The 125202-nt window shown below is 43.2% G+C and overlaps 3 protein-coding genes across 3 annotated transcripts; 1 reads left to right on the forward strand and 2 right to left on the reverse strand.

Annotated features, from left to right (window-relative positions):
• Nucleotides 1-44939: 44939 nt before the first annotated feature.
• On the forward strand, nt 44940-56589 carry TMPRSS2 (transmembrane serine protease 2; the record flags this gene model as incomplete). Its single annotated transcript, XM_084290441.1, has 13 exons — nt 44940-44954; nt 45781-45973; nt 46282-46365; nt 47603-47719; nt 49137-49266; nt 50076-50186; nt 50880-50923; nt 51625-51799; nt 53546-53721; nt 54917-55012; nt 55573-55715; nt 56253-56405; nt 56578-56589. The coding sequence occupies 13 exons, from the start codon at nt 44940-44942 to the stop codon at nt 56587-56589; spliced, it is 1449 nt and encodes a 482-aa protein (XP_084146567.1).
• A 2817-nt stretch (nt 56590-59406) lies between these two features.
• On the reverse strand, nt 59407-75816 carry LOC311211675 (interferon-induced GTP-binding protein Mx; the record flags this gene model as incomplete). The annotated part of the gene is made up of 13 exons (XM_084290573.1): nt 59407-59640; nt 61640-61882; nt 63322-63398; nt 64125-64283; nt 64863-65004; nt 65593-65715; nt 66661-66739; nt 68168-68366; nt 68914-69052; nt 70657-70811; nt 72232-72369; nt 73811-74006; nt 75472-75816. 13 exons carry the CDS (start codon nt 75814-75816, stop codon nt 59407-59409), a joined length of 2229 nt encoding a protein of 742 aa, XP_084146699.1.
• A 16417-nt stretch (nt 75817-92233) lies between these two features.
• FAM3B (FAM3 metabolism regulating signaling molecule B) lies at nt 92234-106351 on the reverse strand (the record flags this gene model as incomplete). Its single annotated transcript, XM_084306274.1, has 8 exons — nt 92234-92323; nt 92972-93104; nt 93841-93928; nt 95135-95185; nt 97297-97355; nt 98243-98366; nt 99115-99258; nt 106333-106351. 8 exons carry the CDS (start codon nt 106349-106351, stop codon nt 92234-92236), a joined length of 708 nt encoding a protein of 235 aa, XP_084162400.1.
• Nucleotides 106352-125202: the final 18851 nt, after the last annotated feature.

A 125202-nucleotide genomic window follows, 5' to 3' on the forward strand; every position in this document is an offset into this window, starting at 1 on the left:
GAGCTGTGTCTATTCATTAGATTTCTGTGTTGAAAGATACCATTTTTAAATCTATGTATTTCATACAAGTGACCTAAGCTTCTTCGTCTGCTTCTTCTGACAGACTTTAATATGTGTATACATATTAATACATATGTATATATACATATATATGTGTATATACATATATAATATATGTAATACATATAAAAATAATATAAAATATATAAAATATATACAACATATAATAATATATAATATATAAATTTTTGAAATAATTGTCCTGTTCCTCCCTGACTCCCACCAAGAAACCTGGTATTTTGATTTCTTTGATTAGGTATTTGCAAATAATACAGTTTTAAATCCAGGTGAAAAAACTTCAAGGGAAACAGAGTCTATTTCAGATTCTTTCAAGCTACAATTGTCAGTGTTTGTGAAGATGTTTCTGTTGTCTCTTTAACTCAATAAATCCAATTCAGAAATGTTTCTAGCTGATCTTTGCTCCTTTACATTTTCCCTTTGCTCCCACACTGCTGCCTCCGTGTCTCTCTTTTCTCCTCTTCTCCTTGGACAGGATTTTGTCATGGACTTTTTCTTGGCTTTCTGTGCAGCTCAGGGTCATGGCCCAGATTTGTCTCAGCTCCATCCCTGCCACCACTGCAGGGTGACCACGGCGTCACTCTGCCCCAGAATGACTTGTGCTCGTGTTCCCTGCCCTGATCCAAGGCAGGAGCTCACATCAGGGCTCAGCAACTTGCTGCTACCAGAATTTGAAGCTCTTGCTCTCTTCCTTCCTCCTCCACCCACCCCACGGCAGGCAGCAGGGCAGAGGACACCTTGACTTTTGGGGTGTGCAGAGGGGAAGCAAGGCGAGGCAAAGGAGTCAGCCTGTGGGCAGTCACCTCCTCCTCTGCTTACCTAACACACATCTGGCCACTTCTCTTTTTACGAGAAGCCTATTGGTCACATACAACATCTGGCATTATTTAACCATCATGTTTGTCTTTGCAGAGCCTGATCTTGCTGCTGACTCCCACGGCGGTTGACTCAAGTGCACCATTTGCTTAAATAATTTAGTTAAAGACTATATTGGTAATATCCTCAAAAGAAGCACAATCAGCTTCTTGCACATGCTCCCCGCTTTGCATACCTAAATCTGCAACTGGCCCTCTAGAATCACCCCAGCATACAAGCAACCCCAAACTTTATGGAAACATAGATCTTTACGTGGATGTTAGGACTTGGTTGGACGTCTAACTAACAGCCTCAGTGCTACTACTGAATGCAGATCCAGTCTGCTCTTCACGACAGCTGAAGAGAAGCTCCACCAAACTTGGGCAGGAAGACAGAAAGGCAGCAGAGCATGATGTTCGTAAGACTCCTTTGCTCTCCTTACACATCTAGACGCTAAGTGTCTGTTGGAGGGTTGCTTCTGGTTTTGTTGTTTTTTAATGGACACAGCTTTAGCCCTCATTGTTGCAGGTGAGGTCTGCCAAAAAAAAAGAATGAAGAGGAGATAGTCCCACAGGCCCGAGCTTGCACAGCTCTCCAAACAGTGACTCAGCAACCAGACTTCTCTTGGCCATCTCACAGTAACCTCGGCACGGCAGAGTAGCAGCGATGACAGTTCAGTGTCAGCATTAGTTCTTCAACAGAGGATCCTGTCAGTAGGTTAAGCAGAGGCTGTGGCAGGTGTACAGACCAAGAAGAGGTAGGAAACTGCAAGGAGGGAACTGCAAAGTCGGAGGAAGGGAGGACACAAAGATGGAAATGGGAGGGCCAGGGCACGGATGGAGAGAGGAGGAGAGTAGAGTCAGGCAAATCAGAAGTAGTAGCAACCTAAAGGGCTAGCTTGTGAAGAAACCATTAAAACAGAACAAAACAAACAACAAAAAAACACTAATTAAAGCCTAGGGAGAAATTATATCCTTGCTCCCTCTATGCAAGCTTCTTCTTGACAGCAGGGATTCTTCTACAGGGAGAGACAAAACAAAGAGCTGACCTTTGAGCTAGACATTCCTATGATGAGGCTACACATAGATCTACTGCCCCAGAGGGGTCTCGGGGCTGGGACCCCCCAGCACTATGACTGAGGGAGCACGACCAAAGCAGACACCACATTGTCTTCCCAAGGGGTGAGTGCCTGGGCAGAGGAGGAGGTGGGTGAGGTGCCAGCCTCCTCTGGCACTGCCATCAGATGTGGGCCGTGATGGAGCTGCCTGCCTCCCAGCAGCAGTCACTGCCAAGCTTTCTGCTCCAGCCTGATGCTTGCCGGGGACTTTCAAAACATCCAAAAATGTGAGAAATGATTTATCTTTTCCCTAACGCAGCCGGCTCCCCTCCCAACATCTCGCAACACCCCAAGGGCACAATTAAAGCCTTTCTGGATAACAGGAACACTCCCTAGAGTGCTAATCATGCTGGAAAGATTGTTGGAGAATTTGGAAACCTAGAGCTTATCTCCTGTGCCATACAAAAGGAGATCTGCTTCTGCAGACATCCTAATCTGCAGGATTCTATTTAAATTTCGGCTAATTCGCAGTCCCACACTGGGAATAAGAAAAGGCTGATTAGCAGTTGGGTGAATCAATAAGTACCGAATGGCCTAGAGAAGTGGGAACATTCATTTTGACTCTAATAAAACTGGGAAAGCTGTGGGTGGATGACTAAAGGGAACAAAGGGCTGCTTAACAGCGTTGAGCTAGGGTAAAAAGGCCAGGAAGAAAAGTGCTTATAAAACTTTATGACTAAGAGCAGAATGAGATGAGAAAGGCACTGGAAGATGTGTTGGGTCAGGAAGCACGCCACTCAAAAGCCACGATGAGTCACACCGATTCGTGCCTTTTAGGACAGGAGGTCTTCTTTGCTGAAAGGGTCGAGCTCCCCTCTTTGATGCCCCCCAGGGATGGGCTGATATCCTTCAGTGAATCCATGGGACTGCTCAGGGGAGGGCCGGCCTCATATTTCAAGGCAAGATAAGCACCAAGGCGCCGGAGCTGCTGGTTGCTCCAGAGCTGCATTAAGAACCTCGGCACTTGGAAGAGGGAAAAGATTGCCCAGAGGAGGCTTCGGGGCAACAGACGTGCCCTGAAGGACTCGAAACGAGGAGACAGAGAGGCAGCTCCAGCCTTCGGGAGAGGAGGCCAGGAGATCAACCAAGCCGGAAACGGAGCAACCCGGGGCCAACGTTGCAGCACTTTGTCAGGGCCTGTATTTCTTCTGCCCGGGCTTTGTTTGCCCTGTGGCTATACGGGGAACTTTCTCCTCTCAAGTTGTCAATTTGCAAGTCTCGTGAGCCTTTAGCTTGCTTAATAATCTCTTTTCTGCTAATATGTATTTTGAGGAGCAGCCTGCCCATGAAGAACAATTTCCTTCTAAAAGTGCCGATTGGTTTCAGGATTTTGAAACAGCAAAAATGGAGAGCTGCTGTTCAGGCTTATTAAAAACCTTAATGAAACATTCAAATCAGATTGTTTCCTGTTATACTTTAGAGTCAGTATACAGTATTAAAAAAACAAATACAGCACTGGGGATAGATACCTAGGGGTTTTGTGACTTGATCAGCTTCTAATAATTTTGCCTTCTTTTAAAATCTAAAATCCCAAACCACTTGGCATCAGTGTGTAGCAGGCCAGAGACGACACTCAGCACGGATGTGCAGTTCCAAGCTCTGTCACAAGGTCACCATTCCCCTCGCAGAGATTCAGCCCAGATTTTGGCTGCTTTCAAAAACTTCACAAAACACAAGCCTGCTGTAGCTACACAGAAAGCAACCAGTGGTGTTTTTTTGTTTGTTTGTTAGTTTATTTATTTTTGGTAATGCTAAATATGTTTTTTGGACACTTTAAACCACAGCCCTTTCCAACACGCTAATTTTCTTACTGAAAGATTTCAAAAATCTTTGTTTTCTACAGAAACTTTGAACCTCTGCTACCAACAGAATCAAAAAGACAACAAAGAGGATGAAGCTAGTTTGGTGAAGCAGACACACCTGGGGTGCTGCCCAACAGCAGAAGTAAACCCTCAGCTCAGCTTTTCATGGCAGATGACAGAGTGATATCCAACCTCCAGCAAAGCAAAGGGGAAGCCCAGAGAAAGTAGTAGGAAAGCAGTGCTTGGGGTGTTCCTAACCCACCTTACAACAACAACAAAAAAGTCCCAAAAGAATCAGAAGAAAGTCTCCTGGTTTCCAGACAAGCTTCGTAGACTCCAGAGGTTTGCAAGTTCAGGTAGAATTTGGCTATATATGCTTGTGCTTGGATATTTTCAAAATAATCCTGACAAATACTGAAGTTCCTGGATTGTTCCAGTTCCTTGGACAGAACAGAGCTGCTTATGTGCCAAGCACGAAATGCTTCAAAGCTAATCCTTCTTCTGGCTTTTAAGATGCACAGAGTGATCCATGTGCTCGCAGGCAGACAATGCACTTAACAGGGTATGTCAAAATGTATTCAGAGGACATGTTCACTCTCATACATTTAAAGATGTCTCATTGTAGCATGGAAACAGTGATGAGTGCTTTGCTTTTGACACAGGTATGCTCTCGGGGCCAGAACCGACTTTCAGGGCTGTTCCACGGGCATGTGGAGGAGGAGGAGGAAGCCCGCAGCCTTCCAAACCGCAACAGGGTGCTCCGGCTTTGTTTCCCACACCTCAGGACTACAACTCTCCTATGGGAAACTGCAACTACTCAGGTCAGGTTACTGACTGAGGACACCTAGTGGGGTTTTGCTTAGACACCAACACCACAAAAAAAGTCATTTCTGCGAAACTGATTTATAAAGAAATATTACTACCATTATCCCCTTTAAAACAAACAAGCAAACCCCTCAACACATACTTTTTTATTTTTTTTCTTTAATGTAGTTACTGATGCTATAGAAAAATCCCAGAGTATTTTCCCAAATGTTTGCTAAGCTTGGACATTCCACCACACACTGTTTCATTTTCATTTTCTTTCCACTTCTTTGATGAGAACGGTGTTTCTCACCTAGGTCAACAGGCCACTGTCATATTTTGAAAGTGTTTTATGGACCTAAGCCCATCAGCAGAGTCGAGCAGGACTAGCAAGCTCATCTGCTCTACTGGTTAGTAGGGGCCCATCGCCTCAAATTAGCAAAACACAGGATGGGAAACAGTAATTAAAGTTGTGGGTGGGCAGAACTTTTATTTTTTATCCATTTTTAATGGCTAGAATATTATTCTCTTGACAGTAAAACAAATAAAATAAATACTTGAATGAGACTTTTATGGTTGAATCACTAACATACTGTGCTCAAGTAGGTTATTGATGTAGATGCAGTTTGGTGAGATTTTAAAGAGGATGCTGTAAAATCCATCCACAGTTTCTGTTTTCTGTGGCAGGAATGACAAGATGAAAGCATTTTAGGATGCAATATGATTCTCAACAGAACTTTTTTGTGGGCTGAAGCACCTTCGGATTTGTTTGAGATGAGCATTTTTGTTTTGTTTTACTGCAGTTCTGTGAGAAATTGTTTAAAAAGCCAAAGTTAAATGCTGTGTGTCACCTCATGACTCTTAGTCCATCTTCTGCTTTAGTTCTGAAGCTGAGCTTTTGTTAGATCAGTGTTCTGGAAAAATGATTGCCTGTTCTCAGCTCCTTCAGAGTATCGATTTAAGGTATTATCTGAAACCATCAGAAATGAGCAGCTAAACTAACAAACTTTATCTACTTCACTGCAGATTTAATTAAAAAAAAAAATCCCCAAACACCCCCTCTTCAATACCCGATGGATGTGCTCTGAGTACCCGCACTGTTCTTTCACCTCACCAGATAGATCATGCAATGATTGATAACTCAGCCTGTGCTCCAGCCTGCCCCTTAATTGCCTTAAATACCTGTTTCATCATATTCTCCTTGCTGGTTCCCATGTTTGAGAGGCAGGTGAAGCCAGGCAACAAAGATGTTTGATGGCTTCAAAGTAAAATAGAGGCAAATAGAGACAGCAGAACTTCTTCCCACCCCTCCCAATCAAACCTAAACCCGAAACACACTTCAGTTTATGAGTGGATAGACTGGGGAAGGTGATTTCTCCTCCTTTCTCTCCCATGGCAATGCAAAGCCAGCAGCCCCCAGGAGAAGCAAGCACCAGCCTGATATGGGTCAGAGCAGTCAGGGTGGAAGAAGCAGCTCTAATATACTCTAATGACAGACTTCACAGTGGAAAAACCAGGATAATTTAAGATCTCTTCCTAGTAAGAAAAACAAGGGAAACTGATAGCTGGACCACTGTTTTGTCTCCATCTGTGTGAATTCACCCCAATGTGCAGGAGAATTCGCTGGTATGAGACAGTACTGTTACTTTCTTAGTGTGTGAAATCAACCTGCCTTTATTTTGAGTTAAGTAAGTGCCGAGTACATGGAGGGTACAAGGGCCATCGTGAGCACAGCAGCGTGAGGAAGAGAATGAGGAGAATGGATGAAGCCCCACAATGGCTTGTTCGCTGAAGCCCTATGGCTAAAAAGCAGGGTCATGTCCCCGAATACAAGGCAAGCACTAGATAAGGACACGGCTCCTTCGGGGAGCTGAAGGATGACGCATTTTCCATTCACTTAGGTGCTAGGTCAGCCTTTCTGAACCAGATTTCCTTTCTACCCACGCTGTGTTTGGCACTGTCTTACTGAATGAATTTCCATTATCGGGTACTGATAAGAGCAAGATACAGGCTCCATTGTTACCCCAATTTTTCAATTCCTATTGAGAGAATCATATCATGTTACCAAGCGAGCAGTTCGTGCCAGGAGAACAACACTCTGCAGTCGTCCATTTGGAATAATAAGCTATGAAATTCACAACTTTGGTAGGAAAAGCAGAGGTAAGATGAGCTCATGAGAGCATGAATTAAAACCTCTCAGCACTGCTGAGCACTGTGAACGCTAGCACAATGCTGCTTCTCGGGCGAGACATGCCTGTTCATGAGATGTGTGCTTTTGTGCTGAAACAGTCACAGCAGCAACACACCACTCACTGCTTTTCTTCACAGCTTCCCAGAACACAGTCAGCTGATTCCCAATGACTTCAAAGCTTACCTGTAATTATACTACAGTGCAGAACCAGACATCTGCTGGGTTATCTCCCTTTCAGATGCAGTATAGCCAATGGCTCTCTAATACTTTGTTCGGTGTTATCTAAACTATCTCTGATAGAGGAACTTTTACTATCCCTCTCCCTTGAAAGATTAGGGCTTCTCTGCCACTCTTGGCGTTAGGTGCTGTGGTTCCCTGGGAAAGGTAGCAAGGCTTTGCCCTGTCCCTTGTTCTGAGCAAGCCATGATTCACTGTGTAAACAATACAGCCCAATAAACACTCAGACACGGGCTTGACTTTTGCCCCGCGCCTCCTGGATTCTCTCTAGGCAGCTGCTGGGCACAGGGCAGAGTTACTGCCAGCACTACCCTTGCCCCCAAATGTGCATGCACTTCAGATGTGTACCATGATAAGGCAAGATTATCAACAAATAAGGAGCTGCTGGGATGAGAGGATTATCCTAATGAAGGCCATGATACAAGGCAGTCTTTTTGGCTAAAGATCTCACTTTCCTGCACTTGCAGTGGGTACAGGCAACCTATAACCGCCCCTCTGCACCCTGCAGGCACTGTGGCTGGCCATGCCATAATCCCACAGGGTTTCATCATCGGGAAAGTCTCCTGACATTGAGGCTGTTTTCTTTGCCTTCGCAATGCTTCCCTACCTGGCTTAGAAATTCAAATGTGTTGCCAATTCTTATGATTTTATCACAACTGTCCCACTTTTTTTTTTTTTTACTTTTTTTTTTTTTTAATTAAAATCTCAGTTCCCAAAGGCAACCAATTATGCAGGAATCTCAAGTTTCATTTCAAAAAAATGTTTCCAGACCTCAGAAATGCTAAGAAAAAGTTTGAAAAAGAAAAAAAAATCTAAAGGTTAAAAAAAATAGAAACAAAACAAACAAACAAAAAAGAATTTTCCTGATTAGAAACAAGAAACCCAACTTTAGTCTAAAGTTTTTTTTTTTTATTATTATTATTATTTATTATTTTTTAAATTACTTTTACTTTTTTTTTCCACCTGGAAGGAATAGGGCTGAAGAATGAAGCTTGAGTCAGTTTTGACTGTCTGGGACTACTAACACTGAATTTTACAGTTAAGATGACAAATAAAATCAGATTAGTATAAAGAGGTCAAAATCTCATACGCAAGGAGGAAGGATAATTATAAAACCTGTTTATTGTTCTAATCCCTGTTATGAATGTCTCAGATTAATTGAAATTTAATTCTGTTTTGGTTTTGCTATTGTTTATGCAGCACTAAGAGAACATCAGACACTTTACAAAAACTGCAGGCTGACTTAACTGAAATACAAATACATGACCTTTATATGAGGGATGGAAGCTGAGTGTTCTTTAATTATGTTCTCTGGCTGGTCCCAGACTGTACCTTTCGCTAAGCTGAATAGCATTAAAGACACAAAATGCATGCTTTGTGGAGTACTGGCACCAGAGGAAGACAGAAGGATTCAGTTCAACAATAGCTTTCCTGTTCCTACAGGACAGCTAGTGTCCTGGCTAGCAAAATGCTTAAATATCACCAGTTCCTTGCACGTGTCTTTGCTTCATTACAACGATGCAAGATCTCACACAAATGCATTGCTCCAATTACCTCCTCTGGTGGAGTCTGTCAAAGAATTTATTTATTGCTGCCCTGAAAGGGCACTTCTTCAGGTGAGAACACCATTACAAAAGGCACCATATAAATGAACACTGCAAAAACATACCTGGCCAGAGAGGACTTGAAGTTTGCAGCCAAGAATTCAGGCAGTGATATCCCAGGTGAGAAAGTGGACAAACAGGACTAGGTGGAGAGAGTAAGGCTGCAGACTGGTCTAGACATAGCAGAGTGGCCACTAAGGAGTTTGGAATTTTATTTATTTATGTATTTATTTAACAACATCCACTGAAGTGGCACATTTGAAAAACACCATATGACATGAGCCCTTCAGCTCTGTAGCAATGCAATGCATGACTCCAATGCACAATACAGGAGAGAACAAAGGCAAAGATGATCTGATCAGAATTAGGCTCTCAAAGGGAGACTCAGTCAAGGCGAATTCTCATCCAAGAGCTGCCCGACTGAGGTGCAATTAAAATTGCAGCGTTGCATTTACTTGGAGGGGGGAAGGTGTGCTTTCGGTATTCCATTTCCTTGTTAAGCAGCCACATACTAGTGTGTGAATGCCAGACATTTAATCACAAAGGTATGTGGAAAGCATGCGACATCCACGTTCCCACAATCCTTGATGCAATTTTTGTTTGTTTGTTTGTTTGCTTGCTTGTTTTCTTCTCCAATCTATGCAGTTTTAAGAAAGAAAAAAAAAAAAAAGTCAATGAAAGAAGCCAGAGTCCAGACCATTGTTTGCTCCAGTTGCCCCAATGGGACTGCCCTGACCCAACAGCACGACAGCACTGGTGCCCCTGGAAAGCTGTGTGTGCGGGGAAGACACAGTTTGTTGAAATGTCTCCTTCGCACTCTGCATGACAGACACGGTACGAGCTCTGCAAAGCCCTTGGGCAGCCCTGAAATCTAGGCAAGGGCAAGGGGACCCTTCTTGAAGCTCAGGGTCTGCACCAAGCACCACTCAAAATTTAGCTGAACCTCCAGTTCTGTGTAAAAAGAGCAATTTTAATTTAATTTAATAAAAGATCATCCCGAAGGGGATAGGATTTCCCTTCACAACGACGATGGTTTTGGTCTCTGGGGCCCTGGGCGAGCTCTGGGCCCCATGGTGACAGCGCCCGGCCCGGCTCCAGGCCCTGCTCCCGCCCCACCGCCGGGCCGGCGGCGCCCCCTGGCGGCCGCGCTGAGCATTGAAAAGGACCTGCAAAACATCTGGGAAACTCCTAAAAACGACAGCTGCAGGCTACTTTCCCATGTGATGGAGCTGTAGAGCTCTGGCTCCGCACAAGAGAAGGCTTTCAGCTGCGTTTTAGGGTGGGCCACAAGCTTGAGCAGGGGGTTGTTGCTGCGTGGTAATTTAGTTCTTCTGCAGTGACCAGGGTGGGTCTTTTGCTGCAGGGGAACAAGTCAAAACAGCTTTCATGGTTGTCCAAATTAGCACGTGGAGATAAAACCTGTCTTCAGCCTCACTGCTGCTGTGAAGGGTCTCTCATGGTGCAAGAATGGAGAGACATAATGAGAAGTGATGAAGCCAAAATAGCAGACTACAAACAACTACACCAGTCAATAAGACTTTACTTGCAGAAGTTTGATTCTTTTCTATCTAAAGTATATGGTCAGTTATGCTTGATCAAATCTGTAAGGTCTGTAACCTTTCAGCACTTATAGGTCAAATAGCACCCTTGTTTGTGAATCACAGCTGTGGGCAATGGCTTAATTCCTCTGTTCCAGACCTTGTCAAGATGAAATCATTGCGGTTTCTTGTTCTAGTCTTCTATGTTCTCTGCATGCTTCACAGCTGCCCTGTTATGTGTACACATCTTTCTCCAGTTCCTCTCTCCTTTATTGCATCTCCCTTTTGATTCACCTGCTGCTCCTCCACACAACCACCTCATACATAACTTTGTTCCCCTTGAACGTTTCTCCTGACCTCCAGAAAAAAAAATGTTACTTGCCTTTCTGCCTCTCTCTACCATCACTAATGCTTCACATCGCTTAGTTTCTAATTCCTCATTCTTTCCTACTCACCCTGCAATACTTGTGGAATTGCAATACATGGGACATAAGTTATTTAATTCTGAGGCAAAGTGTACTTTACAGTTTAAGACATTAGAAGACCAGATTTTAGTCAGATGAGGGCAGTGTTACAAAACATGTTGGTTCCCAGTTTCACACGTCACTGCTTGTCCTCCCAGTATAATTAAAAAAAAAAAATCTGTTTTACAGCAGGGCCACAGTGACATTTCTCCAGAGGCAGCAAGTGCTGTGGTAGGGGAGAGAGCAGCCAAGGACAGGAAAAGAGTCCTCAAGCAGAACTTGCCTGCCAAAGGCAACACGTTGCTGCAGCCCAAGATTTCTGCACTTCTTCTTTTTTTTTTTTTTTTTTTTTTTTTAAACCTGAAATTTTAAATTAGAATGACTTGGCCCCTGTGCATTAGGGTTATTTTGTACATATATCACTCTTTTATCTTACTCTCTAGCCCCTTTCTCTTACTTCTCCCAAACAAGTTGCCACTAATCCTTTGACCTACCATAGAATGGTAATTTCTTTCTTTATGACAACATGACAAATGGCAAGGATGACAATTCCTGTTTTAGGATAAAGGCAGATGCCAGTCTCTAGCATATGATAAATCTAACAAATATTTTATGTGCTTACCTGGGGAGGGGATGGATTAGGTCAATTGAAAGCCCCTTTGTCAAAACTAACTGAAAGCAGTGTTTGCCAGGGTAGAAGTAAACTTATGTAAATATCCAGGGGCATTTCTTTTTGAAAAAGCCCATTTAGATAGTTCATTTCCAGTGAGTTCATTTTCAGTGCAGTAAGCTGAGAAGCAGCTGCGGAATTCCCAATAGTGGTTATATAAAAGTTGTGACTAATCATGTGGGGAACATTATTCTTTCCCAGTTTGATTCAGGCTGTGGATCTTTAATTCTGCCAGCCTGATTATCCAGTATCTCCCAGTTACACAAATAATGAAAAAACTCTTCCCCAAAATAATAGGTAACTGGAATACAAAATAAGGAGAATGCTCACATGCAGCTAGCATTTCATGCAACAGACTATGGGCTGGATTAGCAGGGGCCATGGCTGAAGAAGGATCACGTAGGTGACTGGAGGTGTACAGACTGAGGCTGTATGTCAGGGCTTCACCATAGACAGGAGAGGAGGCCTTAATCCGAATCTTCACGTACCTGTGTACACAGGGCCTGAAGCTCATTTCAGTAACTGTCCAAAATCACTGCTAAATGTCTTGATGAGGCACAGGTGTTCAGAGAAACGGCTGATTTAGGCAATTCTTTGTGGAGCTGGATGTTAAAAGTTGGGGATATTTTGCCTGTCTACTTCCAGATGTGTCCACAGAGCGCTTCACAACCCCCTACAATGTAATTAAGTGTAGGGCACGAAAAACTTTGTGTTACAAAATAGTAGAGAGACTTGCCCAGGTTTATAGAGTAGCTCAGTGGCAGAGAGTACAGTGAAGATGAGGTAACTGCTCCTTGTCGTGGTCAGGCAAAACAGAAGGGCACAGAATGGCTTTCCATCAACTATTGGGAGCATTTGGTATCCATGTAGCCTATTCCATGGCATTCCTTGCACCAATAATTATTAATTAGGTTGGTATGGCACGATTAGCTGATTTAATAAATAGCTGGGCTGCTTAGATAAAGCCCTTGCTCGTCCTCTTCCTACATATTGCCTTATGCCTAACCATGTGCTTCAAAAGGCAGTCCGAAATCAACGAAGCAATTGGTGGTTGAGTTTTTAGAAGCCATTAGATCAGTTTAGATTAATGTTAAACTTCAGCTCAGTGTACTTTTTCTTACAGCATAGCAGCTACCTAATGCTATTCCCCTGGAACTCAAATACCTTAAATTATAAAATGTATATGATTAATACTAACACAAATAAAAAATGAAATTACTACATAATTATTACCCAGAGGAATTCTTACCTAATAGCTTACCCAAAGGGAGAAAGTGGTATCTGTAAATTACAAACAGGCAATTGATTTACAATATCTCCTCTGTGAAATACGGGATTAAGATCATTTCTCAATCGTTTGTCAGATAATGGCCTGTTGGCACTCACGATACCTCCGAAGGCTGCTCAACTCCTCGGTAGTTGCTAGGGAACATTGCTGCAGCTTAAAGGAGTGTAGCCATGCCCATTGTTCTGCTGTCATTTACCTGCTACAGTGACATCATTTGGGGTTTATAAACTTTATTTAGTTTGTGTGCTTTCAAGGGACCAATTGTTGCTTGAAGCCTCTTTAGTCTGCAGGTTACTCTCAGGATGTATACACCAGACAAATAAAAATGAACCTATTTCAGATGTGAAACTGTAAAGTCATGCTGACAATACATACATAGACATAATTCAGGAGTGGTTGCTAGAAATCATAATTTCCCCAGAAGTTACCTCAAAGAAATTCAATGACACTACCTGTGCAAAACACTGAAAATTGCTCTCAAGGATTGGCTGTCCAAGCCAGATTTCAATCCTGCCTGCTGTAGTAGTTTTATCAAGATCAAAATATTTCACTAGCTTACTTACAGAAATGTAATCCAAAAAAATATTATTATGCAAACATGAAATGAATCTGTCACCAAAAATCAATGCTCTGTCTCTGTAACCCTAAAACAGAGTGTTATCTTTAAAAATGAAGAAAATGGTATTATTGAAAACTGAGTTCAAAACCATTACTTATTTTAAAATGCCAAAAAGGGGGAATCAGCCCCAAATTCAGGTATCTTAAGCTCACGTTACTGACTATGACTCCACTGTACAATCAGCAGTGGCTGGAAGGCAATTCATCTCATGCTAATGTAGAAACTTTGCTCACACAAGGTCATCTACATGGCAGAAACCTAAATTTAGACATCTGTATTTGGAACCAAGTCCTACCCTTGTCTGTCTGTCTCTGTCTACCTTCTCTCCACAAAGCCTGTTCCCCAGTCACAGAAGGAAATTAGACAGATTTGTCACATAGAAGATTCTCTCAGCTTTTCTGAACAAAAAGGTGGGATTCTCCTTCCTATCCAATCCTATTCACTCAGAATGCCAGGCAAACTAAGCCTACAGCCAGAAAAAGCACAAAACCAGCCACAGAAACACCACAACCTGACTGTGCCATTATTTATATGCGCAGCACCCTCATTGTTCTCAGTGAAGACCCTTCTTTTTGTTCAAATCTGGAGAAATCTCAAATGCAGGTGCAAGGTGATGTGTGGGAGGGGCAGGGGAAGTGGGGCAGTGGAGAAATGTAAATCCCCAATTAACTGTCTTCTCTGATTACTGCTACTGGGAAAGGGGAGAAGGGGGAGAGAAGAGGCTGTGTAGGTTGAAAGAGGAAGCAGGATTTATCACCTCTTCTGGGATTTAATTCCATTAACCATTAACGAAGGGGACAATCCAGGTGCTTCCCTCAGCTGTAGGAGCTTTCCAAAGTCACAGAAAGAGAGAAAACGTAGGTCCCAACATGGTTATGTCTCCAAAATGAATGGATATGGCTCCATACTCACCTGAGGAAAAGAATAGTATTATGAAATTTTATAGCTATCTCTCCCCCCTCCCCTTTAATATTTATCTATTATTATATTTAATATTGGCAGTTATTTTTATAGGTAACCTGTTGTTTAACACAGCAGGTTTTACTCATTATCCTGGTTCAAACATGGTTAACCATGCCACTTGTTCTCCCAGCTGTGACCAGAAAATTGAACACTGCAGAAGGAATGGGAAAAAAATGGAGCAGATCCAAAAAGGCTGCTGCCAACAGTACAAATACACATGATAAATTATGACAAGATGTCACTAAGCTGTTTTTACCCATTCTCCCACATGTTGATTTAGATTGGAGTACAGGGGAAAACAATACTTGATGGATATTCCATTCTCTTGAGACAGATAATTGCCTGTAGAGCATTTCTGGATGAGAGGTGCTGATGCTCAATGACTGCTTGTTGGCAGTGTTGGGGCTGTGCAAAGAGCATAGCACAGGTTTGTGTAACATGCACATAGTGATGGCTGTGTACATTGTCAAGCCAAACGAAGCCAAATTTCTTTGGTCTGTCTTTTTCCTCTCCTTTACTAGAAGACCTAGCTGATATTTATTTGTATAAAATATAATCTGGCCTCCCCATCTTGGTGTCTGAGTGGCGTACTTGTGTTTATTCTCACAAAACTGAGCAGGCTGCTACTGTCTACTGACATTTAACATCTGAGAGAAGGAAGTCAAGAAAAAATAAGTTCAATTCTCCCTGTAGAGCCAAAGTACCCAAATTCACTGAAGCCTGTCCAACCCCCTGTCAGCTGCCAGCTGCCCTGGTACTTCTCGGCTGTGTTACCTGGAGCCTTTGGTCATGCCCAGCTGCAGAGGTGCTGTGAGATGGGCCACAGGTTGGGAAACATGAGCTGGGACATGGACAAGGAAAAAGACTTCAATCCCCCTCTCATCAGATCCGTGGCTGTGACTGGAAGGTGACTTCCCTATGCCAGGATGGTGATCAGATTATTCCATATGTATGAAGGTTGTCTGCCTTAGGGACATCTTCACCCTTGGAGCCAGTGTTTCCTTTGATTTCTGCAGGATCCAGAAGAGTCCAGTTATATCCACATCCTTTTCCTTGTCTCCTCTTAAAATGAAGACAAGTGGTGAGGAGAAAAGAAAGCTCAGGTCCTGCCCCCCCAGGAAGGAGTACCTTGGCACGCACAGAGACGCCTAGGGATGTCTCCAGATATACAGCTTCATGTTTTCCGCTTATATTTCTGCAGTCCACTCAAATGCATTATCTCCTTTTGGTAACTATTTCCATGAGCCCTTTGTTTAAAATGCTTATTGTATGTAAAATTTGTTCTGTAACTTGAACTCTGTGAGTGCCACAGCCTAGCACGTGATGGGCACATTGTCTCGGCTGCATGCCAGAGCGGAACAGAGTTGTGCAACCACTAATTATAAGATTATAAAATAATAACACTCTAGAAGCTCAACAGCCCAAAGGTAATATTACTATTCAAAGTTTTGGCTTTATGAGGCACCAAAGGGCACCTTCAACTCAGAACATTCAGCTGTATGTTCAACTGCTAATATCCTTTATCTTGTTATGGCAATTCCTTAGAAAAACAGACAGATGGAAAAAATATATTCTCTTCTTTATGACTGATTTTGAAATTACATGCTCTAGCATGAAACTTTCAACAAATGACTGTATTGTGCGTGTAAGATAAGACAGAGAATAACTCTAATTATTTTTTTGGTTTAACTTTGTGCCCAAAGAGGCTGCTAGGTGCATTACCTTCTTCATTAAATTAATTTGGACAAAAAAAAAATAACAGAAGGCAAAGCTCTGGGACACTATGCTAAAGCAAGATCTGTTTGGATCGTAAAACACAATAAATAAAGGAAATGTGGAGAAATAGACCTGATATTCTACCTGAAACTCAGGCTAGCTTTTCTTCCTCTTATTTCACTCTACAGATAGGTCCTTGCACCAACTATGCAAAAGACTCCTGTGCAGGACTTTGGTGGTCTTTTCACTCTTCTTAGAATTGTTTCACATTTGCCCTCTCTTGACTATGTAAGAACTAAAACTAAGACAATATTCAGACAATATTCTGCCTATATCCCAGAATATAGGCAAAGTTGTAGGATCACAGAATAATGGAGGTTAGAAAGGAGATTGTTGAGTAGTCATAACAGGGCCAATTAGCTCAGGCTGCTCAGGGCTTGTGCCACTGAGTTTTCAGTATCTCCAGGGATGGGGATCCCACAGCCCCTTTGGACCCCTCTTTCAGAGTGTGTTGGGTCTGTCTGAGCTGGAGTCACCTTTTCCCTGCAGCAGCCCACACAGTGCTGTGCTCTGCACTCGTAGCTGGAACAGCACTGATATTACTCAAGTGTTGTGTCTATTGCTTCGTAGTGCTGGCACAGCATCAGGACTCCTTCCAAGCCCCCAAGAGCCAGCAGGCTGGGGGTGGGCAAGTGATGGGGAGGGGACATTGCTGGGGCAGCTGACCTAAACCAACCAAAGGGATATTCCATAACACCTGATGTCACACTCAGCAATAAAAAGGGGGCTCTCGTAGGGGAGGGGGCTGTTCCTCCTGAACAACCACGACGTGTTTTGAGGCTCTGCTTCCCAGGACGTGGCCGAACATCGCTCGTTGATGGGAAGTACAGAATATTTTTTTTCCCTCTCTCTGTGCTTCCGTGCAGACTTATTGTTTCTTTTGTTTCTTTTTTTCCTCCCCATTCCCTTTCCCTTTAATTAAACCTTTCTCCTCTCAAACCTCGAGTTCTCTGTGTTGTATTTTCTCCCCCTTCCTCTTTGTGAGAGAGCGGTTGTGGTGGAGCTCGGCTGCCCACCTGAGTAAAACCACCACACAGAGTATGACCAGTCTCATGGTGATAGTTTTTTATTAGTATTTAATCAGGTTTTCCCATGTTTCAACCTTGTCCTGTCACTCTGCACTTCTGAGGAAGGCGTGGCTTCATCTTCTCTTCAATCTTCCACTAGGTCAGTCCAAACAGTGATAATATTCTCCTTGAGCTGCCTCTTGTCCAGCCTGAACAGTCCCAGCTCACTTTGTCTCTCCTTGTACATGTCCTTGCACTCCAGGCCCCAACCATCTTGATGGCCCTTTGGTGGACTTGCTCCTTCTATAAGTCCGTGTCTTTCTTTCTTATACAGGGGAGTACCAGACTGCTCACAGCACTCAAGATGTGGCCTTATGAGAGCTGAGTGGCTAGCTAACCCTTCTCAATATCCCTCTCAATAGCCATCATATCAACTGCTCTCCCAGTAGAAACTTCCAGTGCCCTTTAATCCCATTTCTTAGGTTATTAATAAAGGCATAAAACTGAATTGGTGCTAGTATTGGTCCCTGAGGAACACTGCTAGTAACTGGTCACCAGTTGGACTTTGTACCATCGACTGATTACAAACAATCCTCTGAGGCTAGCAGCACAGATAATTTCCCACATGCCTTGCCATCCACATATCTTGTCCATATCTCATCAGTTTTGCAATAAAGATATTGAAGAAAACAAGTTAAAAGGCCTTACTTAAGTCTATGAATACAGCATCCACTTCTCACTCTTCATCCACAGAGCCAGTCATATCACCATAGAAAGCATTCAGGCTGGAAGGGCACAGTTTGCCCTTGGTAAATCCATATTCCCAATCAACTTTTTGTCCTTCCTATGCTTGGAAATGCCTCTATCAGTTTCCCAGAGACTGAGGCAGGGCTAACCAGCCTCTAGCTCCCCAGATCCTCCTTCTTGCCCTTTTTGAGGATGGGTGTGACATTTGCATTTTTCCAGTCATTGGGAACCTCCACCATGACCAACGATGGAGAGTGGCTTTGCAGTGGCATCAGCTAGGTCCCCTGGATGCCTCCTATCTGTTTCCATGGACTTGTCTATGGCTAATCAGCTGGAGCTCTCACTAACTCCATCTGCCTGAACTGTGGGTATGGATGCACTCCCACAGCTTCTGCCAGGAAGCTCAGGCACCTCAGAGGCCTGACGGCAAACCTTATCAGTGATAAACAAAGGAAAAAGGGCACTGAGTATGTCAGCCTTTTTATCCTTAGTCACTGTCCCCAGCCTCACTGAACAGCAGGCCTGCGTTTTTCTTAGCTCTCATTCTTCTGTGGATGAACTTACAGAAACCTCTCTTGTTGCCCTTCACATCCTTTATTAGGTTCACCTCCAGGTGAGCTTTGGTTTTCCTAACCCCATCCCTGTGTGCTCAAGCAGTGCTTCTGTACACTTCCCAGGTAGCCCCTCCCTGCTCTCTCTTTGAATTGGGAGCACTATACAAATATTTAGAGCTTTAGACTGTTTTACACAAACATCCCACTGCAGGTTTGTACAGTCAATAATAGATCGTTTTTGTCCTCAATTAATTTTAAAGTGAAGAAGTTTTCTGATTTTCCCATTCCATTTTTGATTACATACCAGATTAATTTTATGGTTATTAATTTTCTGTTATTTCTAGCTTATGTCTTATTTTTTTTCTAAGACTCTTAATATCACCTTCCCCTGATTTGTCCTGACACTGCCTTTGACTTTACTATTCCTTGAAATTTTATTAAAGCAACATCCATATATTCCCTTGGATCTATGTTGAGCTAGTGTAATTGTGGGGAACTGAAAAAAATGTATGTCTGTCATGATCCAACTGAATCCTTGCGTAACTGCACTGCCTTTAATTGGTTACACCTGGGGTTAATTTCATCCAGTTCCTAGCAATATAAATTTACTACATGTAGCTTAGGGATATGGTTTAGTGGGGACTGCTAGCGTTAGGTCAGAGGTTGGACTTGATGATCTTGAGGTCTCTTCCAACCTAGAAATTCTGTAATTCTGTAGCTCGATACATCAGTATTATTAGGTACGTGTTTTTAAAAGCTTGTAATGCCATCCAATCTGGTAAGTCTTTATGAGTTGCATGTTACTATATAGTAAAGGGACAAGGCATAGCAGTCTGTATTTTGCAGCACAGAATGCATCAGGTTAACAAAGGAGATTTTCCTCATTCTGCCTTTTAAACTGAAAAGAATTCTGTGTGGTTATACCACTTCTCTCTTACTTGGAGTTAATGACATGACTAACAGATTTGACTAAGTTTCATGGGGAAAAATCCAAGTGGGTGGCAACTCATAATCTGATTTTTAGGTGGGACAAGCCATCCCCATCTACACTGATATCCCCCAATCCCATTTCACTGTTCTCCCACACCCATAAACTAAAGCAAGCTCTCCTTCCAATATTGCCTAGAATTGTGATTATTCTGACTCTTGTGATTCATTCAGTTTACCTATGTAATAGTATGTGCATGCATTTAAAATGTAAATGTATTAATCTTATTAAAAATATTGCTTGATAATATAAGGGCTTATAGCCAAAACCAAGAAACTGCAGCAACAGGAATGGTAATTTACACTGTTCTCTATACATACAGTTACATTTTCAAATAACAATAAGTGGTGTGTATAACAATGAAAGTAAATCTAAGTAATGAATAAGAAAATCCACACCTATTGACGTTACTGTGATCATAAATGTCTATTTATTGTCAGCAGTTAGGTGAAGACAAAACCAATTACTTTCATCTTTTCAATTTCCTTTAGTGGAAGGCAACCTTTAACCAGATATACAGTAGAACTATATATACCTATATTTCACCTTTATGCAGGAAAGCTCTTTCACTGGGTAATATTGAACAACTAGAATAGCATCACATTTTTCACTAAACCCACATACTTTTATTCTTTGAAGGCATACATCTGTCTATGTATCTATTTATTTATCTATGTAGGAGTCAAACATGCAAATCTTTACTCTTATTTTCTCCTTCTCCAAATTTAACAAAAACATTTTTATTCACTTTTTTTTTTTCTTTTAATAACTTTTCAGTTTCTACTCCCATTGAGTCCTTTTCGAAAACCTTTTTTACCTCAGGTAAATCTTGGTATTGACAACTCAGTCAATCAAAAAATAAATTTTGGACAGAAAAACAAACAAACAAAAAACAGAGAAAAGCCCATGGTTTTTATTTCAGTTTTTAGGAGCAATCTAAATTCTATCAAAAAGATTGTCTCCCAGCTGCCTGACTATGTTTTGGATTACAGGGAAAAATGTGATTCTCTGAAAATCCAATTTCTTAGAGCTGAATCAATTTTAATAATTTTGGCCAGAAAACAAGGGGAGGTGGGAAAGGATTCATGAAATAGAAGTTCTTAATTTAGCAAATTATATTTTTCCACATAACAGCTGTCCAAGCTTTTTTTTTTTCTATTTTTTTTTTCAAGAATACTTAGATTTCATAAATAGCTTGACTTTTTTTTTTTTTTTTTTTTTTTCCCCTGGTTTTAATTAAGCTTCTTTACATACACAAACATCTTCCATCCACAAATATATATATATATATATATATATATATATATATATATGTATGTATATATAAACCTTAAATGTACAGCTCCGCTTTGGATCTTTGGACTTTTGCTTATGTTCATAAAAAGAAGTACAGTGGCCACACAGTTTCTGTCTTCCACATACACATAGCTTAACATAGCGTAGAGCAGCACCGTGACAGTACCATGCTCAATAGGTATAGCAGCTCCAGTCACAGGAATGTCTGGGATCTTATCTACACTGGGGGAAAAATGCACGGGGTTAGAAAGCAGAGGTGTCTCCAGGCTCACTTTATTGCCCTCTGCATTCCCCACCCACCACAGAAACAGCTTCAACAGCTTGCCCTGCAGCAAGGGCTGGCCGCATCCAGCACACCTCAGGGGCAGTGCCCCCAGCAAGGGGCCCTCGGCTCACAGCCTGTTTGCTTTGGGAAATTTCAGTTCTTCCAGCTGATAGGCAGAGCCACGTCACAGGTATTAACTGTACTTCACCTGTGTTGCAATCAAGGGCAAAAATGCTGCTTTGCAATCTCAGCCTTGTGCTTTTAAGCGAGATGTTCCATCAGATTAGCTGCAGCAGGAAACAAGTGGATATAAACCATGGGTCCATGCTGGGCTCTGTGAGGTCAGCCTTCCTTGCTAAGGATGAAGGTACATTGTATTCCTTTAAAAATGAAGTACCTTACTTGGTGTGTGACAATGAAATAAACTGTACTTTAAAGAAGATGGCTAATGCAGTTTCTTTTCAAAGTATTACTTTTTGTGATTGCAGCGCAGTCTGTGAGAAGCTGGATTTTTAAGGATTTTTTTAAATTTTTTTTTTTTCATTTTACTTTTTGCTTACAGACATTAACATTTTGACGAGCCTTAGTATTTCTCTTTATGTACCTTGCCAGCATCTACCTCAGCAGAAGCCTCAAGCCATCTGAAGACAAATTCCCTTTTGCCCTTGTAGGAGGTAGAAAATGAACCAAATAAAAAAATGAATAAAAATACCAAAGTCTCAGTTCTCATGGTAGATTTCTTCAAGAAAAAAAAAAGGGGGGGGGGGGGAAGAAAGCAGCAGCTTACAAACAGAAGGCATGAAGGGAAGATATATAAAATAAATAAATAAAATATATATAAATAAAAGAGGGAAGCCTCTTTTATTAAATAAAACAACTGGGATGGGCAGAGAAAGAAGAGGGGAGGGTGCAGGAAAGTGGTTTACAACAGCAAATAATGTCAGATTCTTGGGTGAAGGAAGAGCTGTAGCTTGCAGCTACTGATTATTACAATATAATGTTACTTATCCCAAGGCAGGAAGTTCTTGATTTAAAAGTTACCCCTTTTCAGTTCACCTGCTTGCATGGTTCTTAGGGCCCCAAAGCATGTAGAAATTCCTATATTTTCTTAAACAAACAAACAAACAAACAACAACAACAAACAGCCTACTTTTTAACTTTCTTATCATCCAGGGAAGGTTCCAATCCACTAGCTGTGCATAGTTCTTCAGGCCAGTGTCTCCCAGTGGCTTGGAAGAACTGCCGGACCTTGATGCTGAGATTGTCTACACTGCTGGTCACAGGACAGCCTGTGGGCCCACAGACCCCTGGTCAAGCCAGGAGGCATACACTTAGGTCAATCCTTTTCCTCTTCTGCTTCAATCTGCAGAAAAAGAACAGCACTGATGCACTCTGCTCCTTTGCCATGGGCTTCCACAGGAAAGCATAGGCATGTCTCCTGTAATTTCATCTAGGAAGAAGTGAAGGCTACTTATGGTGCAATATGTTTTAGGAGTAAATATTTATGCATGTATCATTTCAACTTAGGTAACAAACAGTCAGTTGTGGTGGATGAACAGGATTTGGTGTGTGAAACGCAGCATCAGATCTCAGCATTCCTCTAGTTCCTCCTAAGGGATGTGTGACACTTAAAAACCATCAAAACCAAAAACATACACAGGCATGAGTGGTACATGTTGTCCTAGCATCTCACACTTCAGGTGAAGTTATCTGCAGAAAAGCTGCACAAAACTGTGCCCAGCAACCTTGACTTATGTTTAGCAGAATGGGTAAGACATGCACTAGTTTCTGGAGCACATGCTAGCTTTAGACTTGCTAACACGCAGGAGAAAAAAAAAAATCTATCTTGTGACACAAAATAGCTGTCTTTCTGTTTGTTTCCCACACAGCACTATTGAAACAAGTCTTTCAAGTCATCTTGTAGCAGACTGCTTTATGCAATACTCTATTAAAAGTTTGTCAGATGAGGGTTGTTACTACATCTCCCCCCTTATTTTTTCTGCAGCTGATGCACTCCTCATGTGAAAAGCCTGTTCCAGCTGCCTGCCCTTTAAGGCTGACAGAGCCAGTCTGCCTGCCCAAGAGGGTATCTGTCCATCAGTCGGTCTCTGGAGAATGTGGAAGACTTTTTGCAGTGAACTCTCTATCTTCCATCTCTCAAACCATCCTGTTGGGACTCCTGTTCCCTAGTTTCACCCTTTCATGTTGCTTTGAGTTCAAATGATCTGGAACAAAGCCAAGCAGAGGGCACATTTGATGTGGGCAGTGTCACAGAGTCAGCGAGGTTCTTCCTAGAAAAGAAAACATCCTTTTTATTTGGCAACCCAGGACAATGTCTGTCCTCCGAGTAGGCCCTAATGGAGTAGCTTGAAGAGACTGGGAATAGAAGAGCGCTCCCAGCTCTGAAGAGCAGGGGTCTTCTCCAAGACCACTCCAACTGCTTCTTATAGGAAGCTGTTGCTGCTCTGCTGTAGGGTGGGATATGGGGGAACAGGTTGCTGGTGCTTGTCACAGGTGCAAGTAGCCTACTGTGAGCTGAGATCAGAGCCAGTGAATCTTCAGGGTCATTTCCCTGTCAGGTCAGCAACAGCAGAAAGGGTTACTACCTTAGCAAGAATGGTAGCACTCAGGCATGTCTTCCAGATCTAGTCACAACACCTTTAGATACAGCTGTGTAGGTTTAAAGATTCACTTAGAGGTCTGATCTACATCCCTCTTATATTCAGTCCTCATCGTGGACCTGGGGGTCATTCTGGATAGTCTTCTTCCAGAATGGCAGATTCTCTCTTCCAAAGCATTTTTTTTTCTTGCCACCAGTCAGGATTATTCTTGTTTGGAGAAGCACAGAATTTTTCCTTCAGGATTCTGAAAGGTTTTTTTTTTTTTTTTTTTTTTTTTTTTGTAGTGGCATCCTTCATGGAGCCTGTCACTGCAGCCGTGGAAGGTAGCACAGCACAAGATGGACCATCTATGATTGCCCACAAGGAAAAAGAGGAACACACCTGCCTCTTTATCATGAGGAACTGGGCTTTGAAACAAGAGAATCGCTTTGAGAAACAGCAGGCTGTGCTTGATCATCCCTTCAGGAGAACATTGGCTGGTAGCATGCCTGCGCAGGTTGAAGCCCTTGTTTGCAGTGAATACAGAACAGCCATCAGGAGCTGGTTAGGACTCACACTGCCCTAGATAATCACATCACTTAAATAGGTAGAGAAATACTAAGAACAAGGATGAGATACCTTGATCCCAGACTTAGTTGTAGACCTACGCACATCAAGCAGCAACTGTGAGAAGAATTTCCCAGTATTTTTTCATAAAGACAGAGATCATAATGCCTTTGACCTTTCATATGCATTTTAATATCTTCTTAAGACAGGCCTGAGTAAATATCAAACTGGGATGTGGTACTGACAATCCTGAAGACGGTGAAGAAAGACCAAGAATGCATAGCGATGCCGGCTCTGCACTCACCTTCAGACTGAACATAGCTAAGTCTGAAAATACTTGTCAGAAAGCCTCAGGGGCTTCGTAGTCTACATCTTACCTTAGGTCAGAGATTTTCTGGATGTGATAACAGAAATATCAGCAAAGGTACCACACAAGTACAGTGGCTGCTCTGTCTGCACCAGGCAAGAGAACTATCTTGATTTGGCAGAGATCTGTTCTCTCTGTTTCCTTTTCCAGGGCACAGAGTTTTAGTAGGTCACATTAGGTATTTGGCAAGGTTGTTTTATGCTCACCTACGAGATGACATAAGTAATCTGTCTGCATGGACCACAAGACTTGAGGGAGGGTAGGGAAGAGTTTTTATTTCAGCCTTAGGGTCTAGCTGACTCTTCCACAGCACTTTCAGTGGCTAAGTTGGGCTTTTTGCAGATCTGCCATATCCACCAGCCTTTGAACATAAGACAGAATAGATCTGAATACATTGTGGTGCATTGAAAAGAAATCTCTTGTATAGGTCTATTATTCTTATGGGCAAACATCCCTAGCAGAGTCTGGGGGCAGAAATCCCATCAAGGCCTGTGGTACTTCCTAGGAGGATACGAATCATAGAATCAAAGAATCATAGAAAGGTTTGTGCTGGAAGGGGTCTTAAAGACTATCTGTTTCTACCCCCCTGCCATGGGCAGGGACACCTCCCCCCAGCCCAGGCTGCCCAAAGCCCCATCCAGCCTGGCCTTGAGCACCTCCAGGGATGGGGCACCCACAGCTTCTCTGGGCAGCCCGTGCCAGCGCCTCACCGCCCTTAGCAGCAGTTAGTATACATTGTGCTGCTTGTGTATCTTTCTTTCAGTGTGTGTTTTACAGTTCCATCAAAAGTCCCCATTGATCCTGTACTTGTGGATCTTAGACAGTTCCTGGTTGGCTCAGTCATGAGACTGTTGTGAGCTTTATGCAAAAGCCAGGCAGGAAAATCAAGTTTTTGATACAGAATAGCACTAGAAAATAGCTTCAACTCAAGGTAATTTGCAACTGCTGTACTCCTGAGGGAAAGCAAGACTGGCAGGAGAACAGTATGTGCTGTTTATAAGAGGCTGTGAAGATCATAGTCTCACACATAGCCAAAGGCGTATTCGAAGCACTCTCTGTAATAGTGTTCCTTCCAGTTCCTTCAGTGGTTACCTACGCTTAGAAGGTAGCTTCTTATTTGTGCAATTTGGAGACGGAAACCTAAAAAAAAAAACTTCAATGTTATTATGGAGAATTGAATGGAAGGAAAAAGAAGAGAGGGAAGGGAAGGGAAGGGAAGGGAAGGGAAGGAAGGGAAGGGAAGGGAAGGGAAGGGAAGGGAAGGGAAGGGAAGGAAGGAGGAAGGGAAGGGAAGGAAGGGAAGGGAAGGGAAGGGAAGGAAGGAAGGGAAGGGAAGGGAAGGGAAGGGAAGGGAAGGGAAGGGAAGGGAAGGGAAGGGAAGGGAAGGGAAGGGAAGGGAAGGGAAGGGAAGGGGAAGGGAAGGGAAGGGAAGGGAAGGGAAGGGAAGGGAAGGGAAGGGAAGGGAAGGGAAGGGAAGGAAGGGAAGGGAAGGGAAGGGAAGGGAAGGGAAGGGAAGGGAAGGAAGGGAAGAAAGGAAAGGAAAGGAAAGGAAAGGAAAGGAAAGGAAAGGAAGGAAAGGAAAGAAAGGAAAGGAAAGGAAAGGAAAGGAAAGGAAAGGAAAGGAAAGGAAAGGAAAGGAAAGGAAAGGAAAGGAAAGAAAGGTTCTTCAACCTTCATTTTTGTTCTGCAGACCAGTAACTTGCCACCTGTCTCTACTGTTCTGGGGGCCTGCAAAGCACAGCCACGAGAGGTATTTCACGCTGTGTAACATGTTCACTGTGAGGCTGGCTGAGATGCTCATCCTTTGTATATCACAGCTACCTTCTTCAGAAAGTTTCACTGAAGAGATTTCTTTCTTGTGGGTTTAAATCAACCTGCAAGCACGTGTCCAAGCATGTGTCCACAGCTCCTGCTGTTAAGGAAGGTTCAATCTTTTAGGCACCTCTGAGAGAGGTACACAGAATTTTTTCTTTAGACTTTTCTTTTTCTGCTCCCTTTCCTTTTACTCAGGTGATGGGAGGGCAATCAGGACATCTCTCACTTCCAAGAGCACCCTGAAGAAGATGCCAGTGTTAGGGATGTTACCCCATAATAGGAATGACAGTCTACCTGTCTTTCCCTTTGTGGTTTTAGCTTTGGGTATGCAGCTATGAGCATAATGGCATCTACAAAAATGGACAGCCAGTTTCAGGGGCATTTCACAGGACTGCTAACCTGCATTAGGACACTGCATGTCCCCAGGACAACAGGATATGGAAATGTCCTGGCTGAAAACAGATAACTGTTACTTCTGGGAGGGAGAGACTGATTTGGGGGTGTACATCTGACCTGTTTAGAGCTTTGCGAGGTTGCTGTCCTCTCTGTGTTCTAAGTCTGTGAGCAAGAGACACTGCACCATTAATAAACACTTGCACCATTAACCTATGTACTGCCTGGCCATATTTCAGCATTTAATGCATTCACAGCAGCATACTCCATATGGGACCTGCTCTGCCCCAGGAGGGCTTCCTATGCTGTGTTTAGCATCCCAGTTCATCTGAGGCAGTGCAGCTCAAATACCCTTCTGTCTGACTGCTTGAAAATGCTGCTGATCATGATGGTGTGGTCCAACAGCACAGAAACATTAGAGGGTCCATCTTTCCAGTTCTTATCATAAGGCTACTGCAGCCTGTGCCCTACTCCAGCACCAATATCAGCCAGCTGTTCTCTCAGTCCATTCCCTGTTTAGGGGACTGGGTTAAGGTTAGTTCAACCAGTTAACTCTCATGAGAGCAGCCAAAAAGAGGGAGGAAACAATGCTCGCTTTAAGGTCCATTTTACAACTGCCTTTTCCATCCTGGGCTGAGCCTGGGCACCCTGCTGGACCTGTGCTATCCATACTGCTGGCCCAGCATCTGGCCCAGTAGCATGGCATGGCGTGGTGGCAATGCCTAACTCAGGCAGCCTATTTTGATATTGTTTCCTGTTCTTACTGGGCTCTTGTAGCTTTTCTAGCTCCATCATATACTGCTACATTTTTTGGATCAGCGCACTCATTTCAACACAGGGTTGCACTAAAAATACACACAGTCAAGAGATTCTGGGTACATAGGGTGCAGTGGTCTCTTTGAAGTCTTCTGATAACTGACTAGCTCTGAATGTCTGACAGTCAAGGGGTTTGTGCTGAATGAAATGACTAATGGTCATCTGGATTAATTTGTCAACTGTTTCATAGCTAAGACACAAATTGCAAGTCTCCTCAGACAGGGTTCAAACATGTGGTGTCTTGCTGAAATACAGGAACTCTCCTCAATCATTAGCTCCATACCTACCCTTCTGGTTCATACTATGGGCTGCTCAAAAGTCGATTTTTTGTGGATTATTTTTTTCTGTTTTGTGGGTTCATTGCCCTAAATTCATCTCATGGTTCCCAACAGTCACAAGGTAAACTCTTCGCTGAGTTTCATCTCTAATTTCTGCAAGGATATGAGAAAAATCATGTTTTCTGGGTGGAATCCCACAGTTCTTGTTTTAAATGCAGTACAATGTTAAAAGATGGTCTACTGACTAGGCTTTCCCTAACAAATCTCAGTGGTATCAAGACACACAAACAAGAGCAGAATAACATAATTTTAGGGGGATTCTTTTGTATTTATAAACCATAGAAAGTTTAAGGCATTAAAAATATTAAAGCAAACAAACAAACAAAAAACCTGCATATTGTCTAGCTCTCCTAAAGGCTGACAACATCTATGACCTTTGCTGTGGTCAGGAGTTCAACCTTGGTTGTTCCTGCTGGTTTGGAGAGATTATAACGCTGTCCCAATCCACAACCCTTTGAATTAGTCCCCCAAGTTTGAACCTTCAACTGGTTACCGATTGACCCTCCTAGCTTCTGCAGTCGTGCTCTCCTGATAAGCCGGTCTCCTCAGGAACAAGCCTGGAGAGCACAGCAAGTGGCAGGACACAATTACACAGAGCTATTCTTGAACACCCATGAACTGCAGCCCGCAGTCATAACTCCTGTCTCCACACACCCAGTTTAAGGAAGATTTAACTCCATGTTTTTGTGCAATTGGCATCTGGCAATATTCATGCTCTTTTCAAAGGTGTGAAAATACTCTTTATTGTGCCAGAGTAGTTCAGCAGAACTAAGTTCCCTGGAAACAGGGCATGGGATTGCTTAATCTTGAAGATGAAACAAGAGAGAGAGAATAAGGTAATGCTTTCAGTTCTTGTATAGGTAATGCTAACAGCTGAAACATGTACATAGACATGGGGAGAAGTTAAACAAAAACAGAGGCGTACAGGAGTAAAATAAATGAAAATGACTAAATGCTCACATAAATTATTGATAGATATTTGCAATGTGCCTCCCACAAAATCTGAATAAGGGAGGACAGTTTTATAGAAACAGACTTAAAAGAAATAAAACACAAATGGAAATACAACCCCCCAGTACAATTACAACCCAGTTGGTGCACGCTTGCCATCTGTGGTATTAGTTGGCAATGTAATAGCAAAAAAGTGGCAATATTAATGCAGTCCACATACATCTTGTCTCACAGAAAATCTTTTTACTCCTCAAGTAACATTCCTGTAATATTCCATGCATTTCTGGGTACTGAAGTTCCCATATCTCTGAACAATTTTTAAGCTGTGCAGTCAATAGCAACACGAGCTTTAGGAAAGCAGCAGCAAGAGATCAACACTATTAGAGAGAGGTGAACAGAATCATGTGGAAAGTGAAATCTGCCTACCAATATAGAAAGGTGGAAACAATTTGTTTGAATAATAGAACAAGACTGGAAAAAAAGGAGAAATTTAGTGTAACATAAGAAAAAAAGCAAAATGGTAGAACAAAGCTTGGGGACATGGAAAGTTGTCCCAGACAGGACTTTTCATGGGAAATGAACTAAGTAACCTATTTTTTCATGCCTTTTGCTCCCCTAGCTTCTCTATGGATAACAGAAAAGGAGGAAAACAATCTGAGAAACAGATACAACATGTTAATAAAATTAACTCTCAGTGAATCTACTTTTCTTATATGGATTCCATCTATGCTATCTATTCTATTTACTCCTCAAAGAATGTGCAGACAGACAAGAAGATGATTGGGATTTTGTGAAGAGTCTTTATCAGCCCCACTTTTCAATGTCATAGTTAGCAACAGTGGTAAAAAGTTACCACTTAAACATGGGCTTTGTTAGCTTTGTATGTTTTTTTGGGAGACACTGTTTTCTTACCCAATGATGTTGTTTTCTACAGAGTACATGCAATATTCGTAGAATCACAGAGTTGGAAGGGACCCATCGAGGAAATCATCGAGTCCAACTCCCGGCTCCACACAGGAATGTCTAAATGTGTTTCATGGTACCTATAACTTGAAATGTTTTAAATAAATCAACAATGAAGATGCCAGCCCATAGCTGGTATTTGTTTGGTATTTGTTTAATGAGTACTGTTGTTGTTACCACAGAAATATTTGGGAAAAGAGGTCCATCACCAGCAAAAACCTGTATTAGCCAGCCTGTACTCATTTCTCAAGATGAGTTCAAATTACTTTCTGAAAATTATTTACCTGGTGGCTGTAGAGCAGTTGATGACCTATGTCCAACCAATCCCAAAGAAAGCAAACACTTCCAGTTAGCTTCCTCTAGCTTCATATGAGCTTTGATATGTTTTGATGCGTTTGGGATTTGATACCAAAGGTGTTATAAAACTAGTAAGACAAAGTTTGATAAGTAAGTGGTTAAATCAACATAGGAATTTCCTGTTCTAAAACATGCTTGCTTAGTGCTGAAGTGTTGGCAATTACGTAAAGGTAGAATTAAAGCATAAATCTTTCACCTCTTAGAATAAAATAGTAATGTTATGGTTATAATTATTCATTAGAAAAGATCTGCTTCCTCATGCTGCTTTCTCTAAAGGTAAGTATTTTGGCTTGGTTTCATTTGCGCCTTTAAACACAAGACTTTTTTACACAGGTAGCAGACAAGCAAACATAATTCTTTCTGAAGGAATTAATGCAGCAACTGAACAAGAATAAACCAATGAAGAGAGTCAGACCTAAATCAAGAACGATGAAGTAAGACAAAGAAATCTAAACATACGTGTATTCTAGTCATTAAAGAGGAAAATGTAGCGAGTGGTAAGACAGCTGGATGTATGATGTTCTTTTACTAATAATGTTTATACAGAGGTGTGGAATAGTAACTACTGACTCAGAAAGTTTCAAAAACACAATTTTTTCTCCACTCCAATATATACCCATATTGCAAACAGGGCTTCACTGAGGCACTTCAGTTTTTTTTTTTTGTTTGTTTGTTTTTTTTTGAGTGAACTGTAAATGTTGCTGGAAGTCTTTACTTACGACCATAAAGTTATCCTGCAAAAACTCATGGAAAAACGTCTAGATGCTTTCTTGGTAAGCAGAACTCCCTGAAACTCAAGGAACAGCAAAAATACCCTTACTAGGAATACTGGTTCAGATTTAAAGAAACAGAAACCAAAATCTTGCATTTGCATATGTAAATATCACTTTCCCATAATTGCAATTAAATATGTTTTTCCCCCCAAAATTTGGCTTGCTGGAAAATATAAGAACATGAAGGTGAACTGCATTTTCACTTGCCTATAGCATGCCTGATCCAGTGAGCTGGGTCAATTATTTTGTTTGTGACTGATCCACGATTTACAGTTTTCTGACTTCATCTCCCCAGTTTATCATGGAATTAAAACAATGTTCAAATGTTGATAAAAATCAAGTACTTCTACCTGATGCAGGAACAGACCATAAAAGCTTGCTTAGCTGCAGGTAAATATAAGGAGGACATTTTATTTTTACCCTTTTGTAGCAGTCTAATCAACAAGTCTCTGAGCACTTTTACAAATATTTGGTTAAATGTGAAAATAACTACAGTGCTCCCGATAACGCATACCTTTAATTCCCTTTTACAGAAGAAGAAATGAAGGCAGATAGGGACAAGTCAGCCAAAGCTATGCAGCAAATTTGGAGCAGAAGTAGGACTGAAAGTGAAGAAAACACTAAGTCTTTATTATTCAGACAAACAAAAGGCAATTCTGTTTGGATACAATTTATCTCTGGTTATCTCATGCAGGTATTCAGAAAATTCAGCTCATCTAATTCCTTTTTTTTTTTTTTTTTTTTTTTTTCTTCTGCCTGGAATTATTATCAAAGAAATTAAACTCAGTGGAACAATGGTCTTTCTGGATCTTTAAAAAGAAGTTATTTCTTGATATAAGATGTTATGAGGAACACTCAATACTTTCAAAACAAAATATCATTAAATGATCAGTTAAGAAAATCTGGCTCCTCTAAATTGATAGTAATTTTCTCCAAGGTTATATTTAGATTAAAAACATAATATATAATTTCTAATTAAAATAAATAAATAAATAAATGTGGTTTGTCTTTTTATTTTCCCTGTCAGCATTTTTCTGTATTTATCAGCAAAACTAGTACATCTGATCCTAATTTCTACTAAAATACTAGTAAGTATTGAGTCACTTTCCTTTTGCAAATTCCTATTAAATATTTTTAAATGCATCTCACAATGTATTTGTGTAATCTCTTTTTTTTTATAAGAACGGTAAGATCAATCTGCATCGAAACTCATATTCACTGATGCATTTAGTTGCTTCAGGCCTGTTTGCTGGCACAAGAGTAACTATAAATCTGGTTTAACTGGCTGAATACATCAGATTTATGGCTGCTTTGTGTTACAGGTGCAACACATAGCTAACAACCAGATCAGTGAAAAAAAAGTCCCAAGTATCAGAAAAAGTCATACAATGAATTAAAGTTGTCATTCAATTTCTGTGCCACAAGACCATCGCTATTTGAATGTGAATAGCAAACCAAATTTATAGGTCAGATCCCATTCTGATGGAGGAAAATGCAGCTGCATTTACATGGTACACCCAGAAAAAATCACACAAAGAACAGAATTTGATCTTTTATTTTCTTGTTTTACAATAACAGACAAGAAACACATTGAAACTCCATGCAGTTCAAGGCAAATTAAGGTCACTTATTATCCCTGACAGTTTCTTCCCTCTGGGAGAAAGCAAAGAATTTCATAACTCTAAGACTTTCTTTGTTTCTGTAGGGGAAGTGTGAGAGAGAAAGAATCAAGAAAATCCTAGATAATTTTCTGGTTTTCCATCTTTGTAGGGCTTGAAACTCCAGAAGAACTTCCTGAATGGTTGGGAAAGAAGTGAGAATGTTCCCAGGGCCACGCCTCTCTGATCTGCAAGTGTGCGTTACCCTCTCCCGGTCCCAGATAACAGGTAATTGGTTTCAGTAGTTGTGTTTTTTTTTTTCAGCATCTTGAGTTAATATGTTAACAAAAGACTACCTTTTGTTTCACAGGTGTTCAACAGTTAGAATAAGAAATGATTCTTGGAGATGTCTGCCCATTTACTTTGATTTCCAACTAGACCTGAAGCAGGTAAATTTATGTGTGTTTGTATTCTTGATAATACCAGCAGATGCAAATGTACTACCAAAGTCAACATACGTTTAGTTTTAGCTTACTTATTAAATAACTACATTTCCAAATTTTGAGAGCTTACTGATGTAGTTTTGTGGATGAATGCATAACTGTAGCATCTCTCAGGCAGTGCTGAACAGAGGTGTTTCTCATGGTGTTGATGAAGAAATGCCATAATGAGATTCCCAGTGCTTAAATTTGGGTGAAGGCTGTTGAGTTAGTAATAGTGGTGAGTTGGATTAGCCTGTTTGTCATCTGAATGGTTTTGTCAAACTGGGGGCTTTGGCACCGAATTTGCCTGGAGATGCCTTTAATTCTGGTTCTCTTGGTGGGGTAAAACAGTCCTGTGCTGTGGTCCCAAAGTGGCAAGGACAAGCTCATCCTGACATGCCTTAAGGAAGCATTCTGTAGCTTTGCTTTAGAGAAACTTTATCTCTCGTGCCCTGAGTTTTTTATTGGACACTAGAAACACATGCAAAAAATCAGACGTAAGAAAGAAAGACAATGGAGTGAATTATACGTTGGTTATTAACAGAGTAGGAAATGAACTGTGTTGATGGAGGACTGCGGGAACAGTACAAGTTATGATTAAAGGGTGGGCAGACTTGCCTTAAACAATAGAGTAGAAGTGGGAAGCAAAGAATGACAAAGTTTTCCTGTGGTGGGATGCTGGGTGATGCCAGACACTTAAGATCTGTTCATTTACATGCTGAAATTCCGATGCTTAGCACAAGTATACAGGAGCATTAACATCCGAGCCTGTAAAAACAAAAGAGCACCCTCCCCTGCCCCTCACATTCATAAATGCACATTCATAAATATGGAGGAGGAAGCGGTTCACTGAGCGCTTAAACTATTAAGTGAGAAAAAGGTGTTTGGTGTGAGCATGGAGACAACCAGTAGCAGGCTGGATGACGTCTGAGTCCTCGGACACCTGGAGGTCTGGGCTGCTGGACAAGACAGAGCCCCTCGAGAGCAGGACCCCTCTGCAAGCATGCACTGGCCCTGAAACACCAAACCCAGCCCTGCCCTGTCGAAGGCGGCTCGTACTGCGTTACTAAAATGAAGGCTTGGCATCCTGTGCTGCTAAAAGCCAGCTTGAATAATTAAAAGCCATACACACGCAAATATTTTGTAAGAGCTTACAGGACCACGACTAGTCCTCGGCTAGAAAAGACGAGCTGAACAGACCTTTCAACTTCTGCTGCCAAGAGGAGGCAGTGTCCCCCTCCCCACCTCCACCTCCGCCGCTCCAGCTCGTGTCCCTTTGACCTTTGTTAGCAAACTGAGTTAAGCTTGCAGAATATTAACCCAGTTAAAAAAAAAAAAAAAAAAAAAAAAAAAGAGGCTTTTACTACGATAGAGCACCAAAATGTCAACCCTTCAGTGAGCCAGAAACCAACCTCCCAGCCTGAAGCAAGAAAGAGAAGAACTGGGGAAATGAGGGAATGCACTTTTCCCTTACCAGCTCAGCCGTTCTGCCTGAAAAGAAAAGGTGTTAACAGTGTTAATCAACGGGCTGCTGGCGGGTGCCCAGGTCTTCAAGTCTGTAACTAAGCAGGGTGCCATTAATTGTAATGGGGCCGCACTGAATCCCTGCCATGGCAGATCCGGTATTATTTCGTGGTCCACAAAGCCATGTGGTTACCCATCTAAAGCTTCTCCTCAGCAGGTCATACTTATCCATACCCTGCTACCCTGTCGTCCTGCTTACTTTTTTTTTTTTTTTTTTTTAACTCCTGAACTGATGTAATACATTAGAAGTGGCTACATATGGACAACATCAATATATAGAGGGATTTTCCTAGGTGTTTTACATCTCCCTTTCTCCTTACCTTTAGCCATTGTGCTACGTATTTGGACAAATCCAAAGGGGGAACTTAAGCACAGAAAAATTGCCTTTGGAAACCTAAATTGTTAGGCATCCTAATAACTGAGGGAGCTGTCTTGAGAGAGGAATGGAACACACCATCAGTACAGGAGCCTCCAAATGATCTTCAAAGAAAAAGTGAATTTTGCAGGTGGAGGCACGTTCAGATTCTGCCTGTAGAGCAGCACAGCTCTCCTTGATGGTCATGGGGCATCTCTCTTTTGTGGCTGTGGTGACATGTGGCAGTTTTCAGGGCCATCTCCCTCTGTCCTGGCAAGGAAGCTTATCAGGAAACCTCACAACCAGGCACCCTGCTTCAAAAGTAAAATATCTTTAAGCTCTAAAGGCCACCGGCAGATTTAAAGACAAGGCAGATTTAAGGACATGATTGGCAGATTAAGGACAAGGACAAGCCAAAAAGGTGAAAACTTTAGAGAACCATTGTAGGCATGACTTGGGACAATCTTACATTTTGCTTCAGGAGAAATTCAAGACCAGTTTCTGCAACTAAATCCACAGTGGAAAATTACTGAATTTCACCAACTCCTTTTGGGAAAACATGAGCAGAAATAGCCCCACAAAAAGGTCCAGCTGGAAAGTCTGCGCAAAAGTTTAAAGATGTTTCAGCAAATGCTTCCCACGTATTAGTACTAAAAGATCAGAATAGTAAGTTCATGTCTTTGAATAAATATTAAGAAAGCTTAGTAAAGCTGGAAAAATACTGAAGGTATGATTTTGGCTTCTTGGTGCCCTGGATGTGATTTCTTGATGCGCATTTGAAAATATAAACAAAGCCCAAACACTCATCATGCCATGCTTCAGGACTTTCCCTTATCTGGAGTCTCACTGCAGAGGTGTTAAGCACAGCATGCAACGATGCTGTAGCTAATTTGGGGCTGTTATTACAGTGAGTGGAAGTTCTCCACGCACCTATGAACTTACGCAGTTATACTCTGAGGCTTTTGGATGTAAGTCAATTTTTATTGAACTTGTGAGTTCAGCTTTGGCAGAGAACAGCCTTATTCTTTTCTAGATCTGCTTTACAAGTGAGTTAACCCAAATCACTCGAGTCTTATAAGACTCTGACTTGAGACTACTGACAGCACTAATCTTTTAAGAGTGCCCCTTTCTTAAGCAGACCTCAACGGTAAAAGAAAAAAGGAAGTAATTTCCTAGGCCAATTTTACGAGCACTCGCTATCAGCTTGGTTTAGGGAAGGGCTGAGGCTCCTGATTTGCATACGGCGCTTTGAGAAGCAGACGAATAATGAGTACTGATTACTGATCTTTAAAAAACTCCGTCTCAACCCCCCCGCTCGGGGGCTGGTGTCTCTCGCTGCCCTCTTCCCTGTAGCGGGTTTGTTTTGCAGACGGGCGCAGGAGGAAGAGGAGGAGGGAAGAGGAAGAGGGCTGGGGGAAGGGAAAATCCCGGCTCCCCCCTGCCGGTGCCCGGCCTCGGCGGGGGCAGGTGCCCGCAGGTGGATGCGGTGCCCGGCCCCTTCCCTCCTCTCCCCCCGCCCCAGCTCCTCCCCGGCCGCCGCTGCTCCCGGCCGGCGCCGCGTCCCGCTCCGGATCCGCTCCGCTTCTGCTCCGCCGCGGCGGGGGCGGCCCCAGGTAAGCGGGGGCTCCCCCTTGCCCGGCCCGGCCGGGCCTCGGCGCCTCCGGGGCCGGGGGGCTGCCCCTGGACCCTCGCTTCGCCGCCCTGTCCCGGCCGCCCCCCTCTCCCCGTTTTTGCTGGCGTTTAACCGAGGCTTGGCTTTTGGGGGCGCCGAGTGACCCCGGTGGCAGCGTGGAGGCCGTGGCCCCCACCCCCGGTCCAGCCGCTTGCCTCCTTCCCAAAGGCTGGCCCTGCAGCGGTGGGTGAGGCAAGGTGGGACCTGGAAGCCGGTAACGTGGTTTTTTGGGGTGCTGGGGCCAAGCTGCAGAGAGCTCTGTGTATGCTAAAGCCGCCCCAGCTGGTGCTTCTCGAGGTGAATGTTATCTGTTCGTGCCGTCGTGATGAAGGGAAGAGAGATGCTGTGAGATGGGGCAGCTCCTTCGAGGTCACGGAGGCCGTGGCTGTTCCTATGGAGGTTAAACCAAACCTAATTCTGGGACCTCCTTGCTGTGTCACTGCCGTTTGGTTTCTTGTAAAAGCGCTGGCTTTTGGCTACAGGTGGCACGGTTTGTCGAGCAGCATTTTGGAAGAGCAACGTTGTTGATATGAGCAGAGCACCTTCCAGGACGATCCATCTCATCAAAACGTCCAGGCCAAGACCTTGAGGGTTGGAATAAAGCCCCCCTCTGCACGCTGTTTTGGGCAGCTTTCTTGGTGATCACACCTTACCGGCACCTAGAGTTTCACTGCAGGTTTGCAGGGCTGTGTGTAGGTCAGTGAATTTGAGAGGCTGCTCTCACACTGCGCCGTTGTCCTGAGTATCCCTGTTTGCCCTGAGTTAAATTACACGTTCAACGCTTCAGAAAGACCTGGAGGGAGCAGCTTCCCCTCTGAAGGCTGATTTGTGCTAAGTGGGGCAGTGTTAGGTGAGGAACGAGACGGATGCTGTGTGGGACATCGAAAGTTTACGTAGGGCAGCGGATCTAGAGCAAATCTGTTGTGGCAGTCCAGCCTAGGTCGAAATGGTATTCTAGGAAAAACAGATTGAAGCAGCATTCTGGGTTGCTGGTTGGAATATTTCCCTTGGAGATGCCACTCCTGGAGGTACAGGACCTTCCCCCGCTGTGTGCAGTCTGCCTCAGTGCAGGGTCTGCCCACCCTGAGCATCTCTGGTGCTGCATCTGCAGCTCGGCTGCATCTGCGCCACTGCGTTAGTACTTGTCCTGTGTCTTCAATGCGTGGATCCCTAAACCAGTCCCTGGCAATGAGGGTTCACCCTGTGCGTTGGATTCAAACCTCCTGCTGGTCAGCTTGCTTTTCTTCCTTATCTGCCATAGACCCCTTGAAAGTGGTTTATAGCCCCTCAGCAGGTGGAGCTCACAGGTTGAAAACAGCTGACCTAGACAAATACCTAAATAAGCCAGTTTTGTTAACATTGCTAGCTTTTATTTATTTTTCTGCAGGGTGGGTGCCTCCTGCTAAGTGATAACCATGTCTGCAAGCTCATTTGTTTGCAACTTGGATGTGGTAAATAGGTGTTCTTGAGAGCTTCCTCCCTCCCCCCCCCCCCCCCCCCCCCCCCCCCAAAGAAGCAGCCAGAGGCTCTCACTGCTGCAACCCGAGACTTGAATTTTGCTGCTATTGAAGCTGAGGTTGTTTGCTTCTGCTATAGGGGAAATGGGCAGAGGCAGAACTGGGGGTGTAATATAGGGAAAGAAAGCACCGAAATGCCAGGCTGGCAGTTAGAGCATCCTCTAGCAATTCAGTGATCAGTGTATGAGGTGCTGGGTGCCATGGGCAATAGCTGCATCCGTACCAATGGATAGATCCAACTCCCACCATACCAGCAAATCTGATTCTTTTGGACTCTTGCCCTCCCTGTCTTGGAAACAGCTTTTAGTAGGGCTATAACTCTTCTGCCACTCATCATCCACTCAGCTAGGCAACGCCTTCTCTGCCTCCTTTCCCACTCCACCTTTCCTAATTGCTTGCATGTGACTTTTTTTTTTCCCCCCCTTATATATAAGCATCTCATTTACTCATGATAGGCAGTTTCATTGGTAACGTTTGTTTTCAGGGAAGATAAATAGAGCATTACTCATACTATGAATACAGCATCCTACAACAGTTTAAAATGAGACTGGTACGCGTAGAACTTAATACCTTTTTTTTTTTTTTTCTTTTGCCTGTGAAAGTAGTATGAATCTTGGTTTGCTGGCCTCGAGAATGCTGCTGTATTGTGGACTTTATTTGAGTTTCTGGTAGAGCTTATCAAGAGGTGCTGTGTGTTTTTTTTTTTTTTTTTTTTTTCTTTTACCACCTGTTGATAAGTGGTTCTATAGTTTAATGATGTTTTAGGAGCTAATCTGGAAGAGCTCCAAAGCTATTTCTTAGGAAACCTAGGAATGCTGAGGCTCTATTGTGGCAAACTGACTTTCTTGTAAGTATTTGCAGTCTTGTATAGTACTCTGCAAGACCATAGAGTCACAGAATATCAGAGTTGGAAGGGTCCCACAAGGATCATCAAGTCCAACTCCTGGCTCCACACCGGACCACCCTAAAACCAGACCATGCGTCTGAGAGCCTTGTCCAGATGCTTCTTGAACTCTTGTCAGGTTTGGTGCCCTGACTACTGCCCTTGGCAGCCTGTCCCAATGCCTGACCACCTCTGGGTGCAGAACCTTTCCCTAACCCCCAGCCTGACCCTCCCCTGTCCCAGCTCCATGCTGTCCCCTCGGGTCCTGTCACTGTCCCCAGAGAGCAGAGCTCAGCGCCTGCCCCTCCGCTCCCCTCCTGAGGGAGCTGCAGGCCGCCATGAGGCCTCCCCTCAGCATGCTCTGCTCGGGGCTGAACACACCAACACTTTAATATTACTGCTTGGGCACACTGAGCAGAGCTTACCCTTATTGAGGAGGTTAGTTGAAAAGTGAGAACACTGAAATAACTCAATTTCAATTACTTTAGACATTCAGGTTCTTGTTGATTTGGTTTTGACCCATACAGAGGTTAAATTTCACCCCAAAGGAATAAATTACATTTACTGCAATGATAAACAAAAAAAAAAAAGGGAAAAATATCCAGTACTACTTCTAGATGTATTGAGGAAATCTTGTTGATGAAATTATATGAATATTCTTATTTAATTTATTTCCTCTTTGAAAAGTAAATGGATTTTTAAACCTTTTTATAGTTTATTTGTAATTCATGATGTTTTTAATGCTGCTTGTTAAACAGGGACCTTGACCATGTTTATTTTTTTGTTGTCCAGGCAGTAAAGGCAAGAATTGCCCATTGTGTGAAAAGATTATGCAAGTAAATTTGGAATCACCTCTTTGCTCATTTGCTCCCCACCACTTACTATCACGATAGTCTACCCTTAGCTACCGAAGTTTCTTTGATAACATAAAATGGTTGGATGTAAACTAATAAAAGCATACTTCCTTTCTAGTATCATCAAGAGAAGCCATAATTTGTTGGTTTATTCTGTATTAAGATTGAGCTTTGCACTCCATTAACATTTTAATGAGTATGCTGTATTTCTTTATCTGGATAATAAGAATGGATATTTTTGGGTATGAATTGGTGTTAGTCACTGCTTATCTAGATTGGATACTTTTATGCTTGCTTCTCTTAGAAGCTGAACTTGTCTTTATGCATTTGATTTTTAACATTTTTTTTTATCTTGTGTGCACGTGTTTGCTTTTACATAGGTATAGTTATCAGGAACTGGTCTGTTTTTTACTTATTTATTCAGTTGATGGTCTTTATCATAGAGCTTAGCAAACAGCTAATAGCATTTCTGCTTAAGGAAATGGCACAAAATATGCATTGAAGTAGTAAAGAAATACGGGAAGTGTACTGTTAGCAATATAATCTTGGCATCATTAGCCAATTGACTGAATTTACAGTGTTCTATTAGTATGGTTGAAGGTAACTGTTCCATCTTGTTGACTTACACGTGTCACCTGTATACAATATATAGCTATCTCTATGGAAAAGGCTGTGGAAACTAAGGTAGCTGGTAGTACGTGCAGAGTTCTGCACCTCTAGAAGCATGGTACTGTTTTTAATTAGCAGTTACAACATGGTGTGTGATAAGGAAGTAACATTTTTATTTCTTGCTTGGAGAAACTAGGATAAAAGCCTAGGGTAAAAGTCTGGTTTTATGAACAAAAATGGGACTCTATCTCCTGTTTGTTTTTCCATTGTATTTTTTTTTATTCGTCTTTATGGGATGTTGACTCCTGGTTATTGAAGGATGCACACAGTATAAAAGGAGCCATGACCTGTTGCTGCTGCAAGGAGGCGAAAGCAGAGGCTTGCCTTCATCTGGCAGTAGCAAGGTGAGGGGCTAAGGAGGACGGGGCGGTGAGGAGCACCTACTGCTGAGCAGCGCCACTCTGCTCAGTGCTTTTCTTGTCCATGGGACAGTGGTCGAGAGGAGGAAGACAAGCCTTTGGGGGACTCATGTTCTAGGGAGTCTATATCCAGTTAAGTAGCAAGTTATCAAACGAAGTGGAGACCTATCAAATTACCACTTTTTTTTTTTTTTTAAATATACAGGATTGATTTGCAGGAAGTCATTGAAAACTTTTTTTTTTTTTTCCACAAAAAAAGTGTTGGATTCAATTTGTCTTGGGTGAATCTAATCTTTTCAATTTTCTCCTATTCTGACAACTTTTCTTGGAAAAAAAAAAGATGCAAGTTTTCTAAGTCTAATAAACTGTGACAGAACTGTACTTATAACACTCCTTAGACACATATTAGAAGGAGCTAAGATATTTTAATAATGGCTTCCTGCTGTGAGACAGTGTTCTATAGAATAGGATGGCTTGGGTTAGAAGGGGCCTTGTAGACCATCTACTTCCACCTCCCTCCTGCCATAGGCAGGGATGCCACCCACTAGATCAGGTTGCCCAGGGCCTCGTCCAGACTGGCCTTGAACACTTCCAGAAATGGGGCATCCACAACCTCTCTGGACAACCTGTTTCAGTGCCTCACTTCCCTCTGAGTGAAGAATTTCCTTCCAGATCTAAATTTCGTTCTAATCTAAATCTTCCCTGTAAGTCCCCTTCAAGTACTGAAAGGTTGTAATGAGATTCCCCCAGAGCCTTCTCTTCTGTAGGTTGAACATCCCCAGCTCTCTCAGCCTTTCTATGTAGGAGAGGTGCTTCAGCCCCTTGACCATCTTTGTGGCCCTCCTCTGGACCTACTTTAACAGATCTACAACCTTCTAGTGCCGATGGCTGTATATTTTATACTCTTACCATTGGCTATTATTAGAAACGTTCAACATCTTTGATGATGACCTTGATGAGGGAATAGTGTCCACCCTCAGCAAATAGGCCGATGATACAAAGCTGGGAGGAGCAGCTGACATGCCAGAAGGCATGTGAGACCTGGACAGGCTGGAGACCTGGGCAGGAAGTAGCCAAATGAGGTTTAACAAATGAAGTGTAGAGTCCTGCACCTGGGAAGAAACAACTGCTGGGCTCCCCGGTACAAAAAAGACAGTTATCTCCTGGAAAGAGTCCAGCGGAGGGCCACAGAGATGGTACAGGGCATGGAGCATTTTCTCTATGAGGAAGGGCTGAGAGACCTGGGTCTGTGCAGCCTGGAGAAGAGAAGACTGAAGGGAGATCTTAGCAATGTTTATAAATACCTGAGGTGTGGGAGACAAAGGGATATGGCCAACCTCTTTTCAGTGGTTTGTGGGGACAGGGCAAAGGACAATGGTCAAAATGGAGCACAGGAAGTTTGGCACCAACATGCAAAATAACTTCTTCGTGGTAAGGGTGATGGAGCACTGGAACAGGCTGCCCGGGGAGGTTGTGGAGTCTCCTTCTCTGGAGATATTTAAGGCGCATCTGGTTGCCTACCTGGGCAACCTGCTCTAGGGAACCTGCTTTGGCAGGGGGGTTGGACCTGATGATGTTTGGAGGTCCCTTCCAACTCCTTCAATTCTGTGATTCTGTGAAATTATAGCATTATTTCTTTGCTTTCAGAGTTGTGGAAAAAAAAGCAAACTTGATTTTTGGAACTTCTGGAATGCTGGAGAGCCAAGTGCTTGTTCTGCTTAATATTGGAGTAAACTGAAGGGTTTGAAATTCAAGGGCTTGACAGCATATGAATGATGATTCCCTTTCGTTCATTGGCTATGCTTTTCCCAGTGCTGTAAGGTGTTGCATGACAAGCTGATCTGCAAGGCTTTGCACCCTGGACATTGTCTTGTTCTTTGAAGCCCACTGCAGGGATGACTTCCATCCCTGTGTTCTTGCATAGGGATCCCTGTACCCTTTAACTCTGCCATCTCACTTTAAGGAACATTTGAGGTTTCTTCAGATGTACCTGGTAATGTGCCATTATAACTTGGCACATATTTGGGGAAGTGACTGGTGGGGGAAGGGAAGGTTAATTCTGTGTTCCCACCAAACTTTTTTCTTATCGATGTGGGTTTACACTACTTTTATGTGGGATGTAAATTTAAATCTGTCAGATGTGTGAGCCTGAACTATTGGCCTGAGATAAGGCAGCACCATGCTTTCCAGTTCTGTCGCTCTTGGAATGGGGACTGTTTGGCAGGTCAGTTTGTTTTTCCATGGCCCAGCGTGCTTATCCGTGAATTTGCTGCAGTATCCTTGATTTGTTTGTAAAACTTTTTGAAGTGTCTCAGTGATGTATGTTCAAGAAACCTGGATTGTATCATTATTGGATGCTAGCCATCTTTTTTTTTTTTTGTACTTGAAACGCGCAATCTAATGGGAGTCTAGTGTTTTTGGTGTAATCTCTTTTTAATACCATGGCAAATAATTTCATTGAAATGTGTATGTACCTATGTCTTGCCTATGTTTTGTGGTGTGATAATGGAAAATCTCTTATTAGAAGTTAGAGGGGAAGTAATTTAACAAGAACTGAAATGGGAGAGGTGGTTAACAGCGAGTTAAACAACAGCTATTTCTTTTCTTTTTTCCCTGTAGTTAATTAAAAAAATAGAATGAGGAAGTCTGTCATCTGCCAGCTTGTAAAGAATTTCAAATTGAAATGTAGAAAATATTCTTTTTGTTTGTTTGTCATGCCTGGCTTACCTCAGAATCACCTAGTATTCTTCCTTCCATCTGTTAACATTAAATTTCTGTACCTTTTTTACTTCCTTCTCAGAGAACAAGGAACAACAATATCTTCCTGTGAAGTGTTACTCGTCCTCTGAGTTTAGGCAGAACTGCATTTCCCAGCTCTACAATGAAGAATTGACTAAGAAGGGATGCGACATAAAAGAGAAGTCCTGCAGACTTAGTCACCAGTCTTGATGGACTTACTGTAAGTAGGAGAAGGACTTGTTTTCTCTTGTCTTCCATGCAAGTAAGAGTTCAACTGTGTGTTATTTTATTTATTTTTTGGTAGCACAAATAGGCAAATACCATGATCAACCTTCCTAAACTGTCACGAGGTATTGGCATGCTCTGGGTGCTAAGCTGCGGTTGACATCTGCTTCAAAGACACTTGAAATTCAGTTCTGGGTGAGGTGACATCTAGGTGCAGGCTCTAAAACAACCTTCTGTTTTAGGCTAAATTATGCTGTGTCTTAGTGGAGCTGCTTTTTATAGTAGCGGCTTGCAACAGGGGTGGTGGCATTGTGCCGGTGTGCGGGGCTTGTTCTGGAAGCTGGAGAACTGTGTTGCTCAGTGTATGACTGAGGCACTTCCTGTGCTTTTTCTCATGTAGGGTAATATTATGAGAGGTCTCTGTAGATTAAATTATTTATTAAAATGCTTGCGTATGGCTGTGTATAGCCACCTGTGTTAGAAAGGTGACAGCAAACATTGTGCATTTCTTGTGTTTCTGCTAATCTTTGGTTTTACCTAATGTTAATGTTTAACTTCAAAATAAACTGCTATATGCCTGAAACTTTGGATGCAGCTCCTTTGTTTTACTGTTTCAGTAAGATTTGTATTGGTGTGGCATGCTGTTTCACTGCCATGCTTCTTTCCCCTCTTTTTGGTGTGGTAGCCACAAAGTATAACCAAGAAGAAAACTGTTTGCAACACAATGGAGTGAAAATGGTGTGGTTTTCAGGGATACCATCTGTAGCATTATTAAATGAGTTGGTGGCATTTCTATTTCCTTATGCTTTGTTCGTCTTCTTTTTTCCGTGTCATAAACTTCAGTGATACATGAGTAAGTGTTGAGAGAGGCAGGAGGAACTGTGCCTGGTGCTGACAGCAGGTGGGTTGCTGCCAGGGTGCTCTACAACGCTCCTCCTGTCAGTGAGGGTGAGCACTGCCTCAGTCTTCTCGGTTTGCTAGGTGCTCGTGTTGATGAATAGTGGCCACTGTATAATGCTCAAGGTTGTCTTGAGAGGCTATTGAGATCTGATTTCAGGCTGTACCTTAATTTATACCCGCTCTTGAAATACTTCCCTATTTTTTTCCTCTTGATTTGGCATTTTTTCAAAGGAAAAACAAGAGAGGTGGATAAAGCTTTTGGTTATGATCATTTCCTGTTCTTTTTTTTTTTTTTTTTTATAGGTTCAAGCTTTACTTCCAAACACTTGAGTTGTTTCAGTACTACTGACAAAGGAAAGATGACCTCTACTGTAGTAAGTAAACAAAATGCTTCTTTTTTTCTTTCTTTAATGGGGTTTTATTTCTTTACAAGTAACATACTATTGAGTTATGTACTGGTTAGTAAGTCTTTTAAAATGTGGATATAAGTATTTCTTGTGTTTTTTGCATGAAGGGAAAGATACACTGTGGGACAGATATAAGAGGCTTGAATTAACTAGGATTTCAAGTGCTTGGATACCTCTAGGAGAGATTTATGCTTTTAAAGATTATGTTTGAGAGAGATTAGCATGGCTTCTGATTTAATTCTTAAATCTCTCACAAGTTAAGTATTCCACAACCTGTTGTTAAGCCAGTGTGTTTCAGAAGTAGCTCAGGTGCACTAGGTCTTCCCATAGGACAGAATGGCAAGTAAGCATTTTTCCTAGACATGGACAGCTGAGTGCACAGAGGCTGTTAGTTGCCAGCATTTCTTTTGATGATGGTATTGCCTAAAACAGTCCGTACTGCTTATTTGTTTGCTGTCAGATGTTCCAGTGAAATAGTTGGTACAGTCACCTGGTGGGCTGGGTTCAAAAATCCTTTCTAGATGGAGTTACTTTGGACCAGGAAACTGATCTCTTAATATGCCTTTGGGCATCACTGTTCTTATTATTCAAAGTATGAAGTATTAGGCATGTGCTGTAAACCTCTCTCCAAGCAAATTTGAGTCACTGGTGTGTATGAGCATGTGTGGTGGATTCCTATGGTAGCAGAATTACTTAGTAGGGTTCTGTATGGAAACGGTATCTTAAATTTGCTTTGTCTTAATCACAGTCTTGCCTTTTTTTTTGTTTCCTTTCCTGTAATGTTATCATTTAGGGCCCACCGCCATACTTTGAAAATCGTGGCTTTCATCCAGAAAACTATTCTGCCAGGCCACCAGCAGGTGCTAACCCATATCCACCATACTTCTCTACAAATGCTCCATCAGTGCCAACCTATGTCCCAAGAGTTTCAACCTACCAGTCGACTAGTCCAGTAGCCCCTTCAACTGGGAGGACTTGTTCATCAGGCAAGATTTCTTGGGATTTTTTGCAATTTTAGGCTTAATGTCTTCCAGAGTAAGGGGGTCTTCCCTTCAGATTCCGGTGTTGAAGGAATATGCAAGAGCCTGCTTCCTCCTTGTGGATGAAGAAGTGGTGGCTGGGATGCAGGTGTAACTGCATCCGCAGTGAAGGAAGGGTGTTGGAATGGAGAAAGTCTGGTGGAAAAACACCATCTACTTTTAATTTCAAGGAAATGTATGTAATGCTGGTCTCCATGTTGGAAATTTCTTATTTGTAAACCTAATTTCCCTTTTTGCCCTTGTTTCTGTTTCAGGTGTAAAGAAAACCATAATAATTATAATATCCATTTTAATAGTCATTTGTTGCGCAGTTGGTGCTTTCTTCATTTGGTATTTTGGTAAGAATTACTTTTTTGTTTTGTGTTCAGAAAGAAAGGAAGTAATATGCTTATGGTTAGAAGTATGCATTTTTTTATCTTCTTATGCTGAATTAAGGATAGGAAAGACTTTATTATCTATCTCATAAGAGATAAACTGATGTTGCTTGAAAAGCCACAACTATGTGCTTTTAAAAATTATTTTTAAGTAAACAGTGTTGCTATTGCTTTCTTTTCCATTTGTCAAGTAAATGTTTTTGAGATCAAGCGATGTCATCACCTTTTTGACTCCTGGAGCAGCTTATTCAGTTGTCTTTTCTGGAAAGCTACAAAGCGTCTGGGAAAAGCTGCTGTAGTACAAGTGTACATCGCAGTAGCTTTGCTGCAGAGCAGTTTGTCTTACAAGGTTTTTTTGCATTGGTGGATACCTGGCATGTGACTGTCTGTGGACAACTGATCCTACAGTACATTTCATTAGGGAAATGACTACTGTATATTGTCTCCGACATGAAACTCTGTTCTACCTTCTAACTTGATTTAAATTCAATGGAAGGAAGGAGACTGAAGTAAATTTGTGTAGCTTAACTGGTAGAGTGTAAATGATTAAGATGTATTTTATTTTTGTAAAATGAGATATCTCTCGGAGCTGAAGTTATTTGTGATATTTGTCTCTGTGATGGCTTTGATTTGAAAGTATGTTAAAGTTGTGTGAGCCCAGTCCATGTAACCACCGTAAGCTGGAACACAAGTGATATGTTCTGTGCAGGACAGGAAAGGAAGAGAGAAGGTAGTTCATTTAAAACTATTAGATGACACTTTTGTGTTGTTAGGGTTTTTGTTTGTTGTTTTTAACTCTGATTTGTATGGGGTGAATGTAGTCTCGTTTTAAACAGGACTGAAAGCAACAGGATGTAATTGGAGTAATTTCTTTCTTCCTCCTTTTCTGATTATAAATGCTATGCTTTATCAGCGTGAAGTTAATTCCTTTTAGACAACTTAATGGCGTTTGTTTATTCAAGGGAGGCAATGGACAAAATCCAATCAGCTGCATCAATAATTTAATTTGACAAGCAATGTAAGGGAGAGATAGCAATAAATCTTCTGTTGTGTCAGGCTAGGTCTCTTTCTATCTCTGAGTTTGAGCTTTCTGATGCTTTGCTCCATCAAACTGGCATTCTCCTTTAGGTGAGAGTTGGCGGTAGTTGCCTGAGGCTAAACTGATGTTCAGTCTAATAACTGTGCTGCTTTCTCCTTACAGTAGAGAATCCTTGCCTCGGATCGTTAGAGTGTGGGTCTTCGGGAGTGTGCGTGTCTCCCTCAGATTGGTGTGATGGAGTGACCAACTGCCCAAATGGGGAGGATGAAAACCGTTGTGGTGAGTGCTGGTGGTCAAGGCAGGGGACCTGTAGCCAGCTGCAAGCATTCTTGAGCAAATCCCCTTGTCTAAAGCTTGCCTAAGTTACCATAGGGCTGGCTTAGGCTCAGTTATATCTCTAAAATGCTTGAGGAAGTTTGAGTGCTTCAAATCCTATATTCAGACCTTCAGCCTGTTCTTGGTCCAATTGCACAGCTGAAACAAAATGGCTGGCTCAGCAGGTCATAGAATAATTAAGGTCAGTATAAACTTCCAAGATCAGCTGGTCCAACCATCCCCCTACCACCAATGTCACCCCTTAAACTGTGTTCCTAAGCACCACGTCCAACCTTTCCTTAAACACCCCTGGGGACTGTGACTCTACCACCTCTGGGCAACCCCTTCCAATGCCTAAAAGCCAAGCTGGTTTGATATGGAATAAGCTTTAAAATATTACCTTCTAATTTAAATCTAATTTGTGCAAACCTGAATATAACATTGGTTCTGGAATGAACAGTCATAACTGACTTCTTAGTAGAACTTCAGGTGATAGTGGAAGTCTTTTTCCATATATTTCACATTCCTTCTTCTCCCAATACTTTATTTTCAACTTTATAACTGCTTTGTGTAAGAAAGCTTAGTCTGATTAATGTTTCCAACTCAAAAGGTGTCAAGAGGAGTTTTGGTGTAGAGCTGAAAACATAAGGTGGAAATGGATTCAATTTACCCATTCCAAAGGTGTGGCATCTTGATTCTAACACCTGTGTTTTGCTCATTCTCTGTTTGGGAACTCTTCTTCTGTACATGCTTCATGCAGTGTTAGTATTTACTGACATATGCTCTAAAGCTGTTCCTCTCCGTTTGGTCGAATAATGTGTTTTTGAAGAAGCTTGTTCAGTCTGCTCTTTCATTTGGACTATTTTTTTATTGAATTATTCTGAAAATAAGTACATAGTAGGGCATGGAATGTCAGAGTTAATTGCTCCTTGTTACATTCTTTGTCTACAGGCGCTTGTCTGTTTAGTGTATTTAAGTTATTATATATAATAACGGTTTCTATTTTATTTATACATAATACACGGTTGTGTAGGTAGATGATAAAAGTGCTTTGCTATTTCAGTCTTCTGCAGTGGTGGAATATGAAAAAGAATTTCAAGAATAAAAACTGAAATGACAAGATGAAAACTATGTTGTACACTTGCCTTTTAAACTGGTAGTTATTTTAAATTGCCTTGCATAAAGGAATTAAATCGCTGTTATATTTCTGTCTACTTGGTATTTAACCAGAATTTGAGTAGATGGCAGCATTAGATTAACACCGGTTTATAGATGCAAGCAAATATAATGGGTATTAAATAGCTTTAAGTAGAGAAAGAAGAAGTATAGCATGTGAGGTGTTCTTATATATATATTTTTTTTTTAATTACTTTTCTGGCAGTTAGACTTTTTGGACCAAACTTTATCCTTGAAGTTTACTCACCTGTCAGCAACACCTGGTATCCTGTTTGCAAAGATGACTGGACTGATGATTTTGGAAAGATTGCATGTAAAGATATGGGCTATAATGTGTAAGTCTAACCCTTATCAGTCTTTGAAAATGCATAGAATGGTTAAAATTTCCCTCTTGCAGTTTTTAAGAATACATATGTGAAATAAAAAGCGGCTGGCAGTCTCCTGAGGACACACATAACAGATGCTGGTGTGAAGAGCAGCATAAACGTTTGTGACCAGAATGCTGTCCATGTTCTCCCTGTGTAAACGCTGTAGCATAAATTCTTCCACAGCTGAAATACTTTGTGTTGCCTCTCTTTGATGTGGTTGGCAAATACTGTCTTCTGGTGGGGGTGGGGTAATGCAGTGAATTTATTGTCCAGGAAGAACTTGCACACCTGAATTAAGGTCTCTGAATCAGCAATGCCTGAAGTAGTTTCCGATCAGTAAGACAGCCAAGCAGCTACTGTACAAGGCTGGTCCTCATCCAGAAAGCCCTGCAGAGCAGCAGCACTTACTGCCCCTGCAGATGTCCCACAGAATGTGGCTGTTACATCCTATGGGACCTGAACTTTGCTATGCCCTATAAATGTACCAGCAAAGGCATCTCTTCATTATGTTCTGTTTCATAAGGCTGAAGATTCCTACCATGTACACGTACTAGATAAAAATATTTTAATCTAATAACTGTCTGATGGGAAACTGAGATTGAATGTTTAAAGAAACCTGTTTGTCTGGCATTGTACTGCTCCATTGGGTTCTGTGCTTAATATAAAATATATATTAGTATTGTTCACGTCAGAAGCTCTGGCTTGGCACCATTTATTTTCACTCATTTGAAAACTGAAACTGCTGTGTTTCTTAATAGGCTTTTTCTGTTTTACAGAGATACATATTACTATAGTCAAGGAGTAGCAGCTGAAGTCAGCTTTAAAAGCTTTATGAAGCTGAACACAAGTGCTGGGAGTACAGACTTGTATAAAAGGCTATATAACAGGTATCTTAAGACAAACTAATTACCTTTTATAAGGGGTATCTTTAGCTGTTGTGGGACACACAGCTTCTGCCTACAGCATAATGCAAGCACTTCTTTCTCTGGGGATTGTTGGAGGGAAAGAGGCTGCCTTTTAAATCTGCTTGCAGCAACTGCTCTTACCTCTGTTTAAAAGCACATCTGTCACTTTTCCATCTTTCCACTCCTTTTCAAAAAACAGAGGTGTCCCATCCTGTTCCCATGCTGTATAGAAGGTTGCCCTGTCTACTGTACCTTAACTCTGAAGCCTCTCATTTCCTTACCCGTAGACTGCTGTACCTGCAAGGTTTCTGTGGCTCCCTTGTTGTTCAAAGTCTTCTACGACTGCTTCATAAATCATCTCAACTTTATCTTATGCTGTTCTTTATCTTGCTCCTCAATAGGCTTACAAGCCTTTTGTGCTGCCTACCTCTACTGGAGTCTGCGGGCTTCCACATGACAGTTTTGGTGAATGCAAGAAATGGTGGAGGCCAGATGGGTGTTGGTAGGGTAGCTGGAGAGAGTGAAGAAAAGAGGGAAGCCTCACCAGGAAGATGAGTGAAGGCAGGGCACATAGCTGGAACGGGTAGGAAGCAGCTGGAGGGTGAGCTTTGCCCGCTATTTGCCTTGCTAGCTGCCTAAAAGCCTGTTTCATTATTTTTTTAATTTCTATTGCAGCAATGTCTGTACATCAGGACATGTGGTTTCTCTGCGCTGCATACGTAAGTGTCCTTGTTTTCCAGACCTCTGCATGTTCACGCCTTTGAACGCTGTGGCAGTAAATCTTTCTGAATCGACGTAAATAATTGCCGTCTTTTGATGTGTAGATGATTTAACCATGCTTCCCAAGCTTCACATTTTAAGGAAAAGAATTGAGGAGGAGACAAGGGGGATATTAGGTCCCCAGTTGTTCTCTCTCTGTTGCTTCTGGTTCCTTTAAATGGCTTGCCCGTGGTGCGCTGTGGTGGGAAGTCTGTAGTGCAGTCACTGACATGTGGCCATCAGGTGGACACCGTTCCTCACCATAATAACTGTGGTGAGGTGACTCCTGGGTGTTGCCTGTTCCATTGCACAACACAATGTTGTGTGTTTATGTGGCTCATTAAAGATAGTCAAACAGCAGCACTCAGAGCGTTCAGTGAACCACCCTCGTATGGTTCACTTCTGAAGTGATGAACTGAGGGCAACAGCTACCAGTGAGGCAGGGCAGTGTTTGCGATGTGAAGGGTGCCTGGGCCGTGTGAGGTTCAGCCCAGCTCGATCCCATGAGTGAGCATTGTAGGGTGATGGCTGGGATGTGGGATCAACCAGTAGCAGAGTCTGCTCTCCCCTCTCTGCTGTGCCACAGCGAAGCCTGGGCAGAAGAGACCGCCTTCGAGACCATCTCTCTCTAACGCCTGTCTGTGTGTGCCTGATTCCCCAGAGTGCGGCCTGCCCACCAAAAGCACGGCCATCATGAACAGGATCGTGGGCGGCAGCACGGCGGCGCTGGGGCAGTGGCCGTGGCAGCTCAGCCTCCACGTGCAGGGCACGCACGTCTGTGGGGGCTCCATCATCACCCGCGAGTGGCTGGTGACCGCGGCTCACTGCGTGGAGGGGTGAGTGCCATGTGGGTCTGCCTGCAGGTGGTCTTCCTTGCTTCTGGCTGGCAGGGGGGCAGAACAGATCTTGCAGCTTTCTGCTTTAAAACGGAGTCAAATGCAGGCATTGGATATGGTATTTTAGCTGTATAGACTTAGCGTTGAAGGAAGTTTTGGAAGCTGCAGGTAGTCTGATTTCTACAGGAAGAAAATTCTGTTTTGCTTGTTGAAGGGGGAAATTAAATTGGACGGATGTGCTGGGCACGGACACCCACCCAACTTAAAAGGCATATTCAAAGCACCAAACTGATGCCAGACAACACAATGCCGTCACAAAGGCATTACACTTTGCCCCCAAAATGTCCAACATTACAAAACTGTAGATGTGATCAGTTCAAACATGTCTGTACCCTTTATTTCCTCATATCTTTATGCTATAGAGTCAAGCAGTAAAGCCCAAGTCAGTATTAACTGTAGATTTATACCTATCCAAGGAACACTTTTTGTAGGCATTGTAGACATGAACAGAAGAAAATAAAAAGAAAAGCTTTGTCCCTCTTTAATGTGAAAGTACAGTTTTAAAGGACAGTTAAGGGTGTTTTGTGGCAGATTGTTTCCTCTTCTATTGGAGGAAAATCCAGTAAGCAAAAACATTTTAACGGTTGGTTGGCTGGTTCACAGTTTGAGACGCCGCCATGGAAAAATAACTTTGTCTTTCACCTTGAGAAAGGAATGCAAGTGTTTAGTTTTATGTGAAGATCTTATCCCCCCCTCTGTTTTCAAATGTGAGCTCTGTAATACGCAACGTGTTAGGAATGGCAACCAAAGTGTAGCTGGGTTAAAAATAATACATGCTTTCAGGATTTTTTTTTTTTGTCACTTCTGAGCGAGAGAGTTTTAACAGTTGTGGAAAGCTTTCTACTGAGCATTTGTAAATTGTACTGGATCACAGTAACTACTTAAATTACATCTAGACCATATGCTTAGCATTTTTTTTATTTTTTATTTTTAAAAGGCAACAAACACCACCAAAACAAAAAAACACAACCCAACCAAACAGCCTAATAACATTTTCAGGATAATGAAATTCCTTCATTAGATCATGTTTTTACTAATTCTGGCTTCTGCTGTCCTTCCGTGCTTTGGATAGTGCACAAGTGATAACACTGACATGTGAGACTTTAGAAATAACAACTTGATCCCTCAGCAACTGAAATCAAAAAAGAGGCTTCAGTGTTGCAGTCTCAGCCTATAATTTGCTGTGCTGAGTGACTAAGGGGATAGACAGTAATTCTTAATCTATTTGAAATATTTTTTGTATATTTATGAAACTAGAATCAAGCTTTCACAGACTTAGTTATCTTGTACTCTGTCTTTCAGGAAAACTGACCATGAGATTTTTTTTGATTAAATTAGCTCCCTTTTATGCTATTTGTCCATTTCACCTTTTTTTTGATGTGTATGAGACACAGGTATCTGGACAAGGATGTCTCTTTTTTTTTTTTTTTTTTTTTTTTTTTTGAGGGGGGCATGTTAATATGTTTGGATTAACGTCAGTAAAAATCATGCTGTTAGTTGGCTGATGAGGAAAGGCTGGCCAAAAACGGAAGGCATGAGTTACTTTTTAATTTATCTTCAGAAGTGGTAGTCAAATGCATGTACGTTCTTGGTGATGGATGCTAAAGACAATTGTTTGAAGTTTGTAAGCTGAACTCCCTACCAGGGAAACAAACCTTTTAACATTTTTTTTTTTTTTTCCTGTAGACAACTTTCTGACCCATATGTCTGGAGAGTTTATGCTGGGATTGTGAGCCAGAGTGACATTACTTTCAGAGCTGCATATAAAGTGCAACAAATAATTTCCCATCCAGATTATGATACAGACACTAAAGACAATGATGTTGCCCTTATGAAGTTAGAGACACCGTTGAGTTTTACTGGTAAGTATTCTATTCTTCTTAAGGAAAAAATCCAATGGCAATGAGCACATCTCCTAAAACTTCTGAAGGTAGTGAAGAAATCTTCCTTGCAGATATTTACTCGTGGGAAAAGCAAAATGTGGGTAGAGGCACCTTCAAGTGCCCTTTGATTTCCTAAGTAGGGTTTATTTACGTCTAGTACCAGGTAAGGGAGTTTGGACTAGGTTTAAGCTTGTTTGCTTTTCCTCGTGGTCAGTAATGTACATCTGCAGCAGAGTGCTGTAAGGTGTTCAAGTGTTATCACTCCTGTATGTGCAGTCTCAGAGAGTAAGGGTGGAGCAACTGACTAAATGGTAAACTAAGCTATATCAAATAACTACTGGGGTGGGGGGGAACACACACCACCCCCACCCATCCCACACCCACAAAGTCCAAAGAAACAAAAACCCTGTCCTAAGAAGTTCCTGCTCAGAGGGAAGAACATAACACCTCACGTTAGTAGGTTGCTAGCCTTTTTTTTTTTTTAAACACATAAAGCTGAAAAGGGCTTTTCTTAAAAGTAGATGCATATTCTTTGTAAGCAATCAGGAACATGAGAAGACAAAGCATTATTTAAGCTTTTAAGTGCTTTATGTATATGGGTCCTATATGTGTATAGGTGCTTTATGTACAGGTACTGTATATTTCAGTGCATTAGTTTAAAACTACTAGAGGTAATCTGGAAGGGCTCATCTTCTGCTGGGTGTAGGGAGGTTGCTTTTACCAAGAAAATTTGTCTTTTTTTTATTTCTGCATTTTATACTTCTTGTATACAGGCATTGAATCCTGCTTGCGTTATTTTCAGCAGGGTTTTGTAAACAGAATGAAGCCAGCTGTTAGAAGTCTTTGTTCTCTTCTTTGTTCCCCTTTACTGATCAAGAGGACTGGTGTTAATTGTTGATGAATTGAGCTAGAACCATTAACTGTGTTTGCTCCTCACTTTGAGGTCAGGATGCGGTAGGTAGCCCTCTGGGAAAGGGCTACTGCTTCTTGTGTTGCACAGTATTGTATTATCCTTAAGGAGAGGAGAAAAAACATGGTGTGTGTATATATTTAAAGCGAGTTATGGTCATGCTGAGAAGTTTCATTTGCGCTTTTTTTTTTTTTTTTTTTTTTTGCATTATACCTGGACATCTGGGATTGCAGACTGTCACTGTGTGTTTTTTTTTTTTTGTAGATACTGTACAGCCAGTTTGTCTGCCTAATGCAGGAATGACGTTCCAGCCCAATCAGCAGTGCTGGATATCTGGATGGGGAGCAGAGTACCAAGGAGGTAAGAGTGGTTCTGGGATGTTCGGGTCTTCTACAGAGCTCGTCCTCTTCTGGCTAGGTAAATGTATAAGAAGGAGAAAGAAAAGGGAAGCAAGCTTTCTTTCAGTGCCAGAAGGTCCTGGTCTGTGGTAAGCATGGGGGGAGGGGGGCGGGGGGGCAGGCTGTTGGGGAAAATGGACTCTGAATTTGGGTATTGCTGCCCCTTTGTTCTGGGCTGTGAAACAGAGAACCTTCTTACCCCTTGCTTTGCTCATGGGCCTTTAACAGCCCTGTGTCTTATGCAGTTGATTCAGGGTTGTGGTGAGCAGGTCCTTGTTCTTTTGCCTTAGGGTACACCGACAGCAATGCGGAGTAACTTCCTGACCTCTGGGAAGGGAGTTGTGGTGTCAAAGTGTTCTGTGTGATAGACCATATGTCTTAAGAGTCCATGCCAAAGTTTCTAGCGGGTTTATTTCACCCTGAACAGTGCTAGCTGCTGGGATTTGTAGTAGCAGTTTGACCTGAGGCTTGTTCTAATCTTGTCTTTCTGTGTGTGTGTTTATGTGCATGTTTCAATTTTAGGTAAAACATCAACTAACTTGAATTATGTTATGGTACCTTTAATAGAACGTTCTAAATGTAATTCTATCTATATCTATAATGGTCTGATTTTGCCTACAATGATCTGTGCTGGATATCTAGAAGGAGGAATTGATTCCTGTCAGGTAATTATTACTAATAAACACTTGATAATAATCTGGCTGATTTATTTTTCATCTTCTTAGTAGGAATTTTGTCATCTATTAATTAAAAACAGATCCTACAATTACATATTTTTATGACTAACACTTTGGTTGGGCTTCTAGTTCATTTTGTGGCATCCTGAATGGTAGCAAGTGCTGAAGTCTTGCTATATATGCCAAGAGGGTAAGGTGCCACTTTTTAATGCTTTGAGGATGTTTTGTGATTGTGTACTTGAAAATGAAGCTCTTTGTAATCACTACAATACCCTAGCATTACACTTGTGAACAAGAAAATCAATGAAGTCTTATCTCATCCAGTGCTTTGGGCAAACAATTTTCCTTCCTATGGCAAACAGTTATCATTTAATACTGTAATTGCCATAGCATTTTGTTTTAGTTGTTCTTCTGAAATGGTCTCTAGCTTCTTTGAAACCTAACCTGTAGTCCTGAAATGAAACGAATCGTATTCTGTATCTTTCCCGATGGTCAGGCCACTGATAGTATGGATGTTTTGTGCAGGGTGACAGCGGAGGTCCTCTGGTAACAAATGAAAACTCCGTGTGGTGGTTGGTTGGAGATACCAGCTGGGGAAGTGGCTGTGCTACTCCCAATAGACCTGGAGTTTATGGGAATATGACTGTGTTTACAGACTGGATTTATAAAAATATGCAGGTAAGATATTTTGGTCTTTAATATTTTTAAATGCCCCAAATATCGAAGCTTAAATTTAATTATTCATATCCTGTGAACTGCCTGATAAAGCTATTCCATTGAAAAGCATCCAAATAATGGATAAGATGGTCTGTTAGCACAACTATAAATTTTTGTTTTTTGTTTTAAACAGGCAAACAGATGACAATGCTGTCTGTCCTTGTTGATGATCCATGTTTCTGAGAACAAGAAAAAATGAAGCCATGGGATATTTATTCACTTTTACAAATGATTTTTCTCCTTGAATTTTCTTTTTAAAAATAACATGAAGGATTGCACACTCGGTTCTGTACTGGCTACAGTGACTGATTTTAATCAGTGAAGGATTATCACAATGAGCACCTTTCTTCTTGATGTGGTGCCTGGCAGAAAGTTGTTCTGCCAACTGCTTTCTGAGATGTCTTTTTTTAGTTGAGTACTTTCACTTGATAATCAGGTACAGGTTTATAATGGCAATTGTAATCACAATTTAACGTAAGATTTTTGTAGCTGGATACCGAGAAGGTTTAGTAGCATTTTAAACTGAATGTTAAGTAATGTGAACATTGAATCTCTGAGCTGCTGGTTGGCAATTTTAGAAGTGAATGTTTTGTGGTATATATGAAGGGAAGTTTTCATGCACTACGGTAGAGACACAGGAAAAAAAAAATACTGTATATTCAGGTAGTTAAAAATCCTCAGGACCTTGACTGCCGTCATTCAAGTCAGACTGTTCTGAGAGAGCAGTCTGGCTATCTCAGTAATTACAAGTGCTCTTCTGCCTTAAACTGCTCTGAATCTGGAAAGGGCAGGACCTGCTGTCACTTGATGTGGACCAAGGAGAGGGATGCTTTTGGAGCTGCAGTGGGAAGCCAGGAGTTAACCATCCTGACAGGGGTCCCTGGCTGAGCACATCGTGATGACTCCTGAACTCTCCCTGCTGTGAAAGCTGACGTCTGGTCTGTCCTGTCCTGTCCAAGAGTCTGTGCTGCAGGCAGCGGACCTCTGGCTGCAGTGCATGTCCAGAGGCTGGATGTTCTGTGAGAAGAAATACAACCCCATGTTTCTGTCTAACCAGATGAACTACCTCATTTATTAAATTTGGCTTTTAATTCCTTAGAGCTGTCCTTTGGGTACCTGTATGATGCTTTTAGCAAAAGGCAGTTAATATCACAGTGCCACCTCGACTAGGATTTTGAAAATAATTTATAGCCAGTACACAGGATCAAAAAGCCATAACAAGTCACATTTGTTAAGAAAGATAATTTTTTTTTTTTTGAATGAAATGACTCTACTAGTCTTGTTTTCTCTTTTGGTACTGAAATGCAATTATCTTGCATGTAAACACTGCACCAAATAAATATATTTTTTTCTACAAAGAACTTTCCTTTGTAGTGTTTTCTGTCTGGAATGCTTTGGAAGCAATTGCTGAATTCAGTGTCTGAAATCCTCTGAGTATCTGATTTAAGAAAAAAAGAAACAAGAGGACAAAAAAATGTAAGAGGGTGATCAAAGAGATTCCTTTAACTCCAGTATTTCAGGTCCTTAGCGAAATCCAGAAGAGCTGGATGTCCAGGAATGCTGGATGTCTTCAGTGGCTGGGTCTGATGAAATCACATTTCTGGTGAAACTGAGGTAAAGGGAAGCTTAGCCTGAAGGCAGTGAGTTGAGGCACTTGCACCCTGTTTTGTTATTGCATTTCATGCAGCCTGAAGCAATGTGCATCTGCCTCTTTTCTCAAGGTGCTACAGGGTGTTTTCAATGGCACTAGTGTCAAGTGTGCCTCGGGGTTTACAATGAAGTAGTCATTGAATTTGAAGTACATTCAAAACAGAAATTAAGTACGTTCATTGTTTTGGTATCAGGCCATTACATGGCTCGTGAACTGCAGTGTTGCAAGTCTCCAGTAGCAAATGTGGAAAACTGTTAATAGTGCTGAACAGGGTTGTAAAAGCTGTATCCTCCACTGGGGTGAGGGCTGTGCTGCAGAAGTCAGCCACCTGCTGCTGCAGTGTGGTGAAGAGGAGGCTTCTCTTGTAACCATCTTGGAAATTACTTCATGACAAACTGTCATAGGCATGTGTTTTTTTAGCTCTATGCAGCCCATAGCACAGTTCTGCCCATAAATCCTCCATGTGAAAGATGTCACAAATACAGTGCAGTATTACATTTTGTCCCTGCTCCCATGAAACAAAAGACATCTTTTGGAAAGGTTTTCCTCCTCCTTTGGGGGGTAAGATGACAGGTACCAAACCCCATGCTGAGACATCCTTCCAGTGTTCAGTGTCCATAATGGATTAAAACACCCAGGACATCCAAAATCCAGCTGTCCAGTGAATCTTCCATCAGACCCAAAAATTCAGCCAAGGCTCCAGGCATCCATAAGAAAAGAGTCTTAGGGTTTCTCTACAACTCTGAGATCTGAAAAAGGAGAAGGAGATATAATATAATCCTGGGGATATACTTATCAGATGTAGTTAACTGTATTTCCCATTAGGCTGGAACTGTTGCATACCCACTGTGCGCACCATCTCTACCTCCTGGGATGAGACTTAACAGTGATGACACCTTGCACAGGCATCCTTCAGGCAAGGGCAGGAAATAAATACAGCAACCAGCACAGAGCGAAGCAGAGGAACGCTAGGGATGGGTAGTAAGTGCAAAAACAACAGACCCACCAAAACTGGAGTTCAATCTTTTATTTTAAAAAATATTTCAAAATATGCACAGTAGACAAAGTTTATAAAATGAACATTTAGAAATAGGATAACATTCATTTAACCACATCTCTACTAATGGAGCATTTTAAACAAGAGTAGGTGTTTGTGTGTAACAGACTATGGAAAATAGGACAGAATGGACCACTCTTGAAAATTTGAGAAACTGGCAGTAAAGGTCAGTGCTGACTTTATGTTTCAGAGGGTTTTAGATCAGCAATACTAGAAAATCAAAGTAGAAAAATATGTCTGAAAAGTGAAGAAATCTACAGACAGCTAAAGCCCTTCAGACATTGGTAGGCTTTGCTGAGCCGATTAACTCGGCCACTGAGGTAATTCCTAATTTTAGCAGCTTCACTGTCCTCTTGAAGTAAACTGTTTAATTTTTCCCTTTCTTGCAAAAGATGCAACATTGAGGTCTGCAAGTTGTCGCCGAAGTCATGAAGGACAGCAGATAGGATGATCAGAGGAATCTGATTGGAGAGGCGTTTATTTGCTCCCTGCAAGGAGGAAAAAAAAAGTTACAAGATTTATTTCCCAAAAAGAAAAAAAAAGAAGGGGCTATAGGTAATCTACTAAGTGACAGCATGTTTTAAACTGTTATATTGAGTTACTGTTCAAAAAGTGAGTGCTTCTAGGAACTAAAAAATGTTTCCTGTTAGTCTCTCTCATGCCTAAAAATCTAAAAGTTAAGATTTATGGGAATAAATCAGCTGTTCCTTTTTTTTTTGGTTGTTTTTCTGTGGATAAGAGCCAAGGTATTTCATTCCCTACTTAGCTCTATCGGCTATCATTTTTAAGATTTATGCTAGGACATACCCATGAATAAAACTTGTCAACAATTTCTGGTATCAAACCTGTTCTCTCTGAACACCACCAATCTGTTATGGTACTGGAAATTAAATTGCGCTTTGTTTGTTCCCCCCAAAAGGTAGCAGATTTCTATATCTAGATGGGGTTTCAATGTGATTGTCCTTTTGACTATGACGGGTTTGGAGTAAGCTTTACCCTTAAGGGAAAACATCTTCAGCAACAGTGAGACTGGGCTGCAAGTACATCTATTGGAAAAACTATAAGAATTTTCTACATAACCTGAACAACTCTCTGGCCTGGTTTATCTATGCAAATGGAAACAGATTGTCCTAGAAGAAGTTGTGAGGCCATTTCCATAGAGATGGCCTCAGGGCATGGGGGCTTAGCTGGTGCTCTTGGGTGATGGGAGGTGCAAAACCTCTCCGAGGCTGGGAGGGAACTGAACCCAGCCTTGGAGGCCTTAAAGGGTTTAGGCCACCATCTCCAGAAAAGTCTAATTTTTTTTTTGGCTTCAGATATCTTTGGAGCTCAGCAGCTGCAAATCTTTGATCTACAAGGATGGGATCATACTTATGGTGAAAAATACTGAAGACTAGATACTCAGTTTCTCTTACTAGTTCGCAGAGATCTCGTAATAAGGAGCAGTTCAGCTGAGTCAGCAAGAGACTTACTGAGCTTATGTATCCTCCAGGCACTGCTGACTATTGCTGGGGGGTGTAGATGCCTTAAAAAAGGGTGTTTTTCTGCAGCAGAGCTCTACCCAGAACTCTGGCAGACCTGCCATAGGTGACATGGGTTCATGCTTGCCAGGTTCATGCTTGCCATTTGCAAAGGCCATAGGTGCTTAAGAGCTTTCCCCTCATTTCATCTCATCTCATCTATTTGGCCTCTCATAAGTTGCATGGAGATGTGATGCCCTGGCATCCATTGGTGATTGTTGAAAAGGCTGTTTAGGGCATTTACAAAAATGTACAACTCAAGACTTTGTGGTATAGCAGAGGGTATTGTGAGGCTGGAGGGAAGAAGCTTATGCAATTCTGCTTTTATCTCTTGCTCCATTAAAACTGATGCCTTTCTCTCCCTCTCAGTATGGAAATCTGGAAGAGTAGCCTGAACGTTTAATTGCAAGAATTTGGCAAAACCTTGCTATTGAAATTCAAGGTGAACCACTACCTAAGTTACTGCATTATTAATATTAAGTTGGTGCTTTCTGAGTGAGTTCTATGAAACAGAGACCAAAAGCACCTTCTGATACTATGCATTCTCTTTGCTTTCTTGCTCTGAAATATTCTTTTATTAAAGCATCCAATTTTCTTTGCTTAACATCTGCTGAGCTATCTGCAATGTGTTATATTCACCTGATCTCTATATAGAGCCAAATTCATTTTAACCAAACATCTGATTACCACTCCTCCCGCCCCATGAGTTAGTACCCAACTGGCAGCCACAGCAACCACTTTCTGGAGGTAGCAGGATATGCATGATCAAAGCTCCTTTACTGGAATACGGGTCTTGCCATCATCTGAGTATCAATAACTTTTCATTACAAGGCTAACAGCTCTCCCCCATCTTCTCCTCTCCCCTAAACCAGGTAAGTAACAGTCCTTCCATCCCCCCAGCACTTGTCCCCATAGGAAAAGCCAGCCAGAGAGCATTGCTGTGCTGGCTTGTAGGCTGTAAACTCACAGTAAAATAGGCCTTTGTGTGAGAAATCATTTCCTGGATGAAGATGGCATTCTTATCTGAAACGGATCCAAAACTGATCTTCTCCTTCCCACCGTCTTTGCTGAATATTTCTGCCTTGGCAGAGTTTAAATCATCCAAGTAGATGTTATCCTGGCAGTATACGATTCTCTCCATTTTAAACTGGTTTCGGATGTGATTTTCAGCATTCATTGCTTGTGTATTTCTAATGACATCAATTCTGGCCTAGGGAAAAAAAAAAAAAGTTCTGAGATGCTTAGCAGTGTCCTTGGGGCAAGATGAGGTGGATGTGGTATTCCACACCTCACTGCAACACTGGCTAATCCCAGGTTGGCTCTTGGTGCATGCAGTAATGCTCTAGCTGCAGGTTCCTCTGCCACTGCAGAAAGAGCAGGAATAGGCAGCATTTGGTCTCTCCATTAAACAGGAGTGGGTTCAATCATACCCTGGTGCTTGGACCCTGAGGGAAAATACCAAGATTGGTGGGAACAAGCAGCAACTGCCAGAAATTAGTTCAGCCAGCCCTCTTTTTTGCATGCCTTTTGGATGCTTTTGCATGCATTTCAATTGCTTGTCCCTCTTGCACTAAGCTGTGATAGCAGGCACTGAAATGAAATCCATTTCCCCTCCTACTGGTCTCAAAAACTGCTCTTTCCTGTCCGTTGTCAGCAAACCAACCTTGTCTACCTCCTTGGTATCTGGCATCTTCATTAAAATAATCTGATGCTTTCTGGCCTTTTTGGTGCTTCCACCTAGAAGCCTGCAGGAGCAACAAATTCCCCTTAGTCATCCTTAAGGTCTCCTAAAATGCTACCTTAGCATCCCTGCATCAGAATAGTTTTTTTTTTTTTTTTTTGTTTGTTTGTTTGTTTCCAGACTCTGCCAAAACCTCTTCCTTTCTTAATTTCTCTGATTGTGCTGTGCCTAAAGATGCACCCAAAATTCCTCTGTGCTTGGCTGAAATAGGTTATTTGCTTGCTGTCTGATTGACTTGGGACTTTGGTAGGATTTGGCCATGCAAGTCACATAGCAAATCACCTGTTTCACTCACATTTGCCTTTGAGTTTCCCTTTAACCATTGTGCCATGTGAGTGGGCTCTGCTTTCTGGCTGGCCTGCGATGCTTCTCACCTCTTCCTCAAAGCTCTTTCACAGAAAAGGTCTTTGAGGACATCAATGTCATTTAACTCCACCCCAAAACCTGGAAGCCTCCAAACTGTGAACAGGAGTATGCTGGCTTTCATGGTTAAATGATTTTTGGCTTGTCTGCCACTGTTCCTTTTTGTCAAAGGTGAGAAGCTTGCCCTGGCTAACACCCTGGCTTTCCTTTCAGAAAGCAACAAGCACCCCCGCAGTGCTCAGAGGCTACCGACATGCTTAGAAATCATTGCAGGACTTAGAACTGAAATTAATGATAGACTTTTCAAGGCAGCCACACCACATTTTCTGTGCACAGAATGCAAAGAAAAATGCACTTTCATTAGTGTCATTACAAACACGTTTGTTTTCAATTTCTTACTTACTTCATACAAATCATAGACTGTCATGACATTGCATGGTTGCATATAGGTAAAACAACGGGATAGGTACCATAAGCGTGGCTGTATTTACAAATTACATTCTATTTTGCTCTTGAATTATCTCGGGTTATAGCTAGTTCCTCACCTGAGCAGCTCTATTTAAATTTTGAAAATTAGCAAAATGCTTGTTAGTGAGCTCCAGAAATTTCTCTTCAACCAGTCCTAAGGGAAGAACAGACAGACAAAATAAAGTCAGGTAAGCAAATAAGTTTTTAAAGCTATTGGCAATACAAGGCTTGGGAAAACCACTTGCTTTCTGCAGTATGCCCTTATAACTAATATAGACAGATGGGAATTTAGATTTCTAGGTTGAAGAGCATGAGCCATTCAAGACCTCCTGTAACCACTTACTTATCTTGTCAGAAATTAAATATTGCTGAGATTTCATTGATAAAGCAATTTATGTGCTTGCAGCTGTGTTTGACCAGGTGGTTCATCACTTGGCCATGTAAGCACATCTCAGAGTGGCCTTCCCAGGGAAGCACTGAGTCTGGCACAGATGCCAAAGCTCCCTTCTAAGGCAAACATGGGAATAGTGACATACTTTTTCCTTTGGTGTTTTTTACTGGATACGTAAATCCCTTTCCCCCCCTCCCAGCAGTCGCTGTTTAATGTATATAACATGCAAAGAACTGGCAAAGAAGCTAGAATCTTGGTTTAGGTTTTGTGCATGCCACTCCTTGCACCTGGGAATACCAACCAGCTTGGCTGGTACCAGGTACTTCCACTGCACCACTTCATTACAGTGTTATCTATTATAGTTAACTAACTCCCCATTCCCAGCCATGGGGAAGCGTGTTAACAAATTCTGAAGAGCATGTCAAAACAAAATTATCAGGCACACCAGCGTCACCCATGTGATGGCCTCATGTGGCCTGTAAAACATACGGATCACGTTGTTCAGTATCACAATAGCTGGCTCCTCTAGGTCTAGGATTTGCTCTTTTATAATGTCCTCAAACGTCCTGTAGCTGATGAAGCCTGGAAACTCCCGTCCACGGTACTGGTCTTCATATTTCCACATTTTACTGGGTATGCTTTTTTGAACTGTAATATTAAGATAACATTGCTTTACTACTAAGTCACTGCATAAATTTCTGATTAAAGAAATTCTCTTAAATTTCTTAAAGAAAGTCTCTTTCTTGTCTTTGAAAATGCTCTTGTGAATAACAACTACTGAGCCCATCTTTCAAGCAACGTGGTTACTGCAGAATGGAGCTCAGAAATACTGGTTCTTCGTGGAGATGCTACCCTCACAATATTGGCCAGTACCAGTCACTGCTGAGTTCAAAACCAAACCACAACAAAAAAGACCAAAATTACAAAACATGAATAATAACAACAATACCAACAAAACTAATTAATTACATCGTATAAATATTATTATTGTTGTATTTTCTGTTATTGAGAAGAACGGTTCAGAGAATCAGCACCCAATTCTCTGCCAGGGTTCACAGGCTTGCTTTTATTGCTCTGCTGAGAGAAGAGAGGCTCAGACATCTCTGTAAAGACAGCAAGCTGGGTCTCTGTTCCTAAGAATCAAAGCATAACTTGCCTCGCATAACAGCAGATAAATGCTCCTAGCTTCTCTCAAATAAGGTGTAAATGATGGTTTCCTATACTTACCCTTGGCAGCATTTTCCATGAGAAGTAGTCCCCATGTTTGAAATTCTTTGCGGAGTTTTGCCAAAAGTCTGATTTCATTTCCAAACAAGTGTTCCTCTCCACGTATCACCCGAGAGACATCTTGATTAAATAGCTTGATCAACTGTAATGAATTAAAAAGAAAAAATGAAACAAAACAAAAACACAATGTACTAAAGTTTCATTTCTTCAGACTAACTTATACCTGTTAAGTAAACCTGCTGTTGTGATGGTGAGATAGGATTAATTGAAAATATTCCTTCCTTAGAATTTTTATGCTCTTAGCCTTTTTTTTTCTTTCCCTGTGAATTCTTAGAACCATTTACTAAATTGTAATGGACATATTGATATCAGGAAGGCATTTATACTCACGAGTGCTGTAAACAATGGAAACTCTTCAGAGAATTTCAGTGAGCTGGGCAGAAAAGAGTGTAGATTTTCATTCTCTGAGATGCTTGATTTTGACCAATCAAACAATTTGTTGTTGAGCTCTTTCGTCACATAATCAGAGGAAAAAAATTGCTAGACAGGAACATGAAGTCCTGCAGTCCAAAATTTTTGCAGGTATAATGTATTCCTGCCAGAGGTCTGCCTAGGTAGCTCTCAAAACCCTGCAGTGACAGATCGAAGAAGCTCCCTGGTCCATCCTGTTGCTTTGCTATCTTTAAAAAGGTCTGCTCAACTCTGTAACTAAATCAATATTGATACTTACATCTGTGAGGAAAGCCAGCTTTTCTGTTTCTACTGTGGGTGTGCCTCGTCTGTACTTTTGTAGTTCCTGCACTGAATTTTGCAGCACCTCACGTATTTGGTTCTCTATTGTAGGCAAAGTTTTCTGGAAGGTAGACAGGAAAGAAGGACTGTTAGGTAGGCTGAACACATCTGGTTTGGGAAGGAAAACAAAATAGCTGCAGGAGTGACCTAGGCCTGTACATGACCTTTGCTGCTCTCAAGTCAAAGAACTCCATGTCACCTGCATCCCAAGAGTCACGGTGGGATAGCACCACAGTGCAAATGTGGCCTTATATGTCTCAGGGGCTACCTGAGATACCGGGGTGGACCTCCCTGCAGAGGAGCTGCAGTCTAGGCTTCACATACAGTGAGCCAAAAAGTGTCTCCTGGCAGCTTGTGATGGGAATGTACTGATCCTTCTATTCCTGACAAATACACAGTTGGACATGTCTGTTTGATTGCTTTTTTAATGTAAATTTACATAAATACAGATTTTTTTCCTCCTTCAGGGCTGAGTTTAGATGATTGTTGTATTTTAGCATTTCCCTTCATGGAACAACTTATATTATTTTGGATATATTTCTATAAAATAATAAAATATATTAGTTTACTAGTATCATAAAATAATTACATCTTAATTGAGATTTTGAAGACATTTTCACTTGATAGAAATTACTGTGTTTTAGAAAGCTGATAGTAGTAACTTGTTGCTCACGCTATCAACACTTTACAGACAAAAAAAGTATAATGACTGCCATTTAAAAGGCAGGGGTTATAATACACAAGCAGATTAAATGAATTGCCTATTGCCAATCCTTTGCTTAAAGGCAAATCTGAGGACATACCATGGTTTTCCTTGCCTCTAACTCTCACCTCAATTTGCTCTCAGATTGCCATATTGAAGGATAGTTAAGTATCCTTAAGTATAAGAATGATAGTTATGTATGCATATAAAGAAAAAAAAATTGCAGTTCAAGGGGGAAGGGTTGGATGTGTTTTTAGGTAGTAACTGGTACACATAGCTTAGTATGACACCTCTGTTACTTACAATAATATGTGCCACAAGTTCATTTGTGAGCTTCATTGCCAGATGAGGAATAGTAGCCTTGTTTTGATCCAGAAGAATGCTGCAAAAAAGGGGGAAAAGGAGGTTTGGGACAGACCATGTTTACAAGGTAAGGAGGCAGCACTGATGATGTTCTGCTGCACACACTGAGTAAAAAAAAAAAAACAAACGTGCAGCAGCAGCCAAGGGCTCTGTGGAATCTACATCTTTTCTGCAAGATTTGCTTAACAGCCATTGCAACTAGTGGAGCCAAAGGAAACAGAGAAGAATTTTAAAAAGGCCATTTCTAACAACAGGTTATTGTACTGCTGTTATTCCTTCATGTGGGAAGTATGCCGGTTCAAAATCCTTTTTACCTGTTATTCTTCATGTAATGATTGATTTGCTGCTGAGTTGTTTTCTGGGGAAACATCAGCACAAACATTATCTTTTATCATACTGAATTTCGTGGTGTTTTCCAGTGAACAGAAATACTTCAGTACTTAACTGGTTGTGCTCAGATGCATAACTTGACTTCTTTGGGACTATTCTGATCTCCTGAGGTTAATTGCACTTAGAATCATAGAGTCATCTGGGTTGGAATAGACCTTCAAGATCATCAAGTCTGACCATCAACTTGCCTACTGAGTCTCATCAGCAAACCATGCTCCTTAGTGCCACATCCATGTTTCTTAAATATCTCCAGGATGGGGGCTTCTCCACTTCCCTGGGCAGCCAACCTCTCTGTGAAGATATTCTTTCCTTCATCCAACCTAAACATCCCAAGTGGCCCAATTTGAGGCCACTTCCTCACATCCTACCACTTGTCACCCGGGAAAAGTGGCTGACAGACTCCTTGCTGCAACCTCTCTTCAGTAGCTGTAGAGAGCAATGAGGTCTCCCTCACAGCCTCCTCTTCTCTAGACTAACCAACTCCAGTTCCCTCTGCCCCTTCTCGTAACACTTGCATTCTCATCCCTTCCCTTCACCAGTTTTGTTGCCCTTCTCTGGTTGTGTACCAGTACCTTGATGTCCTTCCTGTAGTGAGGGGCCCCAAACTGAACACAGTACTCAAGGTGTGACCTCACCAGAACCAAGTACAATGGGACGATCACCTCCCTTGTCCTGCTGGCCATGCTATTTCTGATACAAGCCAGAATGCTGTTGGCCTTCTTGGCCACGTGAGCACACTGCTGGCTCATATTCAGCCGGCTGTTGACCAATACCCCCAGGTCCTTTACTGCTTGGCAACTTCTCAGCCAAACTTCCTCTCATGAAGTCAGAGTCAAGGAGAGTTACAAATCAAACGTGCAACAAAAATATATTTTAAAAGAGTATTTGCCATGTAAAATTATTCTGGCTTACTAGAAAGCAATACTACATGGACAATGAGAAATAGTGAGTATAATTAATTTTTGGTTTTAACCCTAACTTAAATCTCAACACGTCAACAGGAAGATTTGAAGTGACTTTAATATGCTTTGGGTTAGGTCCTTTATATGAGAAGTACCTGAAGTTTTTGTGAGTCTCGAAGAATTGTCTCTCCTGATCGATGGCAGATGCCAAGGTCAGTTTGTTGTGGATGTCACGTTGACCACGACACTTCACAATCATGTAGCCTTTTCTGAGGGGGATGACCTCATTTTGTACTATGCTAATGATGGACTCTTCAGTTCCTATGTCCACCAGATCAGGTTTTGTGAGGATCCCTGTGAAGTCACCCAAAGAGAAAGTTAGTCAGGTACAGAAGTTGACAGTGGAAGAGGTGCAGTAGGACATCTAGCTGTCAGAGTGGAAATGTTCCCTGCAGCATTTTACAAAGCAGCTGTTCTTCGTTTCATTTTCTCTTCTAGAAAGCTCTCAGCTCCTGGACCTTGCACTGTAATATTTGCTCTATAGTAGGGTTCCCACCATGCCTATTGCTTTGCAAACCTTTTTAGCAGGGAGCAGCAAGGTTTTCCCACAAGTAACTCTGAGATTGTCAATTTCCAGTTATTTACAGTGGGAATGCCAGTAAGACTCAAAACTGAGGTATGTTTAGAACTACTCCAGCTTTGTAAACAGTTTATTTAGATATTTTTATTTTATTTTATTTTATTTTATTTTATTTTATTTTATTTTATTTTATTTTATTTTATTTTATTTTTTCCTTCTAGTAGCTTTGAACTAGAACTTTGCAGTTCTGGTGTGCAGTGCAAAACATTTGACTTTCATGGAAGTAAAAGATTCATACTTGCAGTCAAAAAAATATCTTACCAAGTGTCCTTTCTCCCTTAGGGTCCACCTCTTGAGCCATTTTCAGTGCTTCTGTTGTTGCAATATCCACATTACATGGCACCACTACCAAATTGATTGTCTCTTTGTTGCTAATAATTTTTTTAATTAGCATTTTAATCTGAAATGTAATACAGTAGTAATTCAGTGAAATCAAATGTTTACATGTAGGATATGAGCATTTCTAGCAATATAAGCCACCTCACTGTCTGATGACACGAAGTGTCACATACACTGAGAATGCTATTAAATAGTAAAGGATAACATGGAAATGTGTCAACAGAAGAATGCAGCCTGTTTTCCTACATAAAGATAAATCAAAACACCTAATGTGAATGAGAGCAGATTATTGTTAGGCTTGTCCTGAAAAAAATATGTAAATTAGAGAAAATTTAACCCCTCATACTATGTAAAATTTAAACTCATACATATCATCTTTCATTAAGGAAGTACTAATGATATTTCATAAATAATCTCACATGAGAAAAATGAGTTATGATGCCTAGTTACACACTTATGGAGTGAAAGGAAGTCACTATCCTGACATGAAATTTGTGTCTCTGAAAGGAGAAAAAATATCTTTGGCTTACCTTTCTGTGGATGATTTGTGAAAAAACATCTCTCATGACACCTAGTTGGTAACATTTCTATGCTTCAATGCCAAAGCAAATGAATTTTTCAGAGTTTGTGTTGTATTTTAAAAGGCACACACAGCTCTATTGTGTTTATACTGAAGCAATTTAACTCTTTATTCTGAGTATTGGTAAAGGTGTCTCTTCTCTAATCCCCATTCATCCCAATTTCTGACATGATAAAGTGCTATAGCACAGACATATAAGTGCTATATGTCTGAAGCATGCAGGCAGCCGGGTACAATGGGGCAGTGTCACATCAAACCTGCCACTTTCTTCTGAATACAATGGAGAGGTTACTTTCTGATTGTGAAATGAACACTTTCCTAGAGAAAGAAGACCAGACGGTCTATTTTGTCTATTCATCCATGTCTCTGTTTTAATGCTGATATGTCTAGTTTAATTTGTTCTACTTTTATTCCAAATTCTTGTGTAAAGGTATTTTAGGAGAGACAATATAGTCAGCTCCTGCACAACACTCTCACAGCCGACCCCATCTTCTGGAGTTTTGTGTTCCCCAGCATTTCCTCAAAAAGCCACCAGGGGAAGCATAGAGATATCCTCCACGTTAATGTATATTCTTTATACTACAGAAAGGGTCTCTTCTGATCTGGTAGGCGATGAGAACAATGAGCATGAGTACCCTTCTGATGTATGTTGTAAGCAAGGGATGACAGTACACCAAGCCAGTAAGAGGGCTGATCTGCATTCTTGCTCAGGAATAACATAGGAGAACTCAGTATTTCCCCAGCACTGGGAAGACACAACCCTCTTGGGATGCATCTATCCTCCAGCCTAGATGCATCCCAACTCTAGATGCAGTCTAGCCCAGGGGCAGTGCTGTGTTCAGAGACCTGGGTCTGTGTGGATGGGATGTTCTGTGCTGCCCTGGCAGGCACCTGGGGTGGATCCTGGTCATCGCTGTTCCTATTAGGACTGTTTTCCTGAAGGCCTGGCTGCTTGCTAGCATAGCTATCATTCTAGTTCAGAAGCCCAGAACAATTATTGCAATGTCCTGCAGCACAGATCTGTATGTAAGGTAGGTTACAAAAATGAGTCTTTCCATAGGTTGGCATAAGAGACTGCATTTTACCTGTTCCCCAATGTCTTGTGGCTGATTCCTCATGGCCACTCTGGCAATTCCAGGAAGATCAATTAGTGTCAGGTCTGGGACATACGGGGAACAGATTTCTAGGGAAATTAGTTCTCCACTAATGTTGCCCTTTGTACCAGCCACAACATCCTGAGCTGCAAGGGGAAAAGAGCAAAGCAATGAATACAGGCTTCAAATGATGCATCGAAGTGAAGAAGAAGTGGGAATCCCTGGAAATCTTTAAAAGACGTTTAGATGTAGAGCTTAGGGATATGGTTTAGTGGGGACTGTTAGTGTTAGGTCAGAGGTTGGACTCAATGATCTTGAGGTCTCTTCCAACCTAGAAATTCTGTGATTCCATGATTCTGTGAATATGATGACTTCAGGAAGTACATACTACCACCTAGGCAACTAGTCATTTTAGGCATGATTTTTTTTTTTTTTTTTTTCTTTCCCAGATGCAGGCATGAATGTAAATCTATTTCTCTATTTCTGCAAAAATCCAAGGAAATTATTATGGACTATGTGGAGTCCTTTTGGAATGGGAACTGCAGTATTTCACAGACCATATGCTTGTGGACTGCAACATATGAAGACAAAATACATACAAATAATTAATAACAAAAGTGATAGGATAAGGTATTATTCAGTTGCAGAAATTATTCCTCAACATCAAGATACTTTGTAGACATTAATTCTTGGGTGTTTTAAAAGATCAGTAGGTACTATTCTATATTCTTCACACGTTGATAGTAACGTTGAGAGGCCAGGCATTTTGTCCCAGATCTTATAAGGCAATGATGGACTGTGAGCAGCACTGAGGAGCAGGGAGACACTGTGACCATTCTCATTAAAGATTTTCAGCTCTGTAATTAGCTTATCCAAATCATACCACCTACCTTGCAGTTTTTGAAGGATATATTGAAAATCTCCAAATAACATATTGAAAAACTAATGAAACATTACATTGAATAACAATATTGTGGAGCTGTCCTAGTCAAGGAAATATGAACAATCTCACTTTCACATTTAGGGCAAGTGCTTACTACATTTTAGGTATGAAAAATGTTTTCTTTTACCATAGGAAATACAATAAAAGTAAAGATGTGACAAGGGAAGGGCAGTACCTGAGGCTGTGGTCACACTAACTGATGGGAGCTCTGTATGCCCTTCACTCTGTCATCTTTTAACTTTCTCCAAAATCATTGGATTTCCAGCCACAGACACCACAAGCATTCCTCAAGGTTTTGAGCTGATGACACAAACCATTTAGGGCTTCTCATGTTTCAAGCTTGACAGACACACTCCCCAAACCGGGCAAATGGCAGCTATCTGAGGACATGGCCTGAGCTTTTATCAGACATCATGGACCATCTTCATCACTGAAGCAATAAGTAGCACAACTTTCTTAACCTGCATGTATATTGCACTCCCTCACCTTCGTCTGCTTTGAATTCAGCTTTTAGCAGCTATGATCCCTGTGTTAGTCCACAGACTTCAGCTCAGCCTAGGAAGCAGAACAAGGGTTCAAAGGAGATTGAGCAATTCAGATCAGGGCAATATGCTACAACTCACCATTTCTTATTGCATTCTCCACCTCTGATGCATGCTGCAGATCTGTACTGATATTGCGGTAAGAAAGTTTCCCTTTCCATTCCTGCGAATTGGGTATTTTTTTCAGTTTAAGTTCCAGGGGACATCGAGTAACGATACCTACAGTGATGCCAAAGACAGAGGTAATGCCATTAGCAGTTGTGATACATGGGAGACAGAGAGTGTGTGTGCACAGCATTGCCTAATATTTCAGAGAGCTGTAAAGAAAAGTTTCAAGGGACATGGCCAAAGGACACTCATCTGACTTCCCACTTGGTGTCACCAGCATTATGTGATGTCAAATGTGGCTTGGCCAGCCAAGTCTTGCCTTGCAAACCTACAAGGATGGAGATTTGTTCCTTTCTGCATGACCTGTTTTGATGCTGTGCCTACATATTATGAAATAAAACCTTTTTCTCAAGTCCAGCCTGAAAGCCTAAATGTGCTCAGATATTGACAGCCAATACAGGACTTGTAGAACCCATGTGTGTGCATCTACATGTATGTAGATGCACACACATGTATGAAGCTGGAAAATTAATCTTCCTGAGCTGCAAATGAAGTCTTCCAATTATCTTCTCTGATATCCATATGCTAATAAGCAAAGATATACATTTTTTGCCAAACAAAAAAAAATCTGTAAGAAAATCTTGGTCCAAAAAACAAACTAACTAACTAACAAAAACCAGAAGCAAATTTCCAAACTAGTCACTCTTTGCTGGAAAATACACATGGTTAGATGATGCTGCTGCCTTTCAGCCTGTCTACAGTTTCAGGCAAGTATCATAGAATCATAGAATGGCTTGGTTTGCAAGGGACCACAAAGATCATCTGGTTCCAAATCCCCTGCCATAGGCAGGGATGCCACCCACTAGATCATGTTGCCCAGGGTCCCATCCAGTCTGGCCTTGAACACCTCCAGGGATGGGGCATCCACAACCTCTCTGGGCAACTTGCTCCAGTGCGTCACCACCCTCTGAGTGAAGAATTTCCTCCTAACCTCTAATTTAAATTTCCCCTCTTTTAGTGTAAAACCTTTCCCTGCTTGTCCTATCATTATCTTCCCAAGAGTCCTTCTCCATCTTTTTTATAAGACCCCTTTAAGTACTGAAAAGCTGCAGTGAGGTCCCCCCAGAGCCTTCTCTTCTTTAGGTTGAACATCCCCAGCTCTCCCAGCCTTTCTTCATAGGAGAGGTGCTCCAGATCCTTGATCATCTTTGTGGCCCTCCTCTGGACCTGCTCTAACAAATCTACATCCTTCTTGTGCTGGGGGCTCCCGGCCTGGACACAAATATGCTATACTACATGCTTCTTATTCCTGCTCCTTTGACCACCCAAACCATGTGACCTGTTTGGGTAACACTACGGTGCCCCACCTTCACATCCATTTCTTCAGCTGGAAACATGAGCTAAGAAAGCCCCTGGAGTCTCATCATTCAGATATAGTCTCAGTCATGGTGTTATCTACTCCCAGATACCAGGAAAAAAACACCACCATCAAAAAATGTTTCACTTTATCAGAGTGAAATTCAGGTGAGAACCTGAGAAGGTGATTTCTTACCGTTGCCCCTAGGAAGAGAAACACCAGACAGGGCTTCGAGGATGGAGCTTTTCCCAGAGCTCTGGTCTCCAATCACTGCGATTGCAGGCAATGACAGTTCTTTTTCTATTCCAAGTGCTCTCAGGCTGTCAATGAGATCAATGCAAGGCCGGATCTTCTCCTCATACTGATTGTACAAGGTGTGTTCTGCTGCCTGCTGGAGTTAAACTTACAATGATCTTATGAATTTTCCATAATTTTAAAATAAATTATTTCCACAAAACAAAACAAATAAAACCCCAACATCCTTCTTGGCACATTTTCCAGTTCATCATTCTCTAGTAGACCTTATGTACTAGCTTCTGGCTGTACCTCGTATCACTATGCATCCTTGCACCTCCATGCTATAAATGGATGATTGTAAATATATCTAAATCAGTTGAGGTTGGCTCAGTGACTAAAACAACCTTGGTAAAAATAATAAATTTTGTATGCTGTCCTGAAAGGTGAAAAGTGAAAGGGGATTTCAACTTTAAATGTTTTTTTTTTTTTTTTTTAATAACTGACATTTTCTTCCAGTCATCTACAGATGTACTGAAGGATATGTATGCAAGTACAGACTGGTCACCGTAATAAAACAATTTAGTACAGAGAAGATTATCAAATCTTTGTTTTGAAGTTTGGAGATTTAGTTGTTGAGCAAACACCAAATCATTCTGCTGTGGTGTTCTTAGTAGGTGGCTAAAATCTCATGATATCATGATAATCTCATGATATCTTTTCTCTTTTTGCCTTTTGAATTATTATTATTATTATTCAATACTAACTGCAAGGTATTTTACACATGCTCTTCATTTTCATGAAACCAGACTGAGTAATTTCCAACCCTTACCCAGCTGGTCCACCTGCTGTTAAAGATGTCTATTTAAGTGTATAAAGATCATCCTGGTGCCTTCTCTCAATTCCTCTCACTGTATTCCAGTTGGCCATCTCCAGAAATGCAATTTTGAGAATATCAGTATTTTACAGACCCTAACAGGCCACCACCATCACTTTTTTTATAAGAAAGCCACCTCTGAAAATATGTCAGATGTAATCAGAAAGCAGATTTTTCTTTCAAGATAAGAAAGGGGGTACACGTCCCTAGCTGCAGGAATTTAAAAACCATATTGTTAACCCTTCCCCAGTATCTTCATTACAGTGTTTGCTGGCTAGTAAATCCCAACCATTCTCAAGGAACCCCATTAATTAAAAAAAAAAAAAAAAAAAAGACTTAAAAAAAAATCTTTTCCAGTGTTATATATACAACAGATTATTTTTAAGATTTCTTTATATTTCTGTTGAAGGTTGCAGAGCCTCAAATAAAGAGTATCTCAGATTTTAGGATTCCCATTTAATGCTTGCTAATTGTTCCTAATGAAACAGATGTATCTCACACATTAAATTGGCTGCTATGACTCTGCCGTGCTTTTTACCACACCTACACTATTTATGCCTTCCGATTAATGGTAGGCACACATCTTCCCACCTACACAAATGAGTGCTTGGCCTTGATCCCCAAAGTTCTCCTCTGCTTAGACTTAACAAGTGCCTGAAGGAACAGAAAAATTCATTTGGAGCTCAAAGTGAAGCACAAAGGCGAGCATGAGAACATCTGTGCTGTTCCAAGCTGCTTGCCTTACCATGTCCTGTTCTCCTTCGTGCAGATTCATGGACACCTTCTGCTCGTGTTGAGACTCTCTGGTAGTCTGCTCTGGCACAGGAAAATCTATTTCATCATCCAAGACTGGTGGCAGTGGCACTTCAGAAGCTTCTGTACATACTGGTGAGGAAAGTGATTGAAAACCATCTTTCATCAGGTTAGGACTGCGTCTTTTGGCCATTGATTTGAACTTGGGACTTCTGCTGTACTGGCTGTACATGTTCCACTGGTCTTCTGGCTTGCTATGTGGCTTGTCTGTGTTACGCTGAGTAGTGATTCTTATCAGCTCCAACCACTCTTTTGTACAGCTTCTGAAATCAAACATGGGGCACTGAGTGACTCCAACTTGCAACAGAAACCACAGCACAGAAAATCAAAGCACTGTTTTTACCTACTGGTTCAAACCCTTAGCAGAGATTAAGTGGCAGAATTCTTTTCAAATCAGTAAAATTGGTCTCCAGAGTTGAAACACTTCTCCCCACCTCACTTAGGCCTTTTTTTTTTTTTTTTTTTAAAAAAAAAAAAAAAAGAGAATTTGCTACAGGGTAAACAAGATTGTTATTATTATTATTATTTTTATTTTTTTTTTGGGGGGGGGAGGTGGTGGTTTCACACTGATGGCTAGCTAAACTCCAGAACATCCTCTCTCATTCTCCCTCCTCAAGAGAACATGGGGGGGGAGCAGGGGAGGGGGGAGAAGAAAATACAATGGAAAAAGATAATGGGTTGAAACAAGGACAGGGAGATCACTCACCAACTACTGTCATGGGTAAAACAGACTCAGCATAGGGAGATCAGTGTAACTTACTGCCTATTACTAGCAGCCTAGAGCAGTGAGACACTAAAAGCAAACCAAAAACACCTTCCATTCATCCACCCTCATTTAAGTCCTCCCACCAAGCAGTGCAGAGGAACAGAGAATGGAGGCTGGGGTCAGCATAGTCCCATATTCCAGTGAAAATGAATGCCAAGGATGAGGCATATTCCTGGGAAAGTGATTTCCAGAGAGAATGATTTAAAGAAATAAACAGAACAAACAAACAAAAAAGCATTATTAAAAAAAATAATATATATATTAATATATATATTAAATATAAATTAAATATAATATAAATATACATATATATATATATATATATATATATTAACCTGCTTGTCTTTCCCAAAATCTGCTTATGCTAAACACTTGGGAAAATTATGAAGTTTTGAAATTATGAATGATAAAAAACACATTTTTTTTTTCTGAAAGTAACACATTTTTTTTTTCTGAAAGTAACTCCTGTCCTTTGATGTTTTTAGTTGAATTAAGCATACAGGTTTTGTCTTTTTAGCAGATGTCAAAACAGGAAGATTAGACACAACATAAGCTATTTTTCCAATGCATAAAAGAAGTTTACAAACAAATTACTTCCTTAATTGCTATTCAGTCTCTTTTTAATAAAGCAGTACTTTATAAAAATATTCCTGTCTCCTTTAATCGACATACAATATAAATGTTTACGAGGAAAAGCTTGATTTTTTATCAACAATAAAAGACAACAGAACTACTTTCATTTCCATATAGGTATTCATTTCTCATTTTCCTCACCTTTTTCCACACTTTCCCTTTCACTCTCGTTTCACTATGAACTTGATCTATTAATGAATTTTAAGTTTTTTTTTTTTGTTTGTTTTTTCCCTTGAATGATGACTCAGAGCCTTATTTGTAATAAACATTCCCCATTCACAGGCAACCAGATTCTTTTGTGTTTTTCTATTGCCATGGAAAATAAAGTACTGATGATAATGTTTCTGATAATAATCCCTTCTACTGCCCCTCTCTCCCATTCTCCACCCTCTTTACAATTCAGTGGAATGAATGCATTCTACTCGTTTTGGTTTTAACATAAATATTACCCAGGAACAATTGTCCATCACTTTTGCATTATTATTTATATTAATTGTGCTGAGTTGAGAGCTGTTCTTGTACCACTATTAGCATATGGCCTCACAGGCATGGATGTAGTTCCTTCAGACAGTGGCTATGCAGCAAGCTTTATAGTGGCTAGGATGAGATGCAGAAGTGGTGAAGTGAGGCCACCAGGAAACAAAAAAGAAAAAAGAAAAAAGGCTCCTGGAAGATAAACTTATGGCACCTGAGAATATTAGGGACTCTGAAAACACGGTGACAACTTTGAAATGTTTTGCTGCAAGGGCTGTTTCTGACCATGTACATAATAGCTTCTTTTAGCAAGGAGATAAACAGCTGCAGTGGTTAAAGCAACCTTCTGAAGCTGGCCAGAGTCAACAGGCAAAACCTGGCACCTGAAAGACATGTACTGATTGCACAGGTCAGACAGCACCCTGCTGACACCAAAACTGCCATGGCGTTGGTACAATACTGGTTTCCTCAAACTTTAAGATTTTGCCTGCCTCTGTGCCAGCAAGGTCCTCCTGTACCATAGGAAACTCTTCTGGGCAGGATGACCCAGTGAGGGTGGCACAAATTGCCAGCCTGGAGACAAGTTGCTTCTTTTTCCTCTGACAATCCTGGCTTTACATCTCCAGAAGAAGTCACAAAACCTATCACTGAATCCAAAATGCAAACCATGGTGCTGAGACTGCAGCCTCCCTCCTCTCTTCTGAGCAAAATTTATCCAGTTTGTGTCCCGCCAGAGGAGCGCACAGACCTCTGCATGACCACAGGATAGCTGTGCAACCTGCACAGCCTTTTGTGTTGTGATTTTTAATTCTGTCTTCTCAGAAAAAAAGAAAGCAATGAAATGCTCACAATGTTATACACACAAACCGCTGGCTAGACCATGCTACTGAGCACTGCCTCCCCACGTTACATATTTTAAGGAGTGTATTCCAATTTAAATGCCATCTTTCGGTTGTCTTCTTTTAAAGAGAGTTAAGCCAAACTGAATATTTTTTTTGTTTTAACCTGTGCTATATTACTATAGGTTGGTAGAACTACTAATTTCTTTAATTTTTCCCCACCCCAAAAAACAACAAATTCCTCTCCTGACAACCTAATTTTTAACCACACTTACTTTAGATTCTTATGCAGCCTTCTCACCAACTATTAAAGCAACAAAGACAGCAATTAAAATCATATGGTTATTTTTAAAAGAAGGTAAAGGAAAAGTTGTACCTCACAGTACCTGTCTGGCAGCAAGGAGAAACAGTAACTGTTCTCAATTGCTTCGGGTGCTTTTTTATGTACAGGCTCCACCTACACACTCTGACAAGAACGGGGAGAAACGAAACTGGTGCTCCCAATTAACAGCTTTGGAAATAGGAACTTGATGTCTTTTTCCTTTCTGCACTGCAGAGGCCAGAAATGAAACTCCACCCTCATCCTGTGACTTCTCCCTGCAGCGGGACCAAAATACGCAAAATAGGGTGCTGGCAAGCAACAGCTCCTTGTCTCACCCTAATAGGCTGGCTCACCAAAGTGGCCACTCTGCACCTCTGTCGCTCACCAACAATACTGCCTGGCACCTCTGCCATTTGTCCTCTGGTCCCACTGCAGCGGAAAACAGGGAGTTTTGTTTCTGGTCTCTGCTAAACATCAGGAAGAGAGCTGGCTGGTGTGTAAAGAAAAGGATCGGGGAGGAATTTATTGTTTACCGGGATGGGGAAAAAATCAAAGAAATTCATGTCTTGCTGCTGCCCAGCACCCCAATTTGTACAAATGGCAGGAGGCTTGTGTGTGTGTGTGTGCTTTTGGCATCTCCATGCCTGCCCCTCCAACTTGGCCATACTGGCAGGGCTGAGTCATTGCTGCCCTGCGCTGCTGCCAGGCATTTCTCAGGGTTGCTCATCAGTTCAGGGCAGGTGAAGTCTCCAGTGTTTCCACACTGTTACTCAGAGTCATTGACTGTCTTCACTCTCCTGCCCCCATTTTTGGTGTTTTATGGGTTCTGAGCTGTTAGGCAAAATCAGCTTTCTCTGTTATTTCTCATTTCCTCTGTTTCTGACTGCTGCTTTTATCAGCCACTCTCAATTCCATTTTTTTTTTTTTTGAGTGATTCTCAAATTGCCCAACTTTCCCCTGCAGATTAGACTGACCAGAAATGGCACTGTTGCAGTTTCAGAGCCAGCCCATCTTCCTCCCTCCCTGTCCCACCTGCTGCCACCCCCGGGTCACCACTATTAGGGCTGGAGCAGGTCCTGGCCTCCCTCTGGCACTGGTCATCATGCCCTTAGGCATGTAGGAGACAGACCTGCAAGGGAATAAGTTCCCACATACACCAACTGGGTTATTAATTTTGAGCATTGCCGATGGGGTTGTCTTGGTTAAAGGGTTTTGTTCAATCCTCTGCATGTTTCAGAGAGGAGTTCTGAGCAGCACCAGAAGGATTCTGCAGCTTGCTCTGCAGGAACAGGACAGGGTTCTCCTTTCTCCCATTGTAGAGATTTAGGTTCTCCTATTTTCTCCTGAATCAGCGTAATAACATCTTTAACACACTGGAAAACCCACTGGGAAATAATGCATTGAAAACAGGTTTCATCTTTATGTAATGACTTATACCAGCATGTCCCACCGGCAGTACAATTCCACGGATTAAGACAACACAATAAAGGATGTATAAAAATAGATTAAACTGAATTTCATTCAAATCTCAGCTGTACAGAGTATGTTTGGAAATAATTTTGATGAAGAGAAAAATGGGACATACTGTAAAAGTATTGATCCTTGTTGAATCACACAATATTTAAGCCTGTGAGCAGCAGCTGTAGGAAAAGCAAGTGAAGAGAACAGCTATGTCACTGTACCTCCTAAATATGAACCATTTGCTGGCAAATCATCTTGCTGTGATGCCCACCATGGGGGACTTAGGTCCCATCCAGGCAGGAGGCTGTTAACAGAGGGTAGAGCTGCTGGTCAAAGCACATGTCCTGTAAGAGAAAGGGCAGACACTTCTGTAACCTTGTTTTGAGAGAGGAGATGGCTCCACTTCATCATGCTGCAATGCCCAGGAGAGACTAGAGTGTGAAGCACATCATCGCTGCTTCTCCAGGTTTCTCCTACCCTCTGCTGAGCAGAGAGGGAGCCTCCATTTCCTCAATTTTACTGCATCCCTAATGCAGGTAGAACCAGCCCTGGCAGCTGAGGGAGGTGGTGCTTCCCTGCTGAGGTGCTCTGTGAGAAAAATGTGGAAAAGGAGTGCTCACGCTTGGAGTGGACCATGCTTTGGTCCATGTAAAACAGGAAGCAGCAGGGAATTTTTCCTTCACTTCTTTGACAAAGTACCTCCGGTTATTCAGAAAGTGCGGTGTTCCAGAGCAAGGTTATTTGGCACTGAAGAAGCAGAAGAGATCACCCCATGGCAGATTATCTACGGAGGTAAATGAGAGAAGATAACCTGGCTGTGCATTGAAATCATCAACAGCTGAAGATCCCTCAGAGTAGAAGAGGGCCTGGCTTGGTCAGCAATTGCATGGACTGGAAATGGACAAAAGCTCAATGCTAAAAGCCTTGCCTATATTGCTTTACCTAGAGACAATACGAACTCACTTTTTCTGTCTTTCCCTCCAAGTCTCTTGCAGTAATGTGGCTTGCAGAGGCAGTGCTGTTTTGTCTAAGGGTGCATTTTACTCCATCTCCATTACATGCTTTTGAAGCAAATCTCAGGGTTGTCCCCAGCTATTGCATTTTGCCTCATGTCACAGAGGAGACTTGGAGCATCCTTTCTGGATTGCTTTGGAGCCAGAGAAAGCCAGCAGATGTGCTCCAAGATCATACCTCATATACCACAGCCACTTGCAGGTACATGGTCCTTGAGAGCAAACAAGATCATATGAAGCAACCTCCTCCTCCTTCCCATGGACTGCAAAGAGTATTTTGACACACAGACCCGCTCCTGTTGGTGTATGCCAAGGGAGGCAGGCATGGCCTAGGTGAGCTGGCAAACCACGATGAAAAACAGATGGGCTCTGTGGTCCCAGGGACAGAAGAACACAGGTCCACCCGAGCAGGACCATCAGCTATGCCAGCCCTTGGGTGACTCTGCTCCCCAGCCTTGCCTGTCAGACTGAGTTATCTGCTGTAAAGCTGGCATGCCTGGCTGTAATATACTTGTGTGTTCTTATATGTGATAACAAAGAACACTGTGTTTTAAGTGAAGGGGGTTAAAAGCCTGATCCTCCATGTCAGGAGAAAGCAGTCTCAACAATAAATGCTAGATTCCTTGGTGTTTGATAATGGCCAACTGCAAGCTAATTACTGCTGGTGCCTTCAATAGCAAAGGAATGACTTATGAGGAGTCATGTGTCTTTAAACGGGAAGAGAATGCCTACTTCCCATTCCTTCAGCATGAGGCTTTGCTTTGAACACGTCATCTACAGAAACAAGTTCAGCAAGAAGTTATTTCCTGTTCTGGCTTTAACTTGCTGAGTAAACGCCCCTGTACATGCACTGAGTACTGGCAGTGGGGATCCTGTCTCTAGGCCGGGATTTAATGGCTGGTTGCAGAAGTTGCTTTTTAACAGATAATGAATATCCAACAAAATAAGGTCCCCTGGGTCGCAGATGCCAGGGTGGTGAGCATCCGTGGGAGATCAGCCACAGATGCCGAACCCAGAGAGACGATGGGGCTCTGGCTGGGAAGCTGATATATTTATACAAGTAAAAGTCAAAGCATCCCAATGTTTGCAGAGCTTTTCTGTGAGCAGGGGCAGTCTCTTGAAAGGCACTGAACAAAGCTGTGGTTTGTTTCCCAAGACGACTGCACAGAGCACAAATGAAGGCTGTAAGGTTCGCTCTGAGAGAGTCCACTGTGTGCCATCATGTCTGAATTTAGGGAAACAACTCAACTCAGCAGGCAGGGGTGTTATTCTGGGAACAAGGAGACTTTAATTAGGATCGTGCAGAAGAATTCTCTTCTGAACCAGGGCTTGAGTTTTGCAGCCCCAGAAGGTTCTGATTTTAGGGCTCACTCTGCACTTTTTCTTTCTCTGCTCTCTTTGACTCCTCAGACATTTATCGTTGCCTTTCCCTTTGACTACGGTTGAAAGAAGAAGTGAGGGAGTTTGCTTTTTGCCTTGCAGCATCACTAAGATGCTGCTGCTATTGGAGGAAAGCCCTGTAATTTGTGTGCAGGGGTGTGAAAGAGTGAGCGTGGATCCTGGCTCCCCTGATAGGCAGTAGTGCTTTTATGCAAAGCAGAGCTCTGGGCAAGTATTGGCCACGTCATTTCAGGAGCAGCCTCCTCTCTCCTCCCTGTGTTTCTGTGTCATGCTTACTGGAACTCATTTTCCACAACATTGCTTCCAGATTGCTTCTAAGAAAAAACCCTGAGGCAATCAAGTCACTCTTCACACAAAGGTAGGGTAGATGAGTCAGCACACCAAGCCATAGGGGTTGCAAGGGACTTCTGGAGATCACTGAGTCCAACCTCCTCTGCTAAAAGCAGGTTCCCTACAGTAGGTTGAGCAGCAAAGTGTCCAGGCTGGTCTTGAATATCTCCAGAGAAGGAGACTCCACAACCTCCCTGGGCAGTCTGTTCCAGTGCTCTGTCACCCTCACCATGAAGAAGTTCTTACAACATATTTGTGTGGAACTTCCTGTGATCCAGCTTTTAGTCATTGTTCCCTGTCCTGTTGCTGCACACCACTGAAAAGAGCCTGGCCCCATCCATTTACCTCCCACACTTTAGATATTTATAAACAATCACATCACATCTGTCTTCTCTTCTCCAGGCTGAACAGACCCAGGTCTCTCAGCCTTTCCTCATGGGGAAGATGCTCCAGGCCCCGTATCATCTTTGTGGCCCTCTGCCGGACTCTTTCCAGGAGATCCCTGTCTTGTTTTGTACTGGAGAGCCCAGAACTGGACACAGTGCTCCAGGTGAGGCCTGACGAGGGCAGAGTAGAGGCAGAGGATCACCTCCCTTGACCTGCTGGCCACGCTCCTTTTAATGTACCCCAGGATGCCATTGGCCTTCTTGGCCACCAGGGCACACTGCTGGCTCATGGCCTACCTGTCATCCACTCAGGTCCTTTTCCTCAGAGCTGCTTTCCCCCAACCTGTACTGATACATGCAGTTATTCCTCCCCAGGTGCAGGACTCTACATTTGCTCAAGACTCTACGTTGAACCTCATCAGGTTCCTCTCTGCCGAACTCTACAGCCTGTCCAGGCCTTGCTGAAGCTGTAGTTGCATGCAAAGTTCTGTAAGCCCATTTGCTGTTTCTATATGATCCACACACTTAAAAATACTGGGAAACCTGTGACCATGCTGGTGATCCTTGCAGAACAAACATGAGAACTTGGACAGAAATGGTTGCAGACCACCCCATCCACACTGCACTTGGGAGAGGAGTGAAGAAAAGTCTAGACTGCTAATAAATCATGCTGGTGTTGGGATATTACAGTGAGTTGTCAGCACATGGAGTCCTTCACTAGGGGTGGGGTAGAATATGATGTCAATGTTGATGGCTTCACCCTCCCCTCATTTTTTTTTTTCCTCCCTCTCTTCCTCCTTGTACTTATGGTCATTTCTATGCTCACTAGCACATATTTACACCTTTCTCTTTCTTCATTGGTATGTAGTTCCAGGTTACATCTGAATTCACAATATGCGGTACCATTTACACATGTGAAATAGCATTTCCTTGTTCTATTTACTTCACCTACAGCCAGTTATGTCCAGCTCCAGCTCTGAAAGTTTTTGTGTTATTTATTTTTTTAACTGACCATTAGTGAGTTGGGTTTCCAGTGCCAAGCCCATGTCCCATCTCTTACCATCCTGCACCTGCACTCCTTGATATCACAGTCCATTTCTTTACTTCTCGAGTCCTCTGCTGGTTGTATTTCCCTACATTGCATCACTGTTTTGGAGTTGCAGATATCACATTTTACTATTTGTTATTGCTTTTTGTGTAAAACCATGGTTGTACCATGCCAAAATAAACAAAAGTAAAACAAACTAGATATAGATACCCAGTCAATTACAGAAACAGTTGTCATAGCTTAACCAAGTAGGCAGTCTACAGGCAGACCATAGAAATTTCAGATAGAACAGATCTGACAGACCCCAGTGCTGAGGCCTCACAAATGCAGCATAAAGGCTTATAGCCTGTGGGTATTAATGACAATACCAACTAAAAAGCTATGTGATTACAGCATGTTGGAGTATCCTTCATCTTCTACATTTGTGGGGAGTGAAAGAAATTTGTGCTAGCCTGCTGTTGTTTAACCCATGAGACAGCTGAACAGCATTTGACTTTTCCCCCCTTCCCCCCCCCACACACAGTGGGATGGGGGAGTAAACTGAAAAGTGCAAGAAATTACAGATTGAGATAAGGACAGTTTATTAAGGAAAAATAATAAAAGAAAAGGATAAAAAAATAATAATAAAAAAGCCAAGAAGAATAAGCAAAGGAAGTAGCAATTGATGCACAATGCAGTTGCTCACGACTGGCCAAATTATGCCCATCCAGTCCTCAAGTGATGGCAGCCCCCCAGCCAACTCCTCCTAGTTTGATTGATGAGCATGACACCACGTGGTGTGGGACATCTCCTTGGCCAGTTTGGGCCAGCTGTCGTGGCTGTGTTCCCCCCAGTTCCTGCTGCATTCCCAGCCTCCTTGCTGGCAAGGCAGTGCAAGAAGCTGAAGAGTCCTTGGCTCTGTGCAAGCACCTCTCAGCGACAACATTGGTGCGTTACCAGCATTATTCTCATTCCAAATACACAGCACAGCACCCTACCAGCTACTAGGAAGAAAATTAACTCTTCCAGCCAAAACCAAGATGTAGCCTTAGACCCTCTCCTCCAGAAACACATGCTTTGCTATGCCAGAACAGCTGCAGACTCATTATATTTGTGTTATGAAACTACACTTTCACTCTCCAAAAGCATCATATACTTTTACAACTACAACAATACCAATAAAGCAACTGTCAGTTTCCAGCAATATCTTATTCAAGCCTTCCCATATGCTCTGCTATGCAGCATTGTTTGAGCTCAGCAAAACAACACACGTGGGGATGTTTAATTTCGCCTACTTGCAGTAACACCTCAAGCTCCAGGCTGTACCTACATGAACACAATCTTTGCAGACACATTTCTATTTTAGCACCACGACTAGATTCCTTTGCAATCCCTCTGACCTGTTGTCTCCTCTAGCACCCAAGGCTTTTAGCTGCACGTTTGTGTTGGCAAGGCACACAGCAACAGGGAGCAGCTAAGGAACACATTCCTGCTTGCCACCTCTGCTTCATGTTAACAATCCAATTATTTGCCAGTAGCCTGGAAGAAAATACTTACTGTGTTCATCAGCAAGCAATAAAACATTTAAAGAGCTGTATGAAAAAAAAAGCAGTAAATCTTAGGACAAACAAAAATACCTCAGCAAATAGGTCAATCTTGCCCATACTATTTCCTGCAGCAGATGGTAATCAGGGCTAAAATTGGTACCAGCTGGGGCATTAGTGCTTCTGGATGTTTACAGGATTTTTCTGATGAAGTTATTGTAGGGTTGATATCTTTCTTTCTTTCCTTCTTTTTTTCATGACAAAGAATTATAGGTGAGATTATAAGGAGAAAAAAATTTATAGAGAAATTATAAGGAGAACAAGAGAAAAGGACTAAAAGTACGATCGACAAGCAATTAAAACTAGGAAGGATTACTTATTGCTAGAACAATGCTTATGAAAAATTCCAAAAATTATCAAGAGGAGTGCCTGTTATTTGTTTTGGCTTTGAGAGTCATGCATCTCAAGGGCTGATTAAGGCTAGAGGGCTTCAGTAAACTGTTGAGCTATTGACAGGGTGGAGTGCTGTGTGTATTGCTAGGAGCTTTGCTGCACTGCAATGCCAGAAAGCAGGGGTGGAAGTTCACAGCTGGCTTGAAGCTGGCTTTGGCAGCAGTTGAGCTGGAGCAGTTTCAGGACTGTGATGATAAGTCACAGACTGAAATGCTGTGACTATATGGAAAGCAAAGAGCAATCCTACAATCTTCTTTATAAGTGAAAAGAGACCATCAATATTAGGAAGATTTTGAAGGGAAGAATAAAACATCTCTCAAGAACCTCCTGGTCTAGATCAGTTGTGCTAAGCCATGGAGCTTTTCTGCAATTTGTGTGAATGTTGGCCATGGCTAATGAAAACCATGCTTGAGCTGGTTAAAGAAGCTAGCCTACAGTTTTGCAGATGGGCCTGTTTCCTTGAATGCCTTAAATCCCTTTTTTTTTTTTTTTTTCCCTCTGCTTTTGGAAATCCTTACCCTTGTTATCTGCTCAGTCCTACCTGAGAACAGGCTCCACCTGGTAGATTTACCTGCAAGTTCTTCTGTCTGCAGGAGAACATCAGTCCAATGACACCTGAACCCAGGTCTTGTGATCCAAGCCAGACAGTAAGGTCTCTGTTTTCTCACCTAACATCTTCTTGCCAAGCCCCAGTACCTCTCTGGGATAATAACAAAAGGGAGGCAGTGATGCAACCAAGTCTGGTCAGTCACATTTATGAGAGCATGTGACAATGTAGGAGTATTTATTCCAGCAGGGTCATCTGATGGAGGATTTCTAAGCTGGAAGACAATCATGAGAAACAAACCTCCCAGCCACACTAATTGGTGGGCTAACAAGCTACAAGTACCACTTCCAGGAAGGATGAACCTTGCAACTGATAAGATTGTGAACCAAGGGGCCCACCCTCGGCGGGTGCAGAAATTGCAGAGCTCAGTAAACCCACAGTGGGAGCAGGAGGAACAAAGTGTGTTGGGGGGTACAGGTAGAAAATATCATGAAAGGGCTGGTTGTGTGTAAAGTAAAGCTGGTCAGACCGTGGGTGTGGGTGCCCCCAGCCTGTGGTGTCAGCTACTGGAGCGAGTGCGATCCTAGCTTCAGCTACTGGGGTGAGCAGAGAGATTTCCTGCTCCCAGCCGTGGGATGGGAGTGGTGTGTGTTCCCAAATCAGCTACTGGGGATTGGGACTGGCATGAGTGAGGCAAGAACAAATACTCAAGGTCTAATTCTGTCACTTTTAGTTCTTGCAGGCAGTAAAATCTGATCATGTAGCACAATAATGTTCAATGAGCCAGGATGGGAGGAAGACTGGAACTTGAGTCAGATGTGACTTCAAAGCATGAATAATCCTTTGGAAAGGCTTACATCAGGACTCAGTTCCTCTTTTCCAGGTACAAGTTGTCATAGACCTTCTGGCCTTGGGGAGAAGGTAGAAGTTCAGTCTCATTCCTGAAAACATTTTGGTAGTAAATGTCCAAGAGATAGAAAGCAGCTATAGGAAGTATAACTTCATTAGATATATATTTTTTTTCATAAGTACATGGCTTATGAAAACATTCCGCAAACTTCCCAGTTGGCAATGGATAGCATTACACAAAGAACCTAAAGCAACAGTTACCACTGAGAAACCGAAAATGTTACCTATTATTTGATCGGTATTTCCTATTACTGCCACCAGGCCAGACTGCAAGATCCATCAGGGATTTTTAAGAGGCACGTCAGGACCCTGAAACACTTTTGATTCTCTTAAACAGAAAGATAAAAAAAGGCTTCTGTCCTGGTACTCCATTCTTTATAGGATTGCTTCTGTCACATTTACACTGGAGAGAGAGGTGGGGATGGCAGCTACTTTGTCTGTTTCCGTCCAGAAGTCTATCTAAATGCCCAGGATATATGAAGGGCCTATATGGACACTTCCAGAGAGGAATGCTGACCAACAGGCTGCTGCCTGTGGAGATGCTTGAAATGGGAGCCTGCTGCTGGCAAAGCACGGGGGGGGATTTGGCACGCCGCCGGCAGAGCTGCTGGCTGCGTTCCCAGCTGCAGGAGCACGGCCAGGTGGCAGCAGGTACCTGTCCGGTGTGACAGCTCTGGGGACCCTACAGAGCCGGGATGTGGAACGGCACTGCTGCCACCTGCTGCCGTTTTGCTTTCAAATGCATAAACCCATCCCTGAGCAGTACTGCTGCCTAAAGCTCACGTTTTCCCATTCGATGTGTGCACTATGGCTTAGAAAAAGCCTGGTTCCTCTGAAGGCTTTAGTCCTGTTTGTTGGTGGTGACACCCATCCTTCGCTAACCACGCTGAGTATTATTTCATGAGGCATGATGAAGACCACAGCGCTTGCCTGACCGAGAGGAGTGCAGCAAGTTGCTTCCTACCTGCTGCTTATGGTCAACGATGTTACCTCAATTCAACAGTGCTGTCCACTGATGAAGTTTGCTTGTGGTCCACAGTGAGTGACAGAGAAGGTAAGGAGATCTGTGCAAGGGATCCTATGCACTATTGCCTCACCTTCAAATAAAACTAAATATTCATTTCCTGATTTTTGTCCTCATGTTGAAATCCAAAGCTATTTAACATTTGCCTAGGTCACCTTTTCAGAATTACCGTTCCCTGAAAGTGCTTAAATGCTTTTCACTCCAATTTAGAAGGCAGTTCTTTTCAACGTGCTCACTGTGTATAAAATTGAAATCCCATTTTCAAACCAGTTCTCTGTAAGATTGCTTTGATTGTAAGATTGTTCTTAAAAGTGATTGAAAAAGTGACATCTTTTTACTCAGGTGATCACTTCTCTGTGGTTTAATGAGATCAGAGAGGTATCAAAGCTGGTGAGGCTCCTCCACCTACCATATGTAAGCACTGGGGCAGGAGTGAAGGAAAACAAAGCCAACAGCTCCTCAACACTTCACAGTATTACCTGGCTTTGTCTAGGTGACCCAACTGCATCTCTGAGAAAGTGAAAACTTGATGGAGCATTTTGCAGGGATGTGTTGTGAAGAGCACTCTGGTAGTCAGCTTTGATTCAAACTGCCAGGACATACCTTTTCCTGTTGCCCACTTGTAAAGAATGGAGCACTGTGAACTTGCTCCATAGGGATGGGCAAAGAAACCAACCCCTCTCTGTAGAAATAAAGGCACTAAAAGCTTCCTTTGGAATTGTTAGGTAAGGCACACACTGACTGAAATAGCTCTTGCTCTGTAAGTCACTGGTAGCTTATATGCACTGCAGGTGCTTCTACCTAATTAGCTAAGAAATTAGAAGACACACAGTTAATAGAAACTAATTGTATTGCCAGCTGGGCAAAACGTGTCTTGACACATTCCCCACAGACCCCAAACAAGCAGTACCCGTGTGATCTGGATTTGATGGGCAGGGTGTTAATAATGCAAAGGACTGTGCTTGTATCTGGTGTCCCTGTTCCCAGGTACATCGGAGCAGTTATCTAGTGGGTGGATGTGCAAAACCGAATGCCCAGGGCCTTCTAACAAAAAAAAAGGTTGTTTGGGCAACAGGGTAACATTCTTGTCATGACATTAAGAGGGGATTTCTTTGAGGGTGTTAAGGCTTGTAAGCAAACACAGGAGCAGTAAAGCAAGATGCTGTTGAGGCTTGGTGATGGCAGAGCTTTGGTTGTACTTTGTATTTTGCTTTTTATCTCCAAAAGGTAGCAGCAGTACATGTTGTGATAATTGCTAAACAGAAACTGATGTAAAATTTAATTGTAATTGACTTAATTGTGGGCTAGAGTAGAAGGCAATCACTGCCAAACTGCACTGTCCCAGGACTGTCTCAGAGCTCGACATCCTGAGGCTCACTTACCATTATTACTGTAATTACATTATATCAGGCATGTAACAAAGGGTGATTATGATGTAAAGGAATAGTTATGATGTAACTGTTCAGCCAGTAACATGAACGCTTCCTGAACAAATTACTGATCATGTGAAGGTGTACACTTAAGAAAATGAACATACACAAGCTGTATGCATTAGCACAGATTTGTCTGACATGAGTGCTGAAGTAAAATTGGTTAGATCACTTTATCAGACGCACAGGCGAGATGTAATTTATCTGCTATAACATCCCTAGGAAGCATTTACAGAGCATCTGCAGCCTGCTGCTTTGAATCTCCTGAGGAATAAGCTCTGGAATATCTCTAGAGCTCCAGAAAGCTGCAAGTCTTGCATGCAAAATAGATGCTTATGATATCTCTCCTTTCTCTTGGTAAAATATAAGAAACAGCAGCAGATGCAGAGTACTTTTCTTAACTGAGAACTAGCCTGAAACTTCTGGCAGATCTTGGGTTTCTCATCCAAATCTCTAGGTTTCAAGAATGCACCCAAATTTAGGACGTGGCACAACAGTTCACTGCAAACAGTGCACGTACTACTAGATATGTAAAATACCAAAATGAGGCCTTTTACCTATGAAATCTGTAGGACGAACAAGCAAAATAACAAAAGAAGAATGATTTAAATGTATAAAAATATTGAAACAGACATTTAAGTACTCATTTTTTCACTGACTAATCAGTTGCAAGGTGATAAGGAATAACCGTTGTGAGTCTGCCAAAATCAAATTGTGTTAAACTAATTTAGCTGCTTTGTTTGGCAGCGTCCCTGGGCAACGGAGCAGTTCTTAAACTGGTAGCAGAAACTCTAGCTTTAGGGACTGTGGAGGGAGCTGCTACCAGAAAGCAAGGAACACAGCAGTGAGTAGTGGCAGCTATGACAAGGGTAGAGATAGGGAGCACTGCTGTGAGGGCTTTAACCCTTTTAAGAGAAAGCAAGAGCAGACTGAATCCCTGGCTGTTGGCAGCCACCCCCTCAGGTCACCACTTCAGATCTTCTCCTGCCCAAAGTCTGGAGTGCAGGACTATAGTACAGAGCTGCAAAGGCTGCTTGTGGCCCATTTGAAGCACAGCATGTTAAGAAAGTTGCTGCTAAATGAACATTTCAATGATGAGAAGAATGTCAAGAAAGATTAAAACACACCTGGTAGATTCAGTCCAGGAATGAGAGGATGAGGACAGTCTTCAAATACATAATAGACGGGCGTAAGGAGAACGGTGTTAAGCTATTCTCTGTGCAATTGGCTTGGCCCATTTAGGTTAATTCTGTATGTTCAGCTGTAAACAGTGAAATGCTACAGGAAGCAACTTCAAACAGTTGAAAACTGTTTGAATATTACAAGAAGCAACGTGGCATCTGCTTTATTGGATGCTTCTGAACAACAGGTGGGACAAACACGAGTTAAGAACAGTCCAGACATACTTCTTTTACTTCAGAAAAAGGAACATTGAATAAATGGATCCTACAGTTCCCTTTCATATATATGTTCCATTCCAGTTAGCATGAATAACACTTAAGCTTGCATGAAGTCAGTACAAATTTTTAAATTAAGTTAAACATACAGGAAGGGAAAATAAAACAAACCAAGTAAATTTGCAGCTTACATTTGCTAAAATAATTAAAATATTTTGGTCTTTACATGTTAACAATGTTATTCTATATAGTTAACATTACCAAAAACAGCTCAACAAACGTAACAACTCTTTCCATGCTTCTTCTGAAGAGAAGCAAAGTTACTAATAAATTAACATAAAAATAACTTGTTTTATTGCTAGTGATTTTATATTACCAGTTATACCAGGTTCTATTTGTATGTTAGTTTTTATAGGGAACCAAAAAAACAACATGTATTGAAAACATAACTAACAAATTACTATTGGGCAACGTACAATCACTTTCAATAATCCTGGTATTTTACAACTGATTGCCTGACCACTGTAATTCTAAACCAGAGTATTTTATTCCCACTTGTCATCAAAATATCTATTGTTTTCAGACTACAGAAAAACCTCACAGTTGAAAGCAAGGGTAAAACCTGTACATGACTTATTTTACAACTGCTGGTCAGATGCTTACTGTGTTCTGGATGCAGCCTACTAGTCATACTTATAAAAATATAGAAATATCTTTATTGATGAGGGACACATTTGTTCAGATCAAGTTCCTTGGGATACAGCCCTCTATCACAATTTCAGCTGGCCAGCCACTGTATCTGTTCTTGTCTTCATCAGAGTGGTTTATCTGTTTTAAAGTAATAACAATCTTTATCATCATCATCAATACTTGGTTTATCATTTACAAATTAAGTTTGTTAAATCTCATTTCTGTCATACAGATAAGCACTTATGGGCTTATAGAAAACAAATACAACAAGGTCACAGATGTAAACACAAATCTGATATAAAAATGGTATTTTTAGACTTCCTGAAGCCTGAGGACAAGTTATTCAAAAAAGTTTTTTTTTTTTTTTTTGATGCAGGGATTGCTGTTCATGGACAGCCAATTTGAGACTGCTCAGTTTTGATATAAAAGCAGTCATCATTTTTAGGAAGTCCTTGGAATTTGTCCTTTTAGAAGAAAATGCAAGATTCTATACAGCATGTCAGATTGGACGTTCCAAAACTGAGACTATCTAGAATCATCGGTCACTTCTGAAATTTGTCTACAGAAAAAAAAGTCTCAACATGATTTAATGCTGCAGTGGTAGAAGCCAGTAGTGTACGTGGCCCAGATTAAAAGCAAAGAATGATGACACATTAGAGAACTTGATTTGTACAACTGAGGCTTACTGAACAGACTACAGTTAAGACAGATGCTCCATGAAATCTGCACCTGAAGGTTATACGTGATATACAGACAAATACAAAGTGAAAATAAAATTAACCTGACCTTTTCTCTTTGGATATCATCTGGCAGCTTGAAACCTTTGGCAGCTATAAAAGCCCAGCTTGACCTGAACTTCATATTCTGTATTTCTTTACTTCCCAGGGCTTCTATTAATGTTTTGGCATCACTTCGTAACCTAGGAAAATTTAGAGAAAACATATTAAAAATGCATGACATAAACAACCTGAAAAAGAACACAGTGGCTTCATGGTTTATGTCAGTAGGTCAGCAGAAGCAATAATAAGAAGTTTAAAACTTCCCGAGTGCTATCTTAGTAGCATGCCATTAAACTTACAGAACAAAATTATATATTCCTCTCTGCTTCCCTGATGTTAATACAACTTGTTTGTAACAGCACAATGGAAGTAAATTTTGTCTCAAATACTGTTTGATATTTCATCCCTTTTTAAATATGGACAAGGGCATCAACTGTTTATCAACCAAATGATTAAGATTGTTCCTGTTTAATTATGATATCATCACTTCAGAACAAAATAACATACAATTTGAAAGGACTTGAAGAATCAGGTTAAGATGTAAAAAGGAATGCTAACTACATACATTCCAATTAGAACTGTAGATAGCTTCTTAACAGAAGAATGTGACCCAGAGGTAATAGCACGGCCCTTTATGAGAATAACCGTTGTTTTTAAACAAGTTTAACACACTCCTTCCATCTTTGGAAGCATCAACATACATGATATGGACAAGCACTGAATGCATATGAAATCAAAACCTAAAGAGAAGCAATGAGAGAACAACCCTGACTACATGATGAAATAAATCATTCCTTTACACCATTTCAAAAGAGTGATTGTCAGACTATGTGCTGCTCTATCTCTCTATTCTCTCAAAATGAATTATTTGCTTACCGGGTGCTTCCATCGTCATGAGTCACCATCAAAAGCAGGGACCCTTGTGGTGCATTTTTGATGAAAGTCGCCAGCTCTCCTGAGTGCTCTGTTGAATTAATTACATGGCTAATTATTCATTTCTCCCTTATATACACACATAACAAATTCCACCTACTTTCTATTGCTTTCAAATTCTCTTCGCTTTTTGGCCTTGTCTATTCAAAATGAGACCTAATTAGGCAATTATTCTCTTTGCAGGCAGAGGACCTGTCTAATTCTGAAAGATGGAGAAAGCTGCTAGCTCTCCCTGAAGACTAGGAGAGCAAAGTTAGATCTACAGTTCCCAGTAAAGATACTTCTGAACCTCTGAAAAATAAAACATTTATACACAAATGTATAGATGGTTTCTTATGTTTACCTCATATAACAAAAGCAGGGAAAACATGGAATAGTCCAGCAGAAGTCACTGATATTCTGTGCCTTTATTTTTGTGTGCTAACTACTGTGCTAATTGTAGAGCTAAGTAACACACCCCATTGTATGCCTGTTTTCATTAAGAGGGGCTGCTTATTTGCAGCACTAAGCTATTTATTGGCTTTGTAATTGCTAGGCATACATTCTATTCTACAGAAAATAAGCATCTTGTGTAACAGGAACACTGGGGACATGGCCGTCTACATACTGTATATAAAACTGTAGCCCCATGATTAGACCAAGTGTGATTTCTATGCATGCATGTACATGCATGTATGTGCATGGCCATAAGCATTCTTAAGTGGTCAAAGAATCAACTGCCAGTGCCTCACAGCATTCTGTTTCTCCTTACTAGTTAGTAAGGAAATTTGTATCATTCGAAGTCTGGAAAATGTATTGAAAGGTATTCTTAAAGTAGATCTTCCTTCTAGATACATTGAAGGATACTAAGAGACAGACTAGCATATTTTGTATGATGATTTTACAACCAGAATAGAACAAAATATAGCAGAAAATTGAATTTGCTGACTGAGATACCACATCTGGATGTGGTATCTGCAAAAGTGCTATCCTTACCAGACTGAAAAAATAGAGAGAAAAAAAGGACAATTAATTACAATAAACATTAACCAACTCAACCAACAGGAGAAACACAGTTTTTAAGGCAAAATTTTTTGTCAGGAGACCTGGCCACAGCATATCCTAACAAAAACAACAGCTGTTAGCTTCTAGCTGATCCCTTTCAACGAGACAGTCATTTAAAAAGCAGGATAAATATGTAATATGTCTTTACTTAACGCTAAAACATTAACAAAAGCTCTACTGTGCTTTTTCCTACCTCCTTCCCACATGTCAAAAAATTTTGCTGATATCACTTTTCCTGTTTTATCTGTAATTAAGAAAAAAAGGAAATATAAGCAAGAATTATTACATTTAGTCAGCATACGCAGCAGTTTCAGCTAAGGCAAGGCATCTCCAGTTTTCAGTATTATTGTGCTTCTGAGTTACCTTTTGTTTGAATTTTAAATTGGAAGGAATATAGAAAAATGTAAGTTTAAGATTTGGGTATAATATTTTGTTTTGTATAGTCTCTGCCTGTGGCAACAGTCAGCTGAAAAAAATTGTTCAGAAATCACTTCTATTACAGCACAGACCTGCAAATTGTCAAAGAAAATCACACTGGAAATAAATGAATTCTCCTTTCAACTAAAGGAAGTCACTTGCAGACTGAATCTGAATCATCATTAATGATTAAAACATTTTTATTACTTTTTATTTTAAGGAAGTAATACAGTTTATTGTGCACTTTCATGGTCTTATATATACACACATACAACGCTAGGTCACGGCCATACATTGGCAAACTGGCTAAGCCTGGGTGTATGTGAATGGGCCTATTTGGTGCCCTGATTCAGATGTGCAGGCTCTCATACTATTTGAATCTCAGTGGACAGAAACTCAACACACAGACTTCATTATCATAACAAAAATTGGGCATGCAAACAATTAGTCATTCCAAAACATTATGGTCAATATTCATAGTTGGTTATGCTGCTGTTGAGATGGTTATTTTTGTTTTTGGAACACATGTACAATTGGAAATACTTTTCAAATTTCTAAATTCATGTCAACTGAGCTAATTTACTTTGGTTATCCTATACCCCTGCTATGTGAAAGGTATTTTTCTATTTATTATACCGTCAACTTATTTCTTATCATAAGATCCAACAGTTCCTGATTTCTTTATAGCATATCTTTGATCCACACATGGTAAAATACTGGAGGAAAATTCTTCCAATCACAGGGCTCTAAATGTCAGGTTTATCACACTGACAAGGAGAGAAGGTGGTAAAATCTGTCACTAGTGAAACAAGATCCTAGAACTGGGCTTCTTCTAAGTGGAGATCACTCAGGAAAGGGATAGGACTATAGTATGGACAGTGGAGGTCCACACAACTCTTTTTCTCTTTCTCTGTTTGTAACTTGGGCTTAATAGCTCTGTCTTCCTTCTTACAAAAGAGCACATTCATTCAGAAAAAAAAGAGAAATTTTGAAATAAAATATGAATGTGGATGCTACAAGAAATTTATTGGACACACTCACTAATTTGACTGATTTAATTAGAGGACATGCAGAAAATATGTTTCACTACAAATTACTTTGAGACACTGGACAGATTTACCTGCAGGGGGAGATGGATGGGTAGCTAAAATGACTATGTATGTGATGAAGGAAGTGCTTTTTCAGTCTTTTAAAATGTGTAAAATTTGATATAGAACTTCCTCATTCAAGATGGATGCAAAGGCATCTACGTCTCTATGCTGAAAGCTCACTGTTAACTGTTTACCTATTATAACCAGTAAAACTTTTAAGATTCCTCACTGGAAACGAGAAAACATGCAGTAGTTAACTGGAAAAAATACATCACACTTCATAGTCCCAACCTCATCACCATACCCATTCATCTAAATTAAAATGGTTCATCCAGATCTGGAACAAACTACAGCTTCTGCTCCTCCTATGAGCAAAGACATATAATGGCAGTTTAATTTTAATCAAGCCTTGAATTTCTCTTTCCAAGTCTTGAATTTCTCTGGAAAAGGAATTTGTACCTTGCAGCAGAACTGCAATTCTCAGTTATGGTTTGCCCCATCTGTAGAGCAGTAGATATGCTTTAAAACAAGGACAGAACCTGAAAATTGAGTGTTACTGCTGGAGGTCACAGATATTTTGCTATGTTACTTAAGCAGCAGTAATTTTTTCTGACAAAATACACATATACCTCTTCTGTATGCACATTTGTTATTTTCTTATATTGATTATGAACGTTTCTTTTGTTTATCCAGAATACTACTACTCATGCAGTATTTTTTCTTATATTTAACACAAATCAAGTTTGCAATTGTCTTCCTTTTCTTCCATACTACCTACTAAAAAAATCCCAACATTTAAAATTTATTCCATTATAAAATGTCTCCAACATTTTTTTCTCTTACTTACAATTCACGATGGCAATGTTTATACCTCTTCCAACATTACCCTTCTCTTCACTTATAATCCTGGAATTGAAATAAACATAGTATCAGTAAAATTCATCCTTCCAGAGGCTCTGATCCAAAGTCAGATTCACCAATGCTAAGTCACTTCTTGGTATTCTTGTTTTCTTCAGTTATTTAATTCAGGAGTTTGTAGTAAACAAGAGTTATGGCTTAAAAATCTTGCGCATTATACTTAACAATAAAAAATTATGAGTCAGTCAGAGCTAATAAAAGAAAGCCATTCGAACACCTAGGAGACAGGGCAAAGGGAAGTATACTACACAGAAATTACAAGGTCCACAAGTGGAAAACACACCCTTCAGTGAAAACAGTATTGTTACAGTCACCCATATGACAAAAATGTTCTATTCAAAAAAAGTAGAACACATAGGAAGTAGAGAAAAATTTAAGACAACTTAAAAAAAGGTGTTTATAAGTATATATTCAAGCTATCTCCAAGTTATCTTTAGTCCCTATATCACCATTTTTAAGCTTTTATTTTAGGCCAGAGTTCCATGGAGAGATGGATTGTCTTGATTTGAATCATCATCGCAAAGCCCATTTGAATGAAGGAAGCAGAGATGTTGTATTTAAGATGGACCCCATGAGGCATGCTGCACAAAAAGTACCATAAAAAGTGAAACCTCAGACAGACATAAGGAGACAATAATTCAGAATTGGAACAGAAGGGGAGAACTCACATGCTCCTAAGAGTCTTACAGCATACTTACTAGCACTTAAAAGGGAAGATACAACAGTGGCCTTCTTATTTTTTGCATATCTTTTTGAAGAAAGAAACCTTTTCTTTCCCTTGGTAGGAGCCTACTTGCTGATAGCGTACCAAAATGGAACACCTTTCTTCATACTACAAAGCACTTGCTTATATTTATAGTCAGGCTGGTACTTACAGCTCATCCTCAAAACAGATTTTAGCCAGATTTCCTGTGCCACCACCACTACGAACCCGATAGGCATAGCTATCAGGTAAGCAGGGAGACCAGTGATCACATTTTTGCCTTTTGGGAGCTGGAGCTACAACAACAAACATAAGAAAATGTTTTCTTGAATGCCACATAAAAAATTTCTACATGGAAAGAACCACTTAATGTCAACCTACTGATCTCAAACAATATATATGGAGGCCAATCCTGCCAGTTTTTCAGTATCCTGCCAACATTATCATAGATTTGCCTGGCTTTAGGTTATCGTTGGCTTTCAAACAGCTGTTGGAACCAAAAGTAAGCTTATTTAGATAAAAAAAGGTCCCATATACTCGATTCAAATCAGACCATACTAATTATTCTGTTGTTTCATTTAACAGTAAATGAGGGCTAATGATAGCTTCAAGTAAATAGTTATAATTCTAATTTTAAATATTTTTCACACAAGAACATAGTCATACAACGAGAAAAATGTACAAATTAAACCACGCAGTTAGATCAGAGGAAGAAAAATGAGAACTACGTCACAGTCTGGTTAGTTACTCTAAAATACGTGTGATAGAACCAAAGCTGCTGCTGGAGCTTTGCACATGATTACATGAAAACAAATAAAGCACTGTTATATTACTAGTCAATTCTTTGCATTTGCATACTGCTAAATATAGGCTGACTTTATCTTTCATCAAAGATAGTGTCTAAGGAAGTTCAGACTTGCACTAATTAATTAACTTTACACAGCCATCTCGTTCTTACAATAGTATACTAGTTAAAAAGCCATTTGTCATTTACACTGAATGTTAGGTAAAAGAAAAAAAAAAAAAGGAAATACAATTATATACCCTTCAACACTGGTTTCTTTCCAATGTCTTGAAGATAAACGATAGATGTTGACATTGAGTCTTCGGATAAAAGAACAGCAAATAAGTATCCCATGTACCAAGCCAACAGTGATGCCAACAGAAGCCCTGAGAACTTCACAATATCTGCCAAGAAGAAAGAGAAAACCACAAAGACATAAAGATATACTCATAGCAACACACAAAATAATGTATTTTTTCTGGCATTGCTGCAAAAATGGCCTTCAGAGATGCAGCAATAGAGAGTTTGTTGCATTCCCATCTCTGACAACCCATTTCATTTCTAAAGCTCGATCATCAAGGAGAAATACCCCCCCCCAATCCCCTCAATCCACAACAGTAATACTGCAAAGAAACATGAAGTTCAACTCAGTCCTAGCAGAATTTGACTCTGAAAAGTAAGTACCAGATACCACACACGACTATACAGGTAGTATGCATTTACTGCTGGTTTTGTGCAATAGGCAGATGCTACAGGAAGGGTTTAAACACCTGCACTGACCAAGCAGGGAGCTCCCTTCACCCCCAGAGGTAGAAGACAATGACGGCTTTGCTGACACATGGGATCTGGATCTAGATGACTCAGGCATCAAGCAGGCTCAGGAAACCTTCTTCACCAGCAGCACTGTTGGGCTGGAGAGCTGTGCTCTGGCAGAGATTAAGTTCTCAGGCTCACAGCCAGGCACCACAGCTTCCACCTCAAAAGTTGGCAGACCTAAGCCTGTATGCTGACAGGTGAAGGCTTTTTTCCCCCCATGCCTTGAAGACAATTGTGAGGCACCTCCTGATGACCACAGAGCCCTGTCAAGCCTGGCACAGGAGGGATTTCCTGCTGCAGATGTGCTCTCACTGGGGACAGGTGGAGGACCGGGGTACCTGCCCGGCCGAGTCGCTGGGTGCTGCAGGGCTGAGCACACTGGACACGGAGAAGACACTGAGCAACAGGCAGCGGGAGCAAAAAACACACTTTGGTTTTTTTCCACAGCAAAACCACACTTTGTGGAGCCTGACTGCACGCAGCTCAAGAGGCTGTGGGGAGGAGGCTTGTGCTGCCTGATCACCTGGGCAGCAACCACCTGCACTCTTTGAGAGTTGGTTCCCTCAGGAGCAAAGGCTGAACGAGCGCACCCCTTGAACGCCTGTTGGTGAGTGTCTGTGCAGCACTTCGTCGGGAAATGTGGGCACGGGGTGCCTCAGAGTCAGGGATCATTCTCCAGAAACGCAGCATCGTGGGATGTGTGAGGTGGGAAGGGACCCCTGGAAGCCACCTGCTCCAAGCCCTGCCCAAGCGGGTCCACCCAGAGCAGGCTGCTCGGGGCCAGGCCCAGGCGGCTTTTGGAGATCCCAAGGAGGAGCCCCCACAGCTCTCTGGGCAGCCTGTGCCAGGGCTCCTCACCCGCACAGCACAGAAGTGCTGCCTGCTGCTCAGAGGGAGCCTCCTGGGCTCCACTTTGCGCCCGCTGCCTCTTGTCCTGGCGCTGGGCACCACAGAAAAGTGCCTGGCTCCGTCCTCTTTGCTCTCTCCCTTTGGGTATTTATGGACATTGATGAGATCCCCCTGAGCCTTCCCTTCTCCAGGCTGAACAGTCCCGGCTCTCTCAGCCTCTCCTCACAGGAAAGGTGCTCCTGCCCCTTCATCACCTCGGTGGCCCCTCATTGAACTCTCTCCAGTCTGCCCATAGCTCTCTTGTACTGGGGGCCCAGAACTGGACCAAGCACTCCAGGTGTGGCCTCGCCAATGCTGAGTAGAGGCAAGGATCACCTCCCACTCACCTGCTGACATGATCAGCCTAATGCAGCCAAGAATACCATTATCCTTCTTAGCACCAAGGGCACATGCAGACTCATGTCCAACCTGGTGTCCATCAGGACTCCTAGGTCCTTTTCTGTGGAGCTGCTTTCCAGCTGGGTGTCCCCCAGCATGTCCTGCCTGGGGTTGTTCCTCCCCAGGCGTAGGACTCTGCACTTCTCCTTGTTGAACTTCATGAGGTTCCCGTCAGCCCATTTCTCCAGCCTGTCCAGGTACTATCGGCAGCATTTTGCAGGACAGGCTCTGTTTTCACTCAGGCTTCCCTACCTGCCCTTTCTCCTCCATTAGGGCAAAGAGAGTAAAGTCAGCAACAGGGGAGCTGGGAGCCAACCCATCACATCAGAAGGCTGACAAGAACAACTGCATCATCAGGGCACCAGAACTGCAAAACACCGAGGTTTTGAGGTCGTGAGATACTTCCTGGTCTTTACACGTCCCGAAACATAATGGTCCCTTAAACGGAAAGTTGAAAATTCTGAGTTTTGCAGTCCTGAACATCTAGTTTAATAAAACCATCGGCCAAGAATATCCAGGAAGTTCACTTTGCCAACCTGCCAGTATATATTGCCTAGCCGTAATCTTCCTTGTAATTGCTTACACTTAAGAGGACGTTTCTTTTCTTCCTGGAACAGCCCTCTACAAATTTTATGATTTCTGCCGCTTCCCTGTTTTTGCCCTCTCTGGAATAAAGCCAAGTTGTTCACTTCTTCTCTTCAAGTCTTGTTCTGCAGGTCTTACCACCTTCCGTTGGCTGCCTAACTGGTCTGCGTACTGTACTGCAGAAGAGACATCTGGTCCAATACACACATTCTGGTGGCTCTGCTTCTTTTTATTCATGTCAGAAGGAAGTTTGACTTCTTAAGTAGAAATTACTGCCTCAAGTTCAGTTTATAACCCCCCATAAAGAAATCTATTGTTCTGCAAGTATTTGAACTCTCTAGCTATTCCCTATACTGTATTTTATGTGACATTATTCCTGTATCGTACCTAAAAAAAAACAAACAAACAAACAAACCAAACAAAAACCCACACATGAAAAACAAAATACAGAAAATACAGAAAATACTAATTGGTAAAGTTAACACTGAACATTAGTAAGGAGAGCCACAAAAACTGAATGTTCTTTATACTAGCAGTAACAATTTCTCTCTGACACAGTCATCATTAACAACTGAGGTAAAACTGCGGTACTTTTGCCCTTGAATCTCAAAGAGGAAGCACAGAACCACAGAATGGTTGGATCAGGAGGTACCTTAAGGAATGGTTTTGGGTGGAAGGGACATTAAAGACCATCCAGTTCCATCCCCCTGCCTTGGGCAGGGACACCTCCCACCAGCCCAGGCTGCCCAAAGCCCCATCCAGCCTGGCCTTGAGCCCCTCCAGGGATGGGGCACCCACAGCTTCTCTGGGCAGCCTGTGCCAGGGCCTCACCGCCCTCACAGTGAAGAATTTCTTCCTTATATCTAATCTAAACCTACTCTCTTTTAGTTTAAAGCCATTGTTCCTTGTCCTATCATTATATGCTCTTGTAAAAAGTCCCTCCCCAGCTTTCCTGCAGATCCCCTCCACAACCCTGGCAGGTTGCTATAATGTCTCCCCAGAGCCTTCTCATCTCCAGGCTGAACAACCCCAACTCCCCCAGCCTGTATTCACAAGAGAGGTGCTCCAGCCCCCTCCTCTGGACTCGCTCCAACAGGTCCACATCCTTCTCATGTTGAACGCAGCACTCCAGGTGGGGTCTCAGAGGGAGACCCAGAGCAGAGGGGTACAATCACCTCCCTTGGCCTGCTGGCCACGCTTCTTTTGATGCAGCCCAGGATACGGTTGTCTTTCTGGGCTGCAAGCACATATTGCTGGCTCAAGTTCAGTTTTTCATTCACCAACACCCCCAGGTCGTTCTCCTCAGGGCTGCTCTCACACCCAGCTTGTATTTGTGCTTGGGATTGACCCAGCCCACATTTAGGACCTTGCACTTGGCCTTGTTGAACTCCATGAGGTTTGCACAAGCCCACCTCTTGAGCCTGCTCAGCTCGCTCTGGATGGCATCTCTTCCCTCCAGCATGTTGACTGCACCACACAGCTTGGTGTCACCCTCAAACTTGCTGCTCTGTATTTCACTGTCCATGTCACAGACAAAGATGTTGAACAGTGCTGGTCCCAACAGTGACCCCTGAAGAACACTACTTGTCAACTGATCTCTACCTGGACATTGAGCCACTAACAGCTCTATTTGAGTGTGACCATCCAGCCAATTCCTTGCCTACCAAGTGGTCCATCCATCAAATCCATGTCTCTGCAATTTAGAGACAAGGATATCATGGGGGACAGTATCAAATGCTTTGCACAAGTACAGGTAGATGATACCAGTTGGTTTTCCTCTGTCCATCAATGCTGTAACCCCATCATAGATGGCCACCCAGTTTCTCAGGCATGATTTGCCCTTAGTAATGCCATACTGTCTGTTGCCAGTCATCTCCTATTTTCCATGTGTCTTAGCATAGTTTCCAGGAGGATTTGCTCCATGATCTTGCTAGGCACAGAGGTGAGACTGACTGGCCTGTAGTTCCCTGGGTCTTCCTTTTCTCCCTTTTTGAAAATGGGGGTTATGTTTCCCCTCTTCTAGTCAGCAGGAACTCCACCTGACAGCCACAACTTCTCAAATATGACAGACAGTGTCTTAGCAACTTCATCTGCCAGTTCCCTCGGGACCCATGGGTGCATCTCATCAGGTCCTATGGACCTATGCAGCTTCAGGTTCCTTAGGTGGTCTTGAACCTGATCTTCTACAGTGGGTGGTTCTTCATTCTCCCTGTCCTTGCCTTTGCCTTCTGTGACTTGGCCTGTGTGGCTTCTAGAGTACTTGCAAAAAAATCATTGAGTACCTCAGCCTTCTCCATATCCTGGGTGCCAGGTCTCCTGTTTCCTTCAGGAGAGGGCCTACATTTTCCCTAGTCTTCCTTTTATCCCTGACTCACTTACAGAAGCATTTCTTTCTGCCCTGCTTGTCCCCGGCCAGATTTAATTCTATCAGGGCTTTAGCTTTCCTCACTTGATCCCTGCATGCTTGGACAACTTCTCTGTACTCCTCCCAGATTACTTGTCCTTGCTTTCACCATCTGTATGCTTCCTTTTTGTGTTTGACCTTGGCCTGGAGCTCCTTGTTCATCCTTGTGGGCCTCCTGGTATTTCTGCCTGACTTCCTCTTTGTTGGGATGCACTGTTCCTCAGTTTGGAAGAGGTAATCCTTCAATATTAACCTGTTTCCCTCCAGAACTTTGTCCAATGGTACTCTACCAAGCAGATCCCCAAAGAGGCCAAAGTCTGCACTCCTGAAATCCAGCATAGTAAGCTTGTTGTATGCCCTCCTCACTGCCTTAAGCATCTTGCATTCCACGATTTCACAGAATCACAGAATTTTCTAGGTTGGAAGAGACCTCAAGGTCATCGAGTCCAACCTCCAACCTAACGCTAACAGCCCTCCACTAAACCATATCCCTAAGCTCTACGTCTAAACGTCTTTTGAAGACTTCCAGGGATGGTGACTCCACACCACTTCCCTGGGCAGCCTGTTCCAGTGCCTCACAACCCTTTCAGTGAAGAAGTTCTTCCTAACATCTAACCTAAAACTCCCCTGGCTCAACTTAAGCCCATTCCCCCTCGTCCTGTCACCAGGCACGTGGGAGAACAGGCCAACCCCCACCTCGCTACAGCCTCCCTTGAGGTACCTATAGAGAGCGATAAGGTCGCCCCTGAGCCTCCTCTTCTCCAGGCTGAACAAGCCCAGCTCCCTCAGCCGCTCCTCGTAGGACTTGTTCTCCAGGCCCCTCACCAGCTTCGTCGCCCTTCTCTGCACCTGCTCAAGCACCTCCATGTCCTTCTTGTAGCGAGGGGCCCAAAACTGAACACAGTACTCGAGGTGCGCCCTCACCAGAGCTGAGTACAGGGGGACGATCACCTCCCTAGCCCTGCTGGTCACACTGTTCCTGATACAAGCCAGGATGCCGTTGGCCTTCTTGGCCACCTGAGCACACTGCTGGCTCATATTCAGCCGACTATCCACCATCACTCCCAGGTCCTTCTCTGCGTGGCAGCTCTCCAACCATTCCTCTCCCAGCCTGTAGCTCTGCTTGGGGTTATTGTGCCCCAGGTGCAGGACCCGGCACTTGGCCTTGTTGAATTTCATGGTCACTGCAGCCAAGGCTGCCCTTGACATAAACATTCCCCACAAGCCCCTCCTTCTTCGTGAGAATGAGGTCCAGTGTAACACCTTGCCTTGTTGGCTCCTCTGTCATGTGGAGAAGGAAGTTATCAACACACTCCAGAAGCCCCCTGGTTTGCTTATGTCCTGCTGTCTTCTGTCCACAACAGATAGCAGGATGGTTGATACATTTATCAACTCTCCAGCACAGTTTGTATTCAGTTCACAAAACTGCTGTAAAACATTGCCAACGAACTTCTGGTTTTGTTTTCTTGGATTCAGAAGCCAGTGAGGGACTGCACTGAAGGAATCTATTGGGTCAGAGGTTGTGGATCCTCATCAGTATTACATTCAGAAAGAAAGACCAGTATGGGTTTCACATACCACAGAGAGGCATGTTGTCAGCAGTTAACAGGTGACACAGGTTTTCCTCCTGCCACCTGTTCAAGGAGAGGGATCAGCCACTCAGGGATATTGAGCAATACTTAGTGTCTGATAGACGAAAGGGCAGAGGGGCACCCAGTGGATGAGAAGGCATGGGCGATCCAAATGGCGGTAAGGAAGGGCATGTGAGAAAGCACAGGGAAAGATCAGTCATCCCACTTGCTGGCAGGTCTCACTTCCCTTCCTCCATCAGCAGCTCGCTTGTACCCTGGCAGCAATTTAAGTGCAATACATTCCTTTCCGTGTTTAGCTGACCAAATGTTCACGCTGCCATACCTCACTCATACATACCCACCTCTACAAGGCAGAGTTTTAAAAGGGGGAAAAATCGCCTCAGTTCTTCTGACCTACGAGTCTTGGTGTCGATTTGCTGTAGTGTTGGCCAGGGGCTTGCAATTCAGGTGACTGCAACCCGAGCAAAGCCGAGCGCTGCGGGAAAACGAGGGGCGCCCTGTGTGGGTGGTGTTTCGCAGGGCCAGTTACCTACCTCCTGCACCCGAATCCCCACAAACTTTGAGGAGGAAGAAAAGAGAAACGGAGGAGAAACCAAGCCCCCTTTCCCCGGCGCAGGGGCAACCCAGACCCTGGCTGCCCTCAGGGGGCTGTGGCGGCCATCCCGCCCTGCCCGCAGGGGGCTGGCGCTGCCTCAGGACCCACCTGGGGAGGGCGCAGGGCAGGACGAGGCGCCGGCAGCCCCCGCACCCGCTCCTCACCCGGCAGGGCGAGCTGCCGCCGGGCTGCTACTCACTTTGCCGGTTCAGCCACATTATTCGGGACGGGGATGGGTTGGTCGCCTGCCCCCCTGCCCGCCGCCGTCCCGCGCAGCAGCTCCTCCTCCTCCGCCTTCTCTCCCTCAGGGGCTGGGCACTGGCTGGGCAGCCGCCAGGGCGGCGGCTCGGGAAGGGGAGCGGCCACCTGTCCGCACCGCCCCGTAGCCCGCAGCCCTGGGCGATTTTTATTTCTTCTCCCCGGAAAGAAAGCAGGAGGCTTGCCGGGGGTTGCGCCGCTGCCCCGAGCTTAGGGCTGCCCCGGCCCCGAAGCGCTGCCGGGCAGGGCAGGAGCTGCCGCCGCTGCCATTTTCCGAGGGAGCCGCGAAGCCTTGCTACGACTGCCCCGTTAGCTGGTGTCGGGGAGGGCTGGGAGACATGGAGGTCTCCCCTCACCTCCTAGGCAGGGGCGATGAAAGGCCAGACACCGGTATTAGCTGAGGCCGCTTGTTGAGGGCACGTGAGAGTAGGAGGAAGAGGATTTATTGGTGAAGCAAACTGCCTTTTGCGCTCGTAGAGTACAACCGTGGCTCCGCTCCAGAAAAGATAATGCCCCCAACATGATCATACAGCTGCATAAGAGATAGTGCTCAAATTTCCTGCAGAAAGAAAACAGCTTACCTGCAGAGTCCGAAGCAATGCTCATGCCATCCAGCAGTCTATCTGAGAAGTTGTTTTGCCCCAAATCTCAAAGTGAAACAGTTAATTTTGGTGAAGGGTCTAGAGGGCAAGAGGGTGCATTGGGTTTATGTGGCGAGGTTTTGGTAGCAGGGGGGCTGCAGGGGTGGCCTGTGTGAACAAAGCCCAGCAGCTGCCCCATGCCAGAGCAGCACTAGCTCCAGCCAGCTCCAAAAGGGACCCACTGCTGGCCAGAGCTGAGCCAGGAAGTGACACTGGTTGGGCCTCTGGGAGAGCAGAGTTAAGAATGGGGAAAAAACGTATCCAATAGCAGCTAGGAGAGAGGAGTGATAACACCTTGAGAAGACCCAGCCCTGTAGCCTCCAGGTCAGTGCAGCAGGAGGGCAGGAGGTGCTCCAGGCAGGCAGCAGCAGCAGTTCCCCTGCGGGCTGTGGAGAGGCCCCTGGTGGAGCAGGCTGTCCCCCTGCAGCCCATGGGTCCCACATGGAGCAGATCTCCACGCTGCAGCCCCGCCATGGGTGGAGGAGCCCCTGGTGGAGCAGGTGGATGTGGCCTGGAGCAGGCTGTGGCCCATGGAGAGCCCCCGCAGGAGCAGGAGGTCTGGGGGGAGCTGCAGCCCACCCGTGGGGGCCCCATGCTGGAGCAGTTTGCTCCTGGGGGATGGACCCCGTGGGATGGAGCCGTGTGGGAGCAGTGCTTGAGGAGCAGCTGCCTGTGGGCAGCCCCCACAGGCTCAGTTTGAGAAGGACGGCATCCCGTGGCAGGGACCCCACAGGGAGCAGGGACAGGGAGGGACCCTGAGGGAGCGGTGGAGATCAAGCATCAGGCATTGACTGCAGCCCCCATTCCCCAATCCCCTGCACTGCTTGGGGGGAGGACGTAAGAGATGGTGGGTGGATGGAAGGTGTTTTTAGTGTGCTTTAATTTCTCACTGCTCTAGTCTGCTAGTGATAGGCACGAAATTATATTGATCTCGCTACACTGAGTCTATTTTGCCTGTGATGATAATGGTTGAGTGTTTTTCCCTTTCCTTATCTCAACTCTTGAGCCCTTTCCATCATATTTTCTCCCTTTTTTCCTTTGAGGAAGGGGAGTGAGAAAGCTGTTCTGGTGAAATTGAGCTGTAGCAGGGCAAAACTACCACAGATGTATGAGGAGCAGCTGAGGTCCCTTGGTTTGTTCATCCTGGAGAAGAGGAGAATGACGGGAGGCCTCATGGCAGCCTGCAGCTTCTTCTTGAGGCAAAGAGAGGGGCAGGTGCTAAACTTTGCTCTCTGGGGACACTGACAGGAGACAAGTGAATGGAGCAGGGAGCTGGGACAGGCAATGCCTTAGGTCTATCTGGTGTTCCAGCAGATGGTAGCTGTGCACCGGCCAAAATGCAGAGTAGGATCCCATTAGGACCCACTCGCCATTCCAGATGCAAGCCCTACCCTTGGCACCTATCATGGCCACTGCCATTAATTATATGATTAGTAATTAATAATAATAGCAATTAAATGATTAGTAATTAATCAAAGATGTAGAATGCAGAACACTTTCAAAATATTATTTCTGTTAATTCTGTAGCGATTCATTCTGTAATTTGAAAGCTTCGAAAAAAACCCTAAAACAATCTTCACTCTAGATACTTGTGAGACTGTAAGACCCTTTGGTGAGAAGCAGCATAGGACATCTATTCACAAAACAAATTACTGCTGCAGACGCTAAACAGAGCAGATGTGTATATGTGCACAATGCTTATATGTTAATCTTTTATCATCATAAAAGCCACTGTCCATGGAGAATGTTTATGGGCAGTCACTAGCACTATAAAGTGACAGCAGAGCAAGTTACTGCTTGCTATTTGAGCAGCTGTATTCCCTGAGTTGTTTTCTGCATCCACCCCACTTGGCTAATAAATTAGCATGTGTGTAACTCCAGTACCCATAGCTATTTAAAAGTTTTCTGCTTATCCACAAACGGCTGACAATGTATTTTTGGTCATGCTAGGATGAGTTACAATAATTTAGTGCTTTAAAACAGAGGGAGAGCTTTTAAGGCACTGTAAGATTATTGTACCAAGTCTGGACTTGTAGAGGTCACAGAGAAAACGAAACAAAAACTGCACTTCATCCAGATATAAAATGTTGGCAGGAAAAATTTCCTTAGTACTAGCAGCAATAGCTCAGTACATTATAGGTCCAAATCCACTTATCTTTAATAGTGACCTAAACTTCTCAGAAGAGAAAAGGAAGGGGAATGACAACATGAAAGGAAGAGGAAAATCCCCCTCTTAAAGATGGATACTGTGATATGTCCCTGCCTAGGGTATCTGTAGTCTGTTCTCTGGAACTGCTGCTGTCAGTACAGTCAGTAGGCCTGCAGGTCCCTATCATGCGCAATCCCACACAGTCAACAGCCAAGTCTGGATGTAAACAATTCTGTATGATTCTGTGATAGTGTGGGAAAATGGTGGATTCAAGGTAATCAACAAAAAAGAATATAAGCAAACCAGAAAACTTTATGCAAATATATCAGCAGTTAAAAATCACTATAAAACAGTCTAGAGAACATTTAAAGTATACACCAATAAAAAATATTCTCAGTGAGACTATGGAAAGCTGAAGTTAGTGGTAAGTATATGTTTAAAAAAAGCTTCACCAAAGGAAACGTAAGTAATCACAGAACTGAAGGAGTTGGAAGGGACCTCGAAAGATCATTGGGTCCAACCCCCCTGCCAAAGCAGGTTCCTTAGAGTAGGCTGCCCAGGTAGGCATCCAGACAGGCCTTAAATATCTCCGGAGAAGGAGACTCCACAACCTCGCTGGGCAGCCTGTTCCAGTGCTTTGTCACCCTCACCATGAAGAAGTTTTGCACATTGGAGCAGAACTTCCTGTGCTCCATTTTGTGTATTCTCCATGTTCTGTATTCTCATGCAGAATACTTCAGAACTGTGCTGGGTGCATAAAAATAAAGAAGCTGAACAATCACAATACAAAGTATTGTTTAGTCATAAAAAGTAGTTTATTTTACCTGCCAACTATAACAATTACATGTGCTGATATTCATGTATAAACTGTCAGTGCAGATGCTCGGACTCTACAATAACCCACATTTCTTATTAAATGATATTGAATTTCTTAAAAAACAAACAGACACAGACAAATGAGTTAAGGTCTAAGCATTAATTACTTTTAAGCCTCTGGAAGGAAAGAAAAAAGCTATTTATTGTTTTGGTGTAGAAAATGAAGAATAGTTAATGTTCACAGTTTAAACATCCATCACAATTACATGTCCTGAAAAACTAGACAGTACTTGAATTGAAAGCAATTATGCACATCCTTGTCTATATTGCACCATGCTGATCAGAAAACCCTGTTCTTGCAATAAATTCTTATTGCCTTGTTGCAAACTGTCCTGGTTTCAGTTAGGACAGAGTTAATTTTCCTCCTAGTAGCTGGTAGGGTGCTATGTTCTGGATTAGGATGTTGTGTTGATAACACACTGATGTTGCAGAGCCGTGCTTACACCAAGCCAAGAACTTCTTAGCTTCTCACTCTGTCCTGCCAGCAGGCAGGCTGGGGGTGCAGCAAGAGCTGGGAGGGGACAGACCTGGGACAGCTGACCCAAACTGGCCAAAGAGTTATTCCATACCCTCTGACATTGTGCTAAACAACATATAGGGGTGGCTAGCCGGGATGGGGGCCCGGCATCAGCTAGGCATCAGTCAGTGGGTGGTGAGCAATTTCATTGTGCATCACTTGTTTTGTACACATGGTTACTAGTAGTACTATTATTATTCTGTCTTAATAAACTGTCTCTGTCTCAACTCACAGGCTTCGCTTTCCTGTTTCTCTCACCCATCCCAGAGAGGGAGGGGGGGAAGGGTGAGCGATTGGCTGTGTGATGCTGGTTGGGTTAAACCACAATACTGGAATAGATTAAAGCCTCTTCAAGTCAATAAAGATACCTGCCTTCAGCTCCTCCCACTCTCCCTGCCACTCAGAACTATCCTGCCTCAGGACAGATCTCTGGATGACACTCTTAAGTAGTTGCTTAACCTTAGACAAATCCTGAAGTGCATTCAGGAGACATAACAATAAGAACATGCTGGTCTGAACATCCCAAGGATAGTCCAAGTTTTGGAAAGCTACCATAGCTCTCCTGGTGGAGAAGAAAGGGAGAGTGAACAAGGGGGAAAACACATCTTCCCCTGACCTTACCTCAGAAACTACATATATTAACATCTACGCCTTTCATGCTTTTCCTTCAGGGAGCCAGTCTACGGAGGGGTCGGGGGAGATATCCAACAATAATTTCTTTCTCTCAAGTTATCTCCTTGAAGCTAAAACCCCTAGAAATTTAAAGGCTTTTGACTTGCATATTGTGAAAACAGCATTTCTTTTATGAACAGCACATTCTCACAACTTCTACTTAGTGAAAGTTACGATAATGCCACCAGTATATATCCCAACCTGTTTCTACTTACCACAAGGCAAAATTTGAACTCATATTAAGGCACCTTTTCCACATTGTGTGTTGTTGAATCTTAACAAAGAGTTAAGAACATTCTTCAAAGTCAGGCTTACCTGTATGCGCTTGAGCTTCTGGGGTTGATTTTCTGCTGCTGTTTTTTTTTTTTTTTTTAAGGGCTGGAAAACAAGCTTAGAATCCATGTAAGCAATTTCACTGAAAACAGACAAGGTGAAGGAAGTACTCAAACTCCTCAACATTAAACAACTGAGGAACTGAGTAACACTTACCTGCCAGCTTCTGAACTTGAGTCACTGCCACGCTGCTTCACAGTGACTTCGCACCACCAGGGTCTCACCAGAGATCTGGGGACCTTGCAGTAGCACGATTCTCAGAGAACCCCTTTCCCCCCCATTGTTTGTATTTACAACTCAGGTAGCCATGCCTTTAACGGCAGCTTCAATTTTTCATCCTTTTCTCTCACAGTCTCTGCATGGTCACGCTGGTAAAACCGCAGGGTGGCACGGGCCTTGGTCCTGCTCTGCTCTCTTCCTTTTGCAGAAGGACGCTTTCCCCGATACCTCAGACACTGGTTTCTACAGCTTGGGAGGAAGATAGTCTCTCCTCACTGGTGGACCTATTCCAAATCTTTCTCCACAGCCGAGACGCAGGCCTGTAGGGAAGAGGAGAGGCTTTCTTCATACTGCTTTTGACTTACATGTTGTGAAAGCGGTATTTCTTTTAGGAACAGCACAGTCTCGCAACTTCCACTTAGTGAAAGTTATGATAACTCCACCTGTACCTTCCCCATCGATTTCTACTCACCGCAAGGCATAATTTGAGTGCACATTAAGGCACCTTTTTCCACACTGCCTGCTGTCGAATCCTAACAAATAGTTAAGAACATTCTTCAAAGTCAGGCTTACCTGTAAGCACTTGAGCTTCTGAGTTGGTGGGGCTTTCTTTTTTAGCTTTCATTCTCATTATATTTCAAAGGGCTGGAAAGGGAGCTTAGAAGCCACGGAAGTAATTTCACTGAAAACAGACAAGGTGAAGCAAGTACTCAAACTCCTCAACATTAAAGAACTGTAGAGCCCAGGAACATCTACCTGCCAGCTCCTGAACTTAGGTCACTTCCACACTGCTTCACAGTGACTTCGCACCACCAGCGTCTCACCGTACCGAGAGGGCACCAACAACGTAGCTAGCTCATAGAGTCACTAAAATTGTTTCACAGAGATGGGAGAAAACGTGAAGAAAAAGCAGCCCACCGGGGAACACTGAATCCGCTCCACCACAACAGCAGAAAAGCACCCTAGAGAACCTGAGCCTCAAACTCCCCACCGGGAAGGCAATTCCCCACAAGTCCTCAGGCTTCCTATATAGCAAAAGTCAAATGATGCACACAGGTTTCACCTTACAAGGGTGGAGCCAAGAGACCTCCTGGAATAGGCTCATCTACCTGGCTTCAGTCTTTTAAGCTCAATTGCTCCTTGTCACTAATAGAAATAACCTGACAAGGGGCTTAGTGGTTAGAGCTGACCTAATGAATTAACTACAAAAAGTGCACAACGGTCATATTTCTGTTAGTCATTCTGTGAGGACAAGTAGTACAGAGCCTGTTTAAATAAATAGATAGATAGATAAACAAACAAACGAAAGAAAAGACATCAAAGAAAAAAGAAAATGACCTTAAAGGCAAAATTGCTCTCATAGATTTTCATCTGTCTAGTCATGACAGATAAAGAATATAGCAATCAGAGTTACTTTTCTTGGCATTAATGGTATTTAAATCTGCTTTTCTGAGATGTCTTCTTTATGCAGGACTTTTCAAAATCTAGCCCCGTGACCTCTGACTACACCGTTTACTTCCACTGCGTATAAGCTATCACGTCTGAATGCCAGGATCCGGATCGTCACTCATTATTCAGGTCAAGGACTGGGCCGAAGGTTTGGGCTTTGATTTGGTTACATGCCTACATTTCCTGGCAGATCATGGGAAGAAGATTGGCTGGCTTGAGGGAGCTCCTGTACACATGGCTTTTAGGCTGCAGCCAAAGTGTTCCTCTAGATCTGGAAGTCTGAAGAGGGTTGCAGTCTCCAAGCTCAGATACAACCACATGTTAGTCTGGCGCAACTGATTTTTGTGTTCCTTGCACTGGCTGTGCAAGGAACCTCCTCTCCAGAGGCAAGGACATGCATCTCTTTCGTGCTCCTTTGTTAGTGTCGCATTAAGGGGTGTAGCTGATTAACCGTTATGGGACCGGTTGGATTCAGGGTACGGAACCTGTCGGATACACCAATAACGTGTTAACTGTCTGGGGTCCGGTCGGATATTCACCAATAACGTGTTAGCCGTCTGGGGTCTGCTTGGATTCAGAACACTGAACTATCACGCTCACAGATTCACCAATAACGTATAACCACCCTTACCCTAGTTGCACTTAATGAGAGCTATGACAATGCAATCAAGTGTGATTTATTACAGCAACAGATAACCAGGTTCTTTGGATTGCCGGCGATAGTGCCTGTCTGCAAAAGCAAGCTAGCATGCATGAAATACACAGGTGTCACAGGTGCGCAGCCTAGAAATTAATGCGTTAAATGGATCAAAGATCCTAGAAAGATTTATAACTGTTATATATGGAGTGGTAATTCGTGTCGAGAAAATGGTTGATATTAATAAAGAAGGGGAACTTTGGGAATGTGGCCATGGGCGTTGGAAAGCCCCGTGGTTGAGATAACATGAGACTCTTAACGACGAGGCCATCAGGAATATAAAAGAGTTTAGAGGGAACAAAGAAGGGTGATTCAGGAGACTCCATGCAGTCTCCGGTTTCTTGTTCTCCACTTAAGGCATGGATGTTTCTGGGTGTTTGCTGTTGTCCTTACATTCAAAGTTGTTTGAGCAATGAAAAGTTGTTTTGAAAAGAACTGCTGTGGAGAGAAGGGTATAAGAGGGGAGCCTGCCCTCAAGATAAAAAAAAAGGCAACGCGATGAAGTTACATCAATAAAGAAGCAGGAAAAAGAAGTGAAGAGGAACAGGCTGGCAGAATGGAGACCAGGACGGGAACAGGCACTTTGATTGCCTCATGAAGATAGGTTCGGCCAAACTCAGCAAACTGCTCAGAGAAGCTCGTACAGATAGTCGCTGGAAATAGGCACACTGGAGCTGGAGAGAAGCTCGAGCTGAGAGAAGCGGACCTGTGCACACAACTGCCTCTCGCTGGTAAGCAGTTGCGCGTTATGGGGAATCATACGTCCTTAGGAACAAAGACTGTCCTGGTAGCCTTACAGCTTATTCTCCTTATTAACAATTGGACAGTTTATGAGCCTCAAATATGGGACCAAACTGAGGTCAAGGTGTGGGACTCTGCAACTGAAAATGACAAGGTTGCAGTGGGATTTATCGGCACCTGGCAAGCAGTCTCTGAGGCCTTAAAGAGCCATGTGGAGCCACAATCACAAACGTGTGGCTTGCCAGAGAGTGAGGGAGCTGCGGGCTCCTTTACTGATCCGACTGCTACGCCATGGGCCCCTCTGCTGTTACAGCCATCGAAGGCTTTTGCTGTTGCGCCCCCTGCTGACCTGAACGTGCCTTTTGACCCAGGCCTATCGGCCTTCACAAGGAGATGGATATGCTTTTCTTCGATCTGGGAAGAACGGGATACATAAGGCCTGAAGACCGAGGTGCTTGACAACTTAAAGCGAGACACATCGCTCAAAAGGAATGGAAAATGGAGACTGTTAAGTCATGGAACTTAAAGGATTGTTTGTTACCTTTTCTGATCGTGCATATGTATAGGCGTACTCGATTTTTATTAAGTTATGGAACTTAGAGGATTGTTTGCTACCTTTCCAGATTGTACGTATGTATAGGCATACTTGCGTTTAGTATGTAAAGCAATGTTCTGTATATTTAGAACGTTTGATGTTTGTGTGTGAGTGTTGGTGGAGCGTAGACTCCCCGCACACCCAGCACTGTTTACTTGCCTTTTATAGCTTTTATACCTTTTAGAAATATTTGTTTTATAAATATTGCAAAATTCAGATTGAGTTGAGACCTCATTTATAACAATAACCAAGTGTTCAAATCTCACCCAAAGGCATTCCAAATGGGCGGGGGGAGGAGGGGAGGGGAGGGGGAGAGAGTCTCAGCCCGTCGACTGGTCCCAGGAGTCAGGGGGTCCTAAGGATGTTGTATTCCCTCGGGGTGGTATCTCCCCTGATGGTGGTATCTTCCCTAACATCCCCTCTCTCTTAGGCCAATTTATATTATTTTCTCTCTTTTGGGTGGAGCTTGAGTGGCTCTAGTCAAGCATATCTTAGTTATGATTGGTGAAAAGTTCTCCCGTCTCTGTTTAAAGTAATAGGCTCCGAGAAATTCAGAGCGCATGCTCGGTGAGGGGTGGTTGCTGGTAAACAAAGCAGGATAGATTAAAGCCTCCTTCTTCAAGTCAGTAAGATACTGGGCTACAAAGATGGCGAAGGGCCTAGAGGGGAAGTCGTATGAGGAGCGGCTGAGCTCACTGGGCCTGTTCAGCCTGGAAAAGAGGCGGCTGAGGGGAGGCCTCGTCGAAGTCTACAGCTTCCTCGCGAGGGGGAGTGGAGGGGCAGGTACCCATCTATTCTCTTCAGTCACCACTGATAGGACCCACGGCAATGGTGTCTGCCTGAGGCAGGGGAGGTTTAGGCTAGACATCAGGAAGAGGTTCTTCACTGAGAGGGTGGTCGCACACTGGAACAGGCTCCTCAGGGAAGTAGTCGCTGCACTAAGCCTGTCAGCGTTTAAGAAGCATTTGGACTGCACACTTGGTCACGTGGTCTGAATTTTTGGGTACACCTGTGTGGTACCAGGAGTTATACTCGATGATCCTTATGGGGCCCTTCCAGCTCAGGATAATCTATAATAAATCAGGATAATTCTATACCCGCCTTTGGTTTCAGTGAGAATTCAGGCCCTGAAAACAACCCAAGTTTCTTCTGGATGGTGTTTTTTTTCTGAATAGGGTAACTTCATTTCCCATTTGAAGACTTACGAGGATGTAGTAACAAAAGTTACAAGGGCAGAAAACAGTACCTGAGGCATAGGCTACTTTGCAGCCGGCAGCAGACTATAGGTATGATATTATCATTGCAGACAAATATGATCTATGTAATGTGAAGTGTTCCGGCGTGCTTACGCTCTGCCAAAGGCCAGAAAATGGGACCTTCATTTTAAGACTGTATGGAAAAGGAAACAGAAACAACAACAATAGAGAAGGAAGTTTTCCTTCACCTAAAGTTTATTATTATTTTGCAACTCCTGCAGGTGTCCACAAGAAATTTTGCCCCTGCCCCCAAAATCCCCCAAGGAAAAAAAAAAAAAAAAACACACACAGAAAAACACATTGTGGCATAGAGGTATAATTTCAGTTCACACCAGAAGACGTTCTTCTCACTGAAGCGCAGTTAAGCCCCACAAAGTGCCAAAAAACCTGCCAAAAAGTAATGCATTTACAAGTTAGTTTTACATGTTAGCATTATTTACTTGTCTGGTCTGGCCTGCAGGGCTTGATCTATGTGGGGGGGAATGTGTAATGCCGTGCAAGGTTGTTTGGTGGTATGACTGACAACACGACTTTAAAATTTTGAGCTGTTTGTATAGAAGCAAAGTACAGAAGAGTGCACTATCCCCGAGGGCAACATAGAAACTACCTGTTGCTTCTCAGGTGTAAAAGTTAAAAGGTGTAAGCAGCTGTTTGAGTACAATACTGACGTATACATGAACTTTTTCCTCTCCAACGTCCAAGTTGGTGTGCAACATTTTTCATCGTGCTCTCAGATCAGGATTCTGATTCTAACAGTGGTTCCTAGTGCAAACTTCCAGAGAAGAGGGAAGCAAACCAGTCCTGACTGCTTTGAATGAGATGGAGAGAGCAAGCAAACGTAAATGAAGAAGATAAACCTGTAGGACTGTTTTCAGATAATTGCCACTGTCCAAAAGCTTCAAAGTGGTTGAATCCTTGAAAGTTCATTACTGAAAACTCTGGCTGCATCACTGAATTTGAAGGAGTAAGATAGACTTGCACCATCGCAGAGCCTCAGTCACAGTTTAAATGGGCACTGCCTCTAACCTCACAAGAATGAAAGAGAAAAGGTCATCTTTCTACCTTGTCAGCTACTGGCAGACCTAGAGAAAGAAGAAACAAGAGCTGTTAACATTAAGATGTAATGTGTTTTTTTTTTTTTTAGGACTTCTCACCAAAGGTGTAATATTGAGTAGTAACCTGACAACGAATGAAAGGGAAGATGAAAGAGTAGAAGGTACTTGCATGGCCTTAATTTACGTGGCAATTGACAGCAACCACAATCCGCAATGATTTCTAAGTGCCTTACACCATTGACCCTTGAGGCACAAAAACGGGATTCCCATATTAGATAAGGGGAGAACAACCCCTCTCAAAACACGGGTGTCTAGGGTACACGACTGAGTACTGAAAATCTTAAGACTAGGATGTTCACGTACCAGAAAGAAAACTCACATTTTAGCACTAAACAACGATCTTTAGAGACAGGCTGGGAAACCGGTCTTTTTAACCCAGGGTCCATTTCAGCATCTTCAAAGCTAAAGAAATGGTTGACTGCTCTGTTGAATTGTGTTCCAGGCAGAAAGACTCACTTTCCTATTAACATAAAGAGCTTAATACCTTGTGTAATAAATAGCTCAGTCTTCAAAATAGACCTATAATCAAAGTTTACAATTTGTTAAAGGAATAGAGGTAAGCAAACAGCGCTGGGTGCACCGGGAGTCTCTGCTCCACCAGGACGCAAACAGCGCTGGTTTTTGCAGCGCAGTTACATCAAGCAGCTGATTTTTATGCTCCTAGGCTAATACATATTCATTACTGCTTCTAAAAAAAACAGGGTTATTACAATTAGATTCCGGAATCCAAACCCTCCTACTGGAGCATGCGTATCAGTCTCCGGTGGTCCCTCTGGGGGTCTCTCGTGCTGAAGGCTCATAGTCTTCCTCCCTCTTGTCCAACTTGGCTGTATGTCAGAGACTTGTGCAACGCCCCCTGCAAGCTTTGTCTTTTAGTTGTTCTTCAGCTCTCCCCGTCTCCTTAATCTCCTGCCCAGATATCAGAGACTTGCATAGTGTCCCACGCAATAGTCGTCATAGTTAGCAGTTATTCTGAAACCCCCCAGATACCAGAGACTTCAAGGAAAAGCCTACAAATACATTTCCCTTCAAGCTCTCTATTGACACGAATTGCTAAAACGTTCCTTTGCAAGATACAAGAAGTATATACATTAACCACTCTGTTTTTCTTAGACTTGTGGTTATACAAGGGTATGTAAGACAGAAGGTCACATTCATCATACAATGCGGCCCTAGCATTGTTCCATACTGACACGAATCAGGTGAACCTATCTCACACTTGCTTCTGTCCTAAAGAAGGGTTTTGGATTCAAATGTACCCCCTCTAAGATGAACAACTACCTTATCTTTGTGGGGTTGATATTCTGCATAAGACATTTGTAACGTCAAGCTTCACAGCTTCTCCTCTGGATGCAGGAAAGAGGTTACAGATGTATAAAAGGGCAAGACAACTTCCAAAGCTACATTGCATTGCCACAAAGCTACTTTAACGTATCCCTGCAGGCACAGAAACTCCTTTGCAAGCCACCACAGATTAGACATTATGGCTAAAGAGCGTGGAAAGGATTGCTGAACAACTTTATGAGCGACTTCTGCGGCAGACTTCTGTGTGGTGGTTTTACCGTGCTGGGCAGCTAAACCCCACAACCGCTCTCTCACTCCCCCTCTTGTAGATGAGGAGGGGGAGAAGTAAAGCAAAGAACAACTCACGGGTTGAGATAAGGATAATTTAATTAAAGGGAAATAATAATAACAATTAAATAAAGATTATTATGAACTAAACAATTTAACTAAAGGGAAATAAAAAGGGAAAGGGGAAAAGGGAAAAAATAAAAAGAAGGGAGGAAAATAAACAAATAAAATCAATGAAGGCTATATGGAAGTGCAGAGGAAAGAAATGACTCTCTGCTTCCCACAAATGAGCGATGATTGACCACGTCCTTGAAGCAGGGCCTCAACGTACCTCAACCGGCACGTAGCCGGTGTTCGAGAGGAGGACCGACGTTTTCCCAACGAGAGCCCACCCCTCCCCTCTTCTTCCTGTTTCCACCTTCTATTGCTGAGTGTGACATCACATGGTCTGGAATATCCCTTTGATTGGCTTAGGTCAGCTGCCCTAGTGATGTTTCTCTCCTCACTTTTTGCCCACCCCCTAGGAGGGTTAGAGAAAGGCCCGATGCTGTGCCACTGCTGCTCAGCAGTAGACACAACACCGGTGTGATAACACTGCTGGTCCAGCTACAAGTGCAGAGTACAGCACTTTCCCGGCTGCTGCCGGGAAAGTTAACATTCCAGCCAGACCCAGAGAAGCGCCACAATTCTGCGCCACAATTCACAGAATCACAGAATTTCTAGGTTGGAAGAGACCTCAAGATCATCGAGTCCAACCTCTGACCTAACGCTAGCAGTCCCCACTAAACCATATCCCTAAGCTCTACATCTAAACGTCTTTTAAAGACTTCCAGGGATGGTGACTCCACCACTTCCCTGGGCAGCCTGTTCCAATGTTTAACAACAACCCTTTCGGTAAAGAAGTTCTTCCTAACATCCAACCTAAAACTCCCCTGGTGCAACTTTAGCCCATTCCCCCTCGTCCTGTCACCAGGCACGTGGGAGAACAGACCAACCCCCCCCTCTCTACAGCCTCCTTTAAGGTATCTGTAGAGAGCAGTAAGGTTGCCCCTGCGCCTCCTTTTCTCCAGACTGAACAAGCCCAGCTTCCTCAGCCGCTCCTCGTAGGACTTGTTCTCCAGGCCCCTCACCAGCTTCATTGCCCTTCTCTGCATCCGCTCAAGCACCTCGATGTCCTTCTTGTAGTGAGGGGCCCAAAACTGAACACAGTACTCGAGGTGCGGCCTCACCAGAGCCGAGTACAGGGGGACGATCACCTCCCTAGCCCTGCTGGTCACACTGTTCCTGATACAAGCCAGGATGCCGTTGGCCTTCTTGGCCACCTGAGCACACTGCTGGCTCATATTCAGCCGACTATCAACCATCGCTCCCAGGTCCTTCTCTGCCTGGCAGCTCTCCAACCACTCATCTCCCAGCCTGTAGCTCTGCTTGGGGTTATTGCATCCCAGGTGCAGGACCCAGCACTTGGCCTTGTTGAACTTCATGCAGTTGACCTCAGCCCATCAGTGCAGCCTATCCAGATCCTCCTGCAGAGCCTTCCTGCCCTCAAGCAGATCGACACACGCACCTAGCTTGGTGTCATCTGCAAACTTACTGAGGGTGCACTCAATGCCCTCGTCCAGATCATTGATGAAGATATTAAAGAGGACCGGCCCCAGCACCGAGCCCTGGGGAACGCCACTAGTGACTGGCCTCCAACTGGACTTGACTCCATTCACCACGACTCTTTGGGCCCGGCTAGCCAGCCAGTTTCTAACCCAACGAAGCATGCGCCAGTCCAAGCCAAGAGCAGCCAGTTTCTTGAGGAGAATGCTGTGGGAGACGGTGTCAAAAGCCTTGCTGAAGTCAAGGTAGACCACATCCACAGCCTTTCCCTCATCCACCCAGCGTGTCACTTGGTCATAGAAGGAGATCAGGTTCGTCAAGCAGGACCTGCCTTTCATAAAGCCATGCTGACTGGGCCTGATCGCCTGCTTGCCCTGCAAGTGCTGCGTGATGACTCTCAAGAGAATCTGCTCCATGAGCTTCCCTGGCACTGAGGTCAAACTGACTGCCTGCAGTTTCCCGGGTCTGCCCTCCGGCCCTTCTTGTAGATGGGCGTCACGTTTGCTAGCCGCCAGTCAACTGGGACCTCCCCCGATAGCCAGGACTGTTGATAAATGATGGTAAGCGGCTTGACCAGCTCCTCTGCCAGTTCTCTCAGTACCCTTGGGTGGATCCCATCCGGCCCCATCGACTTGTGCACATCCAAGTGCCGTACCAGGTCACCAACCAGTTCTTCGCGGATAGGGAGGGCCACATCCTGCTCCCCATCCCCTTCCACCAGCTCAGGGTACTGGGTATCCAGAGAACAACCGGTATTGCCGCTAAAGACTGAGGCGAAGAAGGCATTGAGCACCTCCGCCTTTTCCTCATCTCTTGTAACTAGGTTTCCCCCCGCATCCAGTAAAGGATGGAGATTCTCCTTAGTCCTCCTTTTTGTGTTGATGTATTTATAAAAACATTTTTTGTTATCTTTAATGGCAGTAGCCAGATTGAGCTCCAGATGAGCTTTGGCCTTCCTAATTTTGTCCCTGCACAGCCTCGCAACATCCTTATAGTCCTCCCTAGTGGCCTGCCCACTTTTCCAAAGACTATAAACCCTCTTTTTTCTCCTAAGCTCAAGCCACAATTCTCTGTTCAGCCAGGCTGGTCTTCTTCCCCGCCAGCTCGTCTTTGGGCACGTGGGGACAGACCGTTCCTGCGCCATTAAGATTTCCCTCTTGAAGAGGGCCCAGCCTTCCTGGACTCCTCCGCCCTTCAGAACCGCCTCCCAAGGGACTCCACCAACCAGCGTCCTCAGCAGCACAAAGTCAGCCCTCCGGAAGTCCAGTACAGCGGTTTTACTGGTCCCCTCCCTGGCCTCGCCAAGAATAGTGAACTCCACCATTTCGTGGTCACTCTGCCCAAGACAGCTCCCGACAATCACATCCTCCACCAGTCCTTTTCTGTTTGTGAAGAGAAGGTCTAGCGGGGCACCACCCCTGGTAGGCTCACTAACCAGCTGCGTCAGGAAGCTATCTTCCACGCTCTCCAGGAACCTCCTAGACTGCTTTCTCAGGGCTGTGTTGTGCTTCCAGGATATGTCAGGGAAGTTGAAGTCCCCCATGAGAACAAGCGCTGAAGATTTCGCAACTTCTGTCAGCTGCCTGTAGAACTCCTCATCCGTCTCCTCATCCTGGTTTGGCGGTCTATAGCAGACCCTGACCAGGACACTAGCCTTGTTGTCCCTGCCGATCCTAACCCAAAGGGGCTCGACCTTGTCATTCCCAGCCTCGAGTTCTACAACCTCGAAAGACTCTCTAATATAGAGAGCCACACCACCACCCCTTCTGTGCTGCCTGTCCCTTCTGAAGAGCTTATAGCCAGGCATTGCAGCACTCCAGTCATGAGACTGGTCCCCCCACGTCTCCGTGATGGCAACCAAGTCGTAGCCTGCCTGCCGCACGATGGCTTCCAGCTCCTCCTGTTTGTTACCCATGCTGCGTGCATTGGTGTAGATGCACTTCAGCTGGGCCATTGCCTTATCCCCCGGCCTTGCTATTGTTCCCTCTGGCACAGCTCCAACAATCCTTGCTTCAGCCCCATCCCCCTTCTTACCTAGTTTAGAGCCCCGTCAACGAGCCCTGCCAGCTCCTGGCCCAGGATCCTTTTTCCCCTAAAAGATAGGGACCCGTCTGCGGCCATCAGGCCGGCTGCCGAGTAAAGTGCGCCGTGGTCGAAAAACCCAAGATTTCTGCGTTGGCACCAGCCCCTGAGCCACGTGTTTAACAGGTGGGCTTTCCGTGTCCTCTCTGTACCCCTCCCTGCCACCGTAGGGATGGACGAAAACACCACCTGCACTTCCGCTCCATCCACTAACCGTCCAGCCCCCTAAAGTCTTGTTTGATAGCCTTCAGGCTTCTCTCTTCAGTGTCCTCATTACCTGCCTGGACTATCAAAAGAGGATAATAGTCAGACTAGGCGTACCAGGTTGGGAAGCTTCCTGGCAACGTCCCTGACCCTGGCCCCCAGGGAGGCAGCAGACTTCCCTACGGGTAAGGGTCAGGCCGACAAATAGGGCCCTCTGTTCCCCTAAGAATCGAGTCTCCAACAACAATAACCCTCCTGTCTTTCCTGGTGGAGTCAGTCCTGAGGCGTGGAGTCGACCTCCTCGCCCTAGGCATCCTCCTGGGAACACTTGCTACCTCTTCCTCACCCACCGGTCTCTCGAGCTCCAGGGCCTCAAACCTGTTGCGTAAGGGCACCTGGGAAGGTGGGACCGGAAGGGGAGGGCATCGCTTGCAATGTCGAGCAGGGAACCCGTTTCCATTCCTCCTCAACTCCCAGATCCCCTCCCTCTGCCCAACGGCGACAGGGCAGGGGGTCCACCCCCATTTGGGGTGTCTCACTTCGATACCTCTCCTTGAGGCCCTGCAGGGAGTAGCTCCACAAGTCTATCTCCCGCTCACACTCCCTGATATCCCTCAACGTCTCCACCTCCTCCTTGAGCTCGGCCACCATGCAGACCAGGTCATCCACCTGCTTGCACCTCACGCACACAGTTTCTCTGCCTCCCGCTGATGGCAGGAACAGGCTCAGACACTCCCTGCATCCCGTGACCTGAACTGCGGCATTTTTTAACGGGTAGTCGGTCTGGGTGCATTATCCCCAAGCTAACGGCTGTTGCTAAGGAGGTGTTCATATGGGAGCGACTCTGCGCCCCAGCGACTCTGCGCCCCAGCGACTCTGCGCCCCAGCGACTCTGCGCCCCAGCGACTCTGCGCCCCAGCGACTCTGCGCCCCAGCGACTCTGCGCCCCAGCGACTCTGCGCCCCAGCGACTCTGCGCCCCAGCGACTCTGCGCCCCAGCGACTCTGCGCCCCAGCGACTCTGCGCCCCAGCGACTCTGCGCCCCAGCGACTCTGCGCCCCAGCGACTCTGCGCCCCAGCGACTCTGCGCCCCAGCGACTCTGCGCCCCAGCGACTCTGCGCCCCAGCGACTCTGCGCCCCAGCGACTCTGCGCCCCAGCGACTCTGCGCCCCAGCGACTCTGCGCCCCAGCGACTCTGCGCCCCAGCGACTCTGCGCCCCAGCGACTCTGCGCCCCAGCGACTCTGCGCCCCAGCGACTCTGCGCCCCAGCGACTCTGCGCCCCAGCGACTCTGCGCCCCAGCGACTCTGCGCCCCAGCGACTCTGCGCCCCAGCGACTCTGCGCCCCAGCGACTCTGCGCCCCAGCGACTCTGCGCCCCAGCGACTCTGCGCCCCAGCGACTCTGCGCCCCAGCGACTCTGCGCCCCAGCGACTCTGCGCCCCAGCGACTCTGCGCCCCAGCGACTCTGCGCCCCAGCGACTCTGCGCCCCAGCGACTCTGCGCCCCAGCGACTCTGCGCCCCAGCGACTCTGCGCCCCAGCGACTCTGCGCCCCAGCGACTCTGCGCCCCAGCGACTCTGCGCCCCAGCGACTCTGCGCCCCAGCGACTCTGCGCCCCAGCGACTCTGCGCCCCAGCGACTCTGCGCCCCAGCGACTCTGCGCCCCAGCGACTCTGCGCCCCAGCGACTCTGCGCCCCAGCGACTCTGCGCCCCAGCGACTCTGCGCCCCAGCGACTCTGCGCCCCAGCGACTCTGCGCCCCAGCGACTCTGCGCCCCAGCGACTCTGCGCCCCAGCGACTCTGCGCCCCAGCGACTCTGCGCCCCAGCGACTCTGCGCCCCAGCGACTCTGCGCCCCAGCGACTCTGCGCCCCAGCGACTCTGCGCCCCAGCGACTCTGCGCCCCAGCGACTCTGCGCCCCAGCGACTCTGCGCCCCAGCGACTCTGCGCCCCAGCGACTCTGCGCCCCAGCGACTCTGCGCCCCAGCGACTCTGCGCCCCAGCGACTCTGCGCCCCAGCGACTCTGCGCCCCAGCGACTCTGCGCCCCAGCGACTCTGCGCGCCCCAGCGACTCTGCGCCCCA

This window comes from Netta rufina, assembly GCF_964035555.1.
Source record: "Netta rufina genome assembly, chromosome: 1".
Taxonomy (NCBI): domain Eukaryota; kingdom Metazoa; phylum Chordata; class Aves; order Anseriformes; family Anatidae; genus Netta; species Netta rufina.